The 138051-nt window shown below is 46.0% G+C and overlaps 2 protein-coding genes across 6 annotated transcripts; one reads left to right on the forward strand and one right to left on the reverse strand.

Annotated features, from left to right (window-relative positions):
- Positions 1-1476: 1476 nt before the first annotated feature.
- On the reverse strand, positions 1477-23414 carry RPL24 (ribosomal protein L24). Its single transcript, XM_030204157.1, has 6 exons — positions 23383-23414; positions 23179-23254; positions 9873-9983; positions 5724-5860; positions 3892-3955; positions 1477-1606 (listed from the first exon to the last, which is right to left on the reverse strand). The coding sequence occupies exons 1-6, from the start codon at positions 23385-23387 to the stop codon at positions 1526-1528; spliced, it is 474 nt and encodes a 157-aa protein (XP_030060017.1). The 5' UTR covers positions 23388-23414; the 3' UTR covers positions 1477-1525.
- Positions 23400-104418, forward strand: CEP97 (centrosomal protein 97). Of its 5 annotated transcripts, XM_030204151.1 has the most exons (12): positions 23400-23678; positions 24156-24248; positions 30163-30305; positions 35401-35559; positions 39902-40003; positions 41751-41864; positions 65770-65936; positions 66757-66921; positions 69314-69447; positions 82940-83702; positions 84225-84300; positions 101270-104418. In XM_030204151.1, the coding sequence occupies exons 1-12, from the start codon at positions 23627-23629 to the stop codon at positions 101930-101932; spliced, it is 2631 nt and encodes an 876-aa protein (XP_030060011.1). In that variant the 5' UTR covers positions 23400-23626; the 3' UTR covers positions 101933-104418. The 5 variants fall into 5 exon arrangements, with proteins under 5 accessions (XP_030060011.1, XP_030060012.1, XP_030060014.1 ...); XM_030204152.1 differs by lacking the exon at positions 24156-24248 and having other exon boundaries at positions 23400-23732; XM_030204154.1 differs by lacking the exon at positions 24156-24248 and having other exon boundaries at positions 23401-23678.
- Positions 104419-138051: the final 33633 nt, after the last annotated feature.

Here is a 138051-nt window from a genome sequence, read left to right on the forward strand (position 1 = left end):
GGTATTCTCTGAGGACAGCAGGCTGATTGTTCTCACAAACCCACCCACCTCCCCTTTTGGAGTTATTTCTCCATATGCTCTTTGTTGTAACTGAAGAGAAGCGCTCACGCGACAGGCGGGAAATCAGTCTGCGCATGGCACACCAGAGGACTGGCAAAACTAATATTTTGCTTGCAAAATGCAGATTCCTGGGCCACCACAGACGTCGACCCTCATGTGAGAACAATCAGCCTGCTGTCCTCAGGAAATACCTGCTACAGGTAAGTTATCTTCTCTGTATGCACTAAAAAGCTTTATTTATAAATCACCAGAGAATCCACAAAGGAGTAAAACCATTCATATGTGCTGAGTGTGGCAAAAGCTTCTGTCAGAAGATAATATTCACAGAATGAAGCATACAGGATTAAAACTGTTAATGTACTGGGTATGGTAAAAGCTTCTGATATTAGCACCAGAAGGGCTGTGAACATGGTTAATACTGATGGCCGCCTCTCCATCAAGAAAGAACCAGCACCGCCCTGACACTGGTCTGTAGAGGCCACAGTCCGAGATCTCTCTTAAGGAAGAAGGTATGATAGAACAGTGGAGTTTTAAACCTGTGATGTGATAATTTCCTATGTGTTTCTTTAGTTTGGCCAACAGGTGGTGCATTTTATGTTTTAAGCTGTTCCAGAAAAGTGTACAATTCCTCCTTTAGTTTAAGCACAAAGAGGAAGTGCCTGTAGTGATGTGGCCAGCTATTTTCAAATCGTGTTGTTCTGAACTCTGATTGGCCTGGAGTTTGAAGTTACCTAGGAGTTACTAGTTTTGCCTCCAGTTTCAGCCACAGAGAAGAGAGAAAGATCTCTTTGCTGAAGCCCAGTGAAAAGTTAGATTTGATAACTCCGTGAACAGCTGTATGTCCTGATCTGCCCAGGTACTAGTTAGATAGTATACAAATGTTTTAGTTAGCTTTATATTGATCCATATTCAGTTACTCTTTACTGTTTGAAAAATTAGAACAATGAGCAGAAAAGGTGCAGAGAAACATTTTCAGTTTTCTGCCTCTTGGGGTCTGCGAATGCTTTCTAGGAACTGTGGGGCACTTAAGAGCGTGACCTCCTGTAACCTAGAATTCATGGGAAGAGGGTGCTAGAGTAGAGCACGAGCAGCAGGTGGACCTGAGCTGTGTTGGGGATAGACCCTCTAAGTAGGTTGAGTGGTACGTCTCCTGTGCATAGAAGGCAACGAGACAGGACAGATAACTCATGGCTTAAAAAAAAAAAAAAAAAAAAAAAAGCTGAAGGTCACTGCACTACTACTAATTTTCATAACTGACACCATGAATTTGACATCACCTCCATTATTTCCAATTTTACATAGTAACATAGTAGATGACGGCAGAAAGACCTGCACAGTCCATCCAGTCTGCCCAACAATGCACCTTTCAGTACTCCTGCCTCGCATTAAATTTCATGAGCAAGAAAAAGGCCACCATGAATTTTCAATTGTCCAAGCTTTATTAAACAATCCAGATGCAGTTCCTTTAACGTTTTCCACCCACACGAGGTGCTTGCATTTTCACAGGCTTAGCAATTTTCTGCTTTGGTGCAGCCTTTGTGGGAGCCTGTAGAAATAAAAAAAAAATCAGTTTATGACCTGTTAACATATAATCTATAAATATAGAACTAGCTCTAAAAGGTCTACACTGAAAATGGGTTTCCAAGGAAAGAAAACAGGCTAACAGCCAAAACTAACTACAACTGACCACTCAGAATGACTTATTTTACACAGGTGCCAAGGTAGGGGGGGAGGGGGAATCTCCTCTTAAAAATTCTCTTTGTTGATTTGTAACACATTTGGATATTCTGCTAAACAGCTATTTTTAAAATCAGGGAGATCACTTTAGAACAATTAGGGTGCTATTCCAGATATAAATGGTTTTACAGAGCTATTTACATGTGTAAAAGCCATGGGTCTTAATTTGGAAAATAGCATGTATAAAACAAAATGTTACACAGATTTCCTATACTAGTAGCAATACAAATCAAGCAAATCTGACTTCACTACCCATACTCACACAATTCAAGTATGAAACAGAAGGAAAAGACCTCAGTGGTAACTGATCTGAAGGCTTATGGGTTATGACTATTTACCAGCAAGTGGCGATAGAGAGTAACTGCCACATAGGATGGTATGTTCCTTGGCCAGTTGGTATCTCTCATAACAAAGCAGAAGGAATAAGGCAAACATTTCTCCCTCCTCACAGAATGAGGCATAAACCCGTCAACTAGAACTATGCAGAGAAACAGATGGAACCGATAGTATCAACCTTGTGAAAGGGTAAGACTCTGGATTTGCCTGCTTTGACTAAAGGAAAGAAAATTTATCAGCAGCACACAGTCCGTAAGTGTCCATGCAGGTCTTCTGACTCCGATCAGGTGGCTGAATCCAAACAGCTACAGGAGCACAGAGACATCCCCTCTCCTCCAGAATGCCACATCAGTAGAAATCTGCTCTCTTCCAGCATTATTTTTCCCCAAAGTTCTGTCAGGAGGAGGAATGGAGGGGAGGGAGGGACCTGGTACTACCAGGTACACCCCAAATCACTCACCTCTATCGGTCTAACACCCTCAAGCTCAAATGAACTAGGAACAAGAGCCACAGAAGCATGTTGGAAACAGTCTACTGCCAGCTGAAGATAGAAAATACTGACTGACCAAGAAGCATACTGTCCTGTGTGGCAGAGTTCAGTTCGCTACTCTATATCCACCTGCTGGTAGATCACCATAACCCATAAGTCTCTGGATTCATCTGCTGCTGATGACAAGGAAACATCTATTTCTAATGTCAAATCAGGAAGATACATTATAGGCCAAAAATATGGAAATCAGTATCTACACGATCTCAGGCAGGCACTGTCAACTAAGTGCTCATTTTAGCCTTTCAACATTGTCTGTGAATCTCAGATTCACCGTACTTACCCCGATCATGCTCACATGTTCTGCTTTGCTGCTCTTGGACATTGTTCTAAAACCCAGCACTAGTATTAAATGCCAACACTTACACCAGCAAATGTCAGCACTTACATTAAATGCCAACACTTACACCAGCAAATGTCAGCACTTACATGTATAAAATAGCTGTTCCTGCCACCTGCGCTGCCCAATACACATCTGTGTCTTCATAGTTTATGAAAGGCTCCATATTTAGCAAACCATTTGTAAAATATCCAGAAACTAACACCCAGACTTGGGCATCCCTTTTTCCATCTAGATATCCTATGCAAAACTTGGCTCTGTGTATAATACTAGCAAATAACAGTGCTAGTTAAATACCAGCTTAATTAGATGTTTCATGTTATTTTGGATTTTCAATCTTCATAACTTGGATACCATTATTGGGATAGCTTGTGTAGGTTTACATTTTGGAAATTTTTTACACTGTAGATATTAATAGCTGTAATGGTGGTCACACAAATCTTAGGAAGCTATAATACTACAAATGGCTTCTCCCTCTAGTTACCAAGGGCACTTCTAGACAAGTGTTTACAGTCAGACAGTGAATGCCCCTTGTAGTCGCTGCATTTTACTCACTATGTACTTGAGCACTAAATGTATCAGGTAGAGCAATGCTGCAAGCCAGTCTGGTTTTCAGAATGTCCGTAATGACCACATGAGAGGGATTTGCATGCAGTGGAGGCAGTGCATGTGAAATCTCTATCATCCATATACATTGTGGATATGCTGAAAATAAAACTGGCTTGAGAAAGTGAAAATAGATTTGGCCTCAAACTTAAATGCTTAAGTTCAAAAACCAAGGTTTCCATTAATATTTTAGACTACACTGACAGTCCATCAAGCAGCATCAATGTCTGTTAATTCCTTTCTTAGCTATTCGTAGCTCAATTACCTTTGTAGTGGAGGGGGCAGCCTTCTTGGTAGCCTGCTTTGCCTTCTTAGCTTCCTTTGCAGCTCTGTTAATGTTTACATCAATATGAATTAATTGAGACACAATACATCATAACTCTACCCTAGATATAACCTTTAATCTATTTATCAGTAAAACGTACAAGATATTCCCTATTACACAGCCTCTCACTAACCAGGACCATCAGGTTCCACTGAATAAGAGAAAGACAACTATAAATCTAACAGCAGAACGCAGACCATCATTATTACAGATTAATTACAGAGCTCACTGTGACTTGTTCCAGGTTTGTATCTTTGAGAAATACCAATATTATATCAGTACACAAGGATTCCAATAAATCTAGTTTACATGGTGTATGCTTTCCCACACTGGAGATGCCACACACTTCACTGAATTAAGGATGTCAAAGTCAAAATTGGTAGGAGTATGAATCTAGCCTGAAGAGAAGTATAAAAAAACTTCCAACAAGTCAGTTAGATCCACAGAATCACTGAGGCCCTGATGTTCAGTTCCCTGCGCCTAAAATTACTACAGAAAAACACTGTAATGTTCAACGCTAATAACATGCAAATAAGCATGTTCTTAGTGTTGATCATAGGGAACTTCTGTGGGAGGATTGTGCCCTACCATAGAAGAGGATTGACAGGTTCGGGCTTTCCTGGTGGTCCTCTACACCCCCCCCCCCCCCCAGGGGCCTGGTGGACCCCCAGACCCCTCACCCCACCAAACACATCCCCCCCCCACCGCAAAAGCATTGAACCTTGGTGGTCCAGTAGGACCCTTGCCAGCCCCCCCACTTCCCGGAAAGCGAGCCCTAGTGGTCTAGTATTGTTCCCCCACACCCCTCATACCTTCAAACCCTCCCTCCTCCTGTGAGTGCTGTCTCAAAATGGCATTACGCTGGGCAGGGTTGGTAGTTAAGCTGAACTGAAGGAGGGAGTGCTAGCCCTTCCTTTGATTTCAATCTAGGAACCCGTTTGAAGATAGAGGGGGCTTGGGGGAACAATGCTAGACCACTAGGGCTAGCTTTTGGGGGTGGAGCAGCCTGGCAATAATCCCAATGGACTACCAGAGTTCAAGCCTTAACACCAGCTCGGAGTTGCATCCTTGTTTGGCATGCTGCCTGCTGAGCACTGGAGAGGAATACAGATGACCTTGTTTACCATGCAATTAGCATTCAGAGCCGGTGAGCAAATGCAGGCGCTAGTCTGACACTAATGGCTTCTACTGCCCACATTTGCTTCAGAGCTTGCTTGTAAGAACATCACGTCTCACTTAGATGCACAATTGACAAAGGATGTTTTATTAGAACCCGTAGCATAAGCGTTGCCATACTGGGACAGACCAAAGGTCCATCAAGCCCAGTATTCGGTTTCCAACAGTGGTCAATTCAGGTTACAAGTACCTGGCAAGATCCCAAAACAGTACAATACATTTTATGCCGCTTACAACGTGAAAAGTGCTCCATATAGTTTTACTAACTGAACTCATCTCCAAGGAATGTGTCACTTTAGTTACAGCTGAAAAACAAAGAAAAACAACTCCACAGAAATCCATAAGGACAACACAAAGTGGAGATGACAAAGAACAGAAGCATGACAAGTCTTAAAAGCAAGATCTTGCTTTTTTGACTTGTCACACCTCTATTCTTTGCCATCTCCACTTTGTGTTGTCCTTGTCACTTTAGTTACAGCCACCATAACATATTCCAGAAAGAACAAGACAATAACTCACTTCGGCTGCATCTGAGCAGAAGATCAGAGCCCATGTTTGAAAAAGGAATGTACCATGGTTTGAGATTTGATTCTTACCTGATGGCTTGCTCCCGTTGAGCTTTTCGCACCTCAGGCTTCTGGTTTCTCTTGGCCATTATTTCAGCCAAAGATGCGCCAGTGATAGCCCTCTGGAATTTGACAGCACGGCGAGTACGCTTCTTCTGTATTTCTTCCTGGAAATAAGTGAAGGGAAAATATTTTGCTGAACAGTAGCAGATTTATCTTCATTTAACCATAAAAAAGTGATCTTGGTCATCTTTCAATTTCCCTAGAAAAAAAGTTGTATATTGTTACACTATAGACCCTCAGTGAAGTCCTAAATATAATGTGCCTTACACAGAAGGTTTGCTGAAAACTATTTATTCTAAAATAGAATACGTCACAGACCAAAGGTCTAAAACATGGTTTGAAAAGTTTTAACACACCATCAAATATTTGATTTAGCTCAAAATCTACAGACATAGTAACTTTGATAATAAAGCCAACTGCCATAGGTTTAACTGTTGCAAGAAGGTACCTTAGCTGTCAGGAGGGTAAATGGGAAATTATTTTTATTTAGATGACTACGCTGGGCTGTAACAAATGGGAACACACTTTAGAACATCTAGGCCCTAACCTGATCATTACAGTATGAAATTGAACATTAATCAGAGCTAACTAGCCTTCAGTACATTACATAGGGCACAGTGGATGCTAGATCTCAAAGGAGAAAGGCCAATTTACAACAGTATTACAAGCAATATATTTCATCTCTTGGAAAAGGGTCTGGATTTCTCTCTAATGGAAGTATTTATTTTCAAAGATTTAAACCTAAAAGTTGCATATCTTTGTATGACCTTTAATTTTACATTAAACTGTGGGGCTGACGCAGAAAGGTAAAAGGGACGGAAGTGTGTAATTAGCAGTATTTCTATTTCTGCATGAACTTTTACAGCTGCATGATGTAGAGACGTGTTTCACACAGAAGATCAGGCTGAGTGAATCCATGCATAGGACACTGGCGCACAGCATATTAAAATGAATGGTAATGAGGCTATTAGCTATTCAGCCCCAATACAGAGAAGTGTGCTCATGATCAGGTCTTCTGCAGAACACTAGCACTTGAATGCCTCCTTCCAAGGCGGCGTTCAAGGGTCAGCTGAGATGATTTAAAGCCAGTTTGAGGGATTTCCCCCTTCCCCTGACCTATAAGTAAGCCCCCCTTCCCCTCCCCTCTAATACACAATAACCCTGCTACACTTATTTGATAGGCTGACCCATATGATGTGTTAGAATGCATGCTAGGGGTCAGGTGACACCATTTTGAATAAGCCACACTGGAGGCAGAAGCAAGTGGGAACTGCTCCTGCCTTTGAGGTTAGTGGCAAGTATGCACTATTGGGATTTGTTTTTGTACTGGGTGGGCAGGGAAGAGTTGCCTGCTAGACTATCAGGGATAATTATGTGGTGTTGACGGTGGGGAAAAAAAAAAAAAAAAAAAAAAAAGATATATGTGCCTGCCCTTTTGTTTTTTAAATCTCCCCCTTCCTATCAGTGATATCAGACACACAAGGCAAGAGGAGGTAGGAAGCAGATGGGCAGACTATACAGGGAATATGGCCTTTATCTGCCATCATTTTCTACACTTCTACAGTATGAATGGCAGAATGTAGCCACCTGGGCTAGGTGTTAGATTTAGTCTACAAGCTATTCTGCCTTGCAATGGCGAAAGGAAGCAAGTGCTTCAGAAAAAGTAGACCATTGCAGGTAGTATCCCTTGTAAATTTTACCCAAGTTAGATTACAGCATGTTCTATTTTGGGGTCTGCCTGTACTTAGATTATTCAAGAGGCCATCACAAAAGAAAAAAAAAAACACCTCTGTGATTTAAGTTTGCAGACAAAACGCAGGCTAAGTCTTTTCATGAAGAGTCTTGGTCTGAGAACTGTTGGATACTTCTTTCAGCCAATATGAAGCTTACCTACAATGAGATGACTCAGCCAGCTCTGCACATCCATGCAGTCATGATGTAGCACCAGGAATTGGTCCAGCATTATCTGGTGAAGACGGCTCAGGTCTGACTTATCATTCTGATAATCAAGACCTGCCATCTTACCAGCTCCCCAAAATGCCTCATATACGTATTGAACAAATGAAGCTGCTGCCGCCTGAGGGACTCTATGGGAAGTGGTATAGAGTGAATACTCCATATGACAACTTGCCCGTTCAGAAAAATGATGGGTCACCATAAAAATGACCATCAATTCCAGCAAGTGCCCGCAGCCTAGTCAGCGGCATCTATTAGTCAATAGTATTGAGTGTAGTTCATAAATCTAATACAAAAATGGTTAACAGTTAGTGCAAATCATTTCCAGTCTAGAATCTACATGCATTCTTCTCCCTTACCTTTCTCTGAAGTCAAATTATGTTAAAAAAAAAAAAAAAAAAACCAACAACTTGAATTTACTTTATAATGGAAACCCAAACTAGATGAATACTTAAGTCTTTGGAATTTTATTATTCTGGAAAGAGCTGAACACAATGTTCACGGTCTTACCCAGGCTTGCAATATTTCATTTAAACTGGTTTTAGCCAACTAGTCTAAATGAAATGTTTTTGTGTGGCCAATGCACAGAGGCTTTCAGCCACCACTTTGCCATGCCCAGAAGCAGTGAAAAGTCCCATGCCAACAAGCTTGCTAGTATTAAAACAAGCGCATTAGCAATTCTGTGCAATGCACAGAAAACCCTGCCCTAGCAGCTAAAAACTACTATAGCTTCATGGCTGTTGTTGGGGGTCCCTTGCTAACATTCCTGTCAGTATCTGAGCACTGAGTTCCTCTCAGCGCCTGAGCCGAAGTCCGCAGCAAACCACAGCCTCTTTCCCCCAAGCCCCTGCTGAGCCCGAGTGTCCCCAAACCTTAACAAAATCTCCTGTGGGCCCCCCCCCCCAAATACCCTGGTGATCCAGCGTAATCCCATCCCTCAACCTCCTCCACATACCTTGAGTCGGAGGAACACCTACTCCCTACTGCATCTGGGCCCTTTGTCAAAATGGCAGCATTCCAGGCAGAGGACAACCATTTTGAAGCAGGCGGGCCCAGAAGCAGGAGGGAGTAGGCCTTCCTCTGATTCAAGGTTATGTGAAGGAGGGTGGGATTACATTAGACCACCAGGACCAGTATTCACCTAGGGGAGGTTGGTGGGGCCACTGGACCACCAGGGATGCTTTTAAGTTGTGTGTGTGTGTGTGTGGGGGGGGGGGGGGGGGGGGTCATTACTGCACATACCCATAACAAAGCCTACTGCACAGCTCTTGTGGGCATGCACCAGCATTTCAGACCCCTTTACTGACCAATGCTCTAAACTAAGTGTGCATATAATTTGCAGGCTGTTAGTATTGAGCATTGGTCGGTAATTCCAACTGTTTTTCTGGTGCTGTTCCCTACGGCATTGAAATATGTGCATTGGGCCCTTAGCTACTCTACACTAGTGATGCCTATTGCCTCATCTTAGACCACTGCTAAAAAGGTGGCTAGGCTGGGAGCTGCACAAGACAAAAAACAAACAAACAAAAAAAAACAACCACCCAAAAAGACCACCCATGGCACCCTACCCCAAAGTGGTCAAGGTATTAATGATGAGCAGTAAGAAATCTGCTAGGCTCTAATAATTTAAAAATTTCCATTTGTACCATGTACATGGTAATTATGTTATTTCCAGTTTGCCGTAGAGTTGGATTCCATCCTTTTTAAAGCAAAACTTAAAATGACCCCATAACTGGAGTGAGCTTTGACAGCAACTTCAGAGGTTGGGAAGACCAATGTCGGGTAGACTTCTATGGTCTAGGTCCCATAAATGGCAAAAACAGATCAGGATCATGGCTGGAATGGTGCTGAGCAGACTTCTATGGTCTGTGCCCCAAATTTGACAGGAGAGACAGAATATACTAGTGTTTAATAATGAAGAAATGAAACCTGTGCAGAGTACCAGATTCAACTCTTGCCACACTGGATGGACTGTGCAAGTCTATCTGTCAACATTTACTGTGTTACTTCCAAACATCACACAAAGATTACGAAATAAGAAAATCTGGACAAATCACGAATGGACCTTAATTTGAAATCTGATAAAATGTGATTTGCCATGACTGTTAATAGTTCTATTACATACAGCAAAGATGATTCTGCACACAGCCATATACTTACTGACTGTCCTTTTTTGTGTTTGCGCCTGTACAAAACAGTCCAATTGATCTGGCGGGGATTCCGCTTGGAAAGAAATGCAGCCTCGCATTTTGCATTCAGGAACTGGAAAACCTTAAAAATGAATAAACCATTTAGTACAAATCTTTTTTATTGATTTATACGAGTAAAAATGTTAATGTAAATATGTACAATTAAATCTTAGCTTCCTAACTGCAATACACAGTTAAAGGAGCTAAACAAAGTGGGGTGCTTTGGTTCTTATATCCTCCCACAATAAACATGGAACAGCCATTATGCTATCAAATTCTATCCCACCTCTCCCCTCCCCTATGATATGCATGGATAAGTGATGTTGATTGAACAGGTAAGGAGACATACAACTCAACAACAGTCTGGTTATTCAATACTGTGCAAAATCCCCCCCCCCTTTCATCAAACACTACTCTTTCCCAGCTCCAGATCACAACCAGAAAGCCAAAACGTTCTAATGTGCAACCGAAAAAAAGGACAGCATGTACATATATAAAAGTGGCCTTAAAAAGGCGATGGCGAGCTACCAATATGATAATCACATACACAGGAAATCTCAAAATGTCTAGAAACAAAATATATGGAGATAATGTATATAAAGGCAGTAACATAAGACATCATAATAGGACAGAACCAGAAAATGGAACGAGCAAATATGCTTCCTAACCCCACCCCTAATCCCGACCTTATGACAAAAGCTAGGCCTTTCAAACTCATATGAAATTCCTATTGAATGGAACCCCCCCCCCACACACACAAAACTCACACCAATGTAGGGAACTGCACAGAGCGAACCACCCTGCAGTACACAACACGCGGAGACTCTCCCCCCCCCCCCCAATCACAACAAGAAAGGGAGAGATGGGAAAAACCCCTAGAGCAACAAACTGGGAGTCAAGGAAATAATTCTAAAAATAATTTAGAATGAGGCTGTGGGCTCTGTGGGGCAAAGACTGGAGATAACTGTCCCAAGTAGCCAGAAATAATTGTTTTCTTTTATAAGAACGAGCATATTTCTGCTCCAACATCAGGGCATAACTGGTTCCTCCATTGCCAGAATGATGCTTCATCATTGATCCACACTCCTAATACCCAATACTCCTGCCTTGCAGATCAAAAGACAAGAAAAGCGGCTATGAGTGCCAAGTGCTTCATATTTGTCCAAAAGAAAACCCACTGGTGATGCAGGAATTGATCATCCACACCAGGGGCATAGCCAGACCTCAGCAGGATTGGAGGGGGGGGGGGGCACAGTTTAGCCCGCCAACACTTTGAACCCCCCCTTTGCTGGCGGGGGTCCCCAACCCCTGCCAGCTGAAGTCTTCTTCAGCGCCGGTAACCGGCGCATTCGCAAATCTGTTTCTGCGAGTCCTGACGTCCTGCACGTGTGTAGCATCTGACCCCATCTGCCAGGAGACGTAAATATAACCCCCCCCTGTGTTGCCCAATGACGAAAGCTAGCATTTCTCCACCACCCCTGGCGAAAACTGAAGATTAACAAGGATAAGTGGTCTGAAATGAGGGCTGCCCCCCCCTCAAAAGTAGTACCCAGTTTTCCATGTGGCACGGACCAATTTTAGGCAGATACTACGCTGCAAAAATTGGGGAATATTATGCAAAAGACAGTGTAAAAGAATAAAGATTCCATTGATAGTAAAGAGCTGTCTCGTAATACCCAAGTATGTAAGTCTACTTCTCTAGTAGCCAGTCTCTCAGGTGCCTATGCAAGCAAGCTATATTGTATTTCCGTAAATCTGGAAGTCGAGACTTCCATGTTGCCAGGAATCCTGCGGATATTTGAAGGGCATCCTTGGCTCCCTCCCATGCCAACAAAATTTAGGTATCAGTATGCGAAAGGAAAGTAGGTCCTGATTTACTAATTTAAGAGGTAACAATTGCAAAACAAAGCCACTTGGGAAATAGGACAGTACGAAAAAGCTGAACCCTAACGTACACTGACAAGGGAAAAGATGCCTATCTTGCTAAGTAGTCTTTGGTATGATTTAAAAGACAAAAAAACATTAATATCGTGAAGCAAAATTATTTCAGAAGGAAGCTGAATGCCCATGTAACGAAAAGGACCTAGTTGCTCATTTCAAGGGGAAGGGACCCTCCCAATTGTGCCACATTGAAGGTAGAGTAGGCAATGATAGAGATTTGTCCAAATTCAGCTTTAAAACCAGAAAAATCTCAGCATTTGGCGAAATTGTCCATACTGGGATACAAGATGGCAGACAGGTAAGGAGCTGCTAATGAGCTCCTGAGGTCTCGAACAATTAGACCTACCTGGATCACCCTCGAACGGAACAAAACGGTCTGGAACGGACCGGAGACAAACCGGAACGGATTGAAGCTGATCCGAAGTATCCCCAGAGATCCAAACTCCAAGGGGAGATATCGGACATCGAAAACCGCAACCCACATGGACTTACGGACCGCTGGGGACCCGGCCAACAGGTCACCGAGAAACAAGCCAGTTCTATGGACTGCGTCCAGAGGACCGCTCCGAACCACTAACGGCGCAAAGATAATAGCGCATAGTTTAAATTGCAATCCGCAGCCCCGAGCAATCACATCAGTGGGAAGAACGACCCGCCTGACCAAGTCGCGAGACAGCGGTGGATCCAACCACGTGGTCACTTGGCAGACGGAGAAGAACCACACAGCTACAATAGAGAAGCATGTGGTACTAGCCCTGCATCACGACTATAAATCGAGGTGGTCAAGATAGTGCGGCTACAGGCGAGGAATTCGCCGAACTGGCTACAAGGTAGGACCGAATCGGGCGACTGACCGGGCCCCCCGCTAACCTCCGATAAAGCAGCCGCCGCAGTCGAACGGAACCCACAACTGCAGCTACACGACCTAGCTGCCTCACAGACGCTCAACCCCAGCAACGTGTCCCACCGTCAAGAGTCCTGGTACCAAACCAGACGGCAAAACCAGAGCTGCTGGCTACATCCAAGGCCTACCGATAGACGCTCCCTCGGAACGAAAGAAACACTCTACCTAATCGACAACGCTTCCACAGGCGGAAAAACATCTGTGCTGCCTCCTGTAAAAAATCTAAATGCTGTGTTAGCTTAAAACACTGTAGCAATCTGATTTAAATGCATGCTTAACAATACTGTAGCAATCTAAATGCTGTGCTACCTTAATAACTCTGTAGCAATCTGACTTAAATGCATATCTAACAATACTGTAGCAATCTGATTTAAATGTTGCGCTTGTTTAATAATATTGTAATAGTTTGATTTAAATGCTACACCCACTTATAACACTGTAGCAGATTGGGAGAAAAAAAATTTTCTTCTCTCCAAATGCTCTAAAACGTTATGCTGTAAACACTGTTTATATGCTAGGCACCTTACCAGTTTAAACGCTCTACATGCGACGTAAAAGACTGTAAGACTTATAATGCTTCTACCTCTAATGCCTTTGCCTACTTTAACCCAAATGCACTGTCTGCAATGATCTAATCTTTGCTCGCTCTGTCCTGAATATAATGACAACACTGATCTAGATCCTGCCTACATGATTGCCAAAACCCTAACACTCTAAACACACAAACTAACGTGCACACTAACACTGACACGAACACCAGTAAAATACTTCTAACCATTTACTGCCTCTCCCTACTACTACATACACCTACCACCCCAGACTCAGACAACAACAGCCTCATACTTCACAATCCACAAACAATTCTCGAACATAACATGCACACCCAAAAAGACAAAGCAAACCATGGAAAACCTACCATCCACGAACCCCATCACAGAATAGGAAAGAAAGAACGCTCTAATTCATCACATCAAGGAGAAAGACAACTAATAAACATTACCACGAACCCGAAATCAAAAGAAGAACACCAACGAGTACAAATAGGCTACACTAATGCCAGATCAATAATCCAAAAAACCACAACATTGACCGACTGGATCATGGAAGACCACCTTGATTTCCTACTCATCAGCGAAACTTGGATCCATGACTCCAAAGACCCTATTATCTTAGAACTCTGTCCACCAGGTTACAAAATTACCCATTGGACAAGAGAAGGAAAAAGAGGAGGAGGCATAGCAATAATCTATAAATCACAATTTACAGTTACTACAACAGCAGAATCCATCCTACCCCAACTTGAAATAGCCTCAGTCAGAATTAACCACCCCGAATTACTTGATCAACTAAACCTAATCATTTTCTACAGGCCCCCGGGCAACTGGAGAGATTCACAAACACACTTTATGGACTTCGTATCAAACACGTGCGTGTCCTCCCAGAACATCCTATAGCAGGGGACATCAACCTACACCTTGAAGACACTAATATAAATAACGTAAACGAATGCAAGGAATTCATCCAACTATGGGAGCTCCACTGGCCTAATATGCAACCCACCCACAAAAAAGGACACACACTACACATTATAACTCACAAATTCTCATCAAAGACCATCCTCACTATCACAGATACAAAATGGACAGCTGCACCATGGTCAGATCACTGCAAAGCTAATATCTCCCTCTCATGGAAAACAAAAGGGTCACAACGAAAACAGGAAAAAAGAACCTGTACCACAAGAGGCAAAATAGACCCACTAACATTCTGGCAAGAACTTTACACTGACCAATGGGCAACTCCCACAGACTCACCCCAATTTCTACAAGAATGGGACAACAAATGTACAGCAATACTAGACAGCATAGCACCGCTCCAAACTAGATCTTCAAAAAGAAAAAACTCCATACCATGGTTCAATGAAGAACTGAAAGACTTAAAAACACAGGTCAGAAGACTGGAAAGAATATGGAGCAAAAGAAAAGACAAAATCACTCTTAATGACTGGAAACAGCTGCAAAGAAAATACAAATACAAAACCAAACTAAAAGAATGTACTACAAAACCATAATAGGACCAAGCTACAAAGATGCACATAAGCTCTTCTCACTTGTGAACAAACTCCTAAACACTACACCGGTTACCTCTAACAACAGACACCCCATCCGCTACTAACATAGCGAATTATTTTAACGAAAAAATCATAAAACTCCGGCACATGATACCAAACACCACCACCAACTACACAAAAATCCTTGACTGCTTAGATCCAAAACCTGGGGAATACCCAGCTGATCGTTTGTGGACCAACTTCGACGAAATCTCAGCAGATGAACTCTCACAATGGCTTAAAAAATATAGCAAGTCTCAATGCAAACTAGACATCTGCCCTGTTAGCCTAATAAGAGCCGCTCCAAAACAATTCAAGAAAGACCTTACGGACCAAATCAACCAGACTCCAAAGCGGCCTATTCCCCACGAATAAAGGAAACATCCTACTCACACCTCTGCCAAAAGAAGCTAAAAAAAGCACAATGGACTTAACTATCGACCAGTTGCGTCTATACCGCTCATTACTAAAATAATGGAGGGTATAGTTACGAAACAACTCACTGAATACCTAAATAAACACTCAATTCTACATGAGTCACAATCAGGATTTCGATCAAATCACAGCACTGAAACTTTACTAGTGGCGGCAATGAACTCATTCAAAAAAACAATTGCAACCGGCAAGAACATACTAGTACTGCAATTTGACATGTCAAGCGCCTTCGACATGGTTGATCATGAAATACTACTTCATATTCTAGAATACTTCGGAGTCGGAGGCCCGGTCCTCAAGTGGTTCGAAAGATTCCTCACCACCAGATCCTACCAAGTAATAACAGATGCCGAAAGATCACCTCCATGGACACCGGAATGCGGAGTTCCTCAAGGATCCCCCTTATCACCTACCATCTTCAACTTGATGATGATACCACTAGCCAAACTATTAGCCAATCACAACCTTAACCCTTTCATATATGCAGACGATGTCACAATCTACATCCCGTTCAAACACAATATAACCGAAATCACCAACGAGATCAACCAAGGCCTCAGAATTATGCACACCTGGGCAGACTCATTCCGTCTAAAACTAAACACTGGAAAAACTCAATGCCTAGTACCCACTTCTCAATATAACACAAACAACTACTCCACTATTACCACACCATACTGCACCCTTCCTATTTCAGAAAACCTGAAGATTCTCGGAGTTACCATAGACCGAAACCTCACTCTCGATACCCACGTGAAGAACACGACAAAAAAGATGTTCTACTCGATGTGGAAACTCAAGAGTGTCAAGCCTTACTTCCCGAGAAGCATTTTCCGCACCCTGGTACAGTCTATGGTACTAAGTCACTTGGACTACTGTAATGCTCTGTACGCCGGCTGCAAAGAACAGACTATCAAGAAACTCCAGACAGCCCAAAATATCGCAGCCAGACTCATATTTGGTAAAACCAAATACGAAAGTGCGACACCCTTAAGAGAGAACCTTCACTGGCTACCACTCAAAGAACGCATTGAATTCAAGATATGCACGATCGTACACAAGATCATTCACGCACATGCCCCTCTTTACATGTCTAACCTAGTGGACCTACCGCCCAGAAATGCCAAGAGATCAGCCCGCAAATTCCTCAACTTGAACTTCCCTAGCTGTAAAGGGCTTAAATACAAGCAAGCACACGCCACCACCTTCTCGTATAGAAGCACACAGCTATGGAATGCGCTACCCTCAACCTTAAAAACCATGGACAATCTAAATAACTTTCGCAAATCCTTGAAGACACATCTCTTCAACAGAGCCTACAAAAAGAACCTCTAAAAACACAAATCACTATACAACCCACCCACACAACCAATTACATCTCCTACATCACCCTACTTAACACCCTCTTCTCTCTCTCTAAATATCTTCATCCTACCACTGACTATAGCTACTATTCCCTCATGAATATGTCATAATAACACTCTGTAAGCCACATTGAGCCTGCAAATAGGTGGGATAATGTGGGGTACAAATGTAATAAATAAATAAATAAAATAAATAAAGCTGACAAAGAAGGGGAGGGGTTTACTAAATGCAAAAAAAAATTCATCTGCAAAAGCAGATAGTTTAAACTCTTGGTTGCCAATCTGTACCCCCTGAATATCTGGATTACCCACAATCTCGCAGAGAAGTGGATCAAGGGAGAGAATAAATAGAAGCTGAGATAGCAGACAGTATTGTCAGGTACCCCTTTGAATTGGAAAAGACTAGAGGATATCCCATTCACCCAGAGGGTTGCCACAATTGACACACAGAGTGCCTGGATGGCATAACCCCCCCCCCCCCCCCACATCAAAACTGTATGCTCGCATGGTGGCAAACAAGAAATCCCAGCTCACCCGGTCAATGCCTTCTCTGTGTCAAAACTGACAAGCAGAAAAGGCATCACTGAACACTCCACCCACTCCATAGAAGCCAGAAGCTTGCATATATTCCTGGCAATCCTACGACCCTTCACAAAACCCCCCTAGCAATCAGCCACCAAAGGCTGTACCAGCCTATTAGCCAAACGTTTTGCAAACAATTTAGCCTCTACATTTAATAGAGAGACGAGCCAGTATGAAGCAGTAAAGAAACTTTGTAGTGAGGGCACAATCGAGGAATTCAAGTTTTTACAGAATTCAAAATGAAATCCAACCAGGCCTGGGGCTTTATAAAGAGCACATTTTGTTGGACAGCCAAAACCACTTCATCCCTCTGTAATTGGCGCATTGGGTTGGTAGTGTGCAACCCTCCAAGTAGGCTTTACTTTTCAAATCATCCTAAGAGGGACGAGTGCAATCTCTCTCTCTACGCAGCAAGTGTCCTCCTCTCCTATCCACCTGCATAACATACAGTACCATATTTTGCAGAGTAAGATTAGTTAATAATTTCCCTATATTTGTAATATTGCATAATTTGGCAGAACGGGCACGGAGAAGCTCATTGAGAGCGGCCTGGGTAGACAACAGATATGTCTTTTGCTGTGGAGTAGGGCTGGTGCCATACGTCATGCGTGCCTGTGCATCTTACGCTTGAGACACAGAACCTCCCTATCCCGAGCCTTCTTTTTAAAACTGGTATAGGCTATGATGGTACCTCGGAGCACTGCCGTAGCAGCTTCCCAACAGAGCACTGGATCATCTCAATGAAGAACATTAGTAATCTGATATTCAGACCATAGATGCAATAGCTATTCCTGAAATTAAATATCCCAGTATAATTGAAAATGAAATCACCAATAAGACAAGACTGGAATTGAAAATGAAATCACCAATAAGACAAGACTGGAATTGAAAATGAAATCGAATAAGACAAGACTGGTCTACCTGGGGGCCCAACGCCACAGAACACCAAACCAGGGCATAATCAGAGACAATGTAAGAGACCACCCCAGCATTCTGAACCTGAGAAAAAAGTGTCTGGGACAACAACCAATAGTCAATTCTAGATTGAGATGCACGAGCCCTAGACAGATGAGTGCAACTGCTTTCGCCTAGATGTACACCAAATATCTAAGAGATCTAAGGCACAGTAGAACAGGTTTCCTCAAGATGAATTCTGGCCCTCGTGCATGTGTCCAGTAGTTCTGTTGAGAACCGGATCATGGACTACACTGAAATCTACCCCCATAACAGGAATAGCCCCATATTGTGCTACAGTGTGGATCAATGTGGTAAAAATTTTTGATCATATATATTAGGGGCACAGAAATTGCAAAGCAGCAATTATTGTTTATTTACAGTGACCTTGGCAATAACATTTCATCCTGAAGCAGCCCACCAGCACCCGTGTCTTACTGAAGAGTATTAAAACACCACTTTATGATCAACTGCTGGAGCCTCCAGCAGATGTCCCACCCACCATTTTTTTAAATTTATCATGCTCTGAAGTGGACAGATGAGTTTTTTTGCATAAAAACCACATCTACTTTATGACAATTCAAGGTTTGCAAACTTTTTTTGCCTCTTAATAGGTGAAGTGACTTCATTAACATTTCAAGATAAAAATTTAACTGGCAATTGAGAGTAATGCGAAAGATTGTACTAATGTACGAATCCAGGACTTAACCAAAGAAAAAAGGGCTGTCCCAGCCTGCAATTCCCTCTCAATTACTGAAAAAGTTGGAGAGGAGGAGCAGGAAAGACCTGCTGCCACACGCCCAGAAACATGGTGGTTATATAAAGAACCCTCTCCATCTCCCCAACCCCCATAAAACACTCATCAGCCCATCACATACACAATCAGATGAGATCCTAAAAAAAGAAAGGTCACCGTGAGAATACTCCTCCCACCCCCACCGGTCCAAAATCCCAGTTCCCCTATCATTCCAGGTAAGTGTAAGAACAGTAGTATACTCCTCAAAAAGACCATATTGTATATAAGAAGAAGTAGTAGTAGTAGAAGAAAACAGTGCTGAAATCTAGATCCAGTGTTACAAGTCTTGCATACCTTCCCGCAAAAAAAAAAACAAAAAAAGAAAACCCAAACATACAACAGTCTCTGCTCTTGTCTAAAGAAGCCCCAAGCCCCACAAATCAGTTATTCTGTGGAGGAGCATGTAACTTAAGGCAAATTTATTATTACATTTGTATCCCGCGCTTTCCCACTCAAAGCAGGTTCAACGCGGCTTACATAGTAAAATGAATACAGAATATTGTTAGAGAGGGTAAAAGTTAATTATACATGACTCAAATGTCTGGTTTACACTTTCTCTTTGCAGTATTCTTAGAAACATTTAAAAGTCTCAAATCTCCATAAAACAGCTCACCAATAAAAGGGTTGCAGACCATAGCAAATCAGTGTTCTAAAATATGGTACAGCAGTTTTGGTTGGGGAGGGTAGGGGAAATAAAGACACTACAAACTCAAGTAGGCAATTTCAAATTAAACCAGCAAGTTCTGCATTACAAAGACGTTTCCAACTTTATGGAGAATGTGTCCCTAAATCAGTCATATCTGATGAGAAAGCACAAACCATCTTTGAGCAGGGACTGTCTTTTCGTGTATGGTGTACAGTGCTGCGTATGCCTTGTAGCGCTATAGAAGTGATAAGTAGTAGTAGTAGTAAATGTTCTCCCGTTGGGCTGATTCAGGATGATCCTGCTGAAGACGGCAGCTGGTGCAGAAAATCCCTCGCTGTCTCTGGTGTCAAAAAATGGGGTTTACCTTCTATAAAAACTTTCAAATGGGCTTGATATGATACAGCAAATTGAATGCGACGTTGATGTAGATCAGTGCAGATTGGCGAATAGGCCTTCCACATGGATGAGACCTTGGACAAAGTCTTAAAAGCAGAGTAGTTTTATTTTCATAGGTGAGGAGGCCACAAGACCTAATGGCCCACAATATTTCAGTTTTATGCACATAATTAAGCAGTCTAAATATTACCTCTCTAGGTCTAGTATATGTCCATTGTCGGGGCCCCAAGTGATGTGCTCTCTCCATACGCAGGGGTCCCGCTCCAGAACTAAGGTGCAAAGCATTAACCAGCCAGGATGTTTTCTGGAATCTTGGCTGGTTAATGCCAGGATTCCAGCTGAGGATTTCCTCGGCGGGATCTATTTTCGATGTTGTCAAGTTTGCCTTCCAAATCCGACAGCTTAGAGAGCAAGGTGGTATTCATCATGGTAAGCTGCTGCACGTGGTCCTCCAAATCTGAAACTCGCTGGCACTGTGCCAAAAACCCCCCTCGTAGAGCTTTCATCCATCTAAAACGCCCAGTTTATCAGTGACATTTTGTAGCTTCCTATCCAGCAAAGATTCTATGGCTTGTGTCACTTGCAAAACTATTTCTGTCATCCAGGCCGAGCTTGTCGAGGGCCCATGGCTGTCTCCCTTCGCCATCTTGCCCACGTCGCTCTGCTGCAGCTTCTCCTGCTGCCGCCTGAGACATAGATGCCAAAAAACACTCGAACAAACACCTTCTGAAGAGCGGATGAAGGCATCCTGTTTAGCAGCCCAAAATGTGTCACAGAAAAAGATAACTTTAAAAAGATGGGACCCAGGAGCTCGACTCACTTGTGCCTGCTCACCAGCACGGCATCACCCAACCTCATGAATAAACCATTTAAATACCTAAGGTAAGATGGCCTAGCTTATAGTCTTGTAAATAAAGTGCTTAACTTTTTGGAGTCTGCATCATCCCAACATTTCAGCTTCATCATTCAAAGCTGAAATGCTCCCCAAGGTTGCATAGTGCAATGTTGAAAATAGTACAGGTAGAATAGGAAAATCAAAACCCTTTCAGACCAGAGGTCTCACACTCCAGTCCTTGAGGGCTTCAACTAGGCACAATTTTAGGACTGTCCCAATGAATATGCATAGGATAGAGACACATACGTGCCCACTAGCTCTTCAGTAAGCAAATTTGGAGAAGGGTCAAGACTTGTTTAATTCAGTAAAACAGTTCTGCTGTTCGATGCAATAAATGTAGTTGAAGAGCAAGACACGGCCCCTTTCCCTTATCTGCGGCTCCTGTGCGGAAATAGAGCTGACCTTTAGGCTTTGTTACCTATTACACCAATGGTATCTAATCTAATGTTTCTCATACCTCACACTATCTCTTGTCTCACCTAGAATATAAACCGCAGTGAATCCTAAAGAGGGGATGTTAGCAGTATACAAGAATTGATTTGAACTGAATCCTTACTGGGTGGATCCAGGAAGTGGTCAAAGTAATGAAATCATTAGGAAAATCATGAAAACCTGACCAGCTTACAGGCCCTTGAAAACTAAAGTTTGAAACCTCTATTTTAAACCAAATTATTTTTTTCTATTACTTTTAGGCTTGATTCTGGATGCCTTACTGTCCACCTCCTCCAGAAAAGCCCACCTTGTGATCTTGCGCTAGTCACGTAACCCAGCACTGCCTCAGGTACAATTAGCGGCCCACGCAGAAAGCCTTGTGGTAGAGTCGCTGATGGCACAGCTTCTACCTCAAGCTTTCTGCTAAAAGTCAGAAATGGAATGCAGTATTACTGCCAAGCTGAGCTGCGGATTACTACAATTTTGTCAAATGTCACCCTTCTTGTCAGGTGGCTCAGTTACTGACAAAGGATGACAAAAAAAGTGCTTGTGGTCTGGACTAGCCCTTGATCTTCCTGTCCTCCCACCTCTACCCCCCTCCCCCAACAGCACTGGCACCAGCCAGCCTTCCTCCCTTGGCAGACTGGTCTGGCTCAATTCACTGCACAGGGCCGGTGCCACCATTTTGGAAATGACAGCCTGGAGGTAGGAGCAAATGGGCATTGCTTGGAGGGGAGGGGGCAGAGATAGTTGGGCTGCTACTAGACACCATGGCCTTTTTTTCAATTCCCAAATCCAGCACAGCCGGGAAGCACTACATATTAGTGATATTTACTGCCACACCATGACTAAAAGACAACCCCCTCACACATATTTAGAGATAAGGGGAGTTTTCATGGGTATAAGAGAACCTCTGAATCTTTGTATAATTTGTTTATCCTGTATCTCCATCCCAGGCATTTTGCACCATGCATAGCTGGGCAATACTTCCCTGTGACAGAATTGGTAACATGTTATTCAAAACGCAATGCTACAGAGTTCTCTTGGATGGATTAGTCAGAACAGCTAGCTCAACACACACACAAAAAAACAAACAAATCCCAAACAACCTTTTACTATTTATTATCAACCTTGCAACCAGCAAATTCCACTGGAAAAACGTGTATACTAATATCTGGGGGAAGGCTATAAGAATTAAAAGATAAGCAATGAACATGCTTTTCCTCGTTGTAGGCACTGCAAGATTAAAAAATAAAAAATCTATATATCCATCAGGCAGATGCCTACTTATGTGAACTTATAGTTTTAACACCAAGAATTGCGGCCACCTCTCAAAGCGATTCATAAGCTTCATTAAGATAACAGTTTCCATTGTTTTATTACGCATACAAAACACTATAAAGCGTGCATTTATACAGATAGAAACGTCAATAAGCAACGTAACAAATAAAACCCATGTACATCCGTCATAATACATATCTAGTGTTATCATACTAGATATTTCCACGCAATCTATATGGGCAACTTGTAGATCGACACAGAATGCTAAATAATGTACAATACGAAATGTGCAGCTTTCTAAATCTGATGCCAGGTACACCCCTGAAATTATTATCGAACAAAAACAAGCAGATACTGTCCAATACAAAGGAAATAAAAACTGAAATTAGAACCCGGTAAGACGAATCCTAACAATTTTGCACATAAAACACACGATACTACTCGATTCAGCAACAAATGTGAAGCAGAGTGAAACCAGAACTCCAGCCCCACTCCGACCACCACATTAACCCCAGACCAAACACTCCCGGCAGGTTTTTACCTTCCCATCTGTCCTGGCGTACCGCCGGCCGTGGCCCGGGTATATCTTGTAACCACTGAAACTGCAGAGTTCGACCCTGAAATGAAAAATAAGAGGTGATGAGAACACCTAGGTTCCTGCTGTTTCATATTCCAATGCGATTTACTCCAGTAAGACGACATTTAAAGACGGATGACAAGCGATAACATCTCCCAAATCACTTACTTCATGCTGACTGCCAAGATGGCGAAGAGGAAGAGAGCATCACGGGAACTTCCTTTTGTAAGGTTCGGAAAGAACCTCAACTTTTCCTGGAAGCAAATAAATATATTTAAATCTATTCCAAAATAACGCAAATTGCCTACAATGTAGCCGTGAGCTCCTCAACATTATTTTTATACTCGATTTAAAATTAAACAAATTAGCTGACTTTACGGACTGTTGCCTAGCGTTTACACAAGCGGGAAGTATGGCGGCGGCTGAGGATACTAGAAAGGATGCAATGATAGCTCGAAAAGAAGGTAATGGATTTTCTTTGAGGTGGGACGGCTTGACAGGTGTCTATAGTTTGCGCGGTGGGTTTCTATTTTGTTAATATTGTTTATTTTGTTCTGTCTGAGCTTTCTTTTTTTTCTTTTAGCGTGTATTTACTGTTCCTATCGCCACTATGTTTGAACAGTGGGATCAGTTTGCTAGTGCACTGTTCGCTGGGAGTTGTAGTCTTCTGCTCGTCCGCGAAACGGGATTTTGGTGGTGCAGAACGGGGCATGGGACTACAATTCCTAGAATCCTCTGTGCTGAACTGTGACCCTGTCTCCTAGCAGTCTGTCTCTTGTATTGGGAGAAGGTTGACTTGTTTGATTCAGTAAAACGCTTTGTACGTTGCAGTAAGTGTAAGTTAAGATATGAGACACAGCCACTTTGCTTATCTGGGGCGCCTCTGCTGGAGCAGAGCGAAATCTTTAGGTCTTGATGATACCTGTTATCGTTTGTTGCAGGCCAGCGCGCCTGTTTTGCAGAATTAATTTTTTCAAGGCTCTGCAGCATTATATTTGAAATGGGAGTTTCACACTTAAAGGCAGAGCAACTGGGTAAGTATTTGGACCCCTGATGCTCTTTTCCGTGCTGTTCGATATTTTAGTCACAGTTTTTAAAATGAGAATTGGAACCATTTTTTAAAATAGAATTTCCGAAAAGCACATTTGGACTCGTGTATAATGAAAGCTGCTACATCTTGTCCTAACTAGATTTGACACGTTGAGGTCAATCAAATAGTCTAATTCAGTCTTAATTTTTTTTCCTTAAGGATGTCATGCAGTGGAGCAAAATTAGAATAGGATTGGCCTGTTGCTGCTAGCTTTCTAAATACATATACTTTGGGGTGTGATTGGTGATATCTTTGGACTGGGCATTATCCACTTAAACAGCATCTGAGGAGTTCCCCAAAGTGATTATATTTATTAAAAAGCTTGATATCTTGCTCTTTCTAGATATAGGCCATGGCTGCTAAGAAAAAAAAATTACAAGTTTTAAAAGGTTGAATGCCAAAATTAAAAATATGAAAGAAAAAGATCAATGAACAACAAGTAAACAATTATACAAAAGGAGATAAAAGATTAGACACATGTAATTAAATTGCTGGGACATACAGACCACCATAAGAACCATGGACAATTACACTTACACTGGGGGCTTAAAAGCCCTATCAAAGAAGTGGGTCTTCAATTTTGTAAATGACAACTCAAAGCAAATACAAAGGGAAAGTGAATTCCAAAGTAGTGTGCCAGGAACTAGAAAGCAGAGGAGCATGTAGATTCATAATGCGCTAACCTTGGAGAGGGGACAACTAACCAGTTGGAGTCCAGGGAACGAAGGGCATGGGAGGGAGTGTAGGTTGTTATAACCGGGCCAAGGTAAGGAGGTCCACTGAGGTGTCGTTATGGGTTACACATGAATGAGCTGTGGTATTTTGTAAAGTGTGTAACCTACGAAGAATAGATGAGATGCCGCAATAAATAGGTTACAATAATCAAGATGTGATATGACAAAGGCATGTATTATGGTGTGAAAGGAATGAAAATCTAAGAAATGTCTAATTACTCGAAGACGATGCAGCCAGTAGAAACCCTTTTTAATAATATCAGAGACTTGAAGGTTGAAAGAGAGTTTAGTATCAATGATCACACCGAGGTACCGAAAAGACAGAATAGGTGTAATAGTGACATCAAAAAGAGGAAGTAATCCACAGATCCAACAAGCTGGTTTTACCTGGATTCAGAACCATTTTAGGAGTACAAAGCCAAGAAGATAGTGCAGTTAGGCAAGATTGTAAAGGGGAAAGATTTGGGTTATGAGGAATAACTGGAAAGATTAGAAGAATATCATTTGCATAGAAGAAAAATGTAATATTGAAATCCTGGCTGAGAAGAGCCAAAGGGCTAAGGATAATATTAAAACAGTATAGGGGAAAGAATAGAGCCTTGAGGAGCACCATAATCAAGTGGAGAATCAAGTGATAGTCACATGAAGGTTTCACATATTTATGTTTGTGGAAAAATAGTTGGAGCAAAATTGATAATTTTATCATTTGTCACATTCTTATTTGATGCCTAAACATATATAGTAACATAGTAGATGATGGCAGATAAAGACATGTACTGTCCATCCAGCCTGCCCAACAAGGTAAACTTATAGCATAAACAGATCAGCATCTCTGGTTCAGTGAGTCAATGGTTTTGTTAGACAACTTCTCCAGATGCCACTGAGGGGGGGGGGGGGGGGGGGGGGCAGGGTATAAGAGAAAGAGAGACTGAGTAAAGTTGGGAGGAGGACAGGATAGAGAAAGAGAGACTGGGTAAAGATGGGGGAAGGCGCAGTATGAGAGAGAAAGAGAGACTGGGTAAAGATGGGGGAAGGCGCAGTATGAGAGAGAGAGAGAGACTGGGTAAAGATGGGGGAAGGCGCAGTAAGTATGAGAGAGAAAGAGAGACTTGGTAAAGATGGGGGAGGGCGAAGTATGAGAGACTAGTAGACGGGTATGGTATGACAGAGAGAGAGACTGGGTAAAGGTGGAGGGCATGGTATATGAGAGAGACACTGGGTAAAGGCGGGAGATGCAGTATGAGAGAGACTGGGTAAAGGCGGGAGAGGGCACGGTAAAGGCGGGAGATGCAGTATGAGAGAGACTGGGTAAAGGCGGAGGAGAGCACGGTATGAGAGAGACAGAAAACGGGTAAAGGCTGGGAAGGGTGCGGTATGAGAGAGACTGGGTAAAGGCGAGGGAGGGTGCTGTGAGAGAGAGACTGGGTAAGGACGGGGGAGGGCATGGTATGAGAGAGAGAGTGGGTAACTGGGGAGGTCGTGGTATGAGAGAAAGACTGGGTAAAGGTGGGGCGGGCGTGATATGAGAGAAAGAGACTGGGTAAAGGTGGGGGGAGGGTGTGGTATGAGAGAAAGAGACTGGGTAAAGGTGGGGGGAGGGCATGGTATAAGAGAGAGACTGAGTAAAGGCAGGGGAGGGTGCAATATGAGAGACTGCATAAAGGTGGGGGGAGAGTGTGGTATGAGAGACTGGGTAAAGGTGGAAGGAGGGTGCAGTATGAGAGAGACTGGGTAAAGGCAGGGGAAGGACATGGTATGAGAGAAGCAGATGGTAAAGGTAGGGAGGGCACAGTATGAGAGAGAGAGAGAGACTAGGTAAAGGCGAGGGAGGGTGCACTGAGAGAGACTGGGTAAAGACGGGGGAGGGTATGGTATGAGAGAAAGAGAGTGGGTAAAGGTGGGGGGAGAGCCTGGTATGAGAGACTGGGTAAAGGTGGGGTGGGCGCAAAAGAGACTGGGTAAAGGTGGGGGAGGGTGCGGTATGAGAGAGAGAATGGGTAAAGGTGGGGGAGGGTGCGGTATGAGACTGCGTAAAGGTGGGGGGGGGGAGAGTGCAGTATGAGAGACTGGGTAAAGGCGGGGGGGGGGGGTCCGGTATGAGAGACTGGGTAAAGGTGGGAGGAGGAGGGTGCGGTATGAGAGATTGGGTAAAGGCCGGGGAGGGTGTGGTATGAGAGAGAGACTGGGTAAAGATGGGCAGAGTGCAGTATGAGAGAGAGAGACTGGATAAAGGTGGGGGTGTGGTATATGAGAGAGAGACTGGGTAAAGTTGGGGGAGGGTATGCAAGAGAGAGGGTGGGGGAAGGGCTCAATATGAGAGAGAAATTGGGTAAAGGTGGGAGGAGGGTGCGGTATGAGAGAGACTACATAAAGACTGAGGAGTGCATGGTATGAGAGAGAGACTAGGTAAAGGCGGGGGGTGCGGTATGAGAGACTGGGTAAAGGCGGGGATGGCGCAGTATGAGAGAGACTGGGTAAAGCAGGGATGGGCGTAGTGTGAGAGAAAGAGAGACTGGGTGAAGGCGGGGAGGGCGTAGTATGAGAGACTGGGTAAAGGTGGAGGGAGGGAGCGTGTGGCGAAACTGGGTTTTCAAGCCTATGAACTGTATTATTTCATGAAGTGCATTTCCCTTGTTTGGCCAGCAGATGGTGACTCTCTTTTTTTTTTAATTTTTTCTTTTCTTTTGTAACGTTGTTACAGAAGTGAGAGTTTTTTTCCTGCCTAGCACTGAGGTAATCCTTAATCTCAGATAGGGAGAGGAGAGCGAAAGATCTTTTCATTGAGGTACTGTGAGCAGTTATATTTTTTATAACTTGTCTTGAGCAGCTATATTTCCTGAGCTCCCCAGGTTCTACCCAGGCAGAAACAAGTGTTATATGTTTTAATGTTGATCCTTGTTTTGGTTATCTGTTTTCACCTAGTTTTTTCAAACGAAAGAGAGAGACTGGGTAACGGAGGGAGGAGGCTGCGGTATGAAGGAGAGAGATTAGGTAAAATTGAGGGGCGCTGTATGAGAGAACGAGACTGGGTAAAAGTGGGGTTATGAGAAAATGATGGCAAATGCGGGGGCAGGGTATGAGAAAAAGAGGCCGACTAAGACTGGTTGTTTCAGCTGAAACTGAATCTTTGGCAAAAATTCACTGCTGAGTTTTGGTCTAAACCGAAACCTGTCCCCTCCACAAACCATAGCAAACTTCCCCCTACCCCTAGAACAGACATAGCACCGCTGCCCCCTCCCTGTCCCCCGAATAAAGGTAGCCCCCCTAGGCCTTGAATCCCCGGTGGTGGCTTGTCGGGTCAGTAATGGTCCCTAGTCATTGCTGCCCCTGCCATCTCCACCATCCGTATGGGTGACAAGACTTTGATCCGGAGGGGAAGAAGGAACTGAGCTTGCTACTGTTCGGGAGGGGGAGGGGAGCACGCGCTGTGGGTAAAAAGTAAGTTCAGTTTCAGCTGAAAATGTACAGGCATTTTCTGCTGGTACCAAAACAAGACCAAATATGGATTCTGGGCCAATTTCGGCACTGAAGGCAAAACTGAATTGAAATTCAGTTGGCCTCTAGACAGAAAGAGAGAGACTGGTGGGGACTCAGGCTATGGTGATATGTGAAATATAGAGGCAACTTGCCTCTTTGCTTCACCAATCAAGAGGGTGCTGACACACAGCAAGCTGACTGCTTTGAGTCTGCTGGTGATTTGCAGAGTCACCTTAAGGGACAGAGGGGCCGAAGATCAGAAGCAAATGCGAGTGCTAGAGGCCATTAGCACTGGACTAGCACCTGCATTTGCCTGTGCCCCAGGATCAGAGCCAGTGAGCGTGTGAAACAATGAGCTCACTTCTTCTGACTGCTATTTGCATATGCATGCATGCAAACAAGGGTCTCCCGCATTCCTCCCTTATGATCAGCGGGCAGTGCACCAAACAAGAGCGCTGCTACCACTGCAAACCCTATGCCAGCTTTGAATTGGTGTTAGGGTTTGCCAAAGGAGGAATGGGGGAGAGCAAAACAGAAGAGGTTTGAGAGGTCTGGGATTTTCTTCTGGACCTGTCAAACCTGTCTGCCCCCCCCCCCCCCCCCACCCCTCAAACACTAAAAAGACTGTGGTGGACCAGTGGGCCCGCTAGCCCCCACCCACCCCCAACACTAACAATACCCTGGTGGTCCAGTGGGACCGCTACTCCTCCACACCTGCACCAGCACCCCTTCCTCCCCCTTAGCGGCCTACCTCAAATTGGAGGAGGGAAGGACTAGCATTTCCTCCCTCCACTGCGGGCGTTTTGAGGAGACGGGAGTGCTAGTTCCTCTCTCCAACTCGAGGTAAGCAGTGGGGAGGGGGGAAGGGTTGCCCATGCATATGTGGAGGGGTAGCCCCCAACACCAGGGTCTTGTTAGAGTTGGGGGTGGGGGCTAGCGGTCCTACTGGATCAGCAGAGTCTTTTTAGTGTTTGGGGGGGTGGGGGGCCTGGAGGTCGTCCAGACCATGTTTGGGGGGGGGCTTTGGTTTAACAGGTCCTGGAGAAAATCTTTGACCTGTCAAATGTCTTCTGTTGTTTGACAGGTCTGGGTTTTTTTCTCCCCACATTTTTTGACAGCCCGGACCTGTCAAACAACTTCTGCAGAAGTATCTGTATGATCAGAGTTAATAGCACGCCAAAATTTGCATCACTGATCATAGGTGCGTTAATGCCCTGTGCTGGTCTGGCACTAATTTTAGAGTGCTGTTTGGAACAGTGCGGGGGCTTCTTATCATCTGGGCCTGATTTGCTAGTTTCTTTACCCACAGACACAGAATATGGAAATGGTTTCTAAAAGAGCTACTGCTGATCTAGGAGGGAATTCCTACCCTCCCCTAAAAAACATTCACTGGGGACAATGTTGGAGGTGAAGAGAAGGAGAATCGAGAGAGGTCTCAGCTGCTGGCTTCTAAATGTAATGAAAGGCCTGGGTTATACCCCTCTATTTTGGGTGCAGTATTGGTATAGTTGTAATGTTGAAACATTCAAAAAGGAAATGACATCTATAAATATAAAGCTGCTAGATGCTCTTGTACACCTGTGTATTAAGTGTTATAAATTGTCTGCCTGATGATCACCCAAATTAATCGGTGTTCTCCCTTCCAAGGTCCAGTCATAGATTTTTCAGGTCAGGGACTGCAGAAACTGGGGCCTGTATTACCCTGTCCAGCTGATACTCATACCCTCATTTTGGATAAGAACCAGATAATTAAGCTGGAGCATTTGGAGAAATGCAAGAATCTCATGCAGGTAGGCTGAAGTTAATGTTTCCTTCCAAAACTGTCATTTGTTGTAAACCATGAGATGTTAGGTAGGTAAGCTCTTTGGCACATTATGGGGCTCATTTTCGAAACAAAAAAATGCACAAAGCAACAGATGGACATTTTTCTTGCAAATTGCTATTTTTAAAACACATTTTTAAGACATTTTTCTATGCAGTTCCTCTGCAGTGCTTCCAAATCACAAGGAGGTGGGATTTGGACATATTTCTGCCATAATGGAACAAAACAAAAACATCTAGGGCTAAAAGTTGGAAGTTTTTGTCTGGACCTGTTTCAAAAACGACTACATTAGCCCGAACACACCATTCTCTTTTCTACTGCCTTGTCAACACGACTTTACAGAACTTGGATTGTTCCTCTTTTAAAGAGGTTTTTTTTTTTTTTTAAGACTTTCATTTACTTGATGTTCAGAATTACAAGGTTTTTTTTTACCATATACGATTCAATGAGACTCCTGATGCAGTCACATTAGCCGAAACACAGTGCTTTGTCGAGTCCTTTCATGCAATAAATGTGTTGCTACATTTCCATCATCCACGTGTTTTCTTCTGGAAGTGTCCTGTTGACTAACACTACTCTGCCCCTTCAGCATCTACGTAGTGTTCTATGTTCCTTCAATTTGTGGTATCCCGTTCAATAATGACGTAAGTCATAAAAAGGTGCCCAAATTGACCAGATGACTACTGGAGGGATTGAGGCATGAACCCCCCCTTACTCTCCCAGTGGTCACTGACCCCTTCCCGACCCCCAAAGATGTGAAAGAAACAGTACATCCCAGCCTCTATGGTAGCTTCAGATGTCATGGCCAGTCCTATTAGAGCAGCAAGCAGGTCCCTGGAGTAGTCTAGTGATAGGTGCAGTGTACTGTTGAGAAGGGAACCTAGGCCCATAATCCACTTTCTGGTACACTTGTGGAAAGTGTGAGCCGTTCAAAACCCACCAAAATCCTACTGTATCCACATATAGTTGACAGACATAAGGGCTATTGTAGTGGTGTACAGTAGGTTTTTGGTGAATTTTGGAGGGTTCACCAAACAATATAAGGGGGTACCAGTGAGATGGATACCTGGGACCTTTTATGTGAAGTTCCCCTAGGGTGCCCCACTGCACTGCTGGGATATCTGTGGTGCCAGTCTACTAAGAGTGCTGGCCCCCGAGACGTTCCCAGTGGCTTGTTTTTGTACGTTGTTTCTTTGGACATTTTTTTTCTTGAAAAACACAATGAGGGGCATAATCGAACGGGGACGCCATATCTAAGAGCGCCCATCTCTAAGGACGTCCCGGCGATGGGGCGGGGAAACTCATATTATTGAAACAAGATGGGCGTCCATCTTTCGTTTCGATAATACGGTCAGGAATGCCCAAATCTCAACATTTTGGTCGACCTTAGAGATGGGCGTCTCCGGTTTTTGGCCATAATGGAATCTGAGGACGCCCATCTCAAAAACTACCAAATCCAAAGCATTTGGTTGTGGGAGGAGCCAGCATTCGTAGTGCACTGGTCCCCCTCACATGCCAGGACACCAACTGGACACCCTAGGGGGCACTGCAGTGGACTTCACAAATTGCTCCCAGGTGCATAGCTCCCTTACTTTGTGTGCTGAGCCCCCCAAAACCCACTGCCCACAACTGTATACCACTACCATAGCCCTAAGGGGTGAAGGGGGGGGCACCTACATGTGGATACAGTGGGTTTCGGGTGGGTTTTGAAGGGCTCACATTTACCACCACAAGTGTAACAGGTGGGGGGGGGGGGGGCTGGGTCCGCCTGGCTGAAGTGCACTGCACCCACTAAAACTGCTCCAGGGACCTGCATATGGCTGTCAGGGAGGTAGCTGGGTTTGACATTTGAGGCTGGCATAAAGGCTGGCAAAAATTGTTTTACAATTGTTTTTCTTTTAGGGTGGGAGGGGGTTAGTGACCACTGGGGTAGTAAGTGGAGGTCATCCCCGATTCCCTCTGGTGGTCATCTGGTCAGTTTGGGTACCTTTTTGAGGCTTGGTTGTGAAAAAAAATGGACCAAGTAAAGTCGACCAAATGCTCGTCAGGGACGCCCTTCTTTTTTCCATTATCGGCTGAGGACGCCCATCTCTTAAGCACGCCCCAGTCCTGCCTTCGCTATGCCTCCGACACGCTCGAGTAAACTTTGGTCGTCCCCGCGACAGACTGCAGTTGAGGGCACCCAAAATTGGCTTTCAATTATGCCGATTTGGGTGACCCTGAGAGAAGGACGCCCACTCCCGATTTGTGTCGAAAGATGGGCGCCCTTCTCTTTCGAAAATGCCCCTGAATGAGCACAAAGTGTCTAAAACCACCTCGGAAATGGCTATTTCTGAAACAAAAAGATAGATGTTTTTCAGATTTGAAAATGGCCCTGTTCCCCACTTGATTTTTGGACATTTTCAGCAAAATGTCCAAAGTTGGGATTTAGACGTCATATTGAAAATGCCCCCTTCTCTCCTCCCACCTTTCTTTGTCTTTTCTTTCTCTCTCTCTCTCTACGACATGTGTTTGCTCACTGGTAAAGTTTTAAAAAAATAATAATAAAAACCTGTACATGGTATAGTGAATATTTTCACATTTTAACCAAATCGTTTCAAATCTTGCTGCTGCTTTTTGTGATTTTGTTGAAATCGCTTAATTGTCCATTGCCTCAAATACAAATTTAGGGGCCCTTTTACTAAGCTGTGGTAGGGTAATGCGAAGGTAGCTCGCGCTAAATCGACACTACCACTGGGGTACATAAGTAATGCCACACTGGGAAAAGACCAAGGGTCCATTGAAACCCAGCATCCTGTCCACGACAGCGACCAATCCAGGCCAAGGGCACCTGGCAAGCTTCCCAAATGTACAAACATTCTACACATTATTCCTGGAATTATGGATTTTTCCCAAGTCCATTTAGTAGTGGTTTATGGACTTGTCCTTTAGGAAACCGTCTAACCCCCTTTTTAAACTCTGCCAAGCTAACCGCCTTCACCATGTTCTCCGGCAACGAATTCCAGAGTTTAATTATGCGTTGGGTGAAGAAAGATTTTCTCCGATTTGTTTTAAATTTACTGCACTGTAGTTTCATCGCATGCCCCCTAGTCCTAGTATTTTTGGAAAGCGTGAACAGAAGCTTCACATCCACCTGTTCCACTCCACTCATTATTTTATATACCTCTATCATGTCTCCCCTCAGCCGTCTTTTCTCCAAGCTGAAAAGCCCTAGCCTCCTTAGTCTTTCTTCATAGGGAAGTCGTCCCATCCCCACTATCATTTTCGTTGCCCTTCGCTGCACCTTTTCCAATTCTACTATATTTTTCTTGAGATGCGGCGACCAGAATTGAACACAATACTCAAGGTGCGGTCGCACCATGGAGTGATACAACGGCATTATAACATCCTCACACTTGTTTTCCATACCTTTCCTAATAATACCCAATATTCTATTTGCTTTCCTAGCCGCAGCAGCACACTAAGCAGAAGGTTTCAGTGTATTATCGACGACACCCAGATCCCTTTCTTGGTCCGTAACTCTTAACGTGGAACCTTGCATGACGTAGCTATAATTCGGGTTCTTTTTTCCCCACATGCATCACCTTGCACTTGCTCACGTTAAACGTCATCTGCCATTTAGCCGCCCAGCCTCGTAAGGTCCTTTTGTAATTTTTCACAATCCTGTCGCGAGTTAACGACTTTGAATAACTTTGTGTCATCAGCAAATTTAATTACCTCGCTAGTTACTCCCATCTCTAAATCATTTATAAATATATTAAAAAGCAGCGGTCCTAGCACAGACCCCGGAGGAACCTCACTAACTACCCTTCTCCATTGTGAATACTGCCCATTTAACCCCACGCTCTGTTTCCTATCCTTCAACCAGTTTTGAATCCACAATAGGACATTTCCTCCTGTCCCATGACCTTCCAGTTTCCTCTGTAGCCTTTCATGAGGTACCTTGTCAAACGCCTTTTGAAAATCCAGATACACAATATCAACCGGTTCCCCTTTGTCCACATGTTTGTTTACTCCTTCAAAGAATTGAAGTAAATTGGTCAGGCAAGATTTCCCCACACAAAAGCCGAGCTGACTTGGTCTCAGTAATCCATGTCCTCGGATGTGCTCTGTAATTTTGTTTTTGATAATAGCCTCTACCATTTTCCCCGGCACCGACGTGAGACTCACCGGTCTATAATTTCCCGGATCTCCCCTGGAACCTTTTTAAAAAATTGGTGTTACATTGGCCGCCTTCCAATCTTCCGGTACCACGCTCAATTTTAAGAATAAATTGCATATCACTAACAGTAGCTCCGCAAGCTCATTTTTCAGTTCTATCAGTACTCTAGGATGAATACCATCCGGTCCAGGAGCTCTGCTACTCTTCAGTTTGCTGAACTGCCCCATTACGTCCTCCAGGTTTACCGTGAAGTCAGTAAGTTTCTCTGACTCGTCCGCTTGAAATAGCGTGGGCGCTCTGTGGTAGTTTCAAAGTTAGTGCACGCTGTTTTGTGGTAGAAAATAATTTTCTATTTTTTACCGTGGAGGGGCCGTTCCTGGTGTTAATCGGCAGCATGGCCACATTGCCACGTGCTGACTGATTACCTCATGAGTAGCGCATGAGCCCTTACTGCCAAGTAAATAGGGCTCAGGCAGTAAATAGTCACGTGCTACTTTTAATATTAGTGCGCAGCCGTTTACCACTCCAGCACACACTAATTTCATGCGTTCAGACTAGTGAAGGCCACTTTTTACCACAGCTTAGTAAAAGAGCCCCTCAGATTGTAAACGGGACAGGGACATAGAAATACATGCAAGCACTCACGGTAACTCACCTTGAAGCACTACTGAAAAAAGGTGTGAGCCAAATCCAATAAATAACTATTTAAGAGTTTGCAATGAAGAGACCAGCCTCGTGCTGCCTGTTAGCTTGTACATGGATGGCTCTGTTAGAATTCTGAATTTGAAAATATGTTAGTAAGTATTCTAATACGTGCACTGCCAGTTAATTTCTTATCCTCTGCTATTAATACATTACTGTTGATGGTGACCCTGGTTATTGCTTGTATTTAATCTTGCAGCTCTCTGTAGCCAACAATCGACTTGTCCGCATGATGGGTTTGGCTAAATTGACTCAGCTACGGGTGCTGAACCTGCCCCATAACAGCATTGGCTATGTGGAGGGGCTGAAAGAACTAGTGCATTTGGAATGGTTGAATTTATCTGGAAATAACCTGAAAGTAAGTTACCTAGAGCTTTATTTACTAAGCGTGGCCACTATAATATTCCTCATTTAACAATTGTTAATAGCTGATTTTTATTTTCAGAAGTTCCATATTCAGATAAATAGACAATTGCACCCATTTAAAATGGCATGCTTCAGGGCTCTGCAGTTTAGAGAGAAGACAGCTGCGAGGGAGTATGATAAGAACATAAGCTTTGCCATACTGGGACAGACCGAAGGTCTGTTAAGCCCAGCATCCTGTTTCTAACAGTGGCCAATTCAGGTTACAAGTACTTGGCAAGATCCGAAAACAGTACAATACATTTTATGCAGCTTATCCTAGAAGTATGCAGTGGCTTTTCCCTAAGTCCATCTGAATAATGGCTTATAGTCTTTTCTTTTAGAAAGTTATCCAAACCTAGAAAGTCATGAGTGGGGTGTAACAGTTGTTTTAACCTTTCAAACAACAGTAAAACAAGAGGACACTCCATGAAACTAATGTTTAGAAGATTGAAACAAATTATAGAAAGTTTTTTCATGCAGCACATAATTAAGTTGTGGAATCTGTTGCTAGAGGTTCTAGTCAAGGCGACTAACACACCATATAATGGTTAAAGTGCACAGTTGGGATCCAATACAATAATAGGGAAAAAAGATCTGTTGATTGGGGAGGGTAGGGAGGTTGGGGATTTTAGATTAAAAATATAATTCTGTGTAAAGAGCTTAGGGCCTCTTTTACCAAACCATGCTAACGATTCCCGGCGCTGGAACGCTGACAAAGCCCATTCATTTTGAATGCGCTTTGTCAGTATTACCGTGCAGGAATGAGCTTGGTTTGGTAAAAGAGGCCCTAAGTTCTTTACACAGAATTATTTTTTTTAATCTAAAATCCCCAACCTCCCTACCCTCCCCAATCAAGAGATCTTTTTTCCCTATTATTGTATTGGATCCCAACTGTGCACTTTAACCATTATATGGTGTGTTAGTCGCCTTGACTAGAACCTCTAGCAAGAGATTCCAAAATAGTCACAAAATAGTTCCTCAGATTATAATACGGTACAGCTTGTCACCAAAAGTTTTATTTTTTCTTCCCCCCCCCCCCCCCAATCCTTCCCCTCACATTTCCCCCCTGGCCTTGGACTCTGATAGACCAGGTGGGCACCCTCCCTCCCTCCCCTCTCAAAACACAGAATTAACCACAGGAGCTCCTTCTTATCTCCTTATCTAATGTTACAACCATTCAAAAAGCAAATTGCGCCCACGAGGACTTAAACTCTAAACATACAGGGTCCATACTTGCAAGAAATTCTTTCTCCGTTTCAAAGACCCCTTAGTTCCTCTGGCCTCCCACATTGGTAACATATGTATTTGGTTCCTCCATTGCCAGTAAGCCGGTGGTTCTGGGGATATCCAACTTTGCAAAATACATTTCCGCGCCACCAGGCATAACTTACAGCACCATACCCATTTTCCTTTAGCCTGTGTACTAAATGCCCTTTGTGTGTCCAGTACAAAGTGGTCCCATGTCCCATTTAATGGTGAGCCTAATGTTTTTGTCATGAATCTCCAAATCTGCCCCCCAAAGGCCCGCACTCCTGGGCATCCCCAGAATGTGTGGTGTAAAGTATGAGGCGTTTGCCCACATTTAACACACTTAGCTTCCTGCCCAGGTCTCATATGGGCTAACTGTTGTCTAGCCATGTATGCCTGCATTACCACTCTGTATCCACATTCCCGCAGTCTCTCATCCTCAGTAAGATTAGGGACCCCCCTCAGTGTAGTTCCAACATCCCATTCCCCTAAGGACCTTCCTGCTTCCTGTTCCTATTTCTGCTTAATACCCTGGTAACTTTTTGAAGGCAATTCCTTCACTGGGGGTTTGTGGAGGGTTGACACTGTTATTCCCACAACCTCTAATTCCTGAAAGAAAGCACGTATTTTGTGTCCTATCTTTGCCTTCACTGCTGATTGGTTGAAATTTAATATGTAGTGTTTGATTTGAGCATACGCAAAGCGATCCCCCCAGGACCTCCCAATTTTAGCCAGCAAATCCTCATACCTTATGTTTGTTTGTTTATTTTATTTTTACAGCACTTACATCCCACAATTTCCCACCGCTGGCAGGCTCAATGTGGCTTACAACATTTAAATTACAAATAGGTGAGCACAATAAATGGTAAGGGATAGGCAAGGGCAGAGAGGCAAGGAGAAAGAAATGGGTTAGTCCATAAGGGCAGTGTCCTGAGATCAGTGAGGTTGGCCAGTTCTCTATCCCTTCCCATTAAATGATCCACCCTCTTGATTCTGGACCGCTTCCACCTTAGGAACGCCAAATTATCTTGACCTGGGCTGAATTCTACGTTTCCCCTGATGGCTAGTAAGTCTGAAGCTGCAGGGTGCCCTCCCCTTCCCTCAACCAACCTTTTCCGTACCCTCCCATAAGGGCTGTAGGAGTGTGCAGCGCCTGAAATGTACCGGAAGCTGGTTGCGCCCTTGGTGTAGTAATGTAATAGGGTCATAGGGGGAGAAGTATTCTCGCTCCTGCTCTAGTGGTGTGAACACTTGCGTTTGACAGATCCAGTCTCCTAGATGCCTCAATAAACATGCTTGGTTATACAAGCCCAAATCTGGTAGTCCCATTCCTCCCTGTTGCCAGGGCAGTTTGGAGTTTTTTTGTGAGTCATTCTTTACATCCCGCATAAATTCTGTTGCAATAGTCTGCATGGCTTAGGACCATTGATTGTATTAGGTTTCAAAAACTTTCCCTTGGGAATAAAGGTTTTAAGCATTTAAGTTTCCACATTGAGTAGAACATTTTCTTTATTACGGAGTTTACTTGGCTCTCAAGAGTAAGGTTGTGGTCGATTGTGATGCCGAGTATTTTCAAGCTGTCTGAGGTGGGGAGGGTGTGTCCTGGAGTATTTATGGTTGTGGGTTTGTACTTGTTATGTTGAGATGAGAGGATGAGGCAGTGTGTTTTTTCAGTGTTCAATTTCAGTTTGCCCAAGAGTCCATGATGTTCAGTCCTTCATTGATTTCATTGGTTATTTCTGTCAAATCATGACTGAAGGGGATATAGATTGTGATATCATCTGCATAGATGGACGGGTTGAGGCCTTGATTGGATAAGGACTTTGCCAGTGGGATCATCATCATGTTGAAGAGTATTGGTGATAATGGTGATCCTTGAGATACTCCACAGGCTGCTTTCCACGGTGGTGATATGGTTGAGTTTGATTTTACTTGTTATGTTCTGGTGGTTGGAAAACCTTTAATCCAATTAAGTATATTTCCAACAATCCCAAAGTGGCCAAGGAGTCTTAGTAATATATTGTGGTTTACCATGTTGAATGCACTATACATGTCGAATTGGAGGAGAAGTATGCTTTTACCGGTAGCTATTTCCTACTTGAATTTGGCCCGGAGAGTGACTAGTACAGTTTCAGTGCTGTGTTGGGGGCGGAATCCTGATTTTGTGAGTCATGTAGTATTGAGAACTTGTCCATGTAGTCAGTAAGCTGTTTGGTCACCAAGCTCTCTCTCAGTTTGGTTTCCTGCCCCACAAAGCAACAGGAAGTTTAGGTATTAGATCCAAGCTGATAAATAAATCAGTGTGTTGTGCTCATTTGGTCAGTATTTAAACTTTGCGGCCAGCTTTTTTAAATGCCAGCTATGTTTTTTAAGTATGCCACATATATTCATTGCCACTAACTGTAGAAGCAGTGGCAACAACCATAGCCATTGTATAAATGGCAGTAACAAGATTTTTTTGTGGGTTTTTTTTCCCTGTCCTAACATAATCCACTTAACTGGCTGAATTTCGCCACTGTCCATGTAGTTGGGTAGACTGCCCTTGCTCCACTCTGGTACTATATGGTTAGTGTGAGAGCAGTCGGTGACCATTTTCATTGTTACTGTTTATATAGTGCCACTGAAAACTTAGACAAGGAGTTTAGGTGTTTTCGGTGGCTGCTGCTAAACATATAAACCCCTTTGAATATCTGGCCCATTGTTATGCCATGGGCTTAAAAAAAAATAGGTACAAGGTTAAGTTTTTTTTTTTTTTTTTTCATTTAAAATTGGTAAAATTCTCATGCCGTTTGCAGGTAGTTAATAAACATGATACTGTGTCAGCATGTGCTAATACCATTATTGCTTGTTATTGGTAATTAAGTACCATTGTATAATATGGAACTTGCAATAATGTGTGTAATAGTGTTGCTGTTTCCCATTTTTTAGAGGTGATATGTTTAGGTGGCTAGGTGTATGTATGCTCTAATGGATTTTGCTTATTTCTGTATTCACAATTGAAGGTCTTGGTAGAAGAGTAACCATGATTCTGAATGGTTTTGTTTCAGACAATGGATCAGTTAAACAGCTGCATATCTCTACAACATTTGGACTTATCAGACAATAACATCTGTCAGATAGGAGATATTTCCAAACTTGGATCTCTGAAGGTATTTATATTTTGTCATTGCTTGCTATTTCTCTTTCAAAGCATTTCAAACTCAGTATGCTGTCATTTTGAGAGGAAGAAGAACTGTGTACCATGTTACCACTAAATTACACAAATATATACTCTTCTTTTTTTTTTTTTCCAGAAATAGTTATTAGATGACTGAGAATGCAATCTGTTTCCGTGCTCCTCTTGCTGTACTAGTGATTTGTAAAACACCTCTTCCATAGCATCCCACAGATCAATCCAGAGACTTGTCGGTTATGTCCCTCTACCAGCAGGTGGAGATAGAAAGAACTTCAGAGCTTTGCTACATATGGTCATGTGCAGCCAGCTCAACCTCGGTATTGTCTCTATGTAGCTGGTGGAGGGTCATAACCTCAGCTCCAGATTGATCCTTCTCCTGGCCCATCGAGCCTGGATAGGGATTGAGGTTCCCTGGTTTGAGGTATTGGTGTATACCTGGTGGTGTCAGGCCTCCCTCAACGTCCCCTCCCTCCCCCCTCCATGTCCCCTCCGTCCTCCTTGGGATTGGTGTCCTGGTCTGTCTGGGTCCAGCAGCCTCTCTCCTGGCTCTACAAAAAAAAAACCCCAATCATTTAAATAGAGCGGCTCTGCTGAGGTAAGCTTGTAGGGGAAAGTTTAAAAAAAAAAAAGCAGATGGAGGAGCGCCGTGCAGTGCTAGCAGGTTGGCGTGGGGCCAGCTTGATCAGGTAGCACCAATCTGCTTCATGTCAGCTCCATTGGAAGCTATGAAATGCTGCTCCCAGTGTGGGAGCTTCAGAGCAGCATCCAGGAAGTGTGAGCAGCAGGGCGCTCTGGAGAAACCGCTCACCCTGAGTGCTAATCAGTTGGGGGACGGTAAGGAAATGCCGGTTCCTGTTTTGGCGGGAATCTCTGAGCAGACTCTGCCGGCGGGTGCCATTTTATCTGTCCTGCCACGTTTGGGCCCCATACATGGAATCGGGGCAGCCTCCAACAGAGCAGGCTTCGGCTATGTCAGACCCAAGCTGGCGAGAGGATACCTTGGAGGGATCTGGAGCCGAGGCTACTCCTTTCTTCCCGGAATTTGTGCTTCTCATGCACAAAGCCTTCCTTTTAAAACGAGCAAGGAGACCAATATGGTTTGCAGGGGCCACACTATCCCCTTGGGGTGCTACACCCATGTTATCGTTCGTTTCCTCTTGAGGTTAGGTTTAGGAGGTAAGTTGTGGTTATAGTTCTTTCTTTTACAAAGATAATGGCTAGCTATGGACTGCAAAGGACCCTTATAGGGTGACATTATAAAATCAGTGGTTCTTGATCTTCATCTGTTAGTAGAAGAGTGTAAACCTACATGTCTGGACTTGTCTCGAGGGACTCAAGGAGAGAAAGTTAGCAAGTAAGCCCTTATTTCTACTTCTTAAATAGTTTTCTGTTTATTTTCTAACCTATGGTGTATTTGATTACTTTTTTCTTTTTATCTTTTTCTTTCTTGTATGTTGATACTGTAAATTGCTTTAGAACCTTGGCTGTGTTTGTGGTATATAAAGTTAAATAAGAAAACATTTTTTAAAAATTGAAATATTATGTTTGGAGTTTCACTATAACCTAATGATTTAGTTTTTCTTTCACTATTGAACTTTAAAAGCATTTTGAAACTATGCAAAAAGCGTTTTATGATTTGGTGTTATTGTTCTTAAATGGATCATTACTGCTCTCAAGGCATGATTTATCAAGATCTTTCCCATGTATCTTAATTTTCTCAGACAGTGCTGTTGCATGGGAATAGCATAACCTCACTGCGGCCTGCACCTGCCTGCCTTTCTCACAGTCTGACTATTCTTTCATTGGCAGAAAATGAAATACGAGACTTGAATGAGGTAAGAATGCAGTTCCTTGATCAGTATTCAGTTGGATTTTTTTTTTAAACAATGAAATATGCAGCAGAGGGAGATGATCTGGCATCAGCTGAATGGATTTGTGACATGATGGTATAGCATCTTGTTTTTCATGCTTCCACTCTGCTATTTTGTCACCTGCCCCCCCCCCCCCCCCCCCAATATAGCCATTAAAAAAAAATTAAAATGTGTTTATTGAAATTTTTTAGAAATACCAAAACTTCCAACTACATAAACAAGATAACTCAATGTAAGGCATGATACGTTCCAACAGGACAAAGAGTACATTATATTACAAAGCATTTCTATACTTCTGAATCCGGTTCTTAGTGGTTTACAATATTAAACAAAAAAAAGTATCAAGACAATCACTTGGGAAGTTTAAATTAAAACCAAAACTGCCTTTTAGAAAATTTAGATTAAATACATTTCTTGAAAAGCTAACAGAGATGAAACAAGGATAAAAATCACTCTAAAGCCTAGATGCTTCAACTGTGAGAAGTTTGTCAAATAGTTTAAATCTCTTTACTCCCTTAATAGAGGGGCAAGCAAAAATGAGTTATAACAGGATCTTCTGTCCCTAAATTTGGGAGTAAATTCTAAATGATCTTCTAATATACTAGCCGTTGAGCCCGTAAAAATGGGCTGGTATTGGGGTTTTCCTTCCTTCCTTCCCCTCCCCCCTCCTCCCCCCTGAGGTCGTCACCGCCGCCATCCCTCCACCCGGCCCGGGCCCTCTCTCTCTCCGCTACTAAACTTACATATCCATTCGCCGGAACGCAGCACGCACATCAGCTGAGCTGCCGTCGGCCCTTCCTTCTCTGCCTGTGTCCCGCCCTCCTGTAACGTAACGTCAACGAGGGCGGGACACAGGCAGAGAAGGAAGGCCGACGGCAGCTCAGCTGATGTGCGTGCTGTGTTCCGGCGAATGGATGTGTAAGTTTAGTAGCGGAGAGAGGGCCCGGGCCGGGTGTGTGTGTGTGTGTGGGGGGGGGGGTAACGGTAGCGGCGACCTCGGGTGGGCGGGTGGGGGGGGAGCGGTATCAACCTCGGCGGCGCAGTTTCCCTCTCTGTCCCGCCCTCGTCATCACGTATTGACGCGGGGGCGGGACAGAGAGGGAAGTCTCTACTGCGCATTTGCGAGTGAGTCGGTCACTCGCCGTTTATATGTTTGATAAGTTGGATATCCACCATTTAAAACCTTTTATAACAGACAAAAGAATTTAAAGATGATCCTCACCTTTATAGGTAACCCATGCAGTTCAATAAAGTATACAGAAGTTTATCCTTCTACAATGAAAATATTAATATTATTGCAGTGTTCTTGATTGTTTGCAACTGTTGAGTGACACGTCTAGGCACACCTAAATAGATGAGATTACAGTAGTCCCAATTTACACAAAAGCAATGCCTATACCAGTAATCTGAATTATTCAAATTCAAAAACTTTCTTATGCATCTTAAACTGCTCAAAAGGCAAAAAGCACTCTTAGTTATGGCATTAAGTTGATATTCAAGGGATAAATTTTGATCAATATAAACCCCCAATAAATTAATTACAGGGGATAATATATATTTAGTTTGAACCTCCATTATATGGTCCATTAATGGGTCAAGATTATCAAGAAGTAAAACCTTAGTTCCTTGTCATCAGCAGCAGATGAATCCATTAACTGACGGGTTGTATCCGCCTACCAGCAGGTGGAGATAGAGAACACTGAAAAACCATAGTGCCGCTTGGACGGCTAGCCCCAACTGCCTTCAGTATTTCTCTGTCTCCCAGCAGGTGTGGACGTAGCTTGATCACTCCTGGATTTCAGACTGCCTGGGGTGGCTCCTGTGCTTTGCTAGTTGAGCAGGGGTGTTGTGGCTGGTGGTGCCCACTTTGAAGGCATATAGGTTCGCCCTTTCCCTGCCTTACCCATTCCCCCTGCCTCCCGGAGTCCCTCTGTTGCTGCCTGCCTCCAACTTTCCTCACAGCGTTAAAAAAAAAAAAGAGAGAGAGCGCGCTTTTACTGCGTGGCTGTTCTGAGGCTTTTTCCAGAGATTCTGGTTCTGTGCAGCTTGACCGGAGCTCGTTGACGCGGTCTTCTGAGGTGAGAGTGGTGCCCAGCTCCTCCAGGGAGATCCCGCGGATGCCGTTCCGAACGGGGTAAGTTTTGGTGCGAAGCCGCCATTTTATTACTATATTTCCGTCCGGTTGGGCGATTGGCTGCTGAAGGAGTTAAGCGCTGCTCCCGTTGTGGTAAACGCAGATCAGCAGCGGGGCTGTGTAAAACGTGCTCCTTAGATGCTCACGCTAGTATGAGCGTGGCGAGCGATGTTTCTTCCTGCTTGATGGAGCTGGCAGTGGGCGCCATTTTGGAAGCGCCGCATGTCTTGACCCTCGCGGTTGTGGAGGAGTCGGAGTGCAGGGGGATGCCTCATTTAGAGGCTGCCAGAGGAGCTCCTACATCCGTTTCTCCTAATTCGGAGGCGGAGGGCCAGGGTGAGTTTTTTTCCCCTGAGTTTGTGCTTTTAATGCATAAGGCGTTCATGCTGAAAAGAGCTCTGCCACAGGTGTATGTCACTGCGTTGCATCCTGGCTTCCCTCCGGGGGCTGAGGCCCCGGAGATGGCTTCAGATGTTATTTCCTCCCCTGAGGGTTGGAAACACGCTAAGCATAGATGGGTAAATTCCCCGTCTCAAAGTGGCGCATATCCACTAGGTAGAGAGAGAGCAGACACAGTTGCATGGAAGCAAAGCAATCAAGGAGCCTGCAACCATCGTCTCTGAACAAACCCAGAGAACTACACACGCATGGCTCAGGGCTGTGCCAGTCAAGTGTGCGTGTCGACGGGACCCTGCGCAGCCCGAGAACGCTGCTTGCGCTGAGGTAGGGGACATGACAGTCGGTGACTCTTAACGTGTAACCTTGCATTCTCCGAGGACAAGCAGGCTGCTTGTTCTCACATGTGGGTCGACATCCGCATCGGCCCAGGAATCAGCATTTTGCAAGCAAAATATAAACAAAGTTTTGCCAGAGTCTTCTGGCGCGTGCGCGGACAACTTCCCGCCATCGCATGAGCATGCCTTCTCAGTTCTTTTTTTGTCCGCGATGAGGTAACAGGAATTTTCGTGTTCTCCTCGTTTTGGCCCAAGAACAGAGTCTGATGACTTTTTTCGCTTTTTTCTTCCTATTTTAGTGTCATTTCTAAAGAAAACCCAAAAAACTATCCCTGTAGTTCTCTTTTAGTTTATTTCCCCTTTTCTAAGTTTTTTTTCTTTCTTTTTGACGCGGCCAACTTTAGGCCGCGCAGTCAGGGTTTTTCCTCTCTTTTTTGTTTTGTGCCCTTTTTTTCTTCAACAGGCACAATCTCGTCTTTTGATTTTGCTGAAGCCGTTTTTCCTTCCATGTCATCGAAGACACCCAGCAGCTTCAAACATTGTACTCTGTGCAACCGGACCATCTGAGGTACCGATACCCACACCTGGTTATCCAGTGCCTTGAGTGAAGGCGAAGAAGCACCCTCATCGTTCTCCTTCGACACACGGTACCGGGAGCTCCGGGGCGTCAAGAGAGTCGGCACCCGAGAAGCGTCGGCGCCGAGAGGATCGCTCCTCCTCGATACAGGAGGTGCCGATGCGTCGGTCTCCTAGCAGCCCGATGCCTGCTCCCGAGCCTCCACGTATTCTGACACTGCCTGTTCCATCGACCCCCGCAGCCTTCTCCGATGGCGGCGAGCGCATCCGGCCTTGCTTCCAGAACTTCTGGAAGGATTGCTGCACCGGTCAGCTTCGGTGTCGGGGCTGCTTGCGCCTTCTGTACCGTCTGCTACAGTAGTGTCTGGCCCTTCACCTGCAGTGAGGTCCCCGACCGCGGTGCCGCCTACGGTATCAACGTCAGCTGCTACCCAGGTCGACTCCCCTTCAACGTCGGTAGAGGGAGCTTCACCGCAGTCGGACCGGGCGTTGACCTCTCGACAATACCATAGAGGACATCGTTCCTCGGTGTCGAGGCAGGTTCAGTGTCAAAGAACCTTAACACAGGCTTTATCCCATACTGAGCAGGAGCGCTCGTGGGAGTCAGAGGAAGATCCCAGGTACTTTTCTTCTGATGAGTCCTTTGGGATTCCCTCTGATCCTTCCCCTCCGCCAGAAAGGAGGCTATCTCCACCGGAGAGTCTGTCCTTTTCCTCTTTTGTCTGGGAAATGGCTATGGCTATTCCCTTCTCTGTGGAGGTTGAGGATGAGCCCAGGACTGAGATGCTCGAGGTCCTGGATTATTCTTCTCCACCTAAAGAGGCTGTGACAATTCCTCTGCATAAGGTACTGAAGGAAGTCCTTATACGAAACTGGTTGGCCCCTCTGTCTGGCCATGTGATCCCGAAGAAAGCTGAATCCCAGTATCGGATCCATGGTGAACCTGGATTGATGAGGTCCCAGTTACCCCACAATACCATGGTGGTGGACTCCACCCTCAGTAGAGCCAGGAGTACTAGAGACTTTGCTTTGGCGCCCCCAGGCAGAGAAACTAGAACTCTTGTTTTGGGAGGAAGATGTATCAGTCCGCTATGCTCACTGCCAAAATTCAGTCTTACGACACTTGCGGGACTCGATACGGCAACTGTTGTGCTTGGTTGATGCACTCCCTATAGAGCTGGCCGAGCCTTTTTGCAAGGTGGTCAGGCAGCAGAAGGCGTGTTGAAAGTTCTTGGCCAGGGGTACGTTTGACATTTTTGATTTGACATTCAGGATTGCTGCTCAGGGTATAGTGATGCACAGACTCTCATTGCTTCGTGTCTCTGACCTGGATCATTCGGTCCAGCAGCGAATGGCGGATGTTCCTTGCTAGGGGGACAGCCTTTTTGGTGACAAAGTAGAGGATCTTGTTGATCAGATCAAGAAGCATAATGATGCTATGGATTCTCTCTCCCACCGGACGTCTTCTGCTACTGCCTTCTCATCTAGGAGGTTTTTTGGCGGGAGGAGGAGTGCTCCCTATTTCTATTCTAGGCATAGGTACACTCCTGCTTCTCGGCAGCCTGCCCAGGCTGAACCCCAGCGCGCTCGTTCTCGTCAACAGCGTGCATCTAAGGCTCATACTGCTCCCCAGCAAAAGCAAGGGACGAGCTTTTGACTGGCTCCAGTTAAGCATAGCCTCAATAAAAATGTCTGTACCGGACAACTTACTGATTGGAGGGAGGTTGATATTTTTTCACCAAAGGTGGCCTCTTATAACCTCCGACCAGTGGGTTTTCAAATAGCCCGGTTAGGATACACCCTCAATCTGAAATCCAAACCTCCAAATTGCCCACCGGGAGCTCATTCTTACAGCTTCCAGCACAAGCAGGTACTTGCAGAGGAACTCTCCGCTCTTCTAAAGGCCAGTGCGGTCGAACCCGTTCCACCAGGGGAAGAAGGGCTGGGATTCTATTCCAGGTACTTCCTTGTGCAAAAGAAAACTGAGGATGTGTCCCATCCTAGACCTAAGGGGCCTGAACAAATGTCTAGTCCAAGAAAAGTTCAGGATGGTTTCCCTGGGCACCCTTCTTCCCATGATTCAAGAAAATGATTGGCTATGCTCTCTGGACTTAAAGGATGCTTCCATATCATCAAGCTGATCAATCCATAGACTGGTGGGTTGTGTCCATCTACCAGCAGGTGGAGATAGAGAGCAAACTTTTGCCTCCCTATATGTGGTCATGTGCTGCCGGAAACTCCTCAGTATGTTCTCTATCTCAGCAGGTGGTGGTCACACACAGCAGCAGCTCTGGCTAGGCCTCCAAGCCTAATCCTTAGGTTTTGTTGAGGCCTGGGGTTGAGGGCTCTTTTGAGCAAGTGCAAACCTGGTGGTGCCAGGTCCCTCCTTTTCTCCCCCCTCCCGCTGGCTCCGTTAAAAAAAAAAAAAAAAAAATTTTTAAGCGTCCTTAAAGGCGTTTATTTCGACGTTTATTTAAACGTTCATTGCAGCTACTCACTGGGACACCAGTTCGTTACAGCTCGGAGCGGCAAGCAGGTAATTTTACCTTTTTATAGCGGGCAGGGGGTTCCCCGATTCTTCTCCTCGTGGCATATGGCGTCGGAGGGCGAGGGCGCAAAGGGTCGCTCCCCGGATCGCTGGAGCGCTTCTAGAGGGGATGCGGGGGTTTTACAGCCTGATTCGCCCTTGATGGGTGACAGTTTGGTGACCGATGAATGTCCCGGTCCTTCCTCCGGCGTGGCGGTTTTTCCCGCCATAAACGCCCATCCCCCGCTCCTCGCCTCCGCCATCTTGGCCGGCCACGCGGCTCGGACGGCTTCTTCGTGGGCCGCCCTTGAGGTTGGAGACATTATTGCCATGAACGCCCTTAATTTGGGCGACGGCACAAGCGGGTAAGTTAAGCGCCGTTCTTCCCGCGCGGCTCCTTCGCGGAGTGTCGCGCCGGACGCCATTTTGGATGCGCAGCATGTCTCTCCCCCGCTCTTGCGAGCGCCGGTTGAGGGTGCGTCTAGGGCTGTTGCCCAGGCTGCGGAAGTGCACAGTCTGGGGGGTTTCTCCCCCGAGTTTGTTTTGCTGCTGCATCAGGCTTTCCTCATGCAAAACGCTGCCCCTGCTCCCTCGTCTGGTAAAGAGGTTGAGGTTCCCAGAGGTAACGCCCTCGGTTGATTCCCAGGCCTTGGAGGACTTTGTCTCCTCCGATGTAGATGAGGGCAGCGTGTCTGAGGTCTCCCAACGGTCCTTTGCGGATTCCTTGGAGGAGATAGATCCACGCTCGGATGGAGCGGATGACCCCTCTGCAGCGCGGCTTTTTAGCCCAGAGGATTTGCCCAACCTGTTGTTACAGGCCATGGACACTTTGTAGATTTCCTCTCCGGAGGACGTCTCTCCCTCAGCCCCTGTTGGCTCTGCCATTATGCTGGGGACGAAGCGCCCGCCTAGAACCTTCCACGTGCATGATACCATGCACACCTTAATTTCGGCTCAATGGGATGTCCCGGAAGCGAGCCTCAAAGTGGCTAGGGCTATGTCCCGCCTCTATCCTTTGCCTGAAAGTGAACGTGAGGCCTATCTGTGGCCTACCGTGGATTCTTTAATCACTGCGGTGACTAAGAAAACGGCTTTGCCGGTGGAAGGTGGCACGGCCCTAAAGGACGCCCAAGACATAAGATTGGAGGCGGCCTTAAGGTCGTCCTTTGAGGCAACTGCTTTCAGTTTGCAGGCCTCGGTTTGCAGTTCCTATGTGGCCAGGGCGTGCCTGCCTATGGTGCAGCGGGCTTCCCCCTCGGATCATTCCTTGAGGGCTGATTGGCCAGCCCTGGAATCGGGCTTAGCCTATTTGGCAGACTTGCTGTATGATGTCTTGAGAGCCTCAGCTAAAGGCATGGCTCAGACAGTCTCTGCGCGGCGGTGGCTTTGGCTGAAACATTGGTCTGCTGACCACGCCTCTAAATCCCGCCTGGCTAGATTGCCTTTTAAAGGCAAGCTGCTCTTTGGGGTCGAGCTGGACAAAATCGTGACCGATCTCGGCACGTCTAAGGGCAAGAAATTACCAGAGGTCAGGGCTCGGGCTAGTACTCGTCCCGGTGCCTTCAGAGGACGGTTGCAGGAAGCCCGTCGGTACCGCCCGGGCAAGTCGGGCTCCTCTGCCCCTTCTTCCTTCAAGAGGAATTTCTCCCCCAAGCAGCATTCCTTTCGCAGAGACCGCCGTCCCGGAGGTGCTCCCTCCGGTCCTCCCCCAGGGTCTCGTACCCAATGACGGGGCCTTGGTCCACGCCCCAGTGCAGATTGGAGGACGGCTGTCCTCGTTTCTGGGCGAGTGGACCACAATAACTTCAGACGCGTGGGTGCTGGAAGTCATCAGAGACGGCTACAAGCTTGAGTTCTGCTGACCCGTAAAAGACGGGTTCGTACGCTCTCCCTGCAAGTCTCCGGTCAAAGCTGTGGCAGTGCAGCAGACCTTGGACAATCTGATCCGCCTGGGCGCGGTCGTTCCGGTGCCAGAAAGTCAGCTTGGCAAGGGACGTTACTCCTTTTCTTTGTGGTACCAAAGAAAGGAGGTTCTGTCCGGCCTATCCTCGACCTCAAAGGGGTCAATCGGGCCTTGAAAGTGCGGCACTTTCGCATGGAGACTCTCCGCTCTGTTATAGCGGCAGTGAAGGCAGGAGAGTTCTTGGCATCCTTGGGCATCAAGGAAGCGTACCTGCATATTCCCATCTGGCCTCCTCATCAACGCTTTCTGCGTTTTGCAGTCCTGGGACGACACTTCCAGTTCAGAGCCCTCCCATTCGGGTTGGCTACTGCTCCGCGGACCTTTTCCAAAGTAATGGTGGTCATCGCGGCCTTCCTACGAAAGGAAGGGGTACAAGTCCATTCTTATCTGGACGACTGGTTGATCCGAGCCCCCTCTTATGCAGAGTGCGGCAAGCTGTGAACCGGGTAGTTGCTCTGTTGAGCTCCCTGGGATGGATCATCACTGGGAGAAGAGCCAGCTGCGCCCGACTCAGTCCCTGGAGTACCTGGGAGTTCGATTCGACACCCAAGTGGGCAGAGTGTTCCTGCCAGACAATCGAATTGTCAAACTTCAGGCTCAGGTGGACCAGTTCCTAGTAGCCTTTCCTCCTCGGGCTTGGGACTATGTGCAGCTGTTGGGCTCTATGACGGCCATGATGGAAGTAGTGCCCTGGGCCAGGGCTCATATGAGACCACTTCAACAATCTTTGCTGCGGCGCTGGACTCCGATGTCGGAGGATTATGCTGTGCGCCTTCCCTTGGACCCAGCAGTGCGCAAGGCGCTGAGCTGGTGGATGCAGACAGACAAGTTGTCTGCGGGAATGCCTCTGGTGACCCCAGAGTGGATTGTCGTCACGACGGACGCCTCTTTGTCTGGCTGGGGAGCCCACTGCTTGGGAAGGACAGCGCAGGGGCTCTGGTCTCCTGCAGAGGCAAAGTGGTCTATCAACCTCCTGGAACTCAGAGCCATTCGGTTGGCGTTTTTGGAGTTCATCCCGGTACTGGTGTTGAAGCCTGTACGGGTCCTGTCAGACAATGCCACGGCTGTGGTCTATGTCAACCGCCAGGGAGGTACCAAGAGCGCCCCTCTAGCCAAGGAGGCTATGAATCTTTGCCAGTGGGCGGAAGCGAACCTGGAGCAGCTTTCAGCGGCCCATATTGCCGGAGTCATGAACGTCAAGGCGGTCTTTCTCAGTCGCCATACATTGGAGCCCGGAGAGTGGCAACTATCTGCTCAGGCGTTCTTGGACATCACGAAGCGCTGGGGCCAGCCAAGCCTAGATCTGATGGCGTCATCGGCCAATTGCCAAGTGCCGCGCTTTTTCAGCAGAGGACGGGACCCTCGATCCCTGGGAGTAGATGCTCTTCTCCAACAGTGGCCGACACAAGAGCTCCTCTATGTGTTCCCGCCCTGGCCCAGGTTGGGCAGGGTGCTAGACCGGGTGGCAAAGCATCCCGGCAGGGTAATCCTGGTGGGTCCGGATTGGCCCAGACGTCCCTGGTATGCGGACTTGATCAGGCTCTCAGTCGACGATCCTCTGCGGCTGTCAGTGGAGCAGGGCCTGTTACATCAGGGTCCCGTGGTGATGGAGGATCCCTCCCCCTTTGGTCTTACGGCCTGGCTATTGAGCGGCAGCGTCTGAGGAAGAAGGGCTTCTCAGACAAGGTCATCGCCACTATGCTAAGAGCGAGGAAGCGCTCTACTTCTACTGCTTACGCCAGGGTTTGGCGTATCTTTGCAGCGTGGTGTGAAGCAGGCTCACTTTCTCCCTTCCTGCTCCAATTTCTTCAGTGTTGGCGTTCCTGCAAGAAGGTCTGGAGAAAGGCCTGTCGCTCAGTTCCCTTAAAGTCCAGGTAGCGGCTCTGGCTTGCTTCAGGGGCCGCCTGAAGGGTGCTTCCCTGGCTTCGCAGCCAGATGTGGTGCGCTTTCTCAAGGGAGTTAATCACCTGCGCCCTCCTCTGCACTCAGTGGTGCCTGCGTGGAATCTCAACCTGGTGTTAAGAGCATTGCAGAAGCCGCCTTTTGAACCCTTGTCAAGGGCATCTCTGAAAGACCTGACGTGGAAAGCAGGTTTTTTGGTGGCTATCACTTCAGCCGGAAGAGTTTCCGAGCTCCAGGCGCTCTCATGTCGAGAGCCTTTTCTGCAGTTCACTGAGGCAGGAGTGACTATTCGCACAGTGCCTTCCTTTCTGCCCAAGATTGTTTCTCGCTTCCATGTGAATCAGCAGCTCTGTCTCCCTTCCTTTCGTAGGGAGGACTACCCAGAGGAGTGCTCTGCTCTTAAATATCTGGATGTGAGGCGAGTCATCATCAGATACTTGGAAGTGACCAATGATTTCCGGAAATCGGATCATCTGTTTGTCCTGTTTGCAGGTCCTCGTAAGGGTCTGCAGGCTGCTAAGCCTACAGTGGCAAGATGGGTCAAGGAAGCCATTGCAGCGGCTTATGTGGCCGCAAGGAAGGTGCCGCCTATCCAGCTGAAGGCTCACTTCACGAGAGCTCAGGCGGCCTCGATGGCAGAGGCCGGATCCGTCTCCTTGGAAGAGATATGCAAGGCGGCAACTTGGGCTTCGCCTCATACATTCTCCAAGCATTACCGTTTGACGGTGGCTGCACGGGCGGAGGCCCGGTTTGGAGCTTCAGTGCTGAGGTCAGGGATTTCAATGTCCCGCCCTGGGTGAGTACTGCTTCGGTACATCCCACCAGTCTATGGATTGATCAGCTTGATGATATGGAAGGTAAAATTATGTATAATCATACCTGATAATTTTCTTTCCATTAATCATAGCTGATCAATCCATAGCCCCTCCCAGATATCTGTACTGTTTTTATTCTGGTTGCATTTCAGGTTCAAGTTTAGTCTTCAGTTACTTCAGAAAGACTTCGTGTTCAAGTTTTTTCACTTGGATTCTTCAAGAGTTGAGACGAGTTTGTGTTACAGTGAGCTGCTGCATTCCTCTCCCCTCCGTTTTACGGGGCTGGATTGAGACATAAATTCTGCCGGCACTCCCTCCCGCTTCGTGCGGCTGTAGGGCAGCTTTGTACCCCTCCCGCTTCGGCGGTGTTAGGGTCAGTCAGCTCCTCCCGCGGTTGCAGGATAAGCCAGATCCCCCCGCATCGGCGGGTGTGGTGTCCCTCCCCCGCTCCGCGGGGATGAGCTGGACGGATTCCCCTCCCCCACTTGTGTGGGGATGAGCTGGGTTAATTCCCCTCCCCCGTTTCGGCGGTGGTGAGCTGGGCAGAGTGTCCCTTCGTGGGTGTAATTCTCTAAGTGCTGAGTCCTGCGGATGGAGCTTTGATATCGACATACTGAGGAGTTTCCGGCAGCACATGACCACATATAGGGAGGCAAAAGTTTGCTCTCTATCTCCACCTGCTGGTAGATGGACACAACCCACCAGTCTATGGATTGATCAGCTATGATTAATGGAAAGAAAATTATCAGGTATGATTATACATAATTTTACCTTATACACACATCTCGATACTCCCAGCTCACAGGAAGTATCTTTGATTTCGACTGGGAACTCAGCACTTTCAGTACTGTGTACTGCCCTTTGGTCTGACGTCTGCACCCAGAGTGTTCACAAAGTGCCTAGCGGTAGTCGCAGCGTTGCTACTCAGACTGGGAGTGCATGTGTTCCCTTATCTCGACGATTGGCGGGTGAAGAGCACCTCGGAAGCAGGCAGCAAACCCCAAACCTCTGGCGTATCAATTACCCAAGAGCATTTGGACAGGAACTTTTGTTTTTTTTTTCCATCCCAGCAAAAATGGGAAATATGTCTTAAGTTTGCGAATATCCTTCCTCAGGAGTTGAAGAAGAAGCATTTGCGAGGTACAGAGCCTTCTGGGGAATGCCACCATCTTGGTGTATCCTGTTGTTTGCACATTCACAGGAGAGTTGGGGAGGAAGTAATAGGAGGTGCAAACGGGGGTTAAGGAAGGGTTTACAGGGAGGGGTGGAAATAGAGGAAATCTCCTGTTGTTAATAACACAATAGACTCTTGTTCTGTTAATTTATTCTTTATTCTCAATTAAAATGTTTAAATATAAAAGGTGTATCCTACCGTGCAACTGTTTATAGAGCACTCCCTTCTTGCCTCTAAAGGGAGCTGAACAGAAGAGACTAGAAAAAAAGCAAGCCTTTTTAACAAAGGGAAAACACTTTAAGAGTTCAGTTTTTTCTCTTTTATAATAATGCTAAATTGTATTAGAGTAAATAAATGGTTACAATAAAAAATTTTTTATCCCAGTGTTACAGAAAATTGAATTAATATTTATATCAGTCCAAATTTCAGTATAAGGAAAATAAGATCTCTCTCTCACTCTTTCACTCTCTCATTCTCTCACTCTCTCTCTCACACACAAAATTCTGTTTCTTTGGTATTTTTCACAAATATTCATCATTTGTCCTTTGTGACGAATACCTATCACTTATTGTGGTCCTTCACTGAAAATGGTCCAGACACTTGTTAAAGGTTATATAGCCCATTACGAGGGTTAAGCAATCCTGTCTATGGTCTGTGAGAAAACCAAGACACAAGCCAGCTAATTGCCCTACTAGATCAGGAAAAGGAATGTTATACAAAGCTGACTGATTTGAAAAACCAAACAACTCTATACACAACCCAAAGAGGTAATCTCTGCCAACTCACTCTGCCAACTCAACGTATTCTACAGTGGAATCTAATAAATGAGAGATATTAAGATGATGTATAACTCTGAAGTTTTCGTGGATAATCGAATTTCCAAGTAACAGAAATCTGCCCACCGGAACATAAACTGACCCACCCAATCTCTTCTAACATGCTCTGACAAAGCCATCACCAGGGACTTGGAGATTTAACCAGAAGCCGGAAAAGGCACCATACTCCCTAAAGGTTTCTATTAGTGCCTGAAGTGATTGTTGTATATTAGAAAGATTAATCAATAAGTCTTCTGCAAATGCAGAGATTTTGAATTCAAATGTCTTAAAGGTCACCCCAGTTATATCAGGATTCACCAAAATATACCGAACAAGGGGATCCAACACCAGAACAAAAAGTAAGGGGGATAAAGTGCATCCCTGGTGTGTGCTAGTGGACTTCAAATAGCTGCGAAAATGGTTGAAGGCCTTCTCAACATCAGAAGAGAATTTATTTGGATTTTGCTCACACCTTTTTCAGTAGTAGCTCAAGGTGAATTACATTCAGGTACACTGGATATTTCTCTGTCCCAGGAGGGCTCACAATCTTAAGCTTGTACCTGAGGCAATGGAGGGTTAAGTGACTTGCCCAAGATCACAAGGAGCAGCAGTGGGATTTGAACCGGCCACTTCTGGATGTCAAGACCGGTGCTCTAACCACTGGGCCACTCCTCCACTCCATTGTCTCTTCTGTACTACTTCTAAGGAAGCTAAGATCATGGAGATATTTTTAGTGGCTGTTCTACTCCAAACAAAGCCCATCTTTGAGGTTTCTTTTGAAAAGGGTAGGATCTTAGCTAAACAATTAGCTGTTGTTCTGGCGATCAACTTCGCCTCAAAATTCAACAAAGATATGGGCCTATATGAATTCGTGGAACAGGGATCTCTGACAATCAACTATGCAGTTTGTAGGGACTCCGGTAGATCATATGATTAACTATGTTCAATAGCGAAGGCCTACTTTTGTTCTTGCAAAATTTTATAAAATTCTGCCCAGAACCCATCCAGGCCAGGCACCTTATTAAGCACACTATCCTGAATAGCCAATATCGGCTCACCCTCCGTAATAGAAGCATTCGGAAGCGCTTCCTGTAAGGGGGAGAGAGACCTTAGGAAGTTGAATATTTTCAAGGCTGCTGAAAACTCACTTCTTTACCAAAAGCTACACCCCTAGTTACTCCGCAAATTGATAACCCCCCTCCTGCTCCCCACCCTGCTCAGCTTTCTGTTGCTAGTTATTTTTTCCCACCGTCTATCCTCTGTCTCCTCTGCACTGTATTTTTGCTTGGTTGTATATTTGCCTAATTTTTGTAAGCAACATTGTGCCTGCATGACTGGGAAAATGTGGGATATAAATGAACAATAAATAAATAAAATATAAAGAACCATCCAAGGTATCCTCAGCAGGTGAAGCATACAGGCTTTTATAAAACTGTTTAAAAGTATGGTTAATTTCTAGGTCAGAATTGTTTTTTCTCCCTGTACCTTCAGCCAGCTGTAAGATTCTTGAAGAGTAATTTGCCACATTTACTACTGTGTACATAAAGTTAGTACTTATAGAGGTGTACTTTCAAAGCTTTTATACTTATAAAGTTACATAATTGTTTAGCACATTCGCTTTATCCTCCTCACTCTTCACATAGCCATTCTCATCTTTCAGTCACGCAATTCCATTCCTATCTTTTCTCCTTTCTCCAATATATCTGAAAAAAGTCTTGTCACCTCTCTTTACATCTTTAGCCATTTTTTCTTCCATATTTCCCTGTTCGCTTCTTTGAGTTTAATCCGATAATTTTTTCCGTGATTCTCTCGTTGCGTTCTTTTGTATTTCTTGAACAAAGCCTCTTTTTCTCTTATTTTTTTTCAGCTACTTGTTTGGAGAACCATATAGGCTTCCTGTTTCTCTTGTTTTTGTTTACTTTCCTTGAGTAAAGATCCGTCGCCATATTTATAGCAGCCTTTAGCTTTCACCACTGATTTTCCACTTCTACGCCTTCCCACGCCAACAACTCTTTCTTCAGATATTCCCCCATTTTATCAAAGTCAGTACATCTGAAATCCAGTTGAGGTTTGTGCGTTTGCACTCTGCCTTAGCCCTTATATCAAATCATATCGTGCGATGATCAATATTACACAGGTGGGCACCCACCCAGATAAAGCAAAATGATGTAATAATGTATTAAGAGCTTCCTGAAAAGCTAAAGCACTGCTTTGGCACTGGCTGATTTCGGAAGGCCTAGAGCAATCCTATCCTGGATCATCTGTTTCTGAAGTCGCAAAATTTCTTTCTCTCTCATTTTCTTTCTGTGGGCAGCGCAGGCCTGTATCTCTCCCCTGAGCATATCCTTGGCTGCTTCCCAAAAGAGAATGGATTGATTCATATGGTCTGCATTGTGAGCTTTATAGCTGTTCCATAAGAACATAAGAATAGGCATTCTAGGTCAGAACAGTGGTCCATCTAGCCCAGTATCCTGTTTCCAACAGTGGCCAATCCAGCTCACAAGTACCTGGTAGAAACCCACTTCTCTACAAGAAAAGAGCAGAACGATTGATCCCAGTAAAGCTCAACAGGGAATCTCTACTGAAATGCTCTGTGTTCCAAAGGATCAAGGTCCAATGAAACCCAAATCATCACATGGTCAGAGATTCCGTAGGGGCCAGTATCTGACTTCACCAAATGTTCAAAGAAAGATCTAGAAACCAAAATGTAATCAATTCTCGACTGAGTTGAATGAGCCCAAAAAAGTTGTGTACTATCCTTCTTTCTTTCTCATGGAACAGTTGCGAAGAATCAGTTAAATCAATAGTATTGCAGAGCAGAGGCAAGCCTTTGGAAGGCTGAATCTGCAAATGCCCTCTGGGATGTGACCTATCCAAGTCTGGGTCATAAACCAGGTTAAAGGATTCCCCTATAATAATCTTCCCCTATAATAATGTTCTCCAAGGACAAGCAGGCTGCTTGTTCTCATGACTGGGTTGACGTCCACGGCAGCCCCCACCAACTGGAACAAAAACTTTGCGGGCGGTCCCGCATGCAGGGCACGCCCACCGCGTATGCGCAGCCGTCTTCCCGCCCGTGCGCGACCGTTCCCGCTCAGTTTTTTTCGATTCCGCGCTGGAGAGAGACGTGTTACCGGCTCTCTCTTGGTCAGCCCCGGAAACCGGATCGCGGCCTAGCCGCGAATTTTCTCATCTTTTATCCTTTTCTTTATTTTCTGTGTTTAAAAAAAAAAAAAAAAAAAAGAAGTTGGTTTGTCCCCTTGTCGTCTTAGCCGCGGGGGTGCCTCGTTGCGGCCTTGTGGCCACGCGGTCATTTCTTTTTCGGGTGTGCTTTTCACCGCCACCATCGACGACTTTGACTTCGCCGACGCGATTTTTCTGTCTGTCCTCGAAGGTCCCGAGTGGATTCAAAAAGTGTGGTCGGTGCGGCCGGCAGATCTCGCAAACCGATACCCACGCTTGGTGCCTCCAGTGCCTTGGCCCGGAGCATAATACCAAGACGTGCACCTTGTGTCTCGGCTTGCGGAAGCGGACACAGGTGGCGAGGCAAGTTCGTCGGGACCAACTTTTTGGAACTTGCGCCGGCCCGTCGACGGCATCGGTGTCGACGGCCGGATCTTTGGTACCGGTACCGATGTCGAAGAAATTGGCACCGACGATTGCATCGACCCCAGGAGCACAGGTGCCGTTGGCCCGCCGGACCACCGGCAACGGCGGGGGTGAGCGGCCGCGCGGGCAGTTGGCTCCGGCCACTCCCTCTACCCAGGGCCATCGGGACCGAACCCTGTCAGACCCGATCCCTCGAGGCCGGGGGGGGGGGGGGGGGTTCTACCTGCTCTTCATCTCTGCCACCGCGCGCCGATGATGGGCACCGAAAGAAGACCAAGAAACATCGTCATCGGTCGCCCACGGCTCACGGGACTACTAGTTCCGGCGCCTCCAGAGATGACTCGACGCCGAGGAAGCGGCAGTGCCGAGAGGAGCGTTCCCCCTCGGTCGAAGAGGTGTCGCTGCGTCCGTCCATGGGTGCTTCGGTACCATCTCCTGGACCCGAGCAGCTTCCGGCACCTGCCCCCCTGCCTTTCCCGACAGCGGGCCTTGACGAGTGCCTCCGAGCCATCCTTCCGGGGATTCTGGAAGGGCTGATGCGCCAGGCCTTGCCGGCACCGGGGGTGCTTGCGCCCCCGGCGCCGTTGATGGAGGCGCCGGCGTGCTCTAGCCCGATGCCAAGGCCTCCGACACCGACGCTGCTTGCGGTACCGGTGTCGACCGCCACGCAGGTGGAGTCGACGTCGATGGAGGGAGCTTCATCCCCGCCGGCACGGGAGTCCACCGCTCGACGCCATCATCGAGGACACGGTTCCTCGCAGTCGAGACGGGCCCGGTTCAGGTCTGAGCTGCAAGAGCTCATGTCCGACACCGAGGAAGAGGCCTCGTGGGGGGAGGAGGAGGACCCCAGATATTTCTCCTCAGAGGAGTCTGAGGGCCTTCCCTCCGACCCCACTCCTTCACCGGAGAGAAAGCTCTCGCCCCCTGAGAGCCTCTCCTTTGCCTCCTTCGTCAGGGATATGTCTATAAGCATTCCCTTCCCCGTGGTCACTGTTGATGAGCCGAGGGCTGAGATGCTCGAGGTCCTCGACTATCCATCACCACCTAGAGAGTCTTCCACGGTACCGTTGCACAATGTCCTCAAAGAGACACTGCTTCGGAACTGGCTGAAGCCATTATCTAACCCCACCATTCCCAAGAAAGCGGAGTCCCAATACAGAATCCACTCTGATCCAGAGTTGATGCGGCCCCAATTGCCTCATGACTCGGCGGTCGTGGACTCTGCTCTCAAGAGTGCACGGAGTTCGAGGGATACCGCCTCGGTGCCCCCGGGGCGGGAGTCTCGCACTCTGGACTCGTTTGGGAGGAAGGCCTACCAATCTTCCATGCTCGTGACCCGCATCTAGTCGTACCAGCTCTACACAAGCATTCACATGCGGAACAATGTGAAGCAACTGGCGGACCTGGTCGATAAGCTCCCTCCGGAGCAGTCCAGGCCTTTTCAGGAGGTGGTCAGGCAGCTGAAGGCGTGTAGAAAGTTCCGGTCCAGGGGTATATATGACACGTGATGTGGCATCTCGAGCTGCGGCCCAAGGTATAGTGATGCGCAGACTCTCCTGGCTGCGTGCCTCTGACCTGGACAACCGCACCCAGCAACGACTGGCGGATGTCCCTTGCCGGGGGGATAATATCTTTGGCGAGAAGGTCGAGCAGTTGGTGGACCAACTACACAGCGGGAAACCGCCCTCGACAAGCTCTCCCACCGGGCGCCTTCAGCATCCACCTCTGCAGGTGGACGTTTTTCCCGGGCCAGGCAGGCTGCGCCCTACGCCTACAACAAGCGTAGGTACACCCAGCCGGCCCGAAGGCCTCCTCAGGCACAGGGACAGTCCCAGCGCGCTCGTTCCCGTCAACAGCGTGCGCCTAAGCAGCTCCCTGCGCCTCCACAGCAAAAGCCGGGGACGGGCTTTTGACTGGATCCATGGGAACATAGCCGCCATCAAAGTGTCCGTACCGGACGACCTGCCGGTCGGGGGGAGGTTGAAAGTTTTTCACCAAAGGTGGCCTCTGATAACCTCCGACCAGTGGGTTCTCCAAATAGTGCGGTGCGGATACGCCCTGAATTTGGCCTCCACTCCACCAAATTGCCCACCGGGAGCCCAATCCTTCAGCTCCCATCACAGGCAGGTACTTGCAGAGGAACTCTCCGCCCTTCTCAGCGCCAATGCGGTCGAGCCTGTGCCACCAGGGCAGGAAGGGCAGGGATTCTATTCCAGGTACTTCCTTGTGGAAAAGAAAACAGGGGGGATGCGCCCCATCCTAGACCTGAGAGGCCTGAACAAATACCTGGTCAAAGAGAAGTTCAGGATGCTTTCCTTGGGCACCCTTCTACCAATGATTCAGAAAGACGTTTGGCTATGTTCCCTGGATTTAAAGGACGCTTACACTCACATCCCGATACTGCCAGCTCACAGACAGTATCTCAGATTCCGCCTGGGGACACGGCACTTTCAGTATTGTGTGCTGCCCTTTGGGCTCGCCTCTGCCCCACGGGTGTTCACGAAGTGCCTTGTGGTAGTCGCGGCGTATCTACGCAAGCTGGGAGTGCACGTGTTCCCGTATCTCGACGATTGGCTGGTCAAGAACACCTCGGAGGCAGGGGCTCTCCGGTCCATGCAGTGCACTATTCATCTCCTGGAGCTGCTGGGGTTTGTAATAAATTACCCAAAGTCCCATCTCCAGCCAGTCCAATCTCTGGAATTCATAGGAGCTCTTCTGAATTCACAGACGGCTCAGGCCTTTCTTCCCGAGGCAAGGGCCCACAACCTCCTGTCCCTCGCTTCCCAGACCAGAGCGTCTCAGCAGGTCACAGCTCGGCAGATGTTGAGACTCCTGGTTCATATGGCCTCTACAGTTCATGTGACTCCCATGGCTCGTCTTCACATGAGATCTGCTCAATGGACCCTAGCTTCACAGTGGTGCCAAGCCACCGGGAATCTAGAAGATGTCATCCGCCTGTCCCTCAGTTGCCGCAATTCGCTGCACTGGTGGACATTTCGGACCAATTTGACCCTGGGACGTCCATTCCAAATTTCGCAGCCCACGAAGGTGCTGACGACGGATGCATCTCGCCTGGGGTGGGGAGCTCATGTCGATGGGCTCCACACCCAGGGACTGTGGTCCCTCCAGGAACAGGATCTGCAGATCAACCTCCTGGAGCTCCGAGCGGTCTGGAACGCACTGAAGGCCTTCAGAGATCGGCTGTCCTACCAAATCATCCAAATTCGGACAGACAATCAGGTTGCAATGTATTACATCAACAAGCAGGGGGGCACCGGATCTCGCTCCCTGTGTCAGGAAGCCGTCGGGATGTGGCGTTGGGCCTGCCAGTTCGGCATGCTTCTCCAAGCCACATACCTGGCAGGCGTAAACAACTGTCTGGCCGACAGACTGAGCAGAGTCATGCAACCGCACGAGTGGTCGCTCCATTCCGGAGTGGTACGCAAGATCTTCCGAGAGTGGGGCACTCCCTCGGTGGACCTTTTCGCCTCAGACCAACCACAAGCTGCCTCTGTTCTGTTCCAGACTACAGGCACACGGCAGACTAGCGTCGGATGCCTTTCTCTTCCATTTGGGACCGGCCTCCTGTATGCTTATCCTCCCATACCTTTGGTGGGGCAGACCTTACTGAAGCTCAAGCAAGACCACGGCACCATGATTCTGATAGCGCCTTTTTGGCCCCGTCAGATCTGGTTCCCTCTACTTCTGGAGTTGTCCTCCGAAGAACCGTGGAGATTGGAGTGTTTTCCGACTCTCATTTCGCAGAACAACGGAGCGCTTCTGCACCCCAACCTTCAGTCTCTGGCTCTCACGGCCTGGATGTTGAGGGCGTAGATTTTGCTTCGTTGGATTTGTCTGAGGGTGTCTCCCGTGTCTTGCTTGCCTCTAGAAAGGATTCCACAAAAAAGAGTTACTTTTTCAAGTGCAGGAGGTTTGTCGTTTGGTGTGAGAGCAAGGCCCTAGAACCTCGTTCTTGTCCTGCACAGAACCTGCTTGAATACCTTCTGCACTTATCAGAGTCTGGCCTCAAGACCAACTCAGTAAGGAACCACCTTAGTGCGAGTAGTGCTTACCATTACCGTGTAGAGGGTAAAGCCATCTCTGGAGAGCCTTTAGTCGTTCGATTCATGAGAGGCTTGCTTTTGTCAAGGCCCCCTGTCAAGCCTCCTGCAGTGTCATGGGATCTCAACGTCTTCCTCACCCAGCTGATGAAACCTCCTTTTGAGCCACTGAATTCCTGCCATCTGAAGTACTTGAACTGGAAGGTCATTTTCTTGGTGGCAGTTACTTCAGCTCGTAGAGTCAGTGAGCTTCAAGCCCTGGTAGCTCATGCTCCTTATACCAAATTTCATCATAACAGAGTAGTACTCCGCACTCACCCTAAGTTCCTGCCAAAGGTGGTGTCGGAGTTCCATCTTAACCAGTCAATTGTCTTGCCAACATTCTTTCCCAGACCACATACCCGCCCTGCTGAACGTCAGTTGCACACATTGGACTGCAAGCGAGCGTTGGCCTTCTATCTGGAGCAGACACAGCCCCACAGACAGTCCGCCCAATTGTTTATTTCTTTCGACCCCAATAGGAAAGGGGTCGCTGTCGGGAAACGCACCATTTCCAATTGGCTAGCAGATTGCATTTCCTTCACTTACGCCCAGGCTGGGCTGGCTCTTGAGGGTCATGTCACGGCTCATAGTGTTAGAGCCATGGCAGCGTCAGTGGCCCACTTGAAGTCAGCCACTATTGAAGAGATTTGCAAGGCTGCGACGTGGTCATCTGTCCACACATTCACATCACATTACTGCCTCCAGCAGGATACCCGACGCGACAGTCGGTTCGGGCAGTCGGTGCTGCAAAATCTGTTTGGGGTTTGAATCCAATTCCACCCTCCAGGACCTGATTTTATTCTGTTCAGGCTGCACTCTCAGTTAGTTGTTCTTCGTAGGTCAATTTTTGTTATGCCCTCGCCGTTGCGAGGTTCAATTGACCTGGGTTCTTGTTTTGAGTGAGCCTGAGAGCTAGGGATACCCCAGTCGTGAGAACAAGCAGCCTGCTTGTCCTCGGAGAAAGTGAATGATACATACCTGTAGCAGGTTTTCTCCGAGGACAGCAGGCTGATTGTTCTCACCTACCCTCCCTCCTCCCCTTTGGAGTTGCGTTTTCCTCATTCTTTTGCTTGTCATTCAACTGAGCGGGAACGGTCGCGCATGGGCGGGAAGACGGCTACGCATGCGCGGTGGGCGTGCCCTGCGTGTGGGACCGCCCGCGAAGTTTTTGTTCTGTTTGGTGGGGGCTACCGTGGACGTCAACCCAGTCGTGAGAACAATCAGCCTGCTGTCCTTGGAGAACACCTGCTACAGGTATGTATCATTCGCTTTATCATTAGCATAAGGTAATAACACATTTATTAATCTAGTGAAAAAATGTTTATCATATGTGTCTGGGGCATATACATTAATTAAAACCGTGGGGTGTTTATTTATAGACACGTTTACTAAAACAAACCTACCCTCTGGTCCTTTAAGAACTGAGTGAATTTGAATATCTAAAGACTTCCTAAACAAGTTGATAACTCGTGCCTTCCTATCAGAAGTGAGAGATTCCACTAGTGAACCTACACCACTTCTGAAATTTTCAATGTTCCTCTGAAGATAGATGGGTTTCCTTTAGCATTGCAATATCTATATTAAGTCTATTCAGAAATTGCAAAATCTTTTGTTTCTTGATAGGGAAAGTTACCTCCCCCCAACATTCCAAGAGGAAAGCTTAAGAGGAAACATCTGTCTGAAATGTTTGAACAGAAGTAAAAAGAATGGTAGCCAAGCATAAGATAGGGAGTGTCCTCCCAGCCAGCCTCCACTCCCAACAGAGAATAGAACCAATAAAGGTAAAATGGTGAAACCACATCCTTCAGAGCCACAAGAGGTCCTCTGAAAAAGAAAGGAAAAAACTAAAGAAAAATAACAAAAATCAACACCCCCCACCACATCTCAAAATTTGAGGAAGAACAAATCCAGAATTAAAGAAGAAGGCGGCATAGTAATCTACAGGAAAAAAAAACTAAGGGCCCTGTTTATTAAGCTATGCTGGAGGCCTGGTTAGTGCACACTAATTTTTAGCATTCTCTAAAAGCACTAGCGCTCCTTAGTAAGTAGGGACCTAAATTTACAAGCAAAATAATAGAAGAAAAAAAAAGATTTCCCATCAAATTCCTTGGGAAAAAAAACAAAGCAAAACCTATAATTAATAAGTGAAACATACACTTAAAAAATCCCCAAATCAAAGAGCAGCGTCCAAGAAAGCTCCATCAACTCCCCCAAAACCCTTCCCCGGCCCCCCAAAATGCTAAGAGGCCACACTTCAGACTGTGGTCACTGTGAAGCGAACCTCTCTCCTGCCCTCTTTCCAGTAGCCCCCCTCTGAGATAAAGAGAAGACCCAAAAACAGAAAATTCAGATGAAATGTTTGCAGTCAACATAATGGGGAGAAAATGCAAATTTGCCCTAGGAAAGCTATATCAAAGTAAGTCTAATAAAAAGGACCCATTGTAATAAGCAGAAGCGCACAAGATCCAATAAAACAAAAGCAATCATGGTATCATTCAAGACAGTTTAGCATCCCATGCAGCCTCCCTACCAAGAGCCATTAACCAGCAACCATGGTGTCCACCAGCAAATAAAGGTGATATTGACAAGCATAAATCTGCACACATTCATACCCAATCACAGAGAGAGAGAGAGAGAGAGAAAAAAAGTTAACAGGGCAGAACAGTGGGCATACAAGAACAATCTAAGTGCACTGCTCCTCGAGGAGTGCATAGGAGTTTCAAATCATTGAGGGTTCAACAATTGTCCAGCAGAAAAATTCTAATGCAACAACCTCAGAAGGAGTTGCAATGACCATGTCTGCTGTCTATCAGAAATTGCCAAATTGGATCTTATAGAGCAACGTCATAATTGTAAATCCCAACAGCAGATAAAACCTCAAAAACGCAACAGGTGAGATGTCGGAGTTATAATCCAAAAACCACTCATGCCACTTAGCCATTTTTATCTAGCCCCTTTGGATCTAGGTGTAGTGTATTAGTAGATCTCAGAGCTTAGTATTAAAAATCTGGCTTTTTAATAACATATTTCCTTGATTTTAAGCCGCACATTTTTACTCATTTTAATGTGTGTGGAAAGTAAGTGCAGCTTACATTTGATGGCATATTAGAATTGAGGACAAAAATTGCAAATCACATGGTCTTGGGGTGCCTAAAGAGAAATCTGAATCGATGGCATCTTAGAATCAAGGAAATATGGTAAGATATATTTTTGTATTCTATAACCTTGTTGTAAACTGCCTTGATTGGTTGACACAGTATCTAAATTAAATTGTTATGTTGGAATTGCCATTCCATCTGCCAAAAGGTGGCACTGTTTGGGACTCATGGCACTTCTTACCAGAGCTAGCTGACGGAGCAGGAAAATTGTGTTCTGCCTCTGGCATGGTGTAAAGCACTGCCACAGAGCCCTCAAGCAGGCTTCTTCCCCCTCAGATTTTTGTAAATTCCTTGGAAATACCATACATTGCATAAAACTATCTGCTCTCTTCTATCAGCATTGATATTTTTCTACCCAGATTTCATTCTTGGCTTGCCTTCCTGAGCTGGAGCAGTTGTCTATCATGAATAATCCTTGTGTAATGGCCACGCCTTTGATCCCAGGCTTTGATTATAGACCCTATATAGTCAGCTGGTGTCTGAACCTTAAAGTCCTGGATGGATATTTAGTTTCGCAGAAAGAAAGGTAAGGAATATAATTTCAAAATGGATTTTATTTGTAAGATTTAAGACCATGTTCTGTCTCAAGATTCTTTATTCCCCAGAGGTTCCTATGATTGAATGCCATCTGTGAGTCAGGGTTATAGCTAGAAGTTGATTTTTTTTTTTTTTTTTTTGGGGGGGGGGGGGAGTAAGGGAAGCAGAGAAGTCATGCATTTCCTGTCCCTCTCCCCCCCTGCTGCTTTTTCCTGGCCTCCTCAGATCATACCTTTGCTGGCATCCCTGCACATGCTGTCTGAGAAGCAAGCAGACTGTTCCAGCCTCTGATACCAGCACTTGCGCATATGCTCAAATACTTGAACTGAGCGTGCACGGAATTGCTGGCATCAGAGGCTAGAGCCAACTTGCCAACTTCCTGCTGCTAGGCAGCATGGGCAGGGCTCCGGCGTTGAAACTCTTTGACTGGCGAGGCTTAAGCACCCCTGCCAGCCATGTATTGGCTGCCACAATGTTGGACAGGGCTTGAGCCTGAAGTGGGGGGGAGCCAGGCCCCTGAGGACCCTCCCACCCCCTCTCCATCTGGGAGTCATCCTATTGTTGAATGTCATGATGAGGGGAAGAATCTAATGTGAGCAGAAAATACATATAGTGCTGGGAGGGGAGGAGAGTGTTTTGAACACTTCCCCCCCCCCCCCACCTTTCTTCCAGTCTGAAGGAGAAATTTTGGTGGATAGTTGATGAATGAAATTCATCAATACCAACATAGATGACCCTTTTTGTAACTCTGTAGCAACCTGATCTATATCTTCTTTTTGTTTTGCTTGCTTGTTATTGTTTTTGTTCAGCTTGAAAGCAGAATGGCTTTATAGCCAAGGTAAGGGGCGCTCTTACCGCCCAGGCCAGCACATTCAGTTAGTCCAGTATCTGGCTGCTGTGTGCCCACTTACCTCCATCCTGGGCCTCCAGACTGCTGAGGATGCAAAGCTTGAAAAAATACTCAGCAAGCAGAGGTCAGTATCTTCAGGCTTCAATATGTCTTTATTCCTGTGAATCTTTTTTTTCCTCCTTTGTTGTTGTCTCTATCCCACCATAAAGGAGTCGACAATGGTCTGTCTGTGGACAGAATAAGGAATATGAAAATGGGCCAGAGAAATAAAGTACCCCCCCCCCCCCCCAATATTGATGCAGAGCATTTCTGTGGGAGAAGCAGTTCCTGCTTCACACCAAACCAATTTACTTAGCTGTAATGGGCGTTCTCCATGGCCAACAGGATACAATCCCTCACTGATAGGAGACATCTCTGACTGAGCCCAGTTTGAGAGCTTTTCCAGCTTAGATGCATCCAGAACCTTTTTTGAGAATCCTGCTATACATGCATCAACAAAGAATCAAGTTCAAAATTTTAATGTAAACTGTAATAATCGAGACATATGAGGAAAAAAGACTTCAAACACCCAGATGCTGTATCAAAACTGCGTATTTACTAGGGCTTTCAATTTTATCATTTTTCAGAAAAAAAACCCTATAGCCAACTTGTACTGCATAAAATACTCAAAACAAAAATTGAAAATGAAACACTTACCCCCCCCCCCCCCCCCCATGTTTACAAAGCTGTTTGCTCATCACTAGTTAGCAGTACACATTGCAAACAGTTAAAAAAAAAACCCCTCCTTTCAATTACTAGATGTCACCGTATATAGCAATCATTGAAAAAGCTACATGGTTCATTCTATAGGTTTTGTAATAGATGTGTATTTAATTTGTTTTGTTGTAGATTCTGAATTACTAAGATCCAGTCTAGCAGAGGGAGATGCATAGTGTGGAAAACATGTGGAGCACACTTTATGGAATTATTCCTATACTTCTGTTTGTCTATTTGTATTTTGTGTGTATCTCTGTCTGTGATCAGGAGAGTAGAGAAGAGGGGAGAAGCAATCCCCTACCTGCTATTTGTTAGCAAATCAATGTTTTGTCAGGCTTGGTTTCATTTTTAAAAAAATTCTTTACAGACTAACAATGTTTGCAAATTGCTGCATTCGGATCCCTTCTTCATCAACCACATGTGCACTTGTCAGTGGGGTTGGAAAGAATTCCATGAACTATGTTCTGCATGTTTTCTGTTAATTTCTCTTCCACATATAGATTAATAAAAGCAGAAATTGCCTGTGGCTGAGAACAGAGCTGCAGAGGCCCTTTCTTAGGCTGTCCTCAGTAATCCAGAACACTTGTGCTATAAGTATGCATTATCCTTTTAAAAGTAAGGGTCCACTGGTGACTCAGTGCTGTGCACTGTCATGCAGAAGGTTCTCCTGATTGAGAGGGGGGAATATCAAATAGGAAAAGTCCACAGGTAGTTGCAAATAAAGGCTTATATTCCAGATCTCAATCCTGCTTCTGATACGAGATGGATGTGCAGAGGAGCCAAAAAAAGCTTCCAGGTAAACACTTTCTAAAAATATCATCTTAATTATTTTGTCATCTTTCTTTTTAACTAATGTCTCAGTTTAACAGTACTTAAAGTAAGGAAAAGATTATCTGAAAAGATCTAGCTGTTTCACAGAAGTATTATTGATATAAGCATACAGATTATTTGTCAAGCATGAACAATAACTAAGAAAATGGGAAACAGCGGAGATTTTTTTCCCCACATTTTTATACTAAATTGCAGTTTTTTCTGGTTGTCCAGTACTACATGCATGATTCATATGTTATTACTACACATGAATGATGCATGTAATATTGTGAAAAAGTGCATTTTATTTTGATGGGAGAAAAATGAATCCGTTCCCACTTTGGGGGCAATTCTATAAAATAGGCACTAACATTTATGTGGGTATTACACACAGTTAATGTTTAGAATGTTAGCGCTTATCTGCATTCCAAATTTCCACCTGCCATTCTGAATACACGCATACCTTGCATAGCATGTATTTGTAAGAAAGATGTACACAGGTGCATACCTTACAGAATGCTTTAAAATATGTTCGTATTTTTGCATTTAGGTGCCCATTTTTAAACCAGCTCTGTGGCTGGTGTAAGTGCTTGTGCCTAAATTCTAGGCGTGTGTGTGTATATATGTATGTATGTATATATATATATATATATATATATATATATATATATATATATATATATATATAAACACACACACACACACTTAAAGCTAGTATGTTAGGAAGGTAGGCGTCTACTTTTCTATAAAGAACAGGCTCCTACTAGGCGCCCTGTTGTAAAATTACTGTTTTTGATTAAATGATGTCAGTTGTCCATTCTTATAATTTGTTTTCAAAGTATCTTTTTGCTGTTTCTTAGGGACTTCAGTAGGGCCATTTGGCCATTAGATGGCAGACTTCCATCATAAAGCAATAGCATGCCCACAGTTTTGTTTTTGTGTTGCCTTAGGTTACATCAGAGGCAGTTAATGCACCAGAGTAGAAATGAAGAACATTCTGCTAACTGCGCCCCAAACAGAGTACCTGTCATTGCTGCTGAGTCTCCTAGTCTGATCCAGGGACCACATGTAACGTATCAAAGTGGTAAGCCCTGTCAGCAATTGCTGTTCCTCTGTTTGCCTTTGCTTATGAAACAAAAATGAGTAACTTGTCATAGCACGTTGCTAAATTATAAGAATCCAAGAACCATAGTATCCAAGAGCTATGGAGAAATCTATGAATGCTTATAAAAAAAGACAGTTTCAGATTGATGCCCACATCAAAAGGAATATATCGCATTCTGTTAAATATTTTATTTATTTTTATTTATTTGTAGCATTTGTATCCCACATTTTCCCACCAATTTGCAGGCTCAATGTGGCTTACATTATTCCGTAATGGCAATCGCCATTTCCGGGTAGAGAAATACTGATGGTATTACATTAAGGTGCATGCATGGTACAGTATAAAACAATATGGTATTGCATAGAGGTTCCTGAGTGATAGAGTAGATTATAGCAAAAGTTAGATAATCAGTTATGAAGAGTTCATTCCCGCATGGGAAATAAAGTGGTAGTGCGTCTTGCGTAACTTTCATTAGTAGCCATTTGGTTATCAGTCAGGTGTAGGGGTACGGTTCTGTCTAGTTCCTGTGAAGTCTAGTTGTCTTGTTGTCCTGTTGTTAGGATGGAACGTTGTGGTATGCCTTCTTGAATAGGTCAGTTTTCAGTAGTTTCCGGAAGATTGTTAGGTCGTGCGCTGTTTTTATGGCCTTCGGTAGTGCGTTCCATAGTTGTGTGCATATGTAGGAGAAGCTGGATGCATATGTGGATTTATATTTAAGTCCTTTACAGCTGGGGTAGTGGAGATTCAGGAATGTACGTGCTGATCTTTTTGTGTTTCTAGGTGGCAGGTCTATGAGGTTTGACATATAGATCGGGGCTTCACCGTGAACAATTTTGTGGACCATGGTGCAAACCTTGACCGCAATTCATTCTTTTAGTGGGAGACAGTGTAGTTTTTCTCTTAGGGACTTAGCGCTTTCGTATTTCGTTTTTCCAAATATGAGTCTGGCTGCTGTGTTTTGGGCAGTTTGAAGTTTCTTGATGATTTGTTCTTTGCATCCTGCGTAGATGGCGTTACAGTAATCTAGGTGGCTTAGCACCATTGATTGTACTAGGTTGCGGAATATTTCCCTTGGGAAGAACGGTTTGATTCTTTTTAGTTTCCACATCGAGTGGAACATTTTCTTTGCTATGTTTTTTGCATGACTTTCATGTGTAAGATTCCAGTCAATTGTAACTTCGAATTTTTAGACTGAAATATGAAGGGTATAGTCAGGGGTGTTTATGGTGGTGGGTTTGTTCGTATTATATTGTGAGGAGAGTATGAGACATTGTGTCTTTTCTGCATTTAGTTTTAGCTGGAATGCATCCGCCCATGAGTTCATTATTTGGAGACTGTGGTTGATTTAATTTGTGATTTCAGTTAGATCGTTTTTGAACGGGATGTAGATCGTGACATCGTCTGCATAGATGTACGGGTTAAGTCTGTGGTTGGATAACGACTTTGCTAATGGTATCATCATTAAGTTGAAAAGGGTTGGTGAGAGCGGTGAACCTTGTGGAACTCCACATTCTGGTTTCCATGGTGGTGATGTTTTTGAATTTGATATCACTTGATATGTTCTTGTGGTTAGGAATCCATTAAACCATCTGAGTACGTTTCCTCCCGAAGTATCCTAGGATGTTCGCTATCTCCTTCCACAAACAGATAATATTGTGACCTGTACCTTAAGTCTGAATATTTTATATGACCGAGTCCCTGTGGAATTCTGTTGCACATAGATTTATTGAAATTATTTCTTTAACCAGGCCCCAAAAAATAAACAGATGGGACACCAGGACATGATACTAATTTACCTGCCACCTTAGGAAAAGCAAGAATATATTTGCTGCTGGGCAGCAATTCCTGTCATAATACCAGAATTAGTTGGAGGAGCAGGGGCCTTGTTCTGAAACAGACTGATTATACCACCCTACCAATGCCAGCTATAGCATCACATGTGGAGGGGTGATTTTATAACAGGGCACTTATAAAACTGACACGTTTTTGGAAATTGTTATAAAAACGTATACAGTATCTCTCTCACCTGAAAAGAAGTGAAAGCTTAATATCACAAAAACCTCTAAAACGCTCCATTCATATTAAAGTTCAAAAAGAACGTGCGCTGTTCAAAAAACCTCATAGTCATAATAGTCCTTATACGATTATTTTATCATATAAGGGGCAGTAAATCATGATCAATAAATGCAGTACTTTCACTTTGTGCTGAAGACAGCACTTTCGCTTACTTCACATGTTTATAATCATATGTCCCAATCTTCTCTATATATAAAAGGCACCACCAAAGTTCTAAATGAAGCCTCCAGCCGGAAGTGTGAAGGGGAGAGATATCCGGTTTCCCCATGAGTGTCTGCCCCACCCTCGCTCTCTCTCTAACACAAGCAGTGAAGGAAAACACAGCAAAGCATGAAATCAAATCGCTCTCTCTGTAACAGTGAAGGACTCGGAGGGGGGAGAGGGCAGAAGCCCTCACTATCTCTGTAACATAAACACACAGCACAGCAGGAAACTTAACACTGAAGGACTCGACTCCGAGGGGGGAGGGGACAGAGAGGACAGACAGCACACGGGAAGGGAGAGAGGGCAGAGGGCAGGGACACACACACTCCCACATGCACACAGAAGAAAACCTTGCTAGCCCCCGTTTCATTTGCATCAGAAACGGGGCTTTTTTACTAGTTTTTATATAAATGCATGTTAAACATACTCAGTCATTTATCCTCAAACATTGTTTTGTGCAGAGAAGCTTTTTAAAAAAATAAATAGATAAAAGGACTTGTGTAGCAATCACTGTTCCTTAAAAATAGTGTAGAGCACATACAATGCACAGAAAAGCTAACGCATTCATGTGTGCCAAAGCTCTGTCAGGAAGTGGCAATATGCTGCTGCAAAATTTCCAAGCATCACAAGAATTCTTAAAAAAAAAAAAAAAATTTTCTTTTAGAGAGAGCACGCTTATGCCGATTTACTCATGACATCATCCAACGGAGTCTGGTGCAGATCCAAGAACTTTCTAGCAGTGTGCCAACGCCCATGTGCTAGTAGTGCCTTCTCCTTGGCCTTCATTGTTCTACGGAGCAGGGAGGGTGTATCTTTGTGTTCTCCACAAGTGCAATTTGTGCTTTTGTATTTTACTTTCTTGTGCCTTCCTGTGTGGGTTTTCCTCTTGGATTTTTTCTTTTTATTTTACCCTTTCTTCAGTTTCCCTTTTAATTTCTTTTAGTTTTTCAGTCCTTGAAGTTTCCTTTGTTTTTTTGCGTATTGTTAGGCCCTTTTAGGCCAGGGCCCCGACCTCAACCTCAATTTGAAAAATGCCCCTTTTTCCGGCTTAAAATTGAGGCGTTTAATTTGGCCACAATCCTTTTCTTAATATCTAAGAGACACCCAGTGGCTTCAAGAGGTGTGCTCAATATAATTGGGTGATTTCTGTGGTGGACCCGCATAACTGGTACATCGGGTGCATTGGACCTGTTGTTCTTTCTGTATGCAAATGCATTTGAGGATTCAGAAGGCGTGGCAGGTTCAACAGAAGAAGCTTTTTGGCTCATCGAAGGCTGATATATCCACATCGGCACTGGAAGCATTGACTCGATGGCTGCCAAGACTTCAGCATCGACTGGGAGTACACCTTCATCAATGAGGTCTCACCTCTCTTGACATTGGACGCTAAGAGTAGGCCCCAGGACCGGTCAGCATCTGACCCACCACAGAGGGCACATACTGGTTCAACATTGTTCTCGTTGGGATCGCGATGCTCTACAATTGGGGGAAGCCCAAGGAGCATTGGTTTCTCCGAGGACAAGCAGGCTGATAATTCTCACCAATGGGTCGTCGTTTGCGATGGCCCAGGAGACCGGAAAAAGTTTAGAACGAGAAGTCTCTGGAACGCTCTGTTGCGCGGGCCGAGCGCACCGTGCATGCACGAACGGCTTCCTGCCTGTGATGCGAGCGTGAGACCCTCTTTTTGATCCGCGAATGGAGGGTGTTCATCTTCTTGATTGCGCTTTTTTCGGCTCAGGAGATTGGTTTTTGGCGTTTACACTTCCCCTTTTTCTTCTTAGCTTAAAGTAATAGTTTTAGTTCTAACATTCTAAAAAAAAAAAAAAATGTTCCTTTATTTTCTTAGTTTTCGTCACTTCTTCAAGTTTCCTTTCTTTTTCATTGCGGCTGCCTTTTAGGCTGCGCGGCTGGTTTTTTGTTCCTTTTTTTGTGCCTTTCTATTTGGTGCCATCGAGCCTTTTAATTTCACAGCCGCTGTTTTCCTGCCCATGGCATCGACGATCCCAGCGGCTTCAAGCGTTGTACTTGCTGCAACCGGACTATCTCGGGTACCGACCCCCACGCGTGGTGTCTCCAGTGCCTTGGGCCCGACCATCTGCCAGTTGCCTGTAAGCCGTGTCTTTTCATGAAGAAACGGACCCAAGTGGCCCAGGAGGCTCAACGTGAGAAACTTTTTTCTGATCGGTCCGGTCCTTCGACATCTGCATTGACATCGGTACCGACGTCGTCGACGTCGAGGGAAGCAGCGACATCGAGAGCGCAGATAATGGCTGCCGAACGATCGCATCGTGCTGGGAGCAGCGAGGCATCGAGTGGGTCTCCACCTATCTCAAGGCCTACTGCTATGCAGGCCCCCCCGGACCCGGCCCCGAGGAGACGTGAGGATTCCACATTCTCCTCTTCGGTACCGAGGAGTCTCGATGACGGGTGTTGAGCGAAGGCTAAGACGCACCGTCATCGTTCTCCTTCCATGCACGGTACCGAGAGCTCCGGGAAGCCAAGGAAGCCGGCACCCGAAAAGCGGTGGCGCCGGGAGGATCGCTCACACTCCATACAGGAAGTGCTGATGTGTTGGTCATCTGGCAGCTTGGTACCGGCTTTCAAGCCCCTTCAAATTCGGCCACCGACTCCTGCACTGGCCCCTCAGCCTTTTCCGATGGAAGCTCTTGACGAACGCATCAGAGCCCTTCTTCCAGAGCTTCTGGAGGGATTGCTGCGCCAATCTGCTTTAGATTCGGGGGTGCTTGCGCCTTCTGTACTGACTGCGGAGGTGGCATCTGGGCCATCGCCTGTGGTGAGGTCCCCGTCTTCGGTGCCGCCACCCGGGTCAATTCCCCCTCGACGTCTGTGGAGGAAGCTTCGCCGGAGTCCAGGCAGGGATCAACTTCTCGACATCCCCCATGAGGTCGTCGTCCCTCGACGTCGAGACAGGCTTGGGTGCGGGCTGCTCTTAGGGAGCTTTTGTTCGATACCGATGAGGAGCGCTCATGGGAAGAGGAGGAAGACCCCAGATACTTTTCGGAGGAAGAGTCATTTGGGGCCCCCTCTGATCCTATTCTGCCAATTGAAAGGAGGATGTCTGCCTGAGAGTCTTTCTTTTTCATCTTTTGTCCGGGAAATGTCTAAGGACAATCCATTCCCTATGGAGGTTGTGGGTGAGCACAGGGCCGAGATGCTCGAGGTCTTGGATTATCCTTCTCCGCCTGCTGAGGTTGCAATGGTCCCCTTTCATAATACACTCAGAGAGGTGCTTATGCGAAATTGGTCGTTCTCTCTTTCTAACCCAGTGGTCCCCAAAAAATCCGAGTCCCAGTACAGAGTCCATGGAAAGTTTGTAATGGTGAAGGCCCAACTTCCTCACGGTTCCATGGTGGTGGACTCTGCTCTCAGAAGAGCCAAGAGTACTAGAGACTATGCCTCGGCGCCCCCAGGCAGAGAGTCTAGGACCTTGGATTCTTTTGGGAGGAAAACGTATCAGGTTGCTATGCTCGCCGCCAAGATCCAAACTTACCAGCTCTACACTTGTGGAACTCAGTGAGGCAACTGTCTGGTTGAAGCACTTCCTCCGGAGCTCGCCGAACCTTTTCACCAGGTGGTCAGGCAGCAGAAGGCATGTCACAAATTCCTGGCCAGGGGTAACGACACTTTTGATGTGTCATCCTGAGTAGCTACTCAAGGTATAGTGATGCGCAGAAAAGTTCAGGATGGTTTCCCTGGGCACCCTTCTTCCCATGATTCAGTAAAACGATTGGCTATGTGCTCTCTGGACTTAAAGGATGCCTATACTCACATCTCTATACTCCCAGCTCACAGGAAGTATCTTTGATTTCAGTTGGGAACTCTGCATTTTCAGTATTGTGTACTGCCCTTTGGTCTCGCGTCTGCGCCCAGGGTTTTCACAAAATGCCTGGCAGTTGTCGCAGCATCGCTACGCAGACTGGGAGTGCATGTGTTTCCTTATCTCGATGATTGGCTGGTGAAGAGCACCTCGGAGGCAGGTGCTCTACGGTCAATGCGGATGACTATTCAAGTGCTAGAACTTCTGGGCTTCGTGATCAATTATCCCAAGTCCCATATTGGAGTGTTCTCTGACCCTCATCACCCAGAACGAGGGGTCGCTTTTGCATCCAAACCTTCAGTCTCTGGCTCTCACAGCCTGGATGTTGAGAGCTTAGAGGTGGCCTCCTTGGGTCTTTCAGAGGGTGTCTCCCGAGTCTTGCTTGCTTCCAGGAAAGATTCTACAAAAAAATGTTATTCTTTTAAATGGAGGAGGTTTGCCGTCTGGTGTGACAGCAAGGCCCTAGATCCTTTTTCTTGTCCTACATGGACCCTGCTTGAATACCTTCTACACTTGTCTGGTCTCAAGTCCAACTTTGTAAGAGTTCACCTTAGTGCAATCAGTGCTTACCATCAACGTGTAGAAGGTCAGCCTATCTCTGGACAGCCTTTAGTTGTTCACTTCATGAGAGGTTTGCTTTTGTCAATGCCCCCTGTGTCATGGGATTTCAACGTCGTTCTCACCCAGCTGATGAAATCTCCTTTTGAGCCACTGAATTCCTGCCATCTAAAGTACTTGACCTGGAAGGTCATTTTCTTGGTGGCTGTTACTTCAGCTCGTAGAGTCAGTGAGCTCCAAGCCCTGGTAGTGCATGCAACTTATATCAAGTTTCATCATAATAGAGTAGTCCTCCACACTCACCCTAAATTCTTGCCGAAGGTGGTGTCTGAATTCCATCTGAACCAGTCAGTTGTCTTGCCAACATTTTTCCCCGTCCACATACCCGCCCTGGTGAAGACAAAGTTGCACACCTTGGATTGTAAGAGAGCATTGGCCTTTTATGTGGAGCGGACTAAGCCCCATAGACAGTCCGCCCATTTGTTTGTTTCTTTTGATCCCAACAGGAGGGGAGTTGCTATCGGAAAATGCACACTCTCCAATTGGCTAGCAGATTGCATTTCCTTCACTTATGCCCAAGCTGGGCTGACTCTGGAGGGTCATGTCACAGCTCATAATATTGGAGCCATGGCTGTGTCAGTGGCTCACAAAGTCAGCCTCCATTGAGGAGATTTGCAAGGCTGCAACGTGGTCATCAGTCCACACATTCACATCTCACTACTGCCTTCAGCAGTATACCCAACATGACAGTCGGTTTGGGCAGTCGGTACTGCAGAATCTTTGGGGTTTAGAATCCAACTCCACCCTCCTAGGCCCATTTTTGTTTCGTTCCAGGCTGCACTCTCACTTAGTAGTTTTTCTTTTCAGGTCAACCTATGTTATGTCCTCGCCATTGCGAGGCCCAATTGACCAGTGTTCATTGTTTTGAATGAGCCTGGAGGCTAGGGATAACCCATTGGTGAGAATAATCAGCCTGCTTGTCCTCTGAGAAAATGAAGATACATACCTGTAACAGGTATTCTCTGAGGACAGCAGGCTGATTATTCTTACATACCCGCCCTCCTCCCCTTGGAGTTGTTCTTGTTTCTGGTTTGCTTTTTTATTAAACTGAGGGTCTCACGCTCGCGTCGCGGGTGGGAAGCCGTTTGTGCATGCGAGGTGCGCTCGGCCCGCGCCACGGAGCGTTCCAGAGACTTCTCATTTAGTCTCAAGTTTTTCCGGTCTCCTGGGCCGTTGGTGAGAATAATCAGCCTGCTGTCCTCAGAGAATACCTGCTACAGGTATGCATCTTCATTTTATTTGCCAATGGAATGGTGGCTTCTTGGGTGAGTCTTTTTTTTATTTTATTTTTATATAATTTACAATAATTTTTCAAGCATAACATCTTGAAAGATAGTGATATGAACATATAGTTAACCAGTAACATAGATTATAACAACACAAATTATCACAGAAATCACTCAAGTCCTTAACAAGAATTCCAAGACTTAGGAATTAGAGGAGACATAAGGAAATAGAAAGGAAAATAGCTATACGCGAAGGATTATGGTGATAAAATATTATGTTGCTCCAGCTGTTGTCTTAGAGGCGATTAGTTTGGAAAGCTGAGACGGATCAGTAAAGGTATATTTAACATTATCAAACCTTATAACACATTTACAGGGGTACCTAAAAAAGAAAGTACCCCCAGATTGAATTACCGCCGGCTTCATCATGAGAAATTGTTTCCTTTTCTTTTGCGTCTCTCTTGAGAAATCGGGGAAACAAGGATACATGCAAACCTAGAAATGGCTTCTCCCTATGTTTGAAAAACATCTGGAAGAGCCATTGTTTATCAGGAATTAGAGCCACAGTAGCGACCAAAGTCGCTGGTGTGGCCTGTAATGTATCCGATGTCTCAAGAAAGGCTGTAATGTCCAGAGTTTTTTGTGCACTTTGTTCCATCAATTTTGGAGGAAGATAGAACGTTTTTGAAAAGGGTGCTAAATTTGATTCTGGTATACATAAATTTTCCATGAGGTATCTCTTTAACATGTCCCCTGGTTTTATCATTGAATTATAAGGAAAATTGACAAAACGCAAATTTTGATTCCTAGTATAATTTTCTAAATTCTCAGATTTAATCCTTAAACTGGATACTTCTTTCAAAAGTGAAAATTGTATATTTTCCAGTTTCTTTACAGTTTGTTCCATAGTATCCATTCTAGGAATCATTTTTTCAACCTCTATTTTTGCTTCTCAATCTTTTGCTCCATCTCATTAATTTGCTGGGAATGTTTAGTTTTAGAAACAAGAAACATTTGTCCCAATTGAGACATAAGGTCCCACAATGAGTCCAGCGTTACCTCCTTAGGTTTGGTAATGAGTTCAGCAGGAAATACAGTCTCATGAGCCGCCTTTCTTCCTCCAGTCGCCTGTAGTTCTCCCGCTACCTCTGCAGGCTGGTGAGTCTCTCCTGGAGGCATTACCCTTCTCTCTCCTGCTGAAGCTAGTTGAACCTGGGTCCCCAGCGTCGGCGCAAACTGACAACTTCGGGGAGGCGCCAACGTTCCAAACAGCGGGGAACTTGCCGCCATTGGTTGCGGGGGTGGAACTCTGACCTCGGGACTCAGTGTTGTCTCAAGTTCGAGGGACGCCGAAAGCTCCTCAATCACGCCAGCGCCCGATCTTGAACCAGTCCCGGAAACCTCACCAACCCTCTGTTGCACCATGAACCGATCCATTGGTCCAGGTATCTGAGAAGGAGTCTGGGGAACTCGGGCAGGAGCCCTTCCTCGTCGTTTAGGCATTGAAATAGAATGATGCAGCAGCAAGCCGCGTTAGCGTGCAGCCATCTTGGAATCCCTAAAAACCTGTTCTTGGGTGAATCTTGACCTTCTGGATCAAAGGCTTTCTAACCACCAGAACTTATCAAGTAATATCAAACTCAAACATATCACCACCATGGAAAGCTGTCTGTGGAGTACCTCAAGGATCACCATTATCACCAATACTCTTCAACATGATAATGATTCCACTGGCACAGTCCTTATCCAATCGAGGCCTTAACCCGTTCATGTACGCAGATGATGTCACAATCTACATCCCCTTCAGACATGACCTGACAGAAATAACCGATCAAATCAACGATGGCCTGAACATCATGGACTCCTGGGCAAACTCATTCCAACTGAACACTGAAAAAACGCATTGCCTCATCCTCTCCTCTCAACAGAACAAGTACAAACCCTCAACCATAAATACTCTAGGACACACCTTCCCTACCTCAGACAGCTTGAAAATACTCGGCATCACACTCGACTGCAGCCTTACTCTCGAGAGCCAAGTAAACTCTGTAATAGAGAAAGTGTTCTACTCAATGTGGAAGCTCAAATGACTAAAACCTTTCTTCCCAAGAGAAACCTTTCGAAACTTAATTCAATCAATAGTCCTAAGTCATGCAGACTATTGCAATGGAATCTATGCGGGATGCAAAGAACAACTCACAAAAAAACTCCAGACCGCCCAAAATACAGCAGCCAGATTGATATTCAGCAAAACACGATTCAAAAGTGCCAGACCCCTTCGAGAAAAGCTGCATTGGCTCCCAATCAAAGAACGGATCATCTTCAAAATCTGCACTCTAGTCCACAAAATTATATACGGCGTAGTCCCAGGATACATGATAAACCTTATAGATCTACCAGTAAGAAACAGAGTCAGATCATACCTAAACCTTCACTACCCAAATTGCAATGGACTGAAATACAAAACAATTTATGCATCCAGCTTCTCCTACTTAAGCGCACATCTATGGAATGGCCTCCCAAAAGTGGCGAAAACAATCCATGATCACCTGAACTTCAGGAAATCACTAAAAAAAAAACAACCTCTTCAAAAAGGCCTACCCCAACGACCCAACGTAAACCTCTTTACCCAGGAACATAACATTACTAATGATCATACTGGACATCACGCAATCTTCATCCCTTCCGATCCTCCACATGTACCTCATTCGATCACTATACAACCTTGTATTTGTTATCAACCGACTGGGCAAGCGCCTTTGACGGTACTATGTAAGCCACATTGAGCCTGCAAATAGGTGGGAAAATGTGGGGTACACATGCAACAAATAAATCAGTCTGTTTTCTTCTGTTAAGATTTACAGAGCTGCTATCTAGTCATCTCTGCACGCTTTTTTTTTACAAGCACTATAGATTGAACATTCAGGCCAGAGAGGAGGATGCCTTTGGAGCTGGTGTTTTGGCAGCATGAGTTTCTTAATCCTGCCCAGTTTAAGGATTGTTTTGCTACATCCCATGAGTTGTGAACTGGTCTGGTGGGCAAAAAGGAAATTAAAATTTGGCCTTATCCCTAAGTTTTCTTTCCTTGATCCAGAGGCCTTCCCCCGTTACCTAAATTCTGGACCTTTCCATTCAGTTCATAGCTTTTGGTTGAATGTGACATGGGGTGAGGCACTGGGATATTCTTGTTCAGGTGAGGTTGCTTCTGGTTGAGGACTCTGGATGCCTCCCTCCTGTGTCTTTGTCTCCATCTGCTGGACTAGCATAACCCATGAGTTCTGTTGTGGTCAGGTCAGGTTGTACTCAATGAAAGAAAATTAGCAGGTAAGACCAAATTTTTGCTTGCAACTTGAAGGCCAGCAGCCAAAAGGTCATGACTTTAAATGACCTCATTTTGCAAGATAGTGTATGGATCACCCTTGGGATCCTTTCACTTGTTCAGTGTTAATACCTCACATGGAAACTGCTACTTTTAATAGCTATCACTTCTACCAAACAACTTGGTGAGATTCAAGTACTGGTCTTTTATCCTCCCTGTACTTCTTCCCGAGTAGAGTAGTACTACATACTCATCCTAAATTTCTGCCAAATGTTATGTTGAAATTCCAGCTCAATTAATTGTTTTTCCAGTCCCCCCCCCCCCCCAAAGTAGCATGCTCCCCCAGCGCTGTTTTGCATACACTTGACTGCAGGTGTGCAGTAATACATTAGCTGCACGCAACACACCAGATAGAAAAATGTTCTCAGCATTTCATAATCCTCAATCCAAATAATTCAACCACTCAAGTAACCAAACGTACATTATCTTGTTGCACTGACTTGTTACAGTTCAGCCGATGTCCTGTCTTCTGTCCATGTTACTTTTCATCAACTACATGCAAGTTTGGCAACAGTAGCCAGCCTGGGGATGGTTTGTATCATAGAGATTTGCAAGGCAGCAATGTGGTCATCAGTGTGCACCTTAGCTACATACTGCTGTCTGAACTTGTCTTCTCTATTGGACAGTATTTTCAACCAAGCCATACTTAAGAACCTTTTTTCATAAGAAGCTAATTATGTCGCCATCCACCTAGAAAGCACCAGCACAGGTTGTATTGTAAAGAAAAATCCAGAGTAAACCTCCAGCTTGGGAGTTGCAAGAAACTGTGACTGTTTCCATCCGTTTGTCCATGGAGAAAGTGATTGCTTACCTATTGTGGAAGTTCTTCATGGATACCAGGGAAAAATAACTCTTATGCTTCCCACTGTCGTTGTTGAGCCTATTATCCAGTTATATTATGAACTGACAGGGAGGAAGTGGTTACCAGTGTGAGATTTCCTCAACTATAAGGTGAGAGTATTGTCTGTGAGAGCTGTCTTGATAATATCACCTGGAAGTGTGGCTGTTTTCCTCTCCTGTACATAAGGAACTTCCATTACAGGTAGGCAATCTCACTTTATGTGCATCTTTTCCCCTTATAAAATAGGCACAACCTATATACATATCTGCTACGTAAGTTTGACAGCCTGTTATAAAATTACTCCTCTCAGTGTGTAAAATGTGACACAATCTCACTGTAAGATTTGTAGATGTCAAATTTATTACAGTTATAATTGTTTTATTGCTATTGAAGTACCATTAAGTGACATTTCAGAGATGGTACAAAATGTATCTGTCTTGCAGAATTAATGGGTGGTTGTTCTCCCTGGGGTACTGCTTGCTGAATTCCAGTAGCTATGAGATAACCATAGTGAGCATAGGAATGCCTTCATTTCTTTGGTGTCCATTTTGAATTTAGATGCTGCTTCATGCTTCCATGTGAATGAACGAGCACACTCCTGGCTTGTTGACTTGCTGGAGACCACTTAAAATGTATAGCTCTAAGCAATGCGTTAAGAGTACTATCACTCAAATTGTATAAGAACTGAACCAGCACTACAACCACTATCATTTAGTGGATAGTGACATGTTTAGTTGATATCATATTGGACTCCCAGTAGCTTTTCATACCGTTCAGAGGGAGGAGTTTGCAGGGAGTGAGCTGCCAACGGTGCTACAGGCCTGGAGAAAGGAATTCTTCTATTTGGTAACTGGCCATCTGAAAAGCTGTAAAATAAGCGGCCACGGTATGAGGTTCCAAGAAGGTAGATTCAGGAATAACACTGAAAAATAGGAGGTTAGATGCATGAAACAGCCTCAAAAGGGGATATGGAGGCGAAAACACTTGCAGAGTTCATGAAAACTTGCAGTAAACACAGGGGATTCTTAATTGTGAAAATTTAAAGGAAAATCAGGCGATCAACGGGTTTATAGCGGTGTCATACTTAAATAAGATCTCGGTAGTGTTCCATCTTTCGTACAAATGTTTTATGGTGTTGTATACTAGTAAGTTTATATTGAATCTAGCCATTGTCTTTTATATCAAGAACCTATCTTTAGTTCTATTACCTTGATATGAATGAAATAGTTTAAGTAATTTGTTTTTGTTGAGGGATGAAGCTTCTCAATTTTTTTTTTTTTTTTTTTAAGAACCTGTAGTCCAGGTAGATTCCTGGCTGGGAGCAAACACCAATGAAAACCATTCCTGTGCAGTCAGTACTTCCTTGGGCTCCAGGCCCACTGGAAAACCTGCTCTCAATGATATATATCTGGAGGATATCCAAACTGACGAGGATAAACTCAACTGCAGTCTTCTTTCCTCGGAGTCTACCTTCATGCCTGTTGCGCCAGGACTTTCTCCAGTGTCTCCTATGGAAGAGAGGGTACCTGGAATGACTACTGAACCAGATGTCGATGATACTATGCTGGAAATTGTGAAAAAGATCAATAAAGAAGAAGAAGAAAAACCAGAAAAGACTTCCTGGGTAACAGGAGAATATTCTATTGTAAGGGAAGAAATAAGAGAGACAAATAAGAAGGCTGGAGTGTTCCCTTCCCCTGATCATGTGATGTCCAATGAGAATTTTACTGCTAGTATGGGCAAGCATCCAGTGAGCTCTTCTGTGACGATGAACTGTAGTTCATGCAGTTTTTCCCTGCCTCATGTGGAATCTGCAACCAATACTAGGTGTCCTGATGTGGTCTTTGAGAAGACCAAAATAAAGGGCCCAGCTTTCCTTGACCAAGATGCAGATAGATTCCAGAGAATGAACAAAGCAGCAGTAAAACTTCAGGCCTGTTGGAAAGGTTTTCATACCAGAACATATAATCGCAGAGCCCAAGAGGCACGCAGTGAAATCCGACTCAGCAGAATGCAGGAGCACATCCTCTTCCTAACTGAGGAAGTCACCAGGTAGGTGCATCTGCTACCTATTACCTCTGCCATCTTTTTCTCATCCATAATGAGGGCAGTTCTTACTTGGAGGCTTAGGTGCAAGATAGGCAAGTACAGAGGTACCCATGGGCTGTTTCTCTTCAGGTTGAGTACATTCATTTTTCACCTCTTTCCATTTCTTCCTCAGACAAATATACCTGTATAGGCAACTTTATTTATCCACTCCTGTGAATTTTTTTTTTCTGGCTAGATCCTTTTTAAACTCTCCTTGCCTTGGATATATCCATTCTTTTATTTAGCACATACATGATGTGCTGTACAAAGCTAAACCATCTGCACATCATGTGAAGCTTTGAAAGGTTGCCCCAAGTGTAGGAAGGGCCACTTTTGGGGGGAACTGACTTGCAATTTGGTTAAGTGAGTGGATTGGGTGGGATTCAGGCCTAGGTCAGCAGGTGTAGCCACTTCTTGTGCAACTCTTTCCCTCTATCTTCAACAGCAGAGGATTAATTGGCATGCACTACATGTTCATTATCCTAGATTAAAAAAGGAGTGTGAAGAGGAGCGGATCCAGAAGCTTGTGCAGGAGGAGTCCATTAAATTTCTCTGGAACCAGGTAAGTCTGCAAAGTGAGGATGTCATGACTTGGACTTGTTTTGTTTTGTACTGCTTGGAATGTTGAAATAGCAGTCCTGTTAACAGCAGGTAGTAATTCATTATCAAAGATTTCTTGTTGGTGTCATTAGGACAGTATTAAAATAATACTGTCCTAATGACACCAACAAGAAATCTTTGATAATTGACTGCCAGATTTGCAGGTTCACCAGCCATACAATGTTCTAACACCTATAATTTTTGAAATTCCCTCAGTATCTGCTCTGTAGCTCCTCTCTACTCCTAAAGAAGCCAGGGTGGCAGTATGCCACATTTGATGTTCTGTAACCTTTCACATCTCACTGATGCACATGCAACATGTTTGTGGAATCAATGTCAGTATTCATTACATGGATTCAGTGGAGACCCATTAGCAGGTAGCTAAAATAACAAGTATTGGGCCTTAAGAAAATTTGAATTGTACACCACTTTAGAAAGCATGGAATGTGCTGGAGGCGTTGAGCTAATTTTCTGATAAGGGATCTGAAAAGGGAAAACCCTCCTGGGTGCTGGCAAAGGACCTGCTGATTTTATGTATGATATGTGTATTCAGGACTCAGCTGGGGAAATAACATTCCATCAATATGAAAAAGAGGTAATAACATATATATTATAATGCTATACTACTACCAATCATTTCTATAGCGCTACTAGATGTACGCAGTGCTGTACACATTATATTCGGGTACTTTTTCTGTCCCTAGAGGGCTCACAATATAAGTTTTTGTACCTGGGGCAATGGAAGGTTAAGTGACTTGCCCAAGGTCACAAGGAGCTGCAGTGGGAGTTGAACCTAGCTTACCAGGATCAAAGCCCGCTGTACTAGCCATTAGACTACTGCTCCGGCAATAAGTGAGGAGTAAGAGAATGTAGACCAGTGGGTTATAGCTTTATGTATTCTTAATATCTCAGGGCTCTGGAAGGGAATAGGACTTATATACCACCTTTCTGAGGTTTTTGCAACTACATTCAAAGCGGTTTACATATATTCAGGTACTTATTTTGTACCAGGGGCAATGGAGGGTTAAGTGACTTGCCCAGAGTCACAAGGAGCTGCAGGGGGAATCGAACTCAGTTCCCCAGGATCAAAGCCCGTTGCACTAACCACTAGGCTGCTCCTCCACGAAAAATTCTGAACCTCTTGGAATCAGTTTCCTGGGTTATTAATTGTACTTGGACTTACTGATTTTCAGTTTTAACTGGAAAGACCTAATTAATACATCTCCAATGATGAAATTGAAATTCCTCAGCGACCCTCCAGACCGGTCAAGACACTTGGGTTATGCACGCCTACCAGCAGAGGGAGACTGAGAACACTAAAACTTAAACCAGTATAAGGTAGCAGCCAACCCCCAAGCAGCCAGTAAATCTCAGTCTCCAGCAGAGGGTAGACATGCAGCCTGAGCAGTCAGTATGGTCTGGTAGGATTAGATTTTCTTAACTAATACCCTGTACTTGGAATTATTTTTGGTTGAGTGCTTCAAGAAAAGCGGGTCCAGTGGGATTCACTTTTCTCTGTGGAATTTAGCCGGTGTGTGGCTTATTCCCCAACTGGCCTTTGGTTAGGCAGTCATGTGCCTCGGCTCCTGTTGTGAGAGGAACATTGAGAGCCATAACTTCTGGCAGTTTGTATTATTCCCCTGCTGGCCTTTGGTTAGGCAGCCATGTGCCTCGGCTCTTGTTGTGACAGGAACCTTGAGAGCCATAACTTCTGGCAGTTTGTAGCTTTGAAATCCTCTTTCTGAACTTTCTGCCTGTTGCCTCGGCTCCTGCTATGGCAGGAACCTTGAGTGCTTAGTCCCTGTCAGCTCTTAGCAACTGGGCTTTTGTTGTGAGTGTAAAAAAAAAAAAGAAATGGTAGTGCTTGACTGTGTTGTTTGGGAAGCTGACAGAGAGGCCTGGGGATTTTGAGCAACTTTGAGAGAGCTGGGACGTTAGGGTGTACCGCTTTAAATTCGCAATGTCGGCGGGAAAGCCGTCACACTGCCGTTCTTGTGCGTGAAGGGGGATAGACGCGCCAGGAGCTCAATGCAGGTTCTGTGGGGAGCCTAAACAGCCTGATTCTTCGCCTCCGGTACTAGCTGCGGAGGGTTCAGGTAGCGGTAAAGGTTTGCCCGGCTCTGACTTGTCCTCTGGGCCTGTAGCGGCGGTTCTGATTTTGGCATGAACTGCCGCCATCTTGGATTCGGGCGCCACGGGGGTGGCTGCTCGCCCGCTGTTGGAAGGTCCGGGGCAGAGTGCTTCCAGGCCTCCGGAAGGTGCGGGGGTCATGGGGTTTCCTCCGGATTTTATTTGGGCCATGTTTCAGGCCTGGCAGTCAGGCCCTAATCAGTTAGAGCCTCTGAAGGGAGCAGGGCCTCTGGTTGCTAAGCGACAGTGTTTAGATTGGTCTGAAGAGACAGATTTGTTTTCCTTGCCTCCCTCAGACGACGAGGGTAGTCTGCTGGGGGATGAGTTCCTAGGGGACAAGGTTTCTGAGGAGGAGGGGCCTTTGCCAGGTGAAGACCCCTCGGTGGTGCGCATTTTCCCTAGGGATGAGCTTTCTGAGCTGATTGAGCAGGTAGTGTCCACGCTTAGGTTTGATTCGCCTGAGCCGGTGGTAGCGGATGCTAAGCAGCTTGACCCTTTAGTTAAGGGAATTCGGCGGGCAGCGCGTACTTTTCCCATGAATTCGGATCTCAGAGATATGATCGTCCAGGAGTGGTCCTCCCCAGATTCTCCTTGTAGGGTGAGCAGAGCTATGGCGAGACTGTACTCTATTCCGCAAGGGGATAAGGACTCTTTTAAGTCGCCGACAGTGGATGCGGTGGTGACTGCATTTACCAAGGCTATGGCTATTCCGGTTGATGGGGGGGGGGGGGGGGCTGCTCTCAGAGATCCGCAGGGTAGGAGATTAGAGACTTTCATTCGGCGCATTGTCACTTCAGGCCGCTCTGTGCGGGGGCCTAGTAGCCAGGGCGTATTTCCGTTGGGCTGAAAGTCTTTTGGATGGCCCGGCCTTAGAGCTTCCTTGGTGCAAGAGCTAGCCAAGTTAGAGATGGGCTCTTCCTTTTTGGCAGATTCTAGTTATGATCTGCTGAGAGCTTCTGCTAAGAATATGGCATTGGCGGTTGGAGCTCGTCGGGCTCTTTGGCTTCGTGGTTGGACGGCGGATGCGGCGTCTAAGTCCAAGTTATGTTCTCTCCCCTTCAAGGGGACCTTGCTGTTTGGAGAAAAGTTGGATAAGTTGGTTCGATTTTTTCAGCGTACTTAGCCCTTTCGCGGAGGTCGGCGAGGAGGCCGAGACGCGCCGGGGGGGAGGTCTGTCCTCCGGGCGTGCTTCACAATGAAGGTGTGCGGGTCCAGTCTCTGGTAAGGGTAGGGGCTCATTTGAGTCAATTCTATCAGAGGTGGACCCAGATCACGTCAGATCAGTGGGTACTCGAGGTGGTGCGAGACGGGTACGCGCTAGAATTCGAGACTTTCCTTCCAGATTTTTTCCTTGCCTCTCCGTGCCGCTCTCGGGTCAAGGCCAGGGCGATTCGGTAGACGCTTCGTCGGCTGATAGATCTGGGGGCGGTCGTTCCCGTGCCGGTTTCAGAAAGGGGGACAGGTTGTTATTAGATTTATTTTGTGGTCCCCAAAAAGGAAGGTTCCTCTCGGCCTATTCTAGATCTCAAAAGGGTCAACGAGGCTTTGAAAGTTCCCTCCTTTCGCATGGAAATGTTGCGCTCGGTCATAGTAGCGGTGCAGAAGGGGGGAATTTCTCACATCTTTGGATCTGTGAGAAGCCTATCTTCATATTCCCATTCGGGCGGCGCATCATCGGTTTCTCCGTTTTGCGGTTCTGGGACAGCATTTTCAATTCTGGTTATGGCGCCTCATACCTTTTCCAAGGTTATGGTGGTCGTGGCGGCGGCTTTGAGGAAACAAGGAGTGTTGGTACACCCGTATCTCGACGATTGGCTCAGCCGCGCCAAGTCCCTGCAGGAGAGTGTGGATGCGACGGCGAAGGTGGTAGCTTTCTTGGAGTCGCTTGGCTGGGTGGTGAACTTGGTCAAGAGTCACCTGGAACTGACTCAGTCCCTGGAATATCTGGGGGTTCGCTTCGATACGGCGAAGGGCCATGTGTTTTTACCGGCAGTTCGAATTGCCAAGATGCAGTTATTGATTCGCCAGTTTTATGCCAAACGGTTCCCATCTGCTCACTCTTACCTTCAGATTTTGGGACTCATGGCGGCATCGATAGAGGTAGTGCCCTGGGCCAGGGCTCACATGAGGCGGTTGCAGGCGGCACTGTTGGAGCGGTTGTCTCCTCAGACCCAGAGCTTGGAGAAAAGACTGCGCTTGCCGGATCCGGTTCGTCTCAGCCTGCGATGGTGGTTTCACATGCCGAATCTGGAAAAAGGCATGCGCTTGGATCCTCCGGAGTGGACGGTGCTAACGACGGATGCCAGTCTAGCAGGTTGGGGAGCGCATTGTCTCGGAGAGGTAGCTCAGGGTTGCTGGTCAGAGGAGGAGGCCTTGTGGTCCATAAATCGGTTGGAAACTCGGGCGATAAGGTTGGCACTGCAGTCTCTTCAGTATCTTCTCGAAGGCAAGGCAGTTTGAGTACTGTCCGACAATGCCACGGCGGTGGCATACGTAAATCATCAGGGGGGTACCAAGAGTCGAGAGGTGTCAGAGGAGACGGCGGAGTTAATGCGTTGGGCAGAACTTCAGAGTCTCTCGGCAAGTCATGTAGCTGGAGTAGACAACGTCAGTGCGGATTTTCTGAGCAGACACATGTTGGATCCAGGAGAGTGGTCGCTACATCGTCCATTGTTCCGTCGCCTAGTGAAGGAGTGGGGTCTGCCGTTGATAGATCTCATGGCCTTGTCAGACAATGCTCAAGTACCCAGGTTTTTCAGCCGGCGGCGAGGTCCGAGGGGATCGATGCTCTGGTGCTCGCGTGGCCCCTCACCAGCTGTTGTACGTGTTTCCTCCTTGGCCCTTGATAGGACGGATAGTTCAAAGAATAGAGCGGTATGCCGGGACAGTAATTCTTGTGGCTCCAAATTGGCCTCGTCGGCCTTGGTTTGCCGATCTAGTACGTCTGGCGATAGGCGGGCCGCTCGCGCTGGCGGAGTCGGTGGTGTTGGTGCAAGGTCCAGTCATGATGCCAGACCCGTCTCCGTTCTCGCTTACGGCCTGGCTTTTGAAAGGGACAGGCTGAAGAAAGGTTTTTCAACTAAGGTGATTGATACTATGTTGCAGTCCTGTAAACGTTCCACGTCCTTTGCTTATGTTAGGGTGTGGCGGATCTTTGAAGGTTGGTGTAACGATCGTTCTTGTTCGCCTTGGACTGCTTCCTTTCCGGAGGTGTTAGAGTTTTTACAGGATGGTGTAGACAGAGGTCTTGCTCTTTCCTCTTTGAAGGTGCAGATTGCGGCTCTGTCCTGTTTTCGGGGAAGGATACGGGGAGTCTCCTTGGCGTCTTCCCCGGGTGTGGTTCGGTTTTTACGTGCTGTAAAGCTGATTCGTCCTCCTCGGCGGCCGGTTGTACCGCCGTGGGATTTGAACTTGGTGTTGGAAGTCTTGGTAGGGCCTCCCTTTGAGCCTTTGGCGTTGAGTACTCTTAAAGATCTTACTTTGAAGTTGGTGTTTTTGGTGGCTATTATTTCGGCGCGGTGCGTTTCGGAGTTGCAGGCTTTGTCTTGTCGTGCGCCTTTCCTGGCTTTCTCGAAGGAAAAGGTCTCTTTGAAGCCTGTTCCATCGTTTTTACCCAAGGTAGTGTCGTCTTTCCAGGTAAATCAGGACATTTCTTTGCCAGTGCTGGGAGATTAGTTGGGAAATGCGTCTCAGCGCCGTTTAGCCAAGCTGGATGTTCGGCGAGTCTTGAGGGTTTATTTATCCAGGACTCAGGAGTTTCGGTCTTCAGATAGGTTGTTTGTGTTGTACGTCGGTCCAAAGAAGGGAGCTGCAGCTTCTAAGGCAACTATTTCCAGATGGTTGAAGGAGGCGGTTTCCTTGGTATATTTGATCAAGGGATGTAGAGTGCCTGACCAACTGAAGGTGCATTCGACCAGGGGAGTAGCTTCCTCCTGGGCGGAGAGTGGTCTGGTTCCGCCTCAAGATATTTGCAGGGCGGCGGTCTGGTCCTAGTTGCATTCGTTTGTGAAACATTATAGACTGGATGTGCAGGCTAGGGAGGATGCCAGTTTTGGTGCGGCAGTGTTGACTTCTGGGATGCAAGGTTCCCGCCCTTAGGAGTTGTACTGCTTTGGTACTTCCCAAGCGTCTTGACCGGTTTGGAGGGTCGCTGAGGAAGGTGAAATTAGGTCTTACCTGCTAATTTTCTTTCCTCTAGACCCTCCAGACTGGTCAAGAACCATCCCGCTGTGTACATGTTTCTTTGTGGTGAGTATGATTGGCAGAGTTCTGGTGGTCTTGTGGTCTATGTTGCTATGGCTGAAAGGTATCTAAATTTCAAGTCTTGCTATACATATATTTCCTCTGCATTTCAGAGAGGGACCGTAGCGCTGTGGCGTTCGGTCAGTTGAAGCACGTGTTTCATGTTTTTTGTTTCTGAGTACAGGGTTCTTTGACCTTTCGGGGTTGTAATTGTTTATTGGTTTCATTTGTTTTCTGCTTTAAGGATTTACTGGCTGCTTGGGGGTTGGCTGCTAGCTTATACTGGTTTAAGTTTTAGTGTTCTCAGTCTCCCTCTGCTGGTAGGCGTGCATAACCCAAGCGTCTTGACCGGTCTGGAGGGTCTAGAGGAAAGAAAATTAGCAGGTAAGACCTAATTTCACCTTTCTGGTTATAGCTGGCCCCTTCCCTCAAAAAAGTATCTTACCTTGGTGATCCAATGACCTCATCCACCTTCTGCTAGATTTGGAGTGGGAAGAGTTGCTCTTCTCACCTTCCTTCTGGCTCAAAAACGTCTCTGGGAGCTGGATCATTTCTACCTTTCCTAACTGGCTACCTATCTGAATTTTATATTTTAAAGCCTGCAGCTGCAGTGCTTTGGTTTGCGCCCTTTTTCCTTGGTCTTACTTCAGGTGTTGCATGTTTAACATTATGGTGCACACTCAGGTGTCCCTTTTTCCTCTGCTTGGAGGGCAGTGGAATTGGATGAGCCACAGGAGCTTTGGCTCCACCAATATTTTGCTCAGCGCAGTACCAGCAACAAAAGAACATGTAGACAGGGCTGGAGATTGATTTGGTTGATTGGCTCCTTCAGCCAAAAAGATGTTTTGCTGCCCCTGCAGGTTGTGGGAAGAGAGGAAATAACTTGAAGTTCCACAGCTGTGGGCTTTAAACTACAAAATTAAGATGCATAGCCAGTGGTAAGGAGAAGAACTGTTTTGGCTATTGCGGCTCCTACCTGAAGTAGACTTCAGCTGCTTTATCTTCTGTGGGATCTGCTGTATGTGAGCTGAGAACAGAAGGGGAGATGACAGCAGAACCAGTGGGCCCAGAATAGGTGACTGTGGAGGGGAGGAGGATAGAGTGATGGAGCTAGGGAGGCAAAGAGAGACAACGGTGGAAGAAACTGATGTTGGAGAATGGGGATAGAGAGGGTTGGAGGGGATGTATTTGGAGAGAGGGAGACTAGAGATGAAAGATTTGGGGAAAAGAAGCTGATGTGGTTTGCATTGCCAAAATGTTAAGAGCCTTGCAATAGAACTAACAGTAACTAACTTTTCCTTCAAAAATGAAATAGGGATTTCAAAATCAAATGCACCTAAATAGAAGCCTGTAATATATTCTATCAACATGTTCTCTGTCATTGCCTTGTGGGCCTTAACTTTTTCTCTTAGAAATCCATATACCACATTGAAGCTATTGTAAATATAGAAAAAAAAGAAGCCTTTACCTTGTCCCCTTTTCCTTGAGAGGGGGGCATCTTGCAGAGGACAGGGAGGTACAGAGATCTCAGGGCAGCCCAGAAACAGCACTGACACCTTTTAGTTAAAATGTTTAAAGTGTTTAAAATGCTCCAGCACTGTTATAAAACTAGGAACTCAGGTGCCCATAGATGCCAGAGGTGTGTTCAAATTTTATGAGTTTGTAACAGGGGGGGGGGGGGGGGGTGCAGTGAAGTCTGTTACAAGGCTCCTGATTGGCTGTCTGAGGCCCCAGGGAGAGCTGGGAGACTGAGGCAATCTTGAGAGGCAGTGTGGAAGGCAGCCAATAGGAGCCAGGATCTGCTAAAGGGCATGAATTTGGACCAATACTTTCAGTCTGTGGTAGGCAGGTTCCTTCAAATGTGAGCCAGAGGGCTGCTTAACCCTCTCTGCACTTGGGAGGAGCTGAGGGAACGGTTACGGGACATGAACAAGGGATGCAAACAAAGCCCTTCGTTTACCATTGGGTTTGAGAAGCTGCATTTTGCAGCTTTTTATGCTGCCCTCTGCATTTTTTTTTTTTTTTACAGCTTCTAGGCTAGAATTACAAATGCCTGCAAGTGACTGGCAGCAAACAGGGGATGCTGGGCTCAGTGTACAGTTGCACCCAACACAAAACCACCTAAAATGAGCATTCTCCTAACCCCTGGCACAGTCACACCAGGAAGAAAAGTGCAAATGTTAGAAACCTGCCCTTCTTTAATGACTAGCAATTGATAACAGGTAGCAATAAAATCTAATACTAGAAATAACCTACAGTATTCTCCCCTCCCCTTTTTTCCTGAGTACATCATTTGAAATCACCACCTGTATTTGGTCCACCCTGCTATTTTTTTACGGGGATAGGCGGGGATGGAGGAGATCACTCACGGGGATGGGCGGGGACGGAGGAGATTACTCACGGGGACGGGTTAGATTCTGGCAGAGATGAGCGGGGACGGGTTTGATTTCTGCGGGGATGGGTCACATTTCTGTCCCCGTGCAACTCTCTAGAAGAGGCCTATCCGGAAAGGGAAGAAACCCCACAAAGAGAGAGACAGTGAGACCCCCCCCCCCCCCCCCCCCCCCGCACTGAGTGCCCAGACTGCAAAGGAACTTTTTTAGTATCTGCCAGCGTGAGTTTCTGCCTCAGGAGAATCCAGCACAGAAGCCTGCTGGTTCGAATGTCCACACCTAAGCGAGCCTGCCCTGGGGAAGGAGCTGCCCAGCCTAAGCCTCGAGCCCTGTGAGTGCCTGCAGTTAAGGGCCTGCCTTTAGAAGATTTAGTTTAGCAGTCCATCAGTTTGAGTAGAGGGTGTATAACAAAAGAAAAGGGGTCATGTATTGGGAGGGCTAGATAAGAATTTCCCTTGCTTATCTTTTTATTTGAATTTAGTTAGCCCACAAAGTCCCTTGCCAAAGAAAATACTGATTGAGGTTAGCACACACAATGAGCACATGGAGTCAGGGTTTTCATTTTTTGAGTTCTTTGAGTCAGAGAAGTAGGTATCCTGGAGTTCCTAAGCTGATGAGCTGACTTCGCCAATCGAGGAGATGTGGAGAAGATCAAGGTACCCAACGCAAGAGAGCAGCGATACTAGCGAAGATTTGATACACCGGTAACATTATTGTGTGTACACAAATTGAAAAATATAGATATATGTATATATATCAGATCTGAGTACAATAATTGGGGTTGTGTACATGTTTGGGATGTTCTATGTTATTGCAGAAGTGGGGTTGGGGGTCTTGTAATTATAATTGTAGTTTTGAACATCTTATTGCCTTTGTAACTTATCACAAAGTGTTTAACACCTTGCACTATTTTTATTTAATACTAGCAAACTTTGACAATTGGTACCAACATTTAGGAACATATCCAAATGTTTCTATTTTACCATTTAATAAAATATTTAATATTTTTCTTGTCAAATCCCTTGGTTGCATGGAGTTTATTTGGGAACCCTATTTGAAACTGTGACATTCCTATATATTTATTTCTTTACTTATTGTAATTACCCGCTCCACCACTAGGGGGTTTACACTATGCTTCTAGGGCCTAGGCTCTCTCTGTGTTTACTGTGACACCAATTTGCCTAGCAGTTCCCACACTGCATCATCCTAAATCATCAAAGGGCCTCTGAGTCCAGAACTGGCATCTCTTCATCCTCTGCTCTGAGTGGGTTTCCCTGAAAAGAGACCATTTAAAAAAAAAAAAAGAGTGAGTCAGTGATCCCATTATTTACTCAGGACACATGTCACGCCCATATTATATTTAAAGTCAAGCAACACAATACAAACTGTCTGAGCAAACTTGCCACTAGGCTATGTCTCCACATGTTGTCTCATCGAAATACTGCTTTCTTATTTGCTGATCACTGCCCCCAAATAGTAAGTGCCATCACTATTGGGAATAATTCCATGAAGGTTATGTTCCTGGTCCCTCCTGCCTCTCTCCAGCTATCTTCCCACTGGGCAGCACACCAGGAACCTTGGCACTAGATGCCAAAACCCGATTACATCCTGAAGCATGAGAGTAAATGTCAGTTTCTTCTGGAAATCAGGGCAGCTTGCCACATGGGATGCCATTGTACTGCCTTAGAATGGACCTCCATATGTGGAGGTGTTCGCTGATGGTATTCATGACTTGTGTGAAATGAGGGCAGCATCTGGTGACTGCCATTGCCCTTGTCCTACAGAGGAAAGCTCTGCCCATGAGAATCACCGTATATGCAAAACTCAGATGTACTGTTAGAGACTGCATCTACTTCAGTGTTGCCTTTTTTGCAGCTTCCATAGCCCCAACTAGTCTTTTTAATTCCTTGAGCTTGGGCCCAGGCAAGCACAACACCATTTCCATATCATCAAGCTGATCAATCCATAGACTGGTGGGTTGTGTCCATCTACCAGCAGGTGGAGATAGAGAGCAAACTTTTGCCTCCCTATATGTGGTCATGTGCTGCCGGAAACTCCCCAGTATGTTCTCTATCTCAGCAGGTGGTGGTCACACACAGCAGCAGCTCTGGCTAGGCCTCCAAGCCTAATCCTTAGGTTTTGTTGAGGCCTGGGGTTGAGGGCTCTTTTGAGCAAGTGCAAACCTGGTGGTGCCAGGTCCCTCCTTTTCTCCCCCCTCCCGCTGGCTCCGTTTAAAAAAAAAAAAAAAAAAAATTTTAAACGTCCTTAAAGGCGTTTATTTCGACGTTTATTTAAACGTTCATTGCAGCTACTCACTGGGACACCAGTTCGTTACAGCTCGGAGCGGCAAGCAGGTAATTTTTACCTTTTTATAGCGGGCAGGGGGTTCCCCGATTCTTCTCCTCGTGGCATATGGCGTCGGAGGGCGAGGGCGCAAAGGGTCGCTCCCCGGATCGCTTGAGCGCTTCTAGAGGGGATGCGGGGGTCTTACAGCCTGATTCGCCCTTGTTGGGTGACAGTTTCGTGACCGATGAATGTCCCGGTCCTTCCTCCGGCGTGGCGGTTTTTCCCGCCATAAACGCCCATCCCCCGCTCCTCGCCTCCGCCATCTTGGCCGGCCACGCGGCTCGGACGGCTTCTTCGGGGCCGCCCTTGAGGTTGGAGACATTAATGCCATGAACGCCCTTAATTTGGGCGAGGGCACAAAGCGGCTAAAGTAAGCGCCGCTCTTCCCGCGCGGCTCCTTCGCGGAGTGTCGCGCCGGACGCCATTTTGGATGCGCAGCATGTTTCTCCCCCGCTCTTGCGAGCGCCGGTTGAGGGTGCGTCTAGGGCTGTTGCCCAGGCTGCGGAAGTGCACAGTCTGGGGGGTTTCTCCCCCGAGTTTGTTTTGCTGCTGCATCAGGCTTTCCTCATGCCAACGCTGCCCCTGCTCCCTCTTCTGATAAAGAGGTTGAGGTTCCCAGAGGTAAACGCCCTCGGGTTGATTTCCAGGCCTTGGAGGACCGTGTCTCCTCCGATGTAGATGAGGGCAGCGTGTCTGAGGTCTCCCAACGGTCCTTTGCGGATTCCTTGGAGGAGACGGATCCCCGCTCGGATGGAGCGGATGACCCCTCTGCAGCGCGTTTAGCCCAGAGGATTTGCCCAACCTATTAGTGCAGGCCATGGGCATTTTGAAGATTTCCTCTCCGGAGGACGTCTCTCCCTCAGCCCCTGTTGGCTCTGCCATTATGCTGGGGACGAAGCACCCGCCTAGAACCTTCCACGTGCATGATGCCATGCACACCTTAATTTCGGCTCAATGGGATGTCCCGAAAGCGAGCCTCAAGGTGGCTAGGGCTATGTCCCGCCTCTATCCTTTACCTGAAAGTGAACGTGAGGCCTATCTGTGGCCTACTGTGGATTCTTTAATCACTGCGGTGACTAAGAAAACGGCTTTGCCGGTGGAAGGTGGCACGGCCCTAAAGGACGCCCAAGACAGAAGATTGGAGGCGGCCTTAAGGTCGTCCTTTGAGGCAACTGCTTTAAGTTTGCAGGCCTCGGTTTGCGGTTCCTATGTGGCCAGGGCGTGCCTGACTATGGTGCAGCGGGCTTCCCCCTCGGATCATTCCTTGAGGGTTGATTGGCCGGCCCTGGAATCGGGCCTAGCCTATTTGGCAGACTTGCTGTATGATGTCTTGAGAGCCTCAGCTAAGGCATGGCTCAGACAGTCTCTGCGCGGCGGTGGCTTTGGCTGAAACATTGGTCTGCTGACCACGCCTCTAAATCCCGCCTGGCTAGATTGCCTTTTAAAGGCAAGCTGCTCTTTGGGGTCGAGCTGGACAAAATCGTGACCGATCTCGGCACGTCTAAGGGCAGAAGTTACCAGAGGTCAGGGCTCGGGCTAGTACTCGTCCCGGTACCTCCAGAGGACGGTTTCAGGAAGCCCGTCGGTACCGCCCGGGCAGGTCGGGCTCCTCTGCCCCCTCTTCCTTCAAGAGGTTTTTCTCCCCCAAGCAGCATTCATTTCGCAGAGACCGCCGTCCCGGAGGTGCTCCCTCCGGTCCTCCCCCAGGGTCTCGTACCCAGTGACGGGGCCTTGGTCCACGCCCCAGTGCAGATTGGAGGACGGCTGTCCTCGTTTCTGGGTGAGCGGACCACAGTAACTTCACAAGCTTGGGTGCTGGAAGTCATCAGAGACGGCTACAAGCTAGAGTTCTGCCGACCCTTAAGAGACGGGTTTGTACTCTCTCCCTGCAAGTCTCCGGTCAAAGCTGTGGCAGTGCAGCAGACCTTGGACAACCTGATCCGCCTGGGTGCGGTCGTTCCGGTGCCAAAAAATCAGATTGGCAAGGGACGTTACTCCATTTACTTTGTGGTACCAAAGAAAGGAGATTCTGTCCGGCCTATCCTCGACCTCAAAGGGGTCAATCGGGCCTTGAAAGTGGAGACTCTCCGCTCTGTTATAGCGGCAGTGAAGGCAGGAGAGTTCTTGGCTTCCTTGGGCATCTAGGAAGCGTACCTGCATATTCCCATCTGGCCTCCTCTCCAACGCTTTCTGCGTTTTACAGTCCTGAGACGACACTTCCAGTTCAGAGCCCTCCCTTTCGGGTTGGCTACTGCTCCGCGGACCTTTTCCAAAGTAATGGGGGTCATAGCGGCCTTCCTGCTAAAGGAAGAAGTACAAGTCCATCCTTATCTGGACGACTGGTTGATCCGAGCCCCCTCTTATGCAGAGTGCGGCAAGCTATGGACCGGGTAGTTGCTCTTTTGAGCTCCCTAGGATGGATCATCAACTGGAAGAAGAGCCAGCTGCGCCCGACTCAGTCCCTGGAGTATCTGGGAGTTCGATTCGACACCCAAGTGGGCAGAGTGTTCCTGCCAGACAATCGGATTGTCAAGCTTCAGGCTCAGGTGGACTAGTTCCTAGTAGCCTCTCCTATTCGGGCTTCGGACTACGTGCAGCTGTTGGGCTCTATGACGGCCACGATGGAAGTAGTGCCCTGAGCCAGGGCTCATATGAGACCACTACAGCTATCTCTGCTGTTGCGCTGGACTCCGATGTCGGAGGATTATGCTGTGCGCCTTCCCTTGGACCCAGCAGTGCGCAAGGCGCTGAGCTGGTGGACGCAGACAGTCAAGTTGTCTGCAGGAATGCCTCTGGTGACCCCGGAGTGGATTGTCGTCACGACAGACGCCTCTTTGATGGGCTGGGGAGCCCAATGCTTGGGAAGGACAGCGCAGGGGCTCTGGTCTCCTGCAGAGGCAAGTGGTCTATCAACCTCCTGGAACTCAGAGCCATTCGGTTGGTGTTTTTGGAGTTCATCCCGGTACTGGTGTTGAAGCCTGTACGGGTCCTGTCGGACAATGCCACGGCTGTGGCTTATATCAACCGCCAGGGAGGTACCAAGAGCGCCCCTCTAGCCAAGGAGGCTATGAGTCTATGCCAGTGGGCGGAAGCGAACCTGGAGCAGCTTTCAGCGGCCCACATTGCCGGAGTCATGAATGTCAAGGCGGACTTTCTCAGTCGCCATACCTTGGAGCCCGGAGAGTGGCAACTATCTGCTCAGGCGTTCTTGGACATCACGAAGCGCTGGGGCCAGCCGAGCCTAGATCTGTTGGCGTCATCGGCCAATTGCCAAGTGCCGCGCTTTTTCAGCAGAGGACGGGACCCTCGATCCCTGGGAGTAGATGCTCTTCTCCAACAGTGGCCGACACAAGAGCTTCTCTATGTGTTCCCGCCCTGGCCCATGTTGGGCAGGGTGCTAGACCGGGTGGCAAAGCATCCCGGCAGGGTAATCCTGGTGGGTCCGGATTGGCCCAGACGTCCCTGGTATGCGGACTTGATCAGGCTCTCAGTCGACGATCCTCTGCGGCTCTCAGTGGAGCAGGGCCTGTTACATCAGGGTCCCGTGGTGATGGAGGATCCCTCCCCCTTTGGTCTTACGGCCTGGCTATTGAGCGGCAGCGTCTGAGGAAGAAGGGCTTCTCAGACAAGGTCATTGCCACTATGCTAAGAGCGAGGAAGCGCTCTACTTCTACTGCTTACGCCAGGGTTTGGCGTATCTTTGCAGCGTGGTGTGAAGCAGGCTCACTTTCTCCCTTCACTGCTCCAATTTCTTCAGTGTTGGCGTTCCTGCAAGAAGGTCTGGAGAAAGGCCTGTCGCTCAGTTCCCTTAAAGTCCAGGTAGCGGCTCTGGCTTGCTTCAGGGGCCGCCTGAAGGGTGCTTCCCTGGCTTCGCAGCCAGATGTGGTGCGCTTTCTCAAGGGAGTTAATCACCTGCGCCCTCCTCTGCACTCAGTGGTGCCTGCGTGGAATCTCAACCTGGTGTTAAGAGCCTTGCAGAAGCCGCCTTTTGAACCCTTGTCGAGGGCATCTCTGAAAGACCTGACGTTGAAAGCAGTCTTTTTGGTGGCTATCACTTCAGCCAGAAGAGTTTCCGAGCTCCAGGCGTTCTCATGTCGAGAGCCTTTTCTGCAGTTCACTGAGCAGGAGTGACTATTCGCACAGTGCCTTCCTTCCTGCCCAAGATTGTTTCTCGCTTCCATGTGAATCAGCAGCTCTGTCTCCCTTCCTTTCGGAGGGAGGACTACCCAGAGGAGTACTCTGCTCTTAAATATCTGGATGTGAGACGAGTCATCATCAGATACTTGGAAGTGACCAATGATTTCCGGAAATCGGATCATCTGTTTGTCCTGTTTACAGGTCCTCGTAAGGGTCTGCAGGCTGCTAAGCCTACAGTGGCAAGATGGGTCAAGGAAGCCATTGCAGCGGCTTATGTGGCCGCAGGGAAGGTGCCGCCTATCCAGCTGAAGGCTCACTCCACGAGAGCTCAGGCGACCTCGATGGCAGAGGCCGGGTCCGTCTCCTTGGAAGAGATATGCTAGGCGGCAACTTGGGCTTCGGCTCATACATTCTCCAAGCATTACCGTTTGACTGTGGCTGCACGGGCGGAGGCCCGGTTTGGAGCTTCAGTGTTGAGGTCAGGGATTTCAATGTCCCACCCTGGGTGAGTACTGCTTCGGTACATCCCACCAGTCTATGGATTGATCAGCTTGATGATATGGAAGGTAAAATTATGTATAATCATACCTGATAATTTTCTTTCCATTAATCATAGCTGATCAATCCATAGCCCCTCCCAGATATCTGTACTGTTTTTATTCTGGTTGCATTTCAGGTTCAAGTTTAGTCTTCAGTTTCTTCAGAAAGACTTCGTGTTCAAGTTTTTTCACTTGGATTCTTCAAGAGTTGAGACGAGTTTGTGTTACAGTGAGCTGCTGCATTCCTCTCCCCTCCGTTTTACGGGGCTGGATTGAGACATAAATTCTGCCGGCACTCCCTCCCGCTTCGTGCGGCTGTAGGGCAGCTTTGTACCCTTCCCGCTTCGGCGGTGTTAGGGTCAGTCAGCTCCTCCCGCGGTTGCGGTTGCAGGATAAGCCAGATCCCCCCGCATCGGCGGGTGTGGTGTCCCTCCCCCGCTCCGCGGGGATGAGCTGGACGGATTCCCCTCCCCCACTTGTGTGGGGATGAGCTGGGTTAATTCCCCTCCCCCGTTTCGGCGGTGGTGAGCTGGGCAGAGTGTCCCTTCGTGGGTGTAATTCTCTAAGTGCTGAGTCCTGCGGATGGAGCTTTGATATCGACATACTGAGGAGTTTCCGGCAGCACATGACCACATATAGGGAGGCAAAAGTTTGCTCTCTATCTCCACCTGCTGGTAGATGGACACAACCCACCAGTCTATGGATTGATCAGCTATGATTAATGGAAAGAAAATTATCAGGTATGATTATACATAATTTTACCTTCTATGGTTCACTTGCCCAGGAACCTCAGTAGTCACAGTCCACCTCCCCCCACCCCCAAGAGGGGCAGTGACACCTGGAAGATTGTCCAGGAGACAACAGTACAGTCCAGGGGCTTCCTCAAATATTTATGTGCAGGGCAAGTTTAGTATTCTCTAGAATTAAGGGGCCAGTTTTTTTTTTTTTTTTTACATTTGTTTATCAACATGTTGCCATGAATTGAGAGTTCAGTCCTTGCATTAACACCTATTCAAATGTATTTTGTAGTGTGAGAAGTTAAAAGCACTGGGATGATAGTTTGTTCAGTGAATCTGGAAATGATAAATCTACCTCGTGTATTTCTTATGGCCTGCATCCACTAAGTATTTATGATACTTTACAGGTTCGATCTCTTCAGGAATGGAAAATTTCAGTTGAGCAACATTTTGATAAATGCAAGCAATCAGATGTTCCTTCATCAGACTCTTTGTGTGCATGTCAATTGACTGTTCAGCCACTTAATCCAGACCCAGAGACCTCTCCCCAACCAGTTGCTGACTTGGATGTTTGCACTGAGAAATCCATTTCAGACTTTCCAGATTCCGGCTTCCACTCTATTATGACAGACCAGACTGAACTGCATTACTCCCTGGACCTTGAAAAGAATTCCACAGAAGGAAGCAGCAGCAACTCGGCGACATCTCTGGAAACTGTCAAACAGTATAGTGATCTTGTGCTTCAGTTGCCATCTACCACAGAGAAGTCTGCTGACGATCACAGTGAATGCAGCAAAGGCAGCTCTAACAGTGAGCAAGACAGTAGTTTACTTCAGCAGTATTTAAACTCTGTGCAGCAGCGAGAGGATACCGATGATAGGACAGATGACAGCCGGCCCCAAACTGCAGATTCCTTATCCAATGTTCTGTCAACAGATACATCTCATGACATATCAAATACCTGGCAAGAAGAAATCAGTCAGTCACCAGTTGTTTGCCAGTCTGATGTAGAAGCACAGGAGGAGCATATACCCTCCTTTCAGATGCAACACCTTAGTTTAGCTTTCTAATATGATTAACACCAGTTCAGATCTGAACAGAATTTGTATTCATATCAGACAGAAACTTCTGGATTCTATAACAAAGAAAGAATTCCACTAAGACTTTCATTTTTCCAGTCCTTGCTAAGTCAATAGCCTAGGACTTGAAGCTGGAAGAGCACAGTGGGTCATTCCCACCTGTTACACAACTGAATTGTGTCTGTGTAGCTGAAGCATCCTTGTTTCTGTAATCAAAAAAAAAAAGAATTTTGTTTAAGCAGCCACAATTGAATTTTAAATATATTCATATGCTCAGGCTTCTCCTTTGCCCTTTCTCCTGTCCCCTTGTACATCTCTATCCATGCCCTGCAGTTTTCTCTGATGCTTCCTACATACATATGTTATAGATAATGTATGGCACAGCCACTGATTGGTGGCTACTCTGTTTTATTACTAGTAAGTTTTTCTGCAAGCCAGTAAATTATCTGACTGGCCTAATAACAAATAAGTCAGTAATGTTTTATCTTCTAGGGATCTGAAATGAGGGAAGGAGGCATTAATATTATATAAGCTATGTTCATTCAGATCTGCCCATACCAAATCAAACATGGGAGTCTGGTTTCTCTTGGTAAGTTGGTCTCTCCCACATCATGCTGTGTGGCTCTTCAGTCTCCATCTTTCCTTCAGTTAATGTATCTGCACACTCATATGGTTGGCATTGTCACGGGTGCCCAAGACAGCTGTAGATCTTAAACCTTATAAAGACGTGGACTTATGAAATACATGGCCAAGGTAACCCTTGTGCCAGTTCTGTAGGCACTTGAACCCTACATAGCCAACCACAATGAGTGAAATGGCAGCCATGAACCTGATAATTCTAGATCCACAAAACCAGAACTTAGTAAGGTTCCCTTGGCTTGGGCTACCCTTATCACCTGGGTGCTGAAAACACCCAATCCATAGACATTGTTCTGCTCAAAAAAAAATTCACAGAATTCCATTTCTCCTAAAGTATATTATGCAGAAAAGCACTTGAGTTTGAGATAATTAAAATCAAGCATGTGTATATGAATCAGTCTAAGGCTTGTCCAGCTGATATTCAAAAGCACTTACCGGTTAGCAGGTGCTGACCTGCAGAATATTCATTGCCAAAGTACTCTGTGGGTGGAGTCTAAAGTTAACTGCTTAGTGGTGGTGATCAGACTGCTAACCGAATAACTAACCAGATAAAGTTAGGACAGCAAAAAGGCTGTCATAACTGTCAAACCAGTTAGTGGACTGAATGTCATCATTAATCACATGGCACCACTGGTCGGGTATGATTCCCAGATATTCAGTGCCGATCTGGATACCGACACAGAATATCCAGTGATTTTACCCTCAGTAGCCGGCATTTTATATAAAACGCTGACTTCCACAAGCTTAATATTAATTTCTTTGTCTTTTCAGTAAGTACTAAACCTTCTTTTATTCCATGATTTCTAGATGATTGCTAGTGATTGGGTGCAGGAAACCTAGTTAACAGTTGTGCAGTTTAGAACTTGATGAAGTGAAGCCATGTGTTGGTGTGTGGAGGTTACACCTACAGGGACACTTTCGTTTTTGTTCCACTTCACTTAGAGATGTGCTGAAGTTTTCAATTGCACTGGTTTTTGGAGGCAAGTTATCCTAATCATTGTCACCGTACACTGATTAAGCCAAATGTGTACTACTATTTTAGAAAAAGAAGTATCTGTTTTTCAGTTAATCAATTATTCCAAAAAGATGATTACTTTGCATATAGTATCTGAAATAAGGAGAGAAATGAGACAGTATTGGTGCAGTCCAGATTGGTCACGTTTAAGAAAAGAAAACCCAGCTTAAATGAAGCTCTTCAAAATAGTTCTTTATTTTAGATCAACATTTCTTAAAGAAAAACATTGCATGACCACGTTTGTTGTACGGAAACTGCAAAGTAAAATCTTTTAGCAGTGGGATTTTTGTTGTGGTTTCCTTAGCAGGTGCATGCTACAACCAGGTAAACTTATCACAATATAGTTTATATACATTGCCATACAGTATACCATTAACAATTATTTCAGCATATGAAAACATTATACTTATCAGCATAATCTTTAATCTTCTCTGCTTTTTATGATGTACATTTGGCTATGTCTATTTCCCTGAGAGCAGAGTTCTTGTCCATTTTGTAGCTTAGTGTGCTGAGTTGAATGAAGTGTTTTATTGTGGCAAAAAGTAGCTGCTACAGTAATAGTTGTACTAAATCAAACTGATTGCCCAATGTACTAAATGGGTTTTCCTTTTAAGTCACTCTGAGAAATGTACTTAGTACATCTGTCCCAGTGTTTTTTTTTTTTTTTTTTTTTTTTGGAGATTTTAAGAAACAGCTTTTCAAGGTTTTGCCATTGTTTACATATTGTAGCCCAAACTGTATTTTGGGAAAAATTTCTTCTGCGAGGACAAGCAGGCTGCTTGTTCTCACATGTGGGTGATGTCCACGGCAGCCCCAGGTCTGGAAAATCTTCCTAGCAACAAAGCTTGCTGGAGCCTGCGGGTGCGCACACCGCTCATGCGCGGCCATCTTCCCGCTTCAGTCTTCTTTTTTCCGTGGTCAGAGTGGCTGTTTTCCAGTTGCTCTGTTGCCCCAGAGAAGAAGAGCCTTCACTTTGGGCGCTTTTTTGCCGAGTTTTTTCATATTGGTTCATGTCAGCTCGCATTTGAGCTGTTACCCCTTTTAAAAAAAAAAAAACTTCCCTTATTTCTTAGTTTATCCCTATAAGTTTTCTTTCGTTTGTATGTGCGGCCTTTTTGGCCACCCGTACGGGTTTTCTCCCTTTTTGTGCCCTTCTTTTGGCACCGTCGTGAGTTTTGATTTCGCCGCCGCTATTTTTCCGTCGATGATATCGAGGAACGCCAGCGGCTTCAAGAAGTGCACTTGGTGCAACCGGGCTATCTCAGGCATCGACCCACACGCTTGGTGTATTCAGTGCCTTGGGGCTGAGCATCGCCCCGATGTGTGTAAGTTGTGTCTTAGCCTTAAAAGCGGACACAGGCGTTGAGACAAGCTCAGCGGGAACATCTGTTTGGAGATTTGCCCGGTACTTCGACTAGACAGCGGTACCAAGGTCGTCGGCAGTGTCGATGTCGGCACCGGAGAGTGCATCGACGTCAGGAGCGCAGGTAATGGCTGTCCAGAGACCATCACACGTTGGCAGCAGTGAGCCATCGAGTGGGTTTCCACCTGCCTCAAGGGCTCCTGCGGTGCAGGCCCATCGAGACCGACCTCTTTCGGACCTGACCCCGAGGAGGCGTGTGGATTCCACATCCTCCTCGTCGGTACCGAGGGGTACCGGTGACGTGCCTCGAGCGAAGGCGAAGAAGCACCGTCATCGGTCTCCTCACGGTACTCTTGAGGGTCATGTCATGGCTCATAGTGTTAGAGCCATGGCAGCGTCAGTGGCCCACTTGAAGTCAGCCACTATTGAAGAGATTTGCAAGGCTGCGACGTGGTCATCAGTCCACACATTCACATCTCATTACTGCCTTCATCAGGATACCCGATGCGACAGTCGGTTTGGGCAGTCGGTGCCGCAGAATCTGTTCGGGGTTTAGAATCCACCTCCCCCCCCCCCCCCAGGCCCATTTTTGTTCTGTTCCAGGCTGCACTCTCAGATGTTTCTTCGTAGGTCAATCTCTGTTATGTCCTCACCATTGTGAGGTCCAATTGACCACTGTTTATTGTTTTGAGTGAGCCTGGTTGCCAGGAGCGTATCTGGACTCCGGCGGTAGGGGGGGCCAGAGCCAGAGGGAGGGGGCACATTTTAGCCCCCCCCCCCCCCCCCCGCCGCCGAGCCCCCACCGCCGAGCCCCCACCGCCACCAATGACTCTCTCCACCCCCCTCCCGCCGCCAACCCTCCCCCGCTACCGTTCTTACTTTTGCTGGCGGGGGACCCCAACCCCCGCCAGCCGAGGTCTGCTTCCACCTGCCGCTGCCGTAAAAACTTCTTCTTCAGCCGGCGGGGGACCCCAAACCCCCGCCAGCCGCCCCGCGGTGTTTAAAATTGATCTTCGGCCTCCGTGGCCGTGCTGCTGTGATAGGCGCTGTTGAAATCCACTTCGGAGTCTGACGTCGTTGTACGTTGTACGTGCTGCGACGTCAGACTCCGAAGTGGATTTCAACAGCGCCTATCACAGCAGCACGGCCACGGAGGCCGAAGATCAATTTTAAACACCGCGGGGCGGCTGGCGGGGGTTTGGGGTTCCCCCGCCGGCTGAAGAAGAAGTTTTTACGGCAGCGGCAGGTGGAAGCAGACCTCGGCTGGCGGGGGTTGGGGTCCCCCGCCAGCAAAAGTAAGAACGGCAGCGGGGGAGGGTTGATGGCGGTAGGGGGGTCCAGGGCAAAATCTGCGGGGGCCCAGGCCCCTGAGGCCCCACGCAGATACGCCCCTGCTGGTTGCTAGGGATACCCCACATGTGAGAACAAGCAGCCTGCTTGTCCTCGGAGAAAGCGAAGTTACTTACCTGTAGCAGGTTTTTTTTGTTGGCAAAATGCCGGTTCCTGGGCCGACGCGGACGTCAGCCCACATGTGAGAACAATCAGCCTGCTGTCCTCGGAGAATACCTGCTACAGGTAAGTATCTTCGCTTTTTCCCTACCAAATGAGGTGCTCAACTGTTTTTCTCCTCTACCCTCTCTGGGGTGATGCTGGCTTGGCAGTCAGCATGTGTACGAAAACTAATTACGGCTGATGCGGAGCCTTGAGCATCTTCACCTACTCAAGACTTGCTCGCTCCCACTCCTGCCCCCTCCGAAACCAGAAGTTTGGAGGAGCAGGAGACTTCTAGACACCATAGCTGTCGTGCACGGTCTGCCTTAGGTGAACAGGCCAGCCCTGTCAGTGGGTGAGACACAAAAAGTGAATTCCGGAAAAGCTGCTGGATTTCTCTTCAGTGTTGCTTGTTCATGGCATAGTAACTCATTATCATGTGCTAAACTGAGACAGTGTAGTCTCAACTAAAAAGGCACTATGGGCCAAACATTAGGTGTTTCTTGGAGACAAAAAAATTAAAAAAAGCACCATAAGAAAATTTAGCACAACGCTTATGGTGCAAGAAGAAAATAGTGTTTAGAAAAAAAAATAAGTTTAGAGATGAGAACAGTGGAATCTTTATGGTGTTCAGTTATTTCTCATGTTGTATAGGTTTTGTGGGGACTCATGCATAAAACAAATTACGGTATTTTAATTATGTTGCCAGTGTAATGCATTTTCTCTGCTGCTGGTGTAACTAGAAGTTTAGAACCTTTGGCACCACTGAATGACTTGTTGCACTGTTGCTGTCATGGCTGCCCCTTTCTTTAGGGGCTCTTTTACCAAGCTGCAGTAAGCACTAACATGTGCTTACCGCACCTTAAAATGGCATACCATGGAGCACGCTGAGGCATCCCGTAAGTTGCGCATGTGCTACCCATTTGCTAAAAAATATATATATTTTATTTTTTAGCTGAGGGGTTGTCTCTGGGGGGGAGCCAGAGGGTGGAAGTTTCTGTGCTAATCAGTTAGTGTATCTGCATTGCCGTGTGCTCATTAGCACACAATTAACAGTTGAGTCCTTACCACCTACAAAATAGGTGATGATAAGGGCTCACATGCCAGTCTTTTTCTTAATGACCATGTGCCAATGGCATCATTAGTGCATGGCCATGGCAAAAAGTGGCCTTAGCCCATTGGAAAGACCCGTGTAAGATCGCGCTGAGGCCACTTTTTGCCGCAGCTTTGTGAAAGGGCCCCTTAATATAGTGATTATCCTGGAGCTATGTGTGTCATTAAATAGCCTGTTTCCATGGTTAGTTCTTACTGTGTCATCCTTCTCTTGCTTTTATTTAAAATATATTTGGTGTTGCAGCACACACTGCTGTTCTGTCCCATGGTAAATTCTTGGCGTTGCATGGTGCAGGATTAGTGAAGTCCAGATATGTGTGTGTGTATAAGCCTGGCATTTATTTAAAAATACTTCTGCTGATAACTACCTGTTCTGGGTGGATCCAGATATACATATGAAGTAATAAACATCCATCTTAAAGTTGTCTGTAATGCTTAACCAAGTTATATTTCAGGATTTCTTGCGAATCTTTTTAGATTAAGAGGGATGTTTATTCATTTGCACTAAGCAGCTAGCACAGTTAGGATGTAGAGGTAAAATCTGGATGTTTAATGGGCAGAGATGGGTTGTTGCCAGCACTGATTGTAAGTCTCGGATCAGGACTACTATTAGTGGTGGTAAGTGCAGCTGTACTACTCGCAGTCAGCATGGCCACAGCCCTTGCCATAAAGAACTGATCCTCCCCCAACCAAAAGCGCTCCTTAGCAGAAGCTTCTTCCTGGCAATCCCCTTCCCCCAGTGGGAGCCACCCAGGAGTGGTCTTGGTAGTCTAGTGGATAGGGCAAGAGCGGTCCCCCTTCACGCCTGTTCCATAAGTGCTCCAGTTCAAAGTGGTGGCTGTGACCCCTTAATGATTGCCCTTATATTTATTTATTGGGACTCATTAACTGCCTTTATGAAGAGATTCAGTGCACGGTATGGTAGGTTGATGACTAGCAGTAGTACCATGAGACTACCGCTAAGGGGTCAAAGCCACCATGTTCTGTACACAGCCTCTCCTGATGATATGAATCAAATTAAAACAAATTAGTGTATTGTCAGAACTCAAAACAGGCAGCATGTAGGAAGTATGACTAACAGAAAAGGCAATCCAAATATGTATATTTAAAAAGAAAAAGTATGGCCACAGTAAATAATGTTTGCATTTTTTGTTCTCAGGAAATTGGTGATATTCAGTTGTTTACTGTGGAAGCTCTTAAAAAGCCAATTGGTACATACATACATACATAGTTTGCTTAATATTTCTTAAAAAGACAACAAAGTATGCATGTTACAATCAAAGCTGCGAGTTATGCACTTAATGCTTGGTCTGTTTGTGGCAAAAAACAAAACATATGTTTTTTATAATATAATTGAAGGCATGCTGTTATTTATTCTATAGCTTTAGTGTGATTTCCAGTGGCTTCAGTTTTTTTTTTTCATATGATTATCAGCTTCATTTTCACTTGGACGAGTTTGCTTGTGGCATTGCCCGTGTTTCTCCTTTTAGAAAGAGGAAGGGTAGCAGTTTCAAGTCATGGATAGCACTGATCCCTGTTCCTCCTAAATGCAATATTGGAGAATGGGTCCAGTATTAAGAAGCAATTAATAGCATTTGAGTTCTCTGCCTGGAAGTAAATACGTGTAAATACAGTACATAAACACTTGGTCCAAGTGCAAGAGAGACTTTATATAGCCTATTTTACATTTTTTAAAGGACTGTACCAGCTAGTCAAGTGAATTTATAGAACAGCAAATTCTTACAAAGGGGACTTCTAGAAATACATTTTTTCTTGTCTCCCCACTGGGGATTGGAAGCTTCCTCCAACAAGTGTGGCAGCTGTACAGGTTTTGGTGCTTTATTTTTATTTATTTTTCAAAATTTGTAGTCCATTTCCTAATGATCTGTGGGATATAACTGGAATATAAATAAAATATACTTTAAAAAACACATTAAACTATCCAACATATAAACGGCGAGTGACCGTACTCACTCGCAAATGCGCAGTAGAGACTTCCCTCTCTGCCCCGCGTCAATACGTGATGATGGGGGCGGGACAGAGAGGGAAGTCTCTACTGGCATGCTGCAGACGTCGGAACCGCTCCCCCGGAGTCGCTGCCGCCGCCCCTCCATCTGGCCCGAGCACTGTGAACTTACATCACCACGCAGCAGCAGGCACATCAGCAAAGCTGCCGTCGGGCTTCCTTCTCTGCCTTTGTCCCGCCCTCACCGACGTTACGTCACACGAGGGCAGGACACAGGCAGAGAAGGAAGCCCGCCCTGATGGCAGCTTTGCTGATGCGCCTGCTGCTGCGTGCTGATGTAAGTTTACAGTGCTGCTCGGGCCAGGTGGAGGGGCGGCGGCGGCGACTCCGGGGGAGGCGGGGCGGCGCCGACCTCGGGGGGGGGAGGGCTCGGAACCCCCCCCCCCATTCCAAAAGTAGCCCGTTTTCACGGGCTCAACGGCTAGTACTAAGCATAAAAAGCCCCATGTTCTCTTTTTTCGGTACTTTGGCCTCAGTGGCCAGGGCCTTTCTTCCTCTTTAAAATAGATGGGCTTTGGTGGGGTAAGAAGAAAACCTGGGCCCCTATCTGTACCCTGATACAATGGTTGGAGACTGAAAGACAAAGACCCTCCCCTGAGCTAAGTATTTATTTGAGTGTCACATTTCCCTCCCAAAGGCTGGATCCTCCTACCCTGTCAGGCATAGAAATGCAACCCCTCTTCTAGAAGTTACAAGAGTTAGTGAAAGATCAAAACTGCTTTTATTCTGGTAAAGCGCTGAAAGTTCATGGACTAATGCACAAGCAGAACCTCAGCCATCTTTACATTAGTTTCTGAATTGGTCTTGACAGGAACAGCCTTTCTAGTGAGAACAAAACCTCAGGGGCCCTTTTACTAAGCTGAGTAAGCGTCTGTGCACGCCAAAATGGAGTTACCGCCCGACTACTGCTTGGCTCTTGCAGTAGTTTAATTTTTGTTGCATGTCCGAAAAAAAATATATATTTTTGGACACGCGCAGGTCATTACTGCCCAGTTACCACGCGAGTCTTTACCTCTAGGTCAATGGCTGGTGGTAAGGTCTCAAAACCAAAATGGGCGCACAGCAAATTCATTTTGCCGCACGTCCAGTTTCGGCAACAGTTTTAAAAAAGGCATTTTTTTACAGGTGTGCTGAAAAATGGATTGGCACATGCCCAAAACCCACGCCTACACTACCGCAAGCCATTTTCAGCACGCCTTTTTAAAAGGACCCCTCAGGAATTGAGATGTTTCATTTTGGATACTGAGCTTGTCTGTACTTTGTATCTCTGAAAAAGGTTCATATTAAAAAAAAAAAAAAATTAAAGGACAAGTTTAAAACAAAGAAAATACCTTGCTATGCTTTTACAAAAGCTTATGGAAAGACTGACAATTGAATACACTGATCATGATCCACATTATCTTGTTCCTTAGCACCTGCATCCTATACACTTGTTTTCTGTCAGGATGGGAGTTGCACCATCACTTGAACCTTGCTTTGTCTTGCTGAGAAAAATTCTATTCAAACTGGTACAGTCCTTACACTTTCAATGAGTATTTATAAATTTTAAGTCTGGTTATAATATTTTTTGTATGTTTGTACATCTGCATAATATCATTTTAAATAAATTTTTTATATGCTAGCAATGTGTGCATGGATTTCTTTTTTGGTTGCAAAAGAGGGAGACTACTTTTATATTTATTATTGGGTCAATATCCAAAATAATCCCAAAGATGTTTCATTTGATTTTTAGTAATTTTGTTGGTTTAGTAAGAGGTAGGTTATTGCTACTTTGACAGAATCTATTTTTCCTGAAGATAATACATTAGAATCCTCAACGTGTATGGTGATGGATAGGTTTAGGAAGTGCAAGTAGAATGTTAGGAATGATTCATAAAATAATGGAGAATAAAAAAAGAGATTCCTCATGGTCTTTACAGACCAGTCCAGCTATGTGGGTATATGCTGTCCTACCAGCAGATGGAAGATAGCTGGTTTGATGATGTCACCTTATACAAGGCCTTGTGCAGCCCTTGGTTATCTCATAGTTCTTTTTTCAGTGTATGGTAAACTAGCAGTCACCTGCAATCTGGGTTAGACCAAGGAGGCATAGGCAATATGGGGTTGATAGAGGCAATGACCTGATTTGAGTTGCTTTTCCTGGTGAACTTGGGGCTGACCAGAGGGCTTGGACTGATTGATAGCCAGTCATGGCACCGTAGGGGTGTAAAGGTGACTGGGTTGGGTCCCCCCCTTTTTAATCCAATTTATTTCCTTTATCAACGAGTTGTATTCCTTTCCTTACCTGCCTTTGAGAAGGGGCCAGGGTTGCTTGAGAGCAGAGGCATTGAGCCACACAAAGTGGAGAATAAAAACTTTTGGCCTGAATCAAAACCCAGACCAGGGCAGGGGGGCTGCATTGTTTCCCAGCAATGAAGCGGACCTGTGGGGGAGTTGCATATAGCCCTAGGGAATGGCAGGCAAGGCCAAGTACAGCAGGTGCTGCATTGCCTGAGAGCTGCGCATTGGAGAAGGATTGGTGGACCATAGAAGTGGAGGACCTGGGGGAATTCTTAAAGGATAGGATCAGTGCTGGGGAGGTTGTGTGATGTAAGAGAGCCTTAGGTAAAGTGGTTGTGAGAGACCTGAGTCTGAAGGAGGTATGTTTTTGCCAAAACCTGGTCCAGAGCAGGATCATCGAGATGGGTCTGCATCTGCTTCTCCCAATGAAGTTTAGGGAAAGAGACATAGCACTGAAGATGGGCTTCTCAGCAGTCTGGTAAAATGTTGGGGTGGGAGGGATTAAATTTCCTTGGCTAATGAGTTTTCTCCATGGATATGCAGGATATAATCAACCATACACAGGGGTATCATCATCCCTGATGGCACTAGTTTGGATAAGTATATATGCATCATCATACTGAGATAGGTTAGAGGTCCCTCAAGCCCAGCATTCTGTTTCCAACAGTGGCCAATGCAGATCACAAGTACCTGGCAAGATCCCATTTACCACATTCTCTGACAGTGGATTCCATAACTTATTTACAAGCTGAGTGAAGAACTATTTTCTCTCATTTGTTTTAAATGTACTACTTAGTAACTTCATTGCAACCCCCACCCCTGCTTATTTACTCTTTCCAAAAGCACTTTTACCTATTCCACTGCTTAGGATTTTATAGGTCTCTATCGTATCTCCCCTCAGCCATCTCTTCTCCAAGCTGAAGAGCCCTAGTTTCATAGGGAAGTCATCCTATCCACTTTATCGTTTTGGTGGCCCTTCTCTGTACCTTTTCTCAGTCTACAATACTTTTTGGAGATAGGTTGACCAGAAGTGCTTACAATATTTGAGGTGCACTTGGTATTATAATATTTTGTTTTGTTTTCCATTCATTTCCTAACAATTCCTAACATTCTATTTGCTTTCTTAGCTGCTCAGCAGAAGATTTCAATGTATCAATGATAACACCTAGATCCTTTTCCTGGGTGGTGACTCCTAATGTGGAATCTTGCTCATGTAGCTGTAATTTGCATTCCTCTTCCCTACATGCATCATTTTGCTCACATTTAAATGTCATCTGCCAGTTGGATGCCAGTCTTGTAAGGTCCTCTTCCTATTTCTCACAATCCTCCTGTGATTTAATAACTTTGTGTTAACGGCAAATTTGATCACCATGCTTGTTGTTCCTATTTTCAGGCCATTTATTAATATGTTAAAATAGCAGCAGTCCCCACACAGATCCAGGACTTTCTTCATTGAGAATATTGACCATTTAACCCTAATCTCTTTTCTTTCAACCAGTTCTTACTCCACAATAGTACACTGCCTCTTATCCCATAACATTTTAATTCCCCAGGAGTCATTCATGAGGTCCATTGTCAAATGGCCGTCACACCTTTATCCATGTTTATTCACTCCTTCAAAGAAATGTAGCAAATTAGTGAGACAAGTTTTCCTTGGCTAAATCCATGTTGGCTTTGTACTATTAATCCATTCCTATGTATATTTCAGTAATTTTGATCTTCATAATAGTCTCAACCATTTTACCTGTCACCAACATTGGCTTCACCTGTCTATAATTTCCTAGGAACATATGCAACCCTTTAAAAAATGTTGGTGCTACATTGGCCACCCTCCAATCTCCCAGTACCATGCTTGATTTTAAAGATAAATAACTAATGGTAGGTCTGTGATTTCACTTTAGTTCTATCAGTACTGTGGGATGTATTACCATCTGATTCAGGGGATGTTCTACTCTTTAGGCAAATTGCCTACTACATCTTCCAGGTTTACAAAGATTTTTCAGTTTCTCCAACTCATTACCATTAAATACCATTTCTGGCACAGGTATCTTCCTAGTTGAAGTCCAAAGCAAATAATTCATTACCTTTTCCGCTATGGAGTTGGCCTCCCTCAGTGCCCCTTTTACCTCTTGAACATCTGATAGTCCAACTGATTCTTTTACCAGCTTACTTCAAATCTGCCTTAAAAGGTTTTTATTGTATGTTTTTCCCTTCAAGGCAAGATTCTTTTCAGTCTCTTTGCCTTTCTTATCAGAGCTTTCCATTTGACTTTCCATTCATTATGCTGTTTCCTATTATCTTCAGTTGAATCCTTCTTCTATTTTCTGAAGGATATTCTTTTAGCTCCAATAGCCTCTTTCACCTCACTTTTTAACCATTTCTGGTGTCATTTGGCCTGCCTTCCACATTTTTTAATATGTGGAATTTGTCTGGTCTGGATTATCAGGATGGCATTTTGTACAAATCTTTTTGAGATAGAACAGACAGCTCATACGATAGCCAAGTACAAACATTCAACTTATTCATCTGTTCCCCTAGGTCCCCTTCTCCCTGCCCCCCCCCCCCCGAATTTAACAAAGTTATTGGAAGGTCTGTGTTCTTATAACCTCCCACCAAAGGCAACCAAAGACTCAAACCCTCTCCCCCTTTTATGAGCGATGCTCATAAGTAATTATAAGTAGGGCTAAATGTTCAAATCATTCAACACCATGCTTTGTACTTGATGTGATAGTTTCTGAAGAAAAGGGTCCCAAATGGTAATGAATCTCACTTCCATTAACAGCATAGCATGTATCTTATTCCATCAACACCAAAAGGAGGGTGGGGTTTCTTGGGTTTTAAATTGGAGAACACATTTCTTGTCAATAATACTTGCTTTATTCAGCATCAGCGTAGCAAGCAACTGGTACATACACGGTTATGAAGAGATCATCGAGGGGGTGACCCACACTCAGAAGATCTCATGGGCAAAACCCATGCTGAGAGACCACTTGTGTGGTTGCATAACCCTGCTCAGTCTGTTGGTTAGGTTGTTGGTTTTGCCTGCCAGGTAATTGGCCTTGAGGAGCATCCTGTGCTGGGCTGCCCAATGCCACATCCAAATGGGCTCCTGACACAGAAGGTGTGATCCGGTGCCCCCCTACTTGTTAGTGTAATACATTACACAACCTGCTTGACCGTTTCAGTTAGCACAATTTGATTGATCAGCTGATCTCTGAAAGCCTTTAGAGCATTCCAGGTTGCTATTGATGTGAATATCTGTTTCCTGAGCTGACCAGGCACCCTGAGTGTGAAGCCCGTGAGCTCCCAAACCCAACTGGGATGCATCCGTTGTAAGCACCTTCTGGGGCTGAGGAATTTTGAATGGGAGTCCCAGAATCAAATTAGATCGAATTATCCACCAGATCAGAGATTGAACCAGCTGTGGTGACTCCCAGATGACATCCGCTAGGTTCCCCATAGCTTGACATCACTGGGAAGCCAGGATCACTGGGCAGTTCTCATATGAAGACATGCCATGGGTGTCACATGGATGGTGGAGGCCATATGGCCTAACAACCTCAACATCTGCTGAGCTGTAACCTGCCGACGGGCCTTAAACTTGAGTGGCAAGAGCGACACGAGTGTCCACTCTCAGCACAGGGAGAAAAGCTTGCATCTGCTGTATAACTAGCAAGGCTCCAATGAACTCCAATCGTTGGACAGGAAGCAGATGGGACAGGGTAGTTTAAAATGAACCCTAGTAGCTCTAACACCTGAATAGTTTTCCGCATGGACTCTTGATTCACCATCTTTCGATGTGCTCTTCACCAGTCAATTGTCCAGATAGGGGACCACATGGCTCCCAGTCTACATAGCAATGCTGCGACTTCTGCAACACACTTGGTGAAGATCCTGGGAGCCGAAGAGAGGCCAAAAGGCAACAAGTGGTACTGGAAGTGATGTATCTCCAGGTGAAAAGACTTCAGCCTTCCCCTGACCAACAGGTCATCCGGGTTGGTTACTTTTACTGGGGCTATGATCTGCTGGTGCCAGTCAAAAGCCCGACCCTGGCTTTGACTGGGGAGCTGTCTGGGCCTTAGGTGCACACTGTTGATAAGAACGAGCACACTGGGTCTGAGCCTGCTGAGGCTGGCGAGAAGGAGGAATATACCTGTGCCTCTGTGAGTAGTAGGGACCCCTCTGACTTGTCCAAAAACCTCCTGGATGAGGAGGCAGTTTCAGAAGGCGTCCGGCGGGAGAGACTATCGATGGTATCAGTATGCTTTTTGAAGACGCCAGCGACCTCCTCCACCTTCTCTCCAAAAAAGTTATCCCCCAAGCAAGTGGCATCCGCCAGCCTCTGCTGGACTGCTGGGTCCAACTCAGAGACATGCAGCTATGAGTGGCTGCACGTTGCTATACTTTGAGCAGAGATGCTGGACGCCACATCAAAAGTATCATAGGCGCCCCTGGCTAGAATTTATGATACAGCTTCTGCTGCTTGACCAACTGGTGAAGTGATTCATCCTGCTCCGGTGGGAGAGAGTCTGCGCACCAAGGATCACAAGTACAGGCTTGTGTAGAGCTGGTACGATTGGATACGAGAGATGAGCACACAAAAGATTCCAGAGTTCTAGCTTCTCTGCTAGGGCCACCAAAGCATTGTCCATAGAACTCCTGGCTCTTTTGAGGTGAATTCCACCACCAGGGAATGATGAGGTAACTAGGGCATATCAAATCCTTGGGAAGACTGAATCCGATATGTGGTATCAGTCTTCTTGGAGAGAACAGGGACCAACAGAGGGGACTACCAGTTCTTCACTTGAATGTCCCATAAGATCTTGTGAAGTGGGACTGTCACAGCCTCTCTTGGAGGAGATTTGTAGTCTAGGACCTTGAACATCTTAGCCATGGGCTTGTCCTCCACTTCCAAAGGAATGGGAACAGCAGCCACCATTTCCTTAAAGGATGTGAAGGAAAGGCTCTCCAGTGGAGATTTTCTTCTTTCCTGCAGAGGGGAGGGGTCAGATGGAATTCCATAGGCTAACTCCTTTGAGAAGTACTGTGAATTCTTATCAGACTCTCATGAGCACTCCTCGTCTAGGTGTCAGCGAGAAACTCCTTATGGGAGGGCTGAGACCGAGCCCGCTTTGACAAGGAGGAGCTATGTCTCTGAGAGGGGCGTTGAGGTATCAGCTCCAGCCTTGCTTTCGGCGAAGCTTCCTCCACTGACGTCGAGGGGGTGTTGACATGGGTGACAGTCAACACCAAGGCCGCAAGTGGCACTGGCATCGGAGACTTCACCAACGACTGATGGCTATGCGGGGGCAGCAAGAGGCGCAGCAGGCGCAAGCACCCCAGATGCTGATATACTCTGTTGTAGTAGCCCTGCCAAAAGCGCAGGGAGCACGGCCCAGAAGCACTCAACAAGGGTTGACAATGGGAAAGGCTGGGGCATCTGTGCAGAGACAGGCTGCTGAATAGTCTAGGTCAGAATGGGTGCCTGGTCCTGGCTCTGTAGAGACCCACACACTGGCATCTGTATGAAGGGGGAGTGGTCCTTCCAGCACCAATGCTTCTCAGGTACCGGGGTGTTCTCTTGGTATGCTGGCACAGTGCATCGAGGGTGATTGATGCCAATGCTTCTTGGGTTTCCCCTGATGTTGGTCATTGATACTCCTCAGTGCCGATGAGGACGATGTCGAATCCTTACATCGCCTTGGGGTTGGGTCCAATTCAGACTGGTCCCTGGGAGCCTGCACATCTACTGGCATCGAGGCAGGTGGAGACCTACTTGATGCATGGTCACTCTAAGGGCCTATGGACCATTCAGACCGATGCACCTGTTGCCAATTCAACTCAATGCCAATGCAGATACAGAAGATGCTGATGTTGAGGCTTTGGATCTGGCTCCAAAAAATTTGTTACGTTGAGCCTGTCTGGCCAACTGGGTTCTTTTCTTCATATGAAGACAAAGAACACAGCTAGAAGTGTTATGTTCAGGCCCCAAACACTGAAGACACCAGGAATGGGTGTCTTTGCCAGAGATGGTCCTATTGCACTGGCTGCAGCAGTTAAAGCCACTGGTAACCTTCAATGACATGGAAGGAAAAACAGCAGTGGCTAAATCAAAAGAATCGATGGTGCCATAAAAATGGGCAAAGCACTGAAAAATAAAAGGGTCAAGGCCCGACCGATGCTCAGGCCTAAGTGCGACCTACCATAAAGGAAAGGGAAAATTATTCCAGAAATGAAATCCCGACAGAAATAACAAGAAAAGAGATGGGAAGGCACAAAACAGTTACACTGAAAAAACTCTTGAACCCAGCTGTGAAGAGTAATGAAAATGTCATTCTCTCCTCACCGTGAGGTCCCATGCTCTTGCAGTGGCTGGGAAGGCACTCGTGCATGCGAGGTGGGAGCACTACATGTACTCTTAAAGCAATGCTAAGCTTTTTTTCAAGCTCTGAACTGGGTGACATGGGACACGTCACCCACATGTGAGAATTATTGGCCTATATGTCCTTGGAGAAAAACGTATATATTTTTTCTACCAGTGTAGTCTGGACATTTAATTTTTCTAATTATGTAGGTTCCAGTCACTGGTCACTGCTTTGCTGAGGTGTAGGGGAGAGACAAAAAGATGCTTTTGACACTGTCGATCACAGCATACTTCTCGATACCCTGTCCTCACTTGGATTCCAGGGCTCTGTCCTTTCCTGGTTCTCTTCCTACCTCTCCCTCCGCACCTTTAGTGTTCACTCTGGTGGATCCTCTTCTACTTCTATCCCTCTGCCTGTCGGCGTACCTCAGGGTTCTGTTCTTGGTCCCCTCCTCTTTTCTATCTACACTTCTTCCCTTGGTTCATTAATCTCATCTCATGGCTTTTCCTACCATCTCTATGCTGATGACTCCCAAATCTACCTTTCTACCCCTGATATCTCACCTTGCATCCAAACCAAAGTTTCAGCATGCTTGTCTGACATTGCTGTCTGGATGTCTCAACGCCACCTGAAATTAAATATGACCAAAACCGAGCTTCTCATTTTCCCCCCCAAACCCACCTCCCCGCTCCCCCCGTTTTCTATTTCTGTTGATGGCTCTCTCATTCTCCCTGTCTCCTCAGCTCGAAACCTTGGGGTCATCTTTGACTCTTCTCTCTCCTTCTCTGCTCATATCCAGCAGACCGCCAAGACCTGTCGTTTCTTTCTTTACAACATCTGTAAAATCTGCCCCTTTCTTTCCGAGCACTCTACCAAAACCCTCATCCACACCCTTGTCACCTCTCGTTTAGACTACTACAATCTGCTTCTTGCTGGCCTCCCACTTAGTCACCTCTCCCCTCTCCAGTCGGTTCAAAACTCTGCTGCCCGTCTCATCTTCCGCCAGGGTCGCTTTACTCATACTACCCCTCTCCTCAAGACCCTTCACTGGCTCCCTATCCGTTTTTGCATCCTGTTCAAACTTCTTCTACTAACCTATAAATGTACTCACTTCTGCTGCTCCCCAGTATCTCTCCACACTCGTCCATCCCTACACCCCTTCCCGTGCATTCCGCTCCATGGATAAATCCTTCTTATCTGTTTCCTTCTCCACTACTGCCAACTCCAGACTTTGCGCCTTCTGTCTCGCTGCACCCTACGCCTGGAATAAACTTCCTGAGCCCCTACATCTTGCCCCATCCTTGGCCACCTTTAAATCTAGACTGAAAGCCCACCTCTTTAACATTGCTTTTGACTCGTAACCACTTGTAACCACTCGCCTCCACCTACCCTTCTCCCTTCCTGTTCACATTAATTGATTTGATTTGCTTACTTTATTTATTTTTTGTCTATTAGATTGTAAGCTCTTTGAGCAGGGACTGTCTTTCTTCTATGTTTGTGCAGCGCTGCGTACGCTTTGTAGTGCTATAGAAATGCTAAATAGTAGTAGTAGTAATGCCAGAATGGTGGGGAAAAAGGGAGAAGTGCTGGACTTCCAAAGGGGAGATGGAACAGGAGTGAAGGAAGAGAGAGAAACACTTGCTGGACCCGTGGGTGGGGGAGGGCGGCAGAAGGAGGGAAGAGAGAGAGAGAGATGCTGGTATGTTGGGGGTCACAGAAGAGTTAAGTTTGACAGGACAAGAATAGAAATACAGAGGGGGGAGATGTTCATCATGGTGGCAAGATAGGGGCAAGGACACAGAGGTGATGCTGAGTAGGGTAGATGGATACAGAGAGAAGATGGATGGTGGACATGGAGAGAAAAGAAGTGCCAAATGGACAAGGAGACCCTGCCAAGACAGAGGAAAGCAGAAACCAGAGACTGGGACCAACACAATTAGAAAAGTAAAATTACCAGACAACAAAGGTAAAAAAAAACAAAAAACATTTTTAAAATTTCTATGTATTGAGTAGAATATGTACATTTTTGTAATGTATATATGCCAGAGCTTGTTTAAGACATGGCAGGAGCCCACAAGAGAAATCTCACTTACTAGTTTTAAATCTTCAGCATTGCAGTGGTAAATCTTAAGCTTTGGGGTGGGCCACCCTTGGCATTTCTACCCACCCATAATCCTGATCAGCTGCTTCCTATCACAAACAAAAAGGTCTAAAAGATTCAGTACTGCAATGACCAACAGATAGCCAGCCCCACACTGCACAGGTGCCACTACAGTGAGCTTGCTGCCTATATCACTTCTGCTCTGTTTCCTCACGGTGACATAGGCAGTACAGGGGTGGGATGGGAAAGAAAGCAAAGACTTGTGGGATGGAATTTCATTCAGTCATTCTAGCTTTTCGCAAAAGTGTGGGAGAAGAAACAGAGAGACCACATTGACTATTTCAAAGGCAAATTAATTAACTTCAAATTCTCTAGTAGAGGGTTTTGTTTTGCTGGATCAACAGCTATACTGTACAGGACTTTTCAAACTTGTCCTAGTGCTTTCCACAAGTAATTCAGATGTATTTTGCATATACTGGGTCTCTAATACATGAATATTTATCTTGTGCATATTTATCCTCCAAACCTAACTGCCTGTGCAAGTCACCAGATCAAGTTTGAAAGAAGCCCTGGATTACTGAGATGCCTAACTAGTTGGAGCTTCCATTCTTTACTTTCTCCCTTACTTTCTCCCTATTTGTTACTACAAATCTAGCCCATAGCATCACATTATTAAGACATAGGAGGTCTACTTGCGATGCACAATTATATCCATTATTAGGTTAATAAGGGGAGCCACAATTTTAAAAAAGTGCATTTTACAGATGTATTTATTTATTAGGATTTATTTACCGCCTTTTTGAAGGAATTCACTCAAAGCGGTGTACAGTAAGAATACATCAAACATGAGTAATAGGCAATTACAGCAGTAAAAGTATTCAAATAACAATACAAAGTATGGCATAGTGCACTACTTACAATGTCAACACAATATGTAATATAACATTTTAATTGATAGTGAAGGGTATAAGCAAAGATGGAATATATAGATAGGTAAGAGAGTAAGAGTTAGAGAGTAATGTTCAATAACAAATGATTTGAACTAAAAAATATCAACAGCAAACTCATTCTCACAATCAAAGCATGGCCATCCCCTTCCCCTCCCCCCAGCACTTGGAAGGCCAGGCCCCTACTTTAAACAAAATGGACATCTGCTCTCTCCTGAAAACAAACAAGCGCACAAAAAAAGTACAGGGTAAATATGCAGCCAACCGACCCCAGCGTTATCCCTGGCAAGTCAATGCCAGGTTATATGTGTGCTCTGGAACTGAATTTCTTGGTGCACGCAGACAGCGAAAACATAGGTAGCTAAGTGCCGACTCCGTCCTGGGAATACCCACAAAATAGCCAGTCTGGCTTAGGTGCTAACCAGGCGTTTTCAGGGCACTTTCCAGTTAAGTTCCACTAAATATGCCTGGCTAGCCCTGGACCAAAGATTTAAACAGCCAAAAGTCATTTCTGGCTGTTTAATTAGCTTTGAATACCTACCCCTACAGTTCTATGCATTTCATTCACATGTCTTGCATTGCCGCAAATGAAGAGGCGAGTTCCAAAACAGATTATTAAATAAACCCTTAAGTAAGATGCTTAAATCTGATAATACAATACCTGATTTAAAAAGTACATGTATTTGTATGGTATGTTCTCTTTTCTACAAGGGAGAGTAGACAGCAGCTTTCAAATGGTTCTCCTGTTAAATAGGTTGTCTTCATGCAGTGGCGGCCCTACCATTAGGCCAACTGAGGCGGGGGCCTCAGGCAGCACTCAGTGGAGTGGCATCTTTGCCTCTTCCTTACTCAATTTCCCTCCCCAGCCTACCTTCTTTTTTTTGTTTTTCAAAAGTCGTCGTCAGCAGCGATTCCCCATACTCTGCCATGCTGCCAGCACTTGCATTTCCTCTATACTGCATGCCACCTCTCTGACATAACTTCCTATTTTCTTGGAGGCAGGCCGCAGTAAAGAGGAGACACTGGTGCTGGTGGCCGCCCCTGTCTTCATGTTATATAAAATGGCATGGTACCCATGTTAGTCCAGTGGCGAAGCCAGAGTCACCTCTGTCCCACTAGTCATGGAGCAGGAGAAAGGTGCATCAGTCATACATGACATCAGAGAAGAATGTAGCCCCCCTACCCCACCCCACCCCACCCCACGTGAGAAGCTTTAGAAGATTTGGGCATCTGCCAAAACCAATGCTGTATAACCCTTTCCCTGTAACCTCCATAACAAGCCTGCACACTAGCAGTGTATGTGTAAAAGCTGAACTTAAACTGCTGCCTCGCTATGATTTTCTGACGCTTCTTGAGAGCTGAATTACTTTTTTATTTTTTTTTTGTCACAGCTGTGACCATGGAATCCACCTTGGGGGCAAAAGTATACAACCGGTCTAAAACCTTGGGACCCCATTCTGGGGACTCCAACTCTACTAGCATCTCTTAGGAAGAGCTTTGTGAAGCAGAAGATGATTTAGAAACCCTGCTAGAACCTCCAAAATGGGGTCATTCTCAGATTGGTCAGACCCCTGGCCTCTGCATCAAATCAAATCAGGTAGGAAGCTCTTCCTGCTGAAAAAGCAAACGATGGGGAGAACACTCCTCCTAAGGCCGCTCACATCTCCAAAAGTGGAGTCCACCCCTGCTGGAACCGCTGAGGACTGGGGCCCCCTTGAGGCTTCCAGAGAGGAGCCCCCAATGGGTCCCTCTTAGGTCTGGGAAACCCCTGGAAGTAGAAAGAAACCAGCCTTAGCGAATAAAGTAGGTTTAAACAGCTAAAAAAAGATCATGGAATCAACCAGAATTCAGTGGCCCTAGGGGACTTCATCAGGACCTTCCACCCCAAGGATGGTCCCAGGAGGCAGTAAAAACACTGCCTACACTCAATATGGTTACTGTTCCAACCAAAAATCAAACAGGACTGCAGCTCCACTATCTCTGAAGTTGTCTCCAGAACACCCGAGTGTTCCCCCCAGACCTCCCCCCCCCCCCGCCCAAGAACTGTTCCGAAGCTGGAAATGTTCTGTCACAGGGAACTGGCAGCTATATTGAGCTACCAGCTCACACTGCACTGGCTAGCTAGCATGCCCGGCCAAATGGCCGGAGCAGAATTGCAAAGGGGTCCTGATTTTTGAGAGGGAGATTTTAATACATACCCCAGTACCCCCCCCCCCCACACACACACACACACACACTCTGCCTTGGCTCTGCTCACACTACCTCTTGGCTCTGCCCTCTGGCACACCTCAGTCCCATGGCCATTCCAGAAAATATTTTATTTACACCAGTGACATCAGGGATGGGTAAGAGGGAGTGTTTCAGTTCACTCTATTACACCCCCCTATCCAGCATCTATTCCCCCCAGGGACATAACATGAGGGGGCCTTGGCCCCCTCACTTTGAGCTTAAGCCCACTCCAGAATTGTGGCAGTGGCTGAATCGCTGGTGGAGCTGCCCAAGCCTTGTTAGTTGAAGAGTTCCACTGCACGAGTCTCCTACCATGCTATTTGAGCAGTGCAGCAGTTGGCAGTGTGCTTCAGCCGCCAGTGCTGGCCTTTCCACATCATACACTCCTTATTAGTAATGTATTCACAGGCTTGCATTTTGTGAACATGTATTATCTGTTTAAAAGATAAAAAAAAAACAATATTTTGGGGCATAACTTGATTGTTATATGACAGAATCATTATTAGAGTTTTAATTAATTTTTGCTAGTTTTTCTTTGAGATTCCTGAACGTGCTCTTTGTAATTACCAGACAGGGACATGAGATTGAAGGGGGGCAGACTCAGGAAATATGTCAGGAAGTATTTTTTCACAGAGAGGGTGGTGGATGCTTGGAATGCCCTCCCGCGGGAGGTGGTGGAGATGAAAACGGTAACGGAATTCAAAAATGCGTGGTATATACATAAAGGAATCTACTACTACTACTATTATTTAGCATTTCTATAGCGCTACAAGGCGTACGCAGCGCTACACAAACATAGAAGAAAGACAGTCCCTGCTCAAAGAGCTTACAATCTAATAGACAAAAATAAATAAAGTAAGCAAATCAAATCAATTAATGTGAACGGGAAGGAAGAGAGGAGGGTAGGTGGAGGCGAGTGGTTACAAGTGGTTACGAGTCAAAAGCAATGTTAAAGAGGTGGGCTTTCAGTCTAGATTTAAAGGTGGCCAAGGATGGGGCAAGACGTAGGGGCTCAGGAAGTTTATTCCAGGTGTAGGGTGCAGCGAGACAGAAGGCGCAAAGTCTGGAGTTGGCAGTAGTGGAGAAGGGAACAGATAAGAAGGATTTATCCATGGAGCGGAGTGCACGGGAAGGGGTGTAGGGAAGGACGAGTGTGGAGAGATACTGGGGAGCAGCAGAAGTGAGTACATTTATAGGTTAGTAGAAGAAGTTTGAACAGGATGCGAAAACGGATAGGGAGCCAGTGAAGGGTCTTGAGGAGAGGGGTAGTATGAGTAAAGCGACCCTGGCGGAAGACGAGACGGGCAGCAGAGTTTTGAACCGACTGGAGAGGGGAGAGGTGACTAAGTGGAAGGCCAGCAAGAAGCAGATTGCAGTAGTCTAAATGAGAGGTGACAAGGGTGTGGATGAGGGTTTTGGTAGAGTGCTCGGAAAGAAAGGGGCGGATTTTATGGATGTTGTAAAGAAAGAAACGACAGGTCTTGGCAATCTGCTGGATATGAGCAGAGAAGGAGAGAGAAGAGTCAAAGATGACCCCAAGGTTTCGAGCTGAGGAGACAGGGAGAATGAGAGAGCCATCAACAGAAATAGAAAATGGGGGGAGCGGGGAGGTGGGTTTGGGGGGGAAAATGAGAAGCTCGGTTTTGGTCATATTTAATTTCAGGTGGCGTTGAGACATCCAGACAGCAATGTCAGACAAGCACGCTGAAACTTTGGTTTGGATGCAAGGTGAGATATCAGGGGTAGAAAGGTAGATTTGGGAGTCATCAGCATAGAGATGGTAGGAAAAGCCATGGGATGAGATTAATGAACCAAGGGAAGAAGTGTAGATAGAAAAGAGGAGGGGACCAAGAACAGAACCCCGAGGTACGCCGACAGGCAGAGGGATAGAAGTAGAAGAGGATCCACCAGAGTGAACACTAAAGGTGCAGAGGGAGAGGTAGGAAGAAAACCAGGAAAGGACAGAGCCCTGTGCAGAAGGACTGGATCCTCAGAAGCTTAGCCAAAATTGGGTGGCGGAGCAGGTGGGGGGAAGAGGGGTTGGTGGTTGGGAGGCGAGGATAGTGGAGGGCAGACTTATACGGTCTGTGCCTGAGCCGGTGATGGGAGGCGGGACTGGTGGTTGGGAGGCGGGGAATCCTGCTGGGCAGACTTATACGGTCTGTGCCCTGAAAAGACAGGTACAAATCAAGGTAAGGTATACACATATGAATTTAGCTTGTTGGGCAGACTGGATGGACCATGCAGGTCTTTTTCTGCCGTCATCTACTATGTTACTATGTTATATGTTCAGTTCAGGCACTAGAAAACGGAAAGTAGGATGATACCTTTTTATTGTACTAGCCTAGTACCTTTTATAATTAATTTATTTGTTACATTTGTACCCCACATTTTCCCACCTATTTGCAGGCTCGTTTAGCTTTCAGAGGCCAAAATCTCCTGCCTCAGGTCAGGACAGTATACTGCTGTTATGGTATCCTCTGCTGACCTGAGGAAGGAAGTGTTGGTCTCTGAAGGCTAATCAAAAATGTATTAAAATCAGTCCTATATAAAGGTATCACCGTATTTTCTATTTTGTGTTTTATTAACCACTAGTAAAAAAGGCCCGTTTTGTACACAAATGAAACGGGCGCTAGCAAGGTTTTCCTCAGTGTGTGTATGTTTGTGAGAGTGTGTGTGAGAGTGACTGTGTAAGAGAGAGAGAGAGAGAGAGAGAGAGAGTGAATGTGCGAGTGTGTGTCTGTAAAAACCCATCTAGGTCTTTGTCAGCTGGTGTATGGTTGACTGAATTTGCAGGTGTGAGAACTGTATGTAAAGTTGCAAGTTTTGTAAAGAGCTAAAGCATCATATAATACCGAGGGAGTGGGTGAAATGAAAAGTCCAATGAAAACTACCCCTGCTATCCACTTCCTTGACAGCCCAACAAATGTTGCAGCGATAAATTGAAAACTCCCTATAGGTGAAAAAAAGCCTATCTTTTAATAATGGTGATCACACACTTTTTTTTTTAAACATAAAACATGACAGAGTCTTCAAAGGTTAGGTATTTGCGCAGAAGCCTTATCAGCTTAGCCTGCAATGAAATATAATTGAGGAGGAGGAGGAGGAAGCGATGGAATCCACCCAGTGCGGCATAAGTGACGGATCTGCTCTTCTGCAAGGGACAGGTGGCGCATTAACCCCTTGATCTGAGCTCCCTTCCCTTTTTTTCCCTCCGTTTCACCCCTCCCCCCTTTTCTTTGTGCTTCCTGTCTACCTTGCTTGGCCAGGTCTGTTTTGCGGTGTTGGGCTCATTGGGCTGGGGTTCAGGACTCACTGCTGCAGCGAAGCAGCCCACTACTTTGTTGTGCTGTGGTTTAGTGTCATCGCAAGGTGTCTGCCTCTGCCAGTACAGAGTCCTGCGAACACTCATGTGGCTGAGATCCTTGCATGTTTGGAGAGGTGCACGCGGCGGCATTGCTGAGTGAAGTTCCTCTTTTTTTTTTTTTGTTTCTTTACCCGTACTTGACGTCCTGACAGATAGACGCGAGGGCGGGGCGGGTGAGCGATGCGATTGGGTGTGTCATTGCCCCGCCCTCGATGTCATCACATGGTGACGCGAGGGCGGGGCAGACAGTTATGTGAACTACACAACTTACTACTACTACTACTACTACTATTTAGCATTTCTATAGCGCTACAAGGCATACGCAGCGCTGCACAAACATAGAAGAAAGACAGTCCCTGCTCAAAGAGCTTACAATCTAATAGACAAAAAATAAAAAATAAGCAAATCAAATCAATTAATGTCAACGGGAAGGAAGAGAGGAGGGTAGGTGGAGGCGAGTGGTTACAAGTGGTTACGAGTCAAAGGCAATGTTAAAGAGGTGGGCTTTCAGTCTAGATTTAAAGGTGGCCAAGGATGGGGCAAGACGTAGGGGCTCAGGAAGTTTATTCCAGGCGTAGGGTGCAGCGAGACAGAAGGCGCGAAGTCTGGAGTTGGCAGTAGTGGAGAAGGGAACAGATAAGGATTTATCCATGGAGCGGAGTGCACGGGAAGGGGTGTAGGGAAGGACAAGTGTGGAGAGATACTGGGGAGCAGCAGAGTGAATACATTTATAGGTTAGTAGAAGAAGTTTGAACAGGATGCGAAAACGGATAGGGAGCCAGTGAAGGGTCTTGAGGAGAGGGGTAGTATGAGTAAAGCAACCCTGGCGGAAGATGAGACGGGCAGCAGAGTTTTGAACCGACTGGAGAGGGGAGAGGTGACTAAGTGGGAGGCCAGCAAGAAGCAGATTGCAGTAGTCTAAACGAGAGGTGACAAGGGTATGGATGAGGGTTTTGGTAGAGTGCTCGGAAAGAAAGGGGCGGATTTTACGGATGTTGTAAAGAAAGAAACGACAGGTCTTGGCGGTCTGCTGGATATGAGCAGAGAAGGAGAGAGAAGAGTCAAAGATGACCCCAAGGTTTCGAGCTGAGGAGACAGGGAGAATGAGAGAGCCATCAACAGAAATAGAAAACGGGGGGAGCGGGGAGGTGGGTTTGGGGGGGAAAATGAGAAGCTCGGTTTTGGTCATATTTAATTTCAGGTGGCGTTGAGACATCCAGGCAGCAATGTCAGACAAGCACGCTGAAGGAGAAATTAGATCTTACCTGCTAATTTGCTTTCCTTTAGTCCCTCCGGACCGGACCAGGATTGGACTGATGGGTTGTGCTCGCCTACCAGCAGGTGGAGACTGAGAAAAAACTCTGACTCTAGAGAGCCAATAGGAGCCCTGGCCATGTGACCTTAGCCTCAGTATTTGAATAACAAAGCAGGAAAGAAAGAAAGACCTGCTGTGCCGTATGGAATCCTAGCAGCCACAAAGCACTCGGCAATGCCAAGTATCAGAGCTCACCAGCAACTCTCACCAGAGAAGTGGTATGGCCCGATATGTATTACAGCTCACCAGCAACTCTCACTAGAGCAGTGGTATGGCTCACTTGTACTATAGCTCACCAGCAACTCTCCCCAGAGAAGTGGTATGGCTCACTTGTCTTATAGCTCACCAGCAACTCTCACCAGAGAAGTGGTATGGCCCACTTAAGATTTTATATATATTCCATCAACTGAGCTTACCAGCAACTCTCACCAGAAAAGTGGTAAATCATATTTAAGATTTTATAGATATTCCAGCAACTGAGCTCAGCCACAACTCTCACCAGAGAAGTGGTATGGCGTATTTAAGGTTTTATAGATAGATTCCAGCAATTGAGCTCACCAGCAACCACCAGAGAAGTGGTATAGACCACGTAAAGTTCTGTATATATATAGTATTGTTCCATGAATCGTAAAGGAATGAATACACTTCCTACTGAATACACTTCCTACTTAATAAAAGAAGCTAAAGAGTAGAGAGAACATGGGAGGGGCCTGGTCCGGTCCGGAGGGACTAAAGGAAAGCAAATTAGCAGGTAAGATCTAATTTCTCCTTCCTTAGCGTCCCTCCGGACCGGACCAGGATTTGACTGATGGGAAGTACCAAAGCAGTAATCTGAAGGGAGGGACCCTATGAAAACTGCAGAGAAATGTTCATGCTGCATAGGCCACCTGGCGACAACTAACATGTAGTGTGTCCCAATGAGCAAAATAAAATGAAACTAGGACTAAGTTGCCAACTTACCAATGTGCACCGAGAGCACCAAAAATCGCCGTAGTAAGAATAGAGCCCGCTTCTGAAGTTGTGGAATATGTTGTAATACGCTGTGGAACTGCCCTCTCAGCGAGAAGAGAAATAGACATTCTCATTTCCTTGATCCTTCGCGATATAGCGGGTTAGAAACAATGAAAAACTTTTACGCCTACTGGCTAGAAGGACAAAACCAATAAGAAAAAACCGATTGGGAAAGGTGAAAACTTTAAACTACAGCAGACCGAAAAGAAGTTACCAACCGTAGAAGTATTCCACACATAGATCTACTTGCTGCAATGGCTACTGGGAAACACTGCTTGAAGAGGAAAACTTTATAGAAAAAGTTATGGCTACTAGAAAACAGAACTTTAAGAGTCTGTTCACCTAGTTCACATAGCTGGTGGACGAAGCGGGAGGTACAGGTGCAGGACTCCTTTAAGAAACCGCTTTCACAGTGGATGCTGCATAAGCGTGCGGTTGTCAAAAGTATCATGCATCACTGATAGAGCTGCCAAATGAACTCTAATGGATGAGTAAGACAGACAAGATTTCGCAAGATGCAGAAGATATTCCAAAACATGCAAAATGGATACTGTTTGTGGAATGAAGTGGTGAGAGGAGTACCACAGAGTGAACCGTCGCCACTTTGATTCATAGGACTTTAATGTAGATTTCTGTCTGGAAGCAATTAAAACTTGAAGTACTTCCTGCGAAAATATCAAAGATGTTGCAGACCCAGTAACCACGCCATAAGTTTGAGTGACTGGGGGTCCGGATGTAGAAGGGTGCCTTGGTTCTGCGTAAACACCTAGTGAGATGATGGAAGAAACGCATAAAGAAGGCTGAAAAACCCCTGCTGGACATTGGCATCTGTCCCTGTCTCCGTCAAGACTGTTGCTGAACGGAAGAAGCAAGAAATGTTCGTGAGCCTGAAGGCAAAAAGAGATAGCCCTGAAGTGTCGCAGTGAGGAAGTAAGGCTGAAAAAATGAGAGTCCATTCACCTAAATGCAGGGTGACACAACTAAGAAAAAATGAGTACAAACTCAAGAGTATACTCTTAACTCCTCCTTGGCGGATGACATAACCCATTGCCATGGCAAGGACCAACATAGCTCTCTCCGCCTTGTTTGTCAGTAGGGAAAACAAAATTCACCCGAAGGTAAAACGAATTGCTGAGGTCCCCCAGAAAAAATATATATACAAACAAGCTTCTGCCAAAAAGTGTACTGCACGAAGCATCCCAATGACAGAACTAAGGTTCTTGAGATAACTAGATGACACTTAAATAGCGCGATTGATGACCCTGAGATTCGCAATAGGATGAAGGAAAATTCCTTCTTGGGCATTAGAAAGTAAAATTGCATTCTGCAGAATAGAGCGAGGAAATGGCCGAAGGCCCAAGGTCACCAAGAAAAATATAAACTGGGATGTTTGCAGAGGAGACAAAAGACTGTGCGCCAACCTGACTAAACAAAGCGAAAATCAGAGATATCTGATGAGAGATCAAATGAGAGATCAAATGAGAGGCCTGGCTACAATCACCACCCAACCTAGAGACTGTAAGAAATGCAACACCCGGTGCGTGACCTGAGAACTCTGCTGATAAGACTTTCTCCAATTAGGCAGTCGTCTAGGTAAGAATGAAATGACCCTAAGAGCGCAATGAACATCCTCTTAGATCTATAAAAGAACGGAAGAGAGAGTACTGCTGAAAATGACCGGTTAATGCATAAGCAAAAAACTAGCCATTCTCTGGATCCTGAGGAGAAGAGGAAGGGTGACCAAGGACACCAGTTAAATAGGGCTACAAACTCCAACCCTATCTCTATGGCGTTCCATAGTTGGGTAAGTTCTAAATATAGAAAGTTCTGAATATAGGAGTCCACCAGCTATGGTAGTACGCTCCGGACAGAAATAAATTGTCCCAGTATGAACGTCTGATTCACCGGCCTGTAATTTCTTGGATCTCCCTAATCCACATACCACTAATCCACGTACCACGGTCATGCATCCTCCCTCACTGAGATGTAGATTGTAAGCTCCTTTGAGCAGGGAACGTCCTTCTTTGTTAATTTGTACAGCGCTGCGTAACCCTAGTAGCGCTCTAGAAATGTTAAGTAGTAGTACCAGACTCACACCCAATAGATATGAATGTTGAGCTTGTTTCAGGTTAAAACACCGAACCTAGGCCCAGGGTCCCCGGTGTTCCTAGTGGTGAACAGCCATGGCAAATATTGTATGCGTTAGTTTGCAGAATTACTGCAAAGCCTTGCTTTTGGAGCAGAGATTTCTGTTCGATACTCTCGTGAGAGGTTTTTTTTTTTTTCTTTAATGCTGTTCTGGCTGTAGAAAGGTGGACATTTGAGCTTCCCCAGAATGGCAAAACTTATGTACCTATGCCCATTAGATATGAATGCTGGACTTGATGGACTTTAGGCCTTACCCAGCATAACCATACTTATGTACCTATGGTATAAATACACAGGAAGTGAGTGAATCCCCTTCCAATTGAAAGAACACTCTGGAGTGAAGGCGCATAGAATGAAAATGAAAAAGGACAAACTTGGAAATTACCTGTAACGAAAAAAGTGAAGTTGTGCCACAGCCACTTGGTGAAGGCAGTGTAGACAAGACTGTATCTGAATTCAAGAAAGCTTGATATAACATCAGGTCTCTAAGGAAGAGGAAGAGATAGCAGATGGTATGTATAGGCATACTGGACCAAACCAGGATGTTTATAATCTGCCAATGCTGAACTGATAGAGTAGAGACAAACACGAGTAGATGGTTTGAGGACCGTCCACTATCTTTAAGTGAAAGGATGACTTTATTCTCTAAGTGACCATATGTCCTGTAAAAACCAGAAGAAAGCTAAATTGAAATATGAGAGGCTTCAAGGCAGTTGGAAAAGAAGGGAAGACATGAATAAAGCATGCCTGCTAAGGCAGCTGAGTGACTGGGAGCTTGGTAGACAGGACTGTCCCTCAGAGAATATGAAAGAGCTGATATATCCCCATGGCATCTGAACAATATACTGTATGCCTCTAGAGAAGGCTTCTTAAAGTCGGAAAAAGAAAACACTGTATAACACTACAGCCATTGAGAGTGTCTGTTAAGTTCTTAAAACACTATATAACATCATAGGCATGGAGTAAAATGCTTGAAAGGAACTAAGATATTATGGTCAGAATTGCAAAGTACCAATCAATTGACTCTTAGGCAATGTAGTCCTATTCACCAGGGAATGAGAAAGACAGAAATTTACTCTATGCCTATAGAGAAAGTTTCTAAAGTTCTTAAAACACTGTATAATACTACAGCTATTGAGGAAAATGCTTGAAATGAATTATGATATTATGATAAGATGTAGATTTTCCACCAGGCAATGAAAAATGACTGAGCACCAGAAAAAACTAGTGTTAACAGCCCCGTGATACATAGAAATTTAAAACAAGAAAAGCTTGTTATATATCCATATATGAAAGGAGCCCCCTTTTCAACCAAATATTGCCTGCTGATGTGAAGAGCATTTTAGAATACGCCGTTCAGCACATACAAAAGTGTACACATCTTGGAGCCGAACTGCTCTATGAACTGCAGCCTTACCTTCAGCAGAGAGATCCCCGACTGATAAGATGGAGGGAGAAACAAAATGGCCGCCGTTCGCTCCACTGGCCCTGTGGCGATCGTCGACAGCGCGCCCGACACCTCCGAACAAGCGGAGCCCAGTGGAACGGCGAAGAAACAACAGCCGGCGAAAAAGGCCCCGAAAAAACTGGAGGCAGCACCGGACCCGAAGAAACCTTGAAGGGAGAGCAAAATTTACACGTTCCGGCTGCGTGAACTGCGCGACGCTGACCGACAGCAGCTGTTTGAACTTTTAAGCCATATCGGAAAAAACAGGTGGCCGTGCTTACGCGGTTCGCACCTTTCTTTTTTTTTTTTTTTTTTTTTTCATTTGTTTAAACTGCCGCCGCCAAAACGCAAGAAAATGGAGGAAATTAAATCTGACGAGAAAAATCGCTGTTTAAAGTCACAGATACTGAATTATTTTCTTCTGTTTGTTTTTTTTATTTTTTTATAACCCCTCAATCATAATAAAACACTGGAGCTGCCTGCTCGTTAGAAGTCTGGGGAAAGAAAGGCTGCTTCTTTGAATTTCCTTTTATTTGATTTAATTCTTTTAAAGCAGCTACCTGTTAAAAGTGGCTGCCTCTCCCAAAGACGGTACACCTTTCCAGAGAAAGGGACGGCCCTTCCCTGCTAAGCCAGGGAGATGGGGAGGAAGGGGGGTGGACTCGAGACACCCGAGTTTAACACCCCCGAGGCTGTCAAAGAAAGAAGAGAAAGGAAACCCTGTCAAGCCTCTAAATAAGATTCCAGGCACAGAAGAATTATCACAAATATCTGTAATATCTAAAGAGAAAAGGAGAGAGACTAATGGGCTCACTTCCTACCTGCTGGGAGACTGAGAAAATACTGAGGCTAAGGTCACATGGCCAGGGCTCCTATTGGCTCTCTAGAGTCAGAGTTTTTTCTCAGTCTCCACCTGCTGGTAGGCGAGCACAACCCATCAGTCCAATCCTGGTCCGGTCCGGAGGGACGCTAAGGAAACTTTGGTTTGGATGCAAGGTGAGATATCAGGGGTAGAAAGGTAGATTTGGGAGTCATCAGCATAGAGATGGTAGGAAAAGCCATGGGATGAGATTAATGAACCAAGGGAAGAAGTGTAGATAGAAAAGAGGAGGGGACCAAGAACAGAACCCTGAGGTACGCCGACAGGCAGAGGAATAGAAGTAGAAGAGGATCCACCAGAGTGAACACTAAAGGTGCGGAGGGAGAGGTAGGAAGAGAACCAGGAAAGGACAGAGCCCTGGAATCCAAGTGAGGACAGGGTATCGAGAAGTATGCTGTGATCGACAGTGTCAAAAGCAGCGGAAAGATCAAGAAGAATGAGGATGGAATATTGACCTCTGGATTTAGCCAGTAATAGGTCATTGGAGACTTTAGTAAGTGCAGTTTCGGTTGAGTGGAGAGGGCGAAAACCAGATTGTAATGGGTCAAGAATAGCATGTGAGTGGAGAAAATCAAGGCAGCGGCGGTGAACAGCACGTTCAAGTAATTTGGAGAGAAAAGGAAGGAGGGAGATGGGTCGGTAATTAGAGGGACAAGTAGGGTCAAGTGAAGGCTTCTTAAGGAGAGGTGTGACCACAGCATGTTTAAAGGCAGCAGGGACAGTCGCAGTGGAAAGTGAGAGGTTGAGAATGTGACAGATAAAAGGAATAAGAGTAGAAGAGATGGCATTAAGAAGGTGGGTGGGAATGGGATCAGAGGAACAGGTGGTACATTTTGAGGAAGAAAGGAGAAGTGTAGTTTCCTCAATAGTAACTTCAGGAAAGGAGGAAAGGGAATGAGGGGAAGGAGAGAGAGGGGAACGGACTAGTGGAGGGAGAGCTGGTGAGGTAGAGAAAGCAAGGTTTATCTTTTGAACCTTGTTGTGAAAGAATTCAGCAAGGGTCTGAGGAGATAATGAAGGGGGAGTTGGGGGAGGGGGCACCTTGAGGAGAGAGTTCAATGTGGTGAAGAGAAGTTGAGGATTAGAGCCAAGAGAGTTGGTCAGTTGGATATAATAATCCTGTTTGGCACGTAAAAGAGCAGATTGGAAGGAGGTCAGCATGAACTTAAAGTGTAAGAAATCAGCAAGGGCCCGAGATTTCCGCCAGAGGCGTTCGGCGGAGCGGGTACAGGAACGTAGGTAGCGGATATAAGAAGTCAGCCAAGGTTGGGGTTTTGTACGCCTTACAGGGCGGGTCATCAAAGGTGCAAGAGTGTCTAAGGCAGAGGATAGAGTATTGTTGTAAGAAGAAACAGCCTCGTTGACAGACGTGGATGGTGCCACAGTAGAGAGGAGGTTTGAAACATGCGAGGATAGAGATGAAGGGTCAATATCGTGAAGATTCCTAGATAAATTAGATAGGATAGGACGGGACTGGGAGGGAGGAGATTTAAGTGTGAAAGTTATAAGATGGTGATCAGAGGAGGGATGATCAGAGGCAAGGAAACTAGAAGGTGAACAGTTGGAGGAGAAGATGAGATCAAGACAGTGACCATTTTGATGAGTGGGGGAGGTGGAGCATAGTTGGAGATTAAAGGACGACGTTAAAGCGAGTAACTTGGAAATATAAGAGTTGGAAGGATCATTAGCAGGAATATTAAAGTCACCAAGGATGAGAGAGGGGGAGGAAGGATCATGGAAGAAGGCAAGCCAGGCGTCAAAGTCACTGAGAAAGAATGAAAGGGACTTATCAGGGGGACGATAAATGACCGCTATTCGAAGAGGCAGAGGAGAGAAAAGGCGGATAGAGTGGACTTCAAAGGAGGAAAAACAGTGAGATTGAGGTGGAAGAAGGGGTTGAAATCTGGAGGAGGGAGAGAGAAGTAGTCCAACACCGCCCCCACGGCCAGCAGGGCGAGGAGTATGTGAAAATATATAACCACCATGGCACAGGTGAACAGTTGGAGGAGAAGATGAGATCAAGACAGTGACCATTTTGATGAGTGGGGGAGGTGGAGCATAGTTGGAGATTAAAGGACGACGTTAAAGCGAGTAACTTGGAAATATAAGAGTTGGAAGGATCATTAGCAGGAATATTAAAGTCACCAAGGATGAGAGAGGGGGAGGAAGGATCATGGAAGAAGGCAAGCCAGGCGTCAAAGTCACTGAGAAAGAATGAAAGGGACTTATCAGGGGGACGATAAATGACCGCTATTCGAAGAGGCAGAGGAGAGAAAAGGCGGATAGAGTGGACTTCAAAGGAGGAAAAACAGTGAGATTGAGGTGGAAGAAGGGGTTGAAATCTGGAGGAGGGAGAGAGAAGTAGTCCAACACCGCCCCCACGGCCAGCAGGGCGAGGAGTATGTGAAAATATATAACCACCATGGCACAGGGCTGCGACTGAAGCAGAGTCATCAGGGCAGAGCCAGGTTTCTGTTATGGCGAGCAGATGGAGGTGACGCGAGATAAAGAGGTCCTGGATATAGGGGAGTTTATTACAGATAGAGCGGGCATTCCATAGGGCGCAAGAGGGCAGAGAAGAGGAGGGGAGTAGAGGAATAGAGATGAGGTTAGAGAGGTCACGGTGAGATCTGTAGAGTTTGGATAATAGTTGGTGAGGAGGGCCAGGATTGGGATTGATGTCACCAGCTGAGAGTAAGAGAAGGAGTAAAAGAGAGCGGAGGAGTAGGAGAGGTGTGGCCACGAAGGCGTCGAAGGCGAGAGGTATTTAGGTGGAATGGGGAAGGCAAAATGGAGGGAAGAAAGAGACGGAGATTAAAAGCCAAGAGGGAGGAAGAGGGTAGGAGAGAAGGTGAGGTGATGAAGTCAATGGATGGGAAGTGAGTTCCTGTAGCGGGGAGAGGTAGGGGGTGAGGGAAAAGATTAGGAAGGGACAGAGCTAGGAAGAGAATGTGAATAGGGGCCATAAACAATTAAGGTACTTTAGCAACTGGAAAAAGATTAGATACAAAGAGAAAAATGCCCCGCGCGCCATTAGGCGCGCGGCACCTAGAGCGGAGGCCCTGAGTGGATTGGGGTGGACCTGGGTGTCACCCCGGAGAAGGCTGTAAGGATATGCAGATGAGCTGCAAGTCCTCCACAGCACCTGAAAGGCAGCTGGTGGTAGAGGTGGGTACCTCTCAGCTGAGGAAAGGCTTACCAGGGGTTAGGCCGAAGCCAGCATTCCTCCCCCTGAGGGTCGCCTGATCCTAGCCAAAAAGCACCTGGAAACTCTGTGCACTTGGAGAGAAGGCCCTGGGAAGATCGGGGTGGAACTGGAGTCACCCCGGATACAGCTGTGAGGAAATGCAGAAGGGCTGCAAGTCCTCCACAGCACCTGGTGGGAGCGCTGGGCACCTAGAGCGGAGGCCCTGAGTGGATTGGGGTGGACCTGGGTGTCACCCCGGAGAAGGCTGTAAGGATATGCAGATGAGCTGCAAGTCCTCCACAGCACCTGAAAGGCAGCTGGTGGTAGAGGTGGGTACCTCTCAGCTGAGGAAAGGCTTACCAGGGGTTAGGCCGAAGCCAGCATTCTTCCCCCTGAGGGTCGCCTGATCCTAGCCAAAAAGCACCTGGAAACTCTGTGCACTTGGAGAGAAGGCCCTGGGAAGATCGGGGTGGAACTGGAGTCACCCCGGATACAGCTGTGAGGAAATGCAGAAGGGCTGCAAGTCCTCCACAGCACCTGGTGGGAGCGCTGGGCACCTAGAGCGGAGGCCCTGAGTGGATTGGGGTGGACCTGGGTGTCACCCCGGAGAAGGCTGTAAGGATATGCAGATGAGCTGCAAGTCCTCCACAGCACCTGAAAGGCAGCTGGTGGTAGAGGTGGGTACCTCTCAGAATGTTGGAAATTTCTGAGGCTTCATTAGAACGTTGGCGGTGTGTTTTATATAGAGAGATTATTAACACAGCTACCACATTACTTTATCCTAAACTAAGAATAAAATTATTTTCTGTACCTTTTGTTGCCTGACCATTTATTTTTTCTAATTGTGTTGGTCCCAGTCTCTTGATTCTGCTTTCCTTAATCTTCTCTTTTGCCAGGGTTTCCTGTCCATTTGTCATTTTTCTCTCTCCTTTTCTTTGTTTTTAAATGTATTTTTCTGCCTCTCTCTGTCCAGATTTAATTAATTCTTACTATCTAGTCTTTAATTTCTCTCTATTTCATCTACCTATGGCTTTTCATCTTTTCCTCACCCTTATTCTCCCCATGCCCCTTCTTCTTATTATCCAGTCTTCCACTAACTCTACCCTTTCCATCCAGCAGCTTCCCTCTTTCTCTCCCTACCCTTTCCATCCAGCAGCTTCCCTCTTTTTCTCCCTATCCTTCCAAT

Source organism: Microcaecilia unicolor, chromosome 5 (assembly GCF_901765095.1).
Source record: "Microcaecilia unicolor chromosome 5, aMicUni1.1, whole genome shotgun sequence".
Classification (NCBI taxonomy): domain Eukaryota; kingdom Metazoa; phylum Chordata; class Amphibia; order Gymnophiona; family Siphonopidae; genus Microcaecilia; species Microcaecilia unicolor.

Excerpts from the sequence above, each read along its gene's own strand:
- RPL24 (XM_030204157.1), bottom strand. Across the intron at positions 9,984-23,178 it reads ACGCCAGGACAGATGGGAAG|GTTTTCCAGTTCCTGAATGC; the intron begins GTAAAAACCTGC and ends TTCATTTTTAAG. Across the intron at positions 3,956-5,723 it reads CAACGGGAGCAAGCCATCAG|AGCTGCAAAGGAAGCTAAGA; the intron begins GTAAGAATCAAA and ends AAACATTAACAG.
- CEP97 (XM_030204151.1), top strand. The coding sequence starts at position 23,627 with ATGGCGGCGGCTGAGGATACTAGAAAGGATGCAATGATAGCTCGAAAA. Across the intron at positions 35,560-39,901 it reads TATCTGGAAATAACCTGAAA|ACAATGGATCAGTTAAACAG; the intron begins GTAAGTTACCTA and ends GTTTTGTTTCAG. Across the intron at positions 40,004-41,750 it reads CCAAACTTGGATCTCTGAAG|ACAGTGCTGTTGCATGGGAA; the intron begins GTATTTATATTT and ends TAATTTTCTCAG.